This window comes from Camelus ferus, chromosome 4 (genome assembly GCF_009834535.1).
Source record: "Camelus ferus isolate YT-003-E chromosome 4, BCGSAC_Cfer_1.0, whole genome shotgun sequence".
Classification (NCBI taxonomy): domain Eukaryota; kingdom Metazoa; phylum Chordata; class Mammalia; order Artiodactyla; family Camelidae; genus Camelus; species Camelus ferus.
In genome coordinates, this window is record NC_045699.1 from 55,230,516 (window position 1) to 55,374,694 (window position 144,179).

The following is a 144,179-nucleotide window of genomic DNA, read 5'->3' on the forward strand; positions in this document are numbered from 1 at the left end:
ATGTTAAAAATTATTTTAATGCCAGTAGTTCTCATCTGAGCAATCAAATAATTGTAAATTGTAACTCCTGTAACTCCCAGCTAATCAATAGCTGTTCCCACTGTCCCAAATTTACTTTCTCTGTTTCTCTTCATCAGTGTATTTAGTCTCTCGGTGAACTGGTATTTAGCATCTAATCTGCCTGACTTGGGCTTATATAAATCTGTTGCCATCTCTGCTGGAATTATTATTCCACAGGGTTTTCAGAGGGCAAAGTAACTGCGTCAAACTGAATGATGTAAGATGGGGTAGTTGGAACCTTGGCTCAGTCATGTGACCTTGGGAAAGATGCTGGATGTCAATTCAAAATGGATTTGATAATAGTGCCTGCCCCACAGAGTTGCTGTGAGGATTAACCGAGGTGACGTGTATGTGACAGTCACTGGCCTATAAGAGCTGCTCAGTGAATGGAGTTCCCCTCTGAGATGTCTCAGGGGTGGACCCTTCTGCGACTCCTGTATTTCCCACTTGGCATTGCGCTTGGGCTGCCACTAGCTGAGTATATTATCTGACCGAGAGATGGAAGAAATAACAACAAAAAGAGATGGCGTAGGCATTCTGGGGAAGCTACTGAACAGTCCAGTGGGGTTAGGAAAGCCCACATGCTGAGAGTTCAATGCCGAGCTCATGGAGAACCGGGAAACACCTTCACTCCCCACCTCGCTCCGGGTCCTTCCCCGATCTGAGCAGCGCTGCTTGAGTTCTGACCAGAGGTAAGTCATTGAGCACTGCACATAGATGGCCTCATTTCGTTTTAAATCTAATTCTGTAAGTAGACACATTTATTATCATCATCCTCATTTTGTAGATGTTGAAATTGAAGCTTAGATTGATACTGAAGGCCCCACAGGCAGGGAGTAACTCAGACAGTCTGGCTCCAGGGCCTGTCCCCTTGACCATTGCTCACTCAAGGGGTTCATGGCTACCATGATTTTCAGGCTAAGAGAAAGTAATCACCGTAGCCTAACCAGTTTTTCTAAGACTCTGGACCCTGATTATCATACTGATGCATTTTAATGAGCCTACGAGAAAGGATCTGACAGAGATAAAATGTGAGTGCACTGCTCTCAGAGCACCAGAATTTTCCATAGTATCAAGTAATAATAATAACAATAACAGCTATCACTGAGCATTAACTACATGACGGTGCTACAGTAGGAGCCTTCCTTATTTCATCTAATTCTTTAAGTGACCCTTCCAAGTACTTACTATTATCCTTATTTCATAACTGAGAAAACTGAGACTTAAAATCCTTCAGTGGCTAAGTAGCTGAGAAAAGCTTTAATTCAGGTCTCCCAATCTCCAAAGCCCTGTTCTTTCCAAGACACAGTCTTCTAATTGTTTTCTTTACTTTAGAAAAAGTATGTATTGTAATCTTCTCCCTGTGGTCTCTGACCTATGACCATCCTTCACTCTGCATGAAGAGATTTCAATGATAAAGAGATTACAGTGCTTCAAGGAATCAATTTCTGATTATCTCAAGCTGCCAAACAAAGTGAATTTATCCCATGAGCCAAGACCTTTCACCAAGAAAAGGAATAAAACAAACACATTATTTTAGCTTTCGTTATGTGGTTTTTTTTGACTCCCAGTGAAAGGAACTCAACTGTAAAATTAAGAAACGAAAACCAAATGGCTCATAATGAAGATCTGGAATCTACTCTCTTTGACAGGTAAGAGAAGGGCGTGGGGGGAACCAAGGTAAATAACTAAAGGAATCTTGGAAAGGCTGTGATCCGTGTAGACTGTAAAGGTTTGGGTTCTAGTCCCAGGTCTACACAAACCAAGTATTCTTGAATCAGTCACTTTATTTCTCTGAGATACAGTTTTCTTATCTGTAAAATGGGGCCAATATCAACCTTGCTTAACCCACGAGATTTACAAAAGAATTAAAATGAAAGAAGGCATATGAAAGTGTTTTAAAATCTGTAAAGTCTGTTTAAATATACTGCTCTGTCATCCTCATTGCCTTTGGAGTTAAATGGATCAGTCTTCATTCAGTCACTCACTATATCTGAGATGTAGGTCAGGCCACATAACCTCTCTGTCCCTTCAACTTACCGTTTATAAAATGTATGTAGTGAATACACGTTCATTACCTACCCCAGAATTTAACCCCCTCTTCTGTCATCCTAGCATTATCTACAGTTTTCACTCAGGAAGCCACCCTTCCCCCATGGAGTTCAAATACTTAAGGTCGCCTGACCACCTTCAGTTTCAAGGTGAGCCTTTCTTCTTTTTAATTTAAATATAGTTGATTTACAATGTTGTGTTAATTTCTGGTATATAATATATTGATTCGGTGATACAGATATATATTTCTTTTCATATTCTTTTTCATTATAGGCCATTAGAAGGTATTAAATATAGTTCCCTGTGCTATACAGTAGGACTTTGTTGTTTATCTATTTTATATGTAGTAGTTAGTATCTGCAAATCCTAAAATCTCAATTTATCTCTCCACTCACCTCTTTCCCCCCTGATAACCATAAGTTTTTTTTCTATATCTGTGAGTCTGTTTCTGTTTTGTAAATAAGTTCATGTCACTTTTTTGGATTCCACATATAAGTGATATCATATGGTGTTTTTCTTTTTACTTTTGGCTTAGTTCATTTAGTATGACAATTTCCAGGTCCATCCATTTTGCTGCAAATGGCATTATTTCATTCTTTTTTATGGCCAATAATATTCACTCCATTATATGTATATATACCACAATTTCTTTATCCAGTCATCTGTTGATGGACATTTAGGTTGTTTCCATGCCTTGGCTATTGTAAATAGTGCTGCTATGAACACTGGGTTGCAAATATCTTTTCGAATTAGAGTTTCCTCTGGATATATGCCCAGGAGTGGGATTGCTGGATCATATGGTAAACTTATTTTCAGTTTTTTTAAGGGATCTCCATATTGTTTTCCGTAACAGCCACATCAGACTACATTCCCTCAAAGGTGAGTCTTGATTGAACTAAGCAAATCAGGGACTACAATCCACCTTGTCATAGTGATTGATTTATAATTAGCATAATCTGATAACCAAACAGATTGGTTCAAAATTAAGCAAATGGATTACCTGCCTCTGACTGATGAAAGGCACTGGAACTCTGAGGAAGAAGCTTTCTTGCTCTTAGGAGAAAGTACCTAAAGAACTCCAAAACTTTACATTTCCACTTCTGTCCATGATGGGATAACTGATACCAGACTAGCCTTCCTACGGTCAACAATTAGAAAACCAGACAAAATTTATAAAACAACTATTTCTAGACACCAGGCAATTGGCAGCAGGATTGTGAGCCCTGAAAGAAGGAAAACAAGTGAGCTGAATTCAATGATTACCCCAGCTTTCTGTGTGGAGACATTTTGCAGACATTGACACAAGGAGGGAGAATCCACGCATAGCACAGCAGTCTCAGTACAGTGAGGTTACAGGGACAGGGTCCAGGAGGGTCAAAGTGGCTGGAGTTGTATGGGCACCAGGAAGGAATGAGGTGCCTGGATAAACTGCTCTATAAATCTTCATGGGCATCACTGTGAATGTCTGACCAAATAATAAATGGCATATTTATAGGGTGAGAACCCACAAGAGCAACTACGATAGAAAGACAACTTATGGGGAGCTGTAAGTTGAACAATTACCAGAACTTTCATAGTGCTAAGAAACATTTCAGTCTGACCAACCAAAGTAGAGAAGCCTCACTGGACACTTGGGGCACTCTACAGAAGTCTACATCTTAGGAAAGGTCTGGAGTAAAGGCTACCTGAACGTTAAAAATGCCTTGAAAGGATCAAGAAGATCTAGAACTAAAGTAATTGCTTTCCAGCATAAAATCCAACACTGACTAAAGGAAGGCAGCAAGATTCACAAACTCAACAAGGTAGCCATCATGATGTCTAGAATCCAAGACATACTCAATACCATGAGTCATTAGGGAAACGCAAATCAAAACTGCAATGAGACACCACTTCACACCCACCAGAACGGCCATAATAAAAAAAAAATGGAAAAAAAAACCCAAGTATAGGCAAGGATGTGGAGAAATTCTCACATTGCCAATGGGAGTGCAAAATGGTACAGCCATTGTGAAAAAGTTAAGTGGTTTTTTTGACAAATTAAACACAGACTTACAATAGGATCCAGCAATCCCTCTCCTAGATAGATACACAGAAGAACTGAAAGCAGATGTTCAAACAAAAACTTGACATGAATGTTCATAGCAACACGATTCACAACAGTCACTTGGGAAACAACTCAAATGTCCATCAACTGCTAAATAGATAAACACAGTGTGGTACGTCCATCCACTGAAACATTATTCAGCCATAAGAGAAATGAATTTCTGATTCATACTACAGCGCGATAACTTGAAAATACTGCACTAAGTATAAGAAGCCAGACACAAAAGATTACATATTGTGTGATTTCATTTACATGAAATATTCAGAACAGGCAAATCCACAGAGACAGAAAGCAGACTAGTGGTTGCCCAAGGGTGGTGGTGGAAGGAAGGAATCAGGAATGATTGTTTAATTGGTACAGGCTCCCTTTTGGGGTGAAAAACTGTTCTGGAACTAATAGAGGTGATGGTTGTACAACATCGTGAATATACTTGATGCTACTGAATTGTACACTTCAAAATGGTTAGACTGGTCAATTTCATGTTATATATACATTTTACTGTAATTTTAAAAAATTATTCTTATATGTGTCAAAAAGGAAAATTCTTGTTTTTTTCTTGTTTTAAGCTCTTGTTATAAAACAAGGAGACAACTCAGACAACAGAAACACACTCAAGAATAAAAGAGATGCTAGGATAAGTAGACAAGGACTTTAAAACAGTGATTATAACTATATTAAAGTATTATATTAGTTATCTGCTGCCTTGTAACAAAATGAATGCAAAATTTAGCAGTAGAAATAGCAAATGTGTATTATCTCAGATTTTCCAAGAATCAGAAGTCCAGGAGATCATTAGCTGGTGGCTCTGGCTGAGAACCTAACGATCACTTCAGTATTTAATATGGTGGGTTTGTCAGTAAGTACAAAAGACAACAAAATATAAAGGACAGTGAAAGTAAAAATGGTAACTATAGCCGTCAAATGGCTAATGTGGCAATAAACACAAAAGACATTTTCTTGTTTTGTAACTTCTTTCAAAGATAATTGGAGGGATTCTCTGGTTGTGAGACTAAGTTCCCTCCCTCTCTGCAGAAACAACTATAAAACTTGGATATGAACATAATAAACCCCGTGCTGAGACCTTTATCCCAAGACAGAAGCCAGAGGACTCAGACAGGTGAGGAGGACAGAGAGTGTCTGTCTCAGTCCTACAGGAGACGCACTAGGTAAGGTTTGCCTGATTCTGTCATATTCTGGGAAAATCTCAGGGAAAAGCAATAGCATTCACGTAAAAAACTTAGACAAGATCCAACTTGGCACACACTGGGCAAAAACGAAGGTCAAGCCACATAGTGCTGGTATATGAATTTACTTTTAGGACTTGTTCACAAGTCAAAATTCTCTATTAGATCACCAAGGAAAAAGTGAAATAATCTGTCCCGGTGGTGGTCAACATGGCACTAAAATTCTAAAATTCTCCATCTAATGGCTCTTCCATGTCATCGAAGTGATGTGTTTCCAGCCAGCTGGGACGTTCCCAGCATCTGATAAGCTAAGCGCCACTGGAGAGCTGTGCGAAGTCCTTCCAGACAGCTTTCTTAGATGACGTCATTAAGCTTCTTATTCCCATGAGCACCAAATCATTTGTTTCAAAGAGATTTCCTTTGACCTCGCATGTTTTTAAATTTGAAGACTTCGTGTCTTATTTAGAAAGTACAGCACAAGCCACATCAGAGCAAAGGAAGGTGAAATGACAGAGTAACTGGCACGAAGCTCACCCTAGTCATGCTCGGGACCAGGAAATCGCAGAGGCACATGAGTCCTCACCATGAGGGTGGAACAAGGTGGGTGTGTGGAGGGGAGGGTGAGAGTATCAACGGAGAATAATGTCCCCTTAAACCAAGTGAAACAAATTAAGACAAAAATTCAGTGATGCCAGATTTTGACATCATCAGTGAAGGGGTCAATCTATTCTGCTCTTCAGGGTTTTAACATGGTTAAAACCAAATGTCTTCTTTGCCTAACCTGAGTGAGCACCATCATGGAAGCCCCAAGACAGGGAGACCACCAGGCTCTTAACTGCTGCTTCCCAGGGCTTGAAAGTTTTCCCCTCCTCTTCCTGACCCACCAGAGTAAGAATTAGAAGAAAGAGAACTTACACTGGAACCTGAAAGAACACTCTTCAAACCCCCAAGTCCATCAATGCACCTTGCCTTACAGAAGAGAAGTGTGTAAACAACCATACAAGGAATTTTTTGTAAATCAACTGTGATTTTTAATCACCCCACAACATCACATCATCAGGGAAATGCAAATCAAAACTCCAGTGAGACACCACCTCACACCAGTTAGGATAATTATCAAAAAGACAAGAGACAACAAGTGTTGTTGAGGATGGAGGGGAAGGGAATCCTTGTACAGTTAGTGGGACTGTAAATTGGTAAAGTCATTATGGGAAATAGGATGGAGGCTCCTCCAACAGTCCTACTGTATGATCTATCTAAGTAGAACTATCATATGACCCAGCAATCCCACTTTTGAATATATACGCAAAGGGTACGAAATCAGTATCTGCCACTCCAGTGTTCATTGCAGCATTATTCACAAGGACCAAGATATGGAAACAACCTGTGTCCACTGACAAATAAATATATAAAGAAGATATTGTCTGTGTATATATGGACTATTATTCAGCCATAAAAAAGGAAATCTTATCATTCGTGACAACATAGATGAACCTGGAGGACGTTATGATAAGTGAAATAAGCCAGACATAGAAAGACAAATACTGTATGATCTCACTTATATGTGGAATCTAAAAAAGTCAGTTCACAGAAGCAGAGATTAGAATGCTGGTTTCCAGGAGCTGAAGGGTGGGTGAAATGGGAGATGCTGGTTAAAAGGTGCAAACTTCCAGTTATAAGGTAAGTTCTGAAGAGCTAATGTACAGCATGGTGAATATAGTAAATGACAGTATATACTTGAAAATTGCTGAGAGTAAATCTTAAGTGTTCTTAAGACACACACAAAGATAACTATGTGAGTTGATGTGTTAATTAGCTTGATTGTTGCAATCATTTCACAATGTATCACACTGTACACCTTAAATATATAAAATTTTTAATTCATCAGTTTTACCTTAATAAAGCTAGAGGAGAAATGCTACAGCAGGAGGAAAGGACTTATAATTTAAAATAATTCCCTTATCATTTCTGCATACCTGATTTTCTTTAAAAAGGAGGATATGCTTACAGTGAATATTGACAGTTCATAGAGCCAGCACTGGATTAGATGAGAAAATACATTTAAAACATTAGGACGGTCCCTGATACACAGTAATATTCAAGAACATGGTAGCTACTATTTTTCCTGTGATGATGGAATTTGAATAATGTATACTTCAGAAGACCTAACTATACCTTCCCACCTCAGGGTCACAACCAGTCCTAGGAGCCTCAGTGAGATTTACGTCTATTATACAAAAGCTTGCAGGTGGGGACACTATCAGGCAAAAGCCCCAATCCGGCAATGACTGACCAAATGAGAATCCCTTAGAGAAGGTCGGAGTGAGAACGGTGAGATCCAGGGCCAAGTCTCCAGCACCGGTAAGGAGCAGTCATGATTCTTTTTCCCCTAACAAATCCATTCATAAACCATATGGTTTCATTCACTGAGGACTTTCTATGTAAAGACACAGGTTTAAATCTCACGGAATCCCTAATGGTTATTAGTTTCACTTCACTGATGGGAAAAGGTCTAGAAAGTGTCGAAACCACCCCTGAGATCTGGGTCCGCCTGCATCCCTCACCCAGACTGTAACTGTGCCATACCTTCCCTGCCTTGGGACCTACTGTCCCGACAAACGCTCCCCTTGCCACGCGATCCAAATAAGCTAAGGCAAGCTGTTTGCAGGAGGACACCCAGCCACGCTCAGTGAGGCCTCGACCACCTAAAACAATCTCAAACTACAGAATGGAAAGCTCTCTCTCTTAAAAGCCAGATTCCATGTAAGTTGGAAAGATTATCTATTCGTTCAGGAGCTCAGGAGACCTCTCAACTCACGTGAGCCTGAGATACCTCTTTGTTTATGAAGCGACATTCTTAAGGACAATTTGGGATGTCAGGCGGGAAGGGAAGACAGGCACTTCCCCTCTGGAGACCTTCATTCTGAGTCTGAGCACAGGGAACTACAGTCAATATCTTGTCGTAACCTACAAGAATAAAGAATGTGAAAAAGAATATATGTATGTATCACTGAATCACTATGCTGTATGCCAGAAACGGATACAACACTGATACTACACTTCAATTAAAAAATAAAATAAAAACAAAAGGAGTCCAAGCCCCTGTCCTACCAGCTTGAACTCACACCTGAGCCCTGTCATCCTCCACCCTTAATACGGGGTGACTATCTGCAGACCCGGCTCCACAGACGTTGCCCTGATGCGTCCTCTACGAAGGGCATGCAGCCACAATGTGAGGATTTGATATACGCGTGCACTGTAAAATGGTCACCACAGTCAACTGTGATGGTTAACAGAGCCATCACCTCACATAGTTACCACTGTGTGTGTGTGTGTGTGTGTGTGTGTGTGTGTGTGTGTGTGGTGAGAACACTTAAGAGCTACTCTCCAGCAAAATATAACTAGACAATACAGTATTTTAAAATTTATTTTATTTTTTATTGAAGTATAATCAATTGACAATGTTGTGTCAATTTCTAGTATACAGCATACTGTTTCAGTCATACATATACATACATATATTTGTTTTCATATTCTTTTTCATTATAAGTTACTATAAGATATTGAATATAGTTTCCTATGCTACACAGTATAAGCTTGTTTATCTGTTCTATACATAGTAGTTAATATTTGCACATCTCGAGCTCCCAGTTTATCCCTTCCCACACTCCAATACAGTATTTCAAGCTACAGTCACCATGCTGCACATTAGACGCCCAGAACGTATTCACCTTATAACCGGAAGTTCATACTCTGACCAGCATCTCTTCATTTCCCCCACCTTCCAGCCAAATGGCAACCTCCATCCTCATCTCTGCTTCTGTGGTGCACTTTTGTTTGACTCCACATCAAAATGAGATGACGGGGCCCTCCGTTCCTTCTGGGGCTGAGGGTTCTGTCTGTACTGTCTGGCCATCCCAAGTTTCGGGCTGGCAGCCTCATTACGCTGGCTGCCCCAGCGGCTGTTCTCAAATGCCGGGGGCTGACATTTGGTGGGGATTTACACCCAGAGTAGGACCCCAAAAGGACAGCGAAAGAGCCAGGCAAAGCAGCCCAGGGCTGTCTGGAGCACTTAAGGAAATGAAATCCCAGCAGGTTTCTGATTTTCCTCTTAATTAGCTTCCTCCCTTCCCTTAGGCATTTGTTCCCTTAGCAGGATCCTACCCCATAAACTCTCTTTTGTCTGGGCTCAAGGGTGTTAAGTAAATACCTGGCAGCCGCACTGCCGGCAGCTCTGGAGGGCTTGCTGTGGCCCACAGCAGGCCCCCAGCCTGACAGCGTCTGCTCGTGCTCATTGGGGCACTTGGATCACACTTTCTGTCTGGAGGAGAGGATTTCCACACCGCGGTTCGCCTGCCCAGACCTCCTGCCAAAGGAGTCCTGGAACCTTGTGCAAAAGCTTCTATCATGTGCCTTTATTCCTGGCACGTCTCCTGAGGGGGCAGCAGGTGTTTATTTCATACACGGCAAAGGACTTGTCTTCCCTGATACGGAAAGGTCAAAGGACAATCAGAATAAATCTAACTATAATAACATGAATCTCACTGGAAACTCAGGCGAAGGCAACTCTAATCACTGATCAAATGGAGCCAATGTTAATTCCACAGATAAATGGGAGAGAGTTTTCATGCAATGTGAAGATGCCATGGAAACCTGGTGATCTGTAGGGTCTCTCTGATTCTGCCCCAATTGCGTCTCCCTCTCCTGAACTTGACAGCACCATTGGTTCATCAGGCCTGATCATTACACTAACATTTTAAAGAAAAAAATGGGGAAGAGTTAAGACAGAGGAGGAGGGAATTGGAGAGAGAAGAGGAATCTTTCTACTTCTTTTATATTAGAAAACCTGAATCTGTATTTCTATGGCTAAATTATACTTCCAGGTAAAACACTGCCTGATAATGTAATGCAGAGTCCTACAGCTGAGACGTTCGTCTTTGTCTCCTCTTGTTGGATGAAGCTAGGAACTCATTCATTCATTCATTCATTCATTCATTCAATATGGACTGTGGTTGGGATGAACATATGATTTATCATCCAAACAGGGATAGTTTAGAAAATGAAAGGGCCACTTTATGAATTCCACCTACACAAAAGGCCATCCGGGACTGTTCTGAACAAAATGGGAGGTATGCTCACCCTAAGCATTGAGCACTTTCTGTATACCTTGCATAAAAACAGAGAATGTCTGTGGGAGTGGGCAGAGGAGCTGTTTTTCATTCCTAGATCCAAAATCAGGGCTAACTCCCACCTGATCTCAAGACACCTAAAATTTTTGCTAAAATCTATTGGTGCTTTAAGGTAAAATTAAAGTATGCGCTCAGGTCATTCAACCACTGATTTTTCTGGCTTGGAACAGTTCTCTCTACTCGAATAGGATCCCGTTTCTTTCCTATGTTTTTTAAGAACAGGTTGAACTTAATAGATAATTCTGTATTTATTTACATTAATATATGACAATGAGAGGTCACTGAGACCTAATCTTAGCAAAAAAAAAAACCTGTCTCTTTCAAAGATGAGGAAATCACTGAGTCACCACTCCAGGGAACATTACACAGATGGTGAGGAGGTATTTTAAATAGACAAGAAGGACAAAGCACAAAAAAATACATATACACACAAACACAGAGAGAAGGTAGATAGATACAGTTTTAGCAAGACTTGAGCATAGTTGGTGTTAACTCATGTTTTCATAGCACAGTATTTAGAGTTTAGAAATAAATTTGCCCATATTATCACCGTTGGTTCTCACACAACTGGCTTAGACAGTATCACTGTCCCCATTTTACAGTCAAGGAAATTAACTACCACAGAGAGACACAGACCCGAACTTGGAGCTTATAATTCTGATTCCATGGATCTCACAATAAGACGATAGTTCATTATAGATGCGTAAGGCGTAATGCTTGTAAAAAGAGTCCCTACACTTCCATCACATCTGAGACTATCTGAAGCACTTTCTCATTTATTTATTCAGTACATGTAAAGGGACTACGGTGTGCAATGCACCAGCGAGATGCTGGAGGCACAGAGGTGAATAAAACCGTCCCTGGGTATGAGGAACTGGAAATCTGATGTTTAAGACAGAAAAGGAAGCTGGTCCGGTTCAGTTGATCAGTGAAATGGAGGACCTGCACGATATGCCATGAGTCACAAAAAAGAGCACCAGATCCGAGCTATGGGAACCTGTAAGGCATCATCCCGACGGTGTAATGCTTGCAAGAGAAGAGAGGAGTTTGCTTACGCAGATGAGCTAATGGCCTCAAGTCAGGGAACATCAGACTACACTAAAGCGACACAAGTTGTTTGTGAACAGTTGCAGGGAAGGCTGTGTTTCAGGATAGGATGTTGGATAAGGGCCAGGCCCAGGATGAGAGCCTGGAATGCTGGGAGGCTGAAATCTGCCTACAGGGTTAGGAAGCCAAGGAAAGGAGAAAGCAGTGAGACAGGTGACAGTGAGACACCTGGGGAAGCAAATGCCACAGGCGTGGTGAAAGATGGGTGGGCCCGACATTTACGAGAGGGAAGAGGAAAGCGCAGCCAGGAACTGTACTTAAACACAGAGCTAGGACTCCCTTCCAGAGCCCCCTGTGTGCAGGCGTCCTGGGGAGGCGGGAGTGCGTGTCCCACAGGCGTCTCTGTCCATCAGGGGCCGCTGCAGGATATTTGTTTATCTGTAGGGTGACAGGTCTTGCTGCCCTGAGACCTGGATGGGATGGAGAAGATGGTGTCTCGATCCACGTGCAACCACATGGAATTCTGGGCCCTTATTAAGGCCTAGGCTGACAAGCTGAAAAATGCTGTGGGACGAATGGGCGAATTCCAACGTGGGCCCAGCATTCAATGGCCTGGTAAGTTAGCGTTCATGTTTTTAGTTCTGATAATGGTACTGTGGTTATAGAACCCGGTTCCTTTACACTTGTTTTTAACAGTTGCATACTATAGCAGGCACCACAAAATATCCCAATATCTGTGTTTTATTAAACTACTTAAACCAAAAGAAAAAAAAGGGGGGAGAGAGACAGAGTTAGTAAGATTTGGGGTCTAGATGTGGGAGATGAGAGGTGAGAAGAAAGAAAGAAAGTGACGTGGTTTGAGTAAGTTTCCTGAACCGAGACGGGGTGTAGGGAGGATGAGCAGATTTCTCAGGGACACTCAGTTTTGTACACACTGAGTGCAAGTATCCCATAGAACAGTCAAGGGCAAGACCTTGAGAGAACTGGCAATAAACTCCCGAAGCTCAGGGGAAAACTCCAGGCAGTAGATACAGATTTGAGACTCTTTATGTGTGAGACCAAAGGTGAGGCCCGAAATGAAGGCCATTCATTGAACAGGGGAGCAGAAGAATCCTTCAACGGGGGAGATGGGGGAGGGTTTTCAAACAATGGAAGGTTGTGATACTGTTTTGTTTTACTAGAAAACAAATTAGTTGGGAGTATGTGTTTTAATCAAACAGTGTAGCAAAAAATATTTCCCCCTGATTTTGTTTTATTAGGAAATACATGTCTCTCCACAGTGCTGTCCCTTAATACATGGACTTTGAGTCACACATAAGGAAAAACAAGATTGAAGGGAGCCTTTCTTCCGTGATGCCAAATTGACGAATGGGTGGTGACCTTTCATCGAGGGAGCTGCACTGGGGAAAGGGGGGACATAGTTCTAGAAGCCCCCTTGCACTGACCTCCAACGTTTTTTGCCAGTTCCAACACACCCTCTGAGATCACACCATTTCATTCAGCCTCTCGATGCACTCATAGCTAAACAAATGTTTTCAACTTCCACCCACCCATGTTCTCATCCCTTTCAAATATCAGATGCAGAGGTCCCCATGGCCAGCAAGAAAGCCAAAGGATGACTGAAATCTCTCTCTAGCCCTGGGAAACGGGCCACATCATAAGGAATAGGGAGGTAACTTCACTAAGTGTCCCACGGTTAAGTCACTCTTGGCTCTGTTCTGATTGTACAAGTGGCCTGAGCAATTGGATTCCATCATCTCAGAAGAGGGCTTAGTGCGATGTGAATTGGTCCTGATCTTTGTGACCTTGAACCATGTTATGGGCTGACCTGTTCCCTACCCCTAATTCATTATGTCGAAGACCTAACCCCTGGAACCTCAGACTATAATCGAATTTGGAGTTAAGGTCTTCAAAAGGGTAATTAAATGAAAATGAAGTCTCTGGGGTAGGCCTAACCCAGCATGACTGGTGTCCTCAAAAGAAGAGATTTGGACACAGATGCAAACAGAAGAAAGGCAAGGAAGGACACAGCAGGAGCGCAGCCGTCTGCAGGCCGGCGAGAGAGGCCTCAGAAGAGATCCAACCTGCTGGCACCTCGAGCTTGGGTTTCCAGCCTTCAGAACTGGGAGCTCAACTTCTGTTTTTTAAGCCACCTGGCCTGGGGCACTTCATTATGCCACCCTAGCAAGCCAATACAGGTACTTATTAAATGTGGCATAAAATATGGGCCAGGGATTTCCCAAAATGAAGCTAAAGGAAAAAAAAAATTAGGCTTGTTTTGCAATCGAAGGTACTGGTGAAGCACAACTGTACTGTGTGAAATTGTTCCTCTATTTACAAGCTCTGTAGAAGTCTAGCCATCCAGGAGAGAAGCTAGCATGTGGTTACTTGAGTTTTATACCATCGTTGCTACAGCATTCACTGATGAACAGGGTTGCATGGAATTACGTCCATTCTGCGGCTCAGACGCGGTACCTCAAGACGCCACGAACAGCTTTAAACAGATTGTACTGATGGAGCGTGCAAACCTCTTAGTCGTTGAAACACAAAATTCAAAATATCACATAATATTTCCAAAGCAGAAAGGAAAAAAGGGTGGATAATAGTTATGCTTGGGTCCCAAGTTATCTCCCCATCCCCTCTCCCTGGCTGATTTGTCACCAAGTCTTCTGAAACAGCCCTCACCTGTCTCCTCCAACCCCCAAACTGACTGCCTTCATTCAAATCCTCGTAACATCTGGCCCATTCTATTATCCACCTACTTAAACCTTTCGAAGCAGTGAAACGTTGGGTGACGGTGAAGGCGCACAGGCGCTTGAGTGAGACCCCCAGCTCTGCCTAATTGTTGACCTGACCCAGATCTCCGCTTCCCAACTTCTCGTGATTAAAACAGTGATGGTACCGGTACTTTCCTCATCGGGCTGCTAGAGAATTAAGTGAGAGAACGAGTGAAAAGCATTTGGCATGGTCACAGCAAAGTCCTCAGAAAATACGACGTGCAGTGTGATTAATCTTTTAAAATCCATCATCCGACAGTGTTTTGTCATGCTCTCTTTGGCAGAATTCTGCCAGCTAAGGATTTCTCATGCTGGGACTTCTTGTCATTTATGTTATGAAAACAACAGGCGTGTCAGATGTTCTGATTCAGACATCACAGGCTTCCCCTGCCCACGTCTCCTCAGTGAAGGACCCTTTTCAGTGAACGCTCCCTGTTTGAAAGTCCTGGTCCTAACTGACATTTCCCAAGTCCCCGTTAAAATTCATTCTCCCTACTACTCCAAGCTCTGAGTTCTTTTTCCAAAGCACAGAACTGCAGACTTACAAGCTTTCAGTGGCCTTCTGGTTCAGGAGGTGAAGCCCAAAAGCTCTGACACAACCCACAGTGCCTGGGTCAAGCTGCCTCCACCTCCAAATTCTCACCTCCAGCCACGAGGCCCCGCTCCGGGCCTGACAGATGGCAGGAGCTCAGCAGATGTTTGTTTGATGAGAAGAGAACTTGAAAAATGCACGCTGCGCCCAAGGCTGGCACCCGCCCACCACCCCTCTCACCACCTGCATCCGTGTGTTGTGTTTGTCTCCTAGGGCTTTTGCTGTGATGAATGACCACAGGTTTACTCTCTCACAGATCCCAAGCCCAGAAGTCTGAAATCAAGGTGTTGGCAGAGCCGTGCTCCCTCTGAAGGGGGAAAGCCTTCCTTGCCTCTTCCAGCTTCTGGTGGCTCCTAGGGGTCCTCGGCTTGTGGCCACATCATGCCAATCTCTGCCTCTGTCCTTACATGCCTCCCTCCCTGGGTCTCCGTCTCTGTGTCCCTGTGGTTCAAATTCCCCTCTCTTTTCTCTTATAAGGACACTCGTCATTGGACTCAGGGCCCACTCTGCAACCAGAGTGACCTCATCTTGAGATCCTGAACGTAATAATACCCATGAAGCCCCAACTTCTAAGTAAAGTCACATTTGCAAGCACCTGGGGTTAAGAGTTGGACATACCTTACTGGGGAACACGATTCAGCCCATTACAACTGTCAAGGGTCAGGGAGGTCAAGGGGTGAGGAGGGACTGGAACACAATGAGGTCTGATGAAGCTCAGGAAGGACGTGTGATTTTCATCTGCAGTTCAGAGGTCAAAGCCATGTGGGTGCTGAGCACGCCATCTGGCAAGAGTCCCTGCACCAGCCCAGGGGAGCAGGGGAACGGGGTTTTCTGCCCAGCCTTCTTTCAGATCCACGTGGTAATGGTTTAGGTTTTTGTTTCTGAACTATAAAAGACTATTTATGAATAAGGCAAATTAGAGAAAAGAGAAAAAAAAATCACATAAATTCCATCATTCTTACATCTTTTCCCCCATATTTAGGTATTAGTTTGGGATTTTTCAATAGGTAATTTTAAATTAAACCTTTTAAAAGATAAACAAGGACCTACTGTATAACACAGGGAACTATATTCAATATCCTGTAATAACCTGTAATGGAAAATAAAGAAAAAAAATGTATGTATATAAGACTGAATCACTCTGTTGTTAACCTGAAACATTATAAATCAACTATATTTCAATTTTTAAAAATTGAAAAAAAATTTCTGTAAAATTAAACCTGCACATAACTTAAGAGTTCATATGGTTTGTTATAAAAAGGAAAATAAATCACAAAATGAAACAAAACCAGCAATCCTTTGCACCATAGCTCCATCCCATCTCCTGCTACCCAAAGAGAACTACTTTCAAATCTTTCAGGCATCTTTGTCAAACAGACAAACTTCATAGTTACATAAAGTGGCCCTGGGAGCTCTTTTAGAGATTAAATATGACAGATTTGTCAGGGTAAGGACCATCACCAGTAGGGCAAAATGATGCCTGGAAGAAAAAGGTCTATTGTCACCATCCCAGAGCTGATTCAGAGTAAAATAATAAATTTTTGGAAGCTAAAAATGCAGGAAGAGGAACAGTAACCAACTTATCATACCCAAGAAAGGTAAGTCGTAAACCAGCAACAGGAAAAGCTGAGATGCTATCAGCATGACACCACACACAGGATTCCCAGGACACCATCAGAATTGCACCCCAGAGGGGCTCAGGCACAGCCCCTCCCATTCCCTAGGACATCCTTTACCTTGAAACAAGCTTCACTTGTAATTGTAAGAGTCTTGTTCTCCAAATGAGGCTACTAGAAGCCTGGTAGCCCACTGGAACAGCAGCTACCAGGCTGACCGTGAGGATACAGGAAGCCCAGCCTGTGTTTAGCTCCCTCAGATACCTTGAGCAGAGTGGGGATGGAGAACGAGTTGTTCTGTAGGACTAACAGATAGAGGGATGGGTCTGTAATCTCCAAATGGGCTATAGAAGCAATATAGGCTTGCGTGGAAGAGCTCTAAGGCAAAGTCATCTCTGGCATCCTTTGTCATCCAGGTTTTCAGAAACATTGGAACATGGTCCCTTATGCTTCCCAGGAAGCTTGTGGCTGCAGGGACTTTGGCAAACCACCCGTTCATGCCTCTTGCTGCTCCTGCCTCATCCTCCCAGGCCCTGAAGAGAGTTTTTATAAGGAGCTCACTTTCCCATTCCTGACAGTTTAGCTCAGCTAGGAATAAAGAATACCCAGTATCTGGAGAAAACACTAACTTGAAAAGATACATGCAACCCAATGTTCATTGCAGCATTATTCACAATGGCCAAAACATGGAAACAACCTAAATGTCCATCAACAGATGACTGGATAAAGAAGTTGTGGTGTATTTATACAATGGAATACTACTCAGCCATAAAAAAGAATAAACTAATGCCATTTGCAGCAACACGGATGGACCTAGAGATTATCACACTAAGTGAAGTAAGTCAGACAGAGAAAGACAAATATCACATGATATCACTAATATGTGGAATCTAAAAAATGGATACAAATGCACTCATTTACAAAGCAAAAATAGACTCATAGACATAGAAAACAAACTTATGGTTACCAAAGGGGTGGGGAGGAGGGATAAATTAGGAGTTTGGGATTAGCAGACACAAGCTATGAAATACAAAATAGATAACATAGATAGATAAATAGATAAAATAAACAAAGTCCTACTATATAGCACAGGAAATTATATTCAGTAGCTTGTAATAACCTACAATGTAAAAGAAAACAAAAAAGAATATATACATATATATAACTGCATCACTTTGCTGTACACCTGAAACTAACACAACATTGTAAATCAACTATACTTCAACCCAGAACAGGAGGTCATATGTCTAGGTTCTGTGGCTGGCCCCCACTGTGGCACTGCATTTAATCTTCCTGTGGCTCCACATGGACACTGGGGAAATTTCCAAGAACGTGAAGGCCTTGACCTTGCCCAATATTGCGACATGGAAATTCCTGAGACCCATTCAGGAAGATGATAGGTCAAAACTGGTTCTTAATGATACTAAGATATCATGCCCTTTTCACTGCGTTGACATTTGGACTGGTGGTACAGAAGTGATGGTAGATAAAACTGTGGGCATAAATCAAGGCAGGGACACCAGAAAGTCCAAGCAGACTAGAAGCCATTATATTCTTTACTGCCATACATACACAAGGGGAAGAGTTTCATTTTAAAATAACTTTGATAAAGCAGTAAAAAAAAAAAAAGTACTAATTTCATTAACTCTTGATTCTTTTTAATATTCTGGGTGAAGGATTTGGCAGAATGCATGAAGCCTGATGCACTCCAAGGTAACGTGTTTGTCTCAAAGAAAAGCACCTTGTGCAACTTCGCATTTCAGGGAGAAACAGCTACTTTTTTTTTCCTCCACTCAACATGATTTTCACTTGAAAGGATAGCTGAAAGACAAATACTCTTATTCAGATTTGGGTGCTTGACAGACACTTCGAAAATTAGAAAAGCAAATCAAGAAAAGTAACTGACAGTATTTGTTGCGGATCATAAAATTTGGGCTTTCAAGCAAAAATTACAATTTTGGAAAATCTGTACCTCTACCTTGAACTTGACAGCTTGCCAGTACTTAAAGAGATGACTATCTTTAAGTTACCTAAATTGTTTTTTTCTGACATTGGTGTTCTGTGAACAGGTGGGGTGTTTTGACATTGTTTTGACATTGTATAATAAAATGTGTCAACCTTTGAAAGATCTACATAATTCAGTGAAGCACTGTTGTAACATTATGAATGGATAAAAGATCCACTGGAAGTACAACACAGGCCAATAGTCCTCACGTACCTGAGTGTGAAAGTTGATATAGTTTCAGATTTCACATTGCAGCTAGCCTTTAAGAAATGACCACTTATATTTCTTATCATATCAAAGAAGAATAAAATTTTCTGAAATGACCACTAAAACACTCCCCTCTTTTCCAACTGCTTATCTGTGTGAGGCTAGATTTTCCTCATATACTTCAAGCAAAAGGACACATCGCAGCAGAGTTAATGCAAAAGCAAATGTGAGAATCTGGCTGTCTTCTATTCTATGAAGCCAGACATTAGGAGATTTGCAAAAATGCAAAACAATTCCCCTCTTCTCAGTAAATATTTTTGTCTTGGAAAATATCGTTGTTTTAATTAAAATATTTTACTCATATGAACACGTACCAGATTTATTGTAATCATTTTAAGTGAATTAGCACATAATTAGGAATTTTAAATATGGCCAGTTTTCCTTAAAATGTACTATTCATGTTAATATGTATTAGTTATTTGTAACTGAGTTGATAAATAATAAAATTTTCTTAGTTCTACTTTGTAAAAATGGTAAATTTACCCAAAGAAACTAAAGCTAGCTGGGGTCCTCAATAATTTATCAGGGTCTAAAGAAGTTGAGACCAGAACAATTTGAGAATCCCTTCCTTAGAGTGTGATCCAAGGCAGCGTGGTTGAAACTAACTCACTGGACAGGTTCGTGGAAGAGGGCAGAGAAGAAGCAGAGGAAAAGTGATTTCCTTAAGCAAAGCCAATCCAGAAGTCGCCCTTCTTGGTCACCTCCCATTGGCCGACACTCAGTCACAGAGCCACGCCCACTGCCAGGGAGGCTGGGCAATATGTTCTCCGCCCGGGCAGCCACAAGGGGAGACTTTGAGGTCTCTGCCTTGCTTCCCAATCTGGACTTCGTTGGCATTCAAAAAGAGAATTAAAGGACGTGTCCCAGTGGCCAGCACTGTGTCGGCTGAGACTCACGAGCATATTTGAGCAACACAGGAGACTGTGAGCTAATAGCTTGCAATCTTGTGATTCAATAGGCTCTGCTGAGACTGGCTTGGAAAGCGGCATTTATAATGTGCACAAGGGCATATGCCCACTCAGAGATGCCCTTATACAATGCCCGGACCTGAGGGCTGGCCAAGCAGACAGGGACGAGTAGATAGAAACCGTGATACTGGACAGCCGAAGCCACTCAGGCTCCCATGATCAGCAGCATCAAGGGAATGTAGGTGGAGAAGGGACCCTCATTACAGATTTCATTGCATCTCCCACCAAAGAGGAGACCAGCTGCTTCAGAGGCTCCCGGTCCTGATAGAGGACAGCTGCCATTCCAGAGAGAAAATTCTTCCTCTCTTGTTTGCTCCAGGGTGACCTCCTAACAGCAGCATGTGGGACGAGCCACCGGAAACGGGGTGCAGAGTGGCTTCCTCTGAGCCTAAAGCGTTGCAGGTGGGGTCGACCAGTCATTGCGAGATTGTGTGTCCAGCCTGTGAGGTGAGCTCGGGACAGCTGACTGCCAGCCTCAGCCTCTCAGCCCAGCAGATCCCTAGCTCAGCTCACACAAACAAGATCATTCACTTCTTTTCATCTTAGTTTCTTGGACTTTAAAACGGAGGAGAAAAAAAATGTGTTCTATTTATGGGGTTGCTAAGAAAATCAAACAAGGTATAATTTGCAAAACGCTGCACTAAACAGGAAAAAGACCAAGTTTGAGTAGATGGTTGTCATGGCTATCACGTACACTGGACACTGCTGAGGGGCTGTTAGGTCACTTACAATTTTTTGTGTTCATCCTCTTCCTTATCACTCAGATTTTTTAAATTTTATGTTTAATTGTAGTGAAATAGACAAAACAAAATTTATCATCTTAACCATTTTTTAAGCGGGCAATTTGGTGGTGTTCAGTATATTCACATTGCTGTACAACCGACCTCCAGAACTTCTTTATCTTGCAAAACTGAAATACTACCCATTAAATGAAAACTCTCCATTCCTCTCAAAATAAGCTTTGAAGTAATCCTCTCTCCCAAGATTCCAGAACCATGATCAGCTAAAACGGATGCGCCACACAGGACTGCTCTTCACCTTCCCATTATTTGCTCTTGAACATGGGTTATGTTGAGCCAGTCTTAAGAAACAGATTCTTAGCAATGTTTTGAGGCTAAAAAAATGTTATTCTCAAAGATCTCCCAGTAGAGTTTACAAGTGTGTTAGTAATCAAGTGTGATTCAGCGGTCACAGAGGATGCAATTAAGGTCCGTACAAGGTGTAGCGATGGCACAAAAGAAGCCATCAAACTTTCAGGAGAAGGATGCACAGGTAACAGGGGAGGCATGTTAATAAAGGTTTGAGAAAGTCCTCAAGGTGGGACTTGAAGAATGAAGAGGCAAGAATTCATCAGAGAAACAGTGGGAAAGTTTTGAAATACAAACAGTTCAGTCTAATATGAAGTATTTTCTGTCTAACGTTTTCTCATCAAAAGTCTAATTCCCCAAAGAGGTTTGAAATGATGATAATTTCAGGCAAGAAGTTTAACAGAGTTGGAGAGGGTGGTTATGGCAGTGAGAGACCAGTGAAGGGATGACTTTTGCAGAGACATGGAAATTCTCTCTCTGTAGGTGACCCCTATCCCTCATAGGTACACATTCCTCTAGGGACCAATACTCAGAAAAAAACAAAAATTACTTGTAAAATTTGGGTTTAAAATTTCTTTCCCTTATTATGTCTTTCCTTTCCTTGTTTCCCTTTCTTGATATAGAGCTGGAAAAATCAGTCATTCTTTTTCTGAATATATTTTTAGTTTTCATGTTTAATTTCAAAGCTTGAGTTCTGTTTTTATTGCTAAAAAACCTACCAATTGTGCAGGGAGAGTTGGGGGGTTTTTTAAACTATTTTTTTGTTGTTTAATGCCATTTTAAACAATTCAACCTTTTTAGATACAATTCCTAAAATCGTTGTCTTACCGACAGCAATTTCAACCATATCTGTTGGATATATCCCAATTTAACTACTGATTGATTAAGAATTTAACTATTGATTGACTTTTCTTTCTGCCTAAGTACTCCAAAATATTTACAGGATTGCTCTAAATTATTCCAAACACAGTGAGATATTTGAGAATCAGTGCATTCTGGCTTAAGTAAAGAGAGTTAGTTATTTCTAGTACAAGTCCTATGGCTGTTTTTAATGAGGAATCAAAATATTTACAGATCTGTATATTTTAAGATCCCTTGTATCTTTCCATTGTAGAAATAGCTTCCATATCACTTCAAAAGAAGGAATTGTCAAGGTAAAGAGAGAAGTTAGAGCTGAGATCTATCTTGGAGACACAGTCCCAGGGGCTGGGGGATCAGTCTCTCAGCTTCAGGAGGCTGACAGCCCGGGGATGTCTCAACTGAGCAGAACTTACCTGAGTTCCATCCTTATCTGTCCTAGTCCCCAGGGGCTATAATTCAGAGGCTGCATTCCACACAAGAATCCGAAAGCCCAATGAAATAACCCTGAAATGTCACGTCCTTAGCCTAGACCTGGGGCCAGGAAAAACATGTGGCCCAGGTAAACATGCAAGAATTGTAGGAAAGTTTAAACTCTATCTTCCTTCACTTTGATTTGATTTTGCTATGTCTATGACATAATTTTAACAACAAATTCAAAATCAACAAAATGCTGAATGCGGACAAATTTGAAATCTACTTGAGGAAATAGAGATACTTGCTTTTCTGTGTATTTACACTTGGGAGAAAAAAAAAAAAGATGAAAGTTTCCCAGATGCTGGGGGCCAGGGGCAAACATCCAGTTGCTTTCAGTTACTGGAGAAGCAGGAGAGTCTGCTTTACACAGCATCTCCACGTATAATTGAAATTCCACGATTCAGGAAGTTTAAGGAGACAAAAGGAGATACGTCCTGTACTAATTTGTTTCATCATCGATTTCTCCAATTATAGAGTCTGTAACTCATATGCCAGGAAATCTTACAGTCCTCAGGATGTAAAGTGTATAAAAGCCTCAGTGGGTTTCTTTTTATTCCATTTCCTGCCTTAGTATCAATTTTTCCATACCTGATTAAGTTTAACCAAACTAAATGTTTTAACATACCTCCTGAAATACAAAGTAACACAAATTTTTTTTTAAGTGGCCATTTTTCTTTTTCATTCTGTGGCTTAAAATTGCCTTTTCTAGTTCAGCTCCTAGAGCATCTGTTTTAAATATAATGCTTTTTGGTTACGTTCCCTCCCACATTTTTGTTAAGTGATACATCTGCTTATTGGTTCATCCTGAATGGGTTCATCTTGAAGTGATGTCTGAATCTTTCAAATATGAAAACATATATGAGGAAATAACCATACTATTCATATTTAGAATACTGTGTATGGATGTACCCATTCGTGATAAAAGATTTAAGACACACATGAGAACTTCAGGACACAAGCTTGCTCCCAGGAGGGAGGGAAACGAAAAGATGGGCTTCTGCTGGATCAGTAACATTTTATTTCTTAACAGAAAAAATATCAGAAGCAACGAAGACATATTATTAACATCCATTAAATCTGGTGTAGGGTGCAGAGGCCATTAACTGCCCCAAGAACAGCCACAGAAACCTTAGGAATAAAGCCAGTGCTAAACTCCTATGAACTGTAAAGGCATACAAGGTGAAAAGAGTAAGTATCACAAGGTAGAAGGCATCGTGGTACAACAGGAAAAGACCCAGCTTTGACTCCCAGCTCCACTGCTGTGCAGACAGGCAGATAGGCAGATACAACCTGGCACAAGCTGGCAAATCCCTCTGAGCCAGAACGTCTCTGTTTGTAAAAGGAGCACCGTAATGCTAACTTTGTGGATTATGAAGAGCATTGTGTTGTTTTCCATGTAGATTGCAAACCGATTACCTGACCCTTACGTAATCTATACAGACAGAGTGATGATCAGTTTATCAATGAAGTCTTCAATTACTTCTAAACTGGTTTCTCTATTTTTAAAAAATTTTTAAAAATTTCCAATGGGCAAATTCCAATATTGCCCACGGAAACACTTTATAAAGTAATCCAAGCAGTGAAGTGCTAATGTGACAATGGATTATGTTATAAGGGATCTAAATACAGAGAAGAGTTAAAATAGACTATGGAAAAAGAAACAATCGAAATGGGGTTACTGAAGATAGCTCTTAATTTTTTAACATTTTTTGCGGGGTGGGGGTAAGAGGAAATCAATTGAACTGTCTGACTATCCAGAGGGGAGAGAAAAGGGAAATTAATTATGGCTTCCACAGATGTTATCACATTTAACAGACAGACGTTACGCAAACAAGTAAGTGGGAGAGCCAGGCTTCAAAGCTAGGTTTCGTTTCATTTTCAAATCCATATTTTTCCATGATTCTACAAAAGTATTCCCTTTCTGCACCTAATTCTGATCAACACAGAGTTGGCAAAGGGACAGTGCTAGTTATGTACCAGTTTACAGAGCAAACCTACTGATGTAACCCCTAAGTCACTCACCTCTGAACTGTGAAAAACGTAAATGTGAGAAAAATGGAATTCCAATACTGAAAAAGACAGATTCTGCAAACCCTTCACTAAGGAACCTTAGTATTGACCTTTATTTAAAAGGCAACTGGTAACTATTAAAAAACAAATCAGAGATCACTAGAACCATTACAGTTATATAAAAATAGTCGTGGTGGACGAACTTCATTTCTCTTTCAATAAATTTATGATAGGCTGATCAGGGAAAGGCAATAGAAAACACTTCCCCTCACTTTAGCAGGGGATCTGACAAAATCTCGAATTCATTCATTCTACAATTATTGAACACTATACTTTGCAAAGTCCACCTTGATGTTTAAATAGTCCAACCCATCCGTGCTTCACACAGCACACTCCCCAGGATCCGCTCACATATTTCCAACAGCGCCCCTCAATGAGTTTCCTCCACCCATTTTTTTTTTTTTTTTTTTTTTTTTTTGGTTAACGTCTTTGTTCATCCTTCAAGATTCAGGAGTCACTGCCTCCAGGAAGCCCTCCCTGACACTCCTTCCCCTGAATTGGTCCCCGCTGCATACAATCAAAGCTTCCCGTGCACTTTTTAATCCAAGTACCTATCCCACTGATTTGCAGTTGTTTGTTTACTTGCTTGTCTCGCTCTCTGGATTATATCCTATTGGCAGGAACTCTGTTCTATCTCTGTTCCTGGGAGAAAGTAAGTGTCCTATAAACACTGCTTGAATGAAAATGTATTAAGTAGCATTGGGAGTGGTATCAGACCTGACATACTAAACACGCATAATCCTTCCCCGCTTTCAGTGGTCACCTTCCCCATTTATTCTACAGAGTTTCTTTTGTGCTTGTCTTGACATGACTATCAGACACTTGCTCACTTTGGGGTGCTCCTTCCCAGGCCCCCTTCAAGGTCACCTTACCCACAGAAATTACAGACAGACTTCTTTCTTCTTAAGACTGCTCAACAACTAACTGCTGAATCGTTACAGACACATACAGAGAACAGCCACATGCTTTGTGGCATAAAACAAACAGTAAAGTCTAATCCATGGGCGGCAATTTCCTAATTCCTCCCCTAATTAGCTAAGAGCATCCTCATTCCTGGTGTTTATCAAGAGGTCGAACTGAGGAGGGAGTTCTAACTACATGAATTGAGTACCTGTTAGGTTAAGCACTGTATATGGTTTAGCCTTTTATATTCATCCTTCTGTCAATCAAGATCAGCCACTTGGTTTTAGAGATAAGGAAACAGAGGTAAAAAAAGGAGAAGTGGCCAGAGTGGGGAGGGTACAGCTCAGCATGCAGCATCCTGGGTTCAATCCCCCAGTACCTCTGTTAAAAACTAAACAAATTAAATAAACCTAATTGCCTCCCCCTCAAAATAAACAAATAAAAATAAATTGTACTAAAATAAAATAAATGTTCTAAAAAAATTTTTTAAAGAAAGGCATCAGTACATGCAGCTATTCAGGAGCAGGTCTTGGACCCAGGGGCTCTGGGTCCCAGGACAGAGTACATTGCATAACTTGGTGCCTTCGAGCCACCATTCCTTTCCTAACGGAGCATCGCAGAAGGCTCTGCATGGGATTCCTTGGGTTATATCAGATTCTTTCAAACTTCAAAGCATTTTCAAGTATGAAAACTTTGTAGGAAGGGATGATAGGATGTGGGTCTCAACCTACCAACGTCATGCTCTCCATGCCCCTCAACACAGCTTGTTTACTAAAACGCACACAGAGATGAGGTAGCCCAGAGGAATTAGATCATTTTTCTTTGTCCGCTTGTTTTTGCTAGAAGGGGGGTGTCCTCTCCCAGTCCCTGATCATTGGCAGTAATTGTTGCAGCTGAATCACCCTGCAAACCAGGCTCCCCTGGTCAGCAGACACAGCTCCCATCCAATGAATAACATTTCAAAGCTCAGAACATGACTATTCCATGAGGGCCTCAGGCCCTGTGACGACTAAGCCTTTAAAACTGTTAACCTAATGACTTGTATGCCAGGCTGCCTTCCACACAAAATCCTGTGGCAAGAGTTTGACTTGAGAGGACCAAGATCCCTAACACCCAATCAGGCCAGGACATCCAAGGGCGCACCAGAATCAGGGAAATTACATAAAAAAGCGGAATTTTCCCCATTCTCCGTTTACAGCTGATCGTTCAATGTTGCAAATAGAGTTTGAGTCTCACCCTGTTGGAGTTCAGTGCCTTGAGCTTCTAATTTGAACCTGGAATTTCCGTAGTGAAATAAGAACAAGCCACAGGGCCCCAACGTCATTTGCTGGTCGGTAACATCCAATTACAAGGAGTAATGACTGTAACTGGAGCACTTAACAGAGTTCAGAATAACTAAAACTTGCCCTAGTTTTAAAAAATTCTGTAAAACACCCCTGGATTACAATGACATCTGGCTAGCAGCTCCCCATTTAGCTTGTCCACTTCTTACTAAAAAGACTGTGAAGACACTGGAGAAAGATGAAAAGTGATCACGAACCAAAACTAAATCAAATAAATGCCTCCCTTCAATAAGTCTTTCATGGCTGCTGGCGCTGCGGTATCTGGTGGGACTAGTGAATTTCTTGGGCACACACCCTTTGACATCCTTCTTTCACCTTTTCTTAGAAGAAATGTTGTGTGGAATAGCAAGACAACAGATTGCACAGCACATAAACCACAACTGTGTCAGGCATTTGGATGTATTTCTTTGAGAATAAACGGCTGCACCCTCCACAATGGTCACGTGATGGCAGGTCACCTTGGGGACGGTGCCACTTCAAGGCCTTACCCTTGGTCTCACTTACTGATAAGCTAAACGATCATCAGGGTAACTGTCAAAATAACCTTGGTAAGTGGAAATCCACATTCCTAAGGCCAACCATCCCTGCCAACGTGATCACATTGTGCATAAGCCCATCAAACAAGCCACCTGGGGGAAAGAGACTGTCTGGCATCATAGGTCATCGTGTCCACCTGGCCGTGGAGATCTTCCTCTACAGGGGGTACCATCTGATGGGACACAAGTATCTTCACACTCTTTGGTCATTCTGTGAGGTGCATCCACACATCTCACATCATCAGTCCTGTTCTAAGTCCCAGGCCTGCTGGCTGAAGAGTCAGAGTTTATTTCCTACCATTTGACATGCATATATCTTACTAAGGCAGGTAGGATACTGTTTATACCCTGCCTACCAAGTTAAATTAGCATAATGTCATAAGTATAATAAACTAGCATGATGTTTTCTAATATGTCAGGATACCTAAGTTTCTCCAGGCTCTGTGATCATGGGAAGCAAGAGAGTCAACATAGCACTAAGTTAAAACAGTGTGCCGTTTTCCCTACCAGGTGAATGTAAACTGCTATTAATTGTGGTTACTAATTAGGACTGAATGGAAACCATTTGCTGACTCAACAGCTGTATATCAAATACCAGAAAATGTGTTCATGTTCTCCAGCAGGAATACCGCCTTTGACATAGCAGCTGCGATCAGAGACACCACTGATAAACCTAGGAGTCCCCATGCCACTGCATGCAGCATCTTACCATCTTCTCATTCCCCACCTACGCTCAAGCTAAGTTACTTTCATTAAATAAAAGAGCAGTCTTATCCATGAATTCCCAAGCTGAAGATCTGATTCTGGGGCTACTTTTGGTACCAAATACCAGTTAGAGCTTTAACAATCAGCAGAATTCTCCCCAGTAGCTCAAATTAACAGACTTTAATGAAAGCATTGTTTACAAATATGCAAGCAGTATTAATGAATGTTGAGGTGCTCTGAAATTAGAATTAACAGGGAGCCATGACCATCAGAGGGCTGGTGGACAAAGGGAGGAAACAGTGTTGCTGGAGCACAGTGAGAACAGAGTCACCAGTAGGGAGCTGTATTCTTGGGCGGTCACAGCGATTGCCAAAGGCGCAGCACTGAAGCGAAGGATCATGGAATAGATACTCTGACCTTGTTCTCATCCCACCTTCTGATCTCGATCAGCTAAACCCAACTGGAAGTCAGGTGGGCAGAGGTCAGGCTTCTAGGGTAAACAACAAAGGCAGAGAAGGGTAGATGATGGGGATGACAGTGGGGAGTTAGAATAATCAGCACAGAAGTGCCTAAAGGAAAAAGCCTGCGAGGCCCCTTTCAGATGAGGACTAACGATCTACCTAAAATATGCAGCATGTATTACATCAAGATATTTCTATAAATTATTTTTATAATGATTTGCAGTAGGACAACAAACCCTTGTAATGGACCACCCAACTCAATACATTTTCTAGGAATTCCACTTTTTTTTTTTAACCAGTCCGGCTATGTGGTCTGAAATGCTGAGTAAGTCAGTAAAAGTAAAGAATGAAGCAGATGTGCAGGGAGAGGATGGGGCGAAAGGGAGAAAGAAGATGTGCAGATGTACAGAGCAGTTCCTTCTCAGTCTACTCCTGAAACATGGCACCATACTGCCCTTGAATCTCATGAGAGTCCCTAGAATCATTCAAACCAATGCATCTACTTTGCTTAAGTTTAACTAGAGTTTGGTTCTTGTTACTTAGACTCCTAACAGATCATCATTACAAGCACACAGAGTTAACACAACTCATTACATTGATATATAATGTCAATTCGATTTGTACCAGTGTTCCCATCTCCATTTCAAGGGGTTCCTTTTTGAAAAACGTGAGAAATCAATGAAAAGAAAAAGAAACATTCCATATATTGGCTGAATAAAGAAGAGCCAAAGAAAAGAAATTGGGGGCCAAGTGGGTTAGTTTTCTACTATAAAAGCGGAAAACCCTACATAAGCAATTGTAGGAATGGGTCATTGCATTTGCACATGAGATCTGTGTGGGAGGCAGATAACCTCTAAATTACCTGAATTCCTAAATGGTGGGCATTGGACTCACAACCAGTTTAATTTCACTTTGCCAACGTACTCACATTTCAGAAATTACCGAGGCATCTTCCCTTCTCAAACACCATGAAGATCAGTGGTTTATGAAAGTCTATATACCTACCCAACATGGGGAGAACACAAATAAAATGGATCGTCTCAAGGGGGGAAAAATGTTGCTGAGAAAATGCCTTTTCAAAGGAGTCTGAATCCACAAGCTTCCTTTCCTAAAATTCAATATCTCAGATTTCTATACCAAGATCTTAGCTTCAAACACTTATCTACTAGAATAAATATCCTCAAGAAAATAACATTATTCTAATGTTCTCTTCTAAATCCAAGCTTACTTCGGGAAAAGAAATTTAATTTAACATCAGAATTAGCCCCGGAAGTTCCGTTTGGGTATATGTTGAAAAACATATTTATTATATTCCAATCCTGACACAAGAAAGGTTAAAATGACTTTGTTTGGTTGGCTGTGTTTAATCAGTAGAGGAATGTTTGTTCTCCCTCCGTATTGCTATCATAAAACACATTGATCATTGTCTGTAGCCATTTGGTTTTACTGTTTATATTTGAGAGATGTTGCAATATTGAGCAAGGAAGTCGCTGTCACAGAGGGGAAATTATTTGGACCATAAATGGTTATTTACAAATAAAGCCAGCTTCTTCATCTGTTTTTTGTTTATGTTGCTAATTATCAGAGCAAAATGAGTCCTTTCATTTAGACATCTCTGACTCCCAAGTCTCTTCAGGCAGATTTCGAATACCAGAGGATTTATTTTTCACCAACCACCACAGGCAAATATTTAGCCTAATTTCCAAATGATTGCATTGTGATTCTTGCCCCTTCCTTATCTTTCCTTAATTTCATGGAATGAACCTTAAAAAAATAAAAAATGAGGACATGTTAAATTCAATGGAACAAACACTGGATAGTTTCATCTGCCAGGCCTGTGCTCGCCATTTAGGGTGTAAAAAATGAAATACAGTTCCCGGTATATTTGGAGATGAAAGGAAACCAGAGGATCCATAAATGTTGGCCTCTGTTCTCCATAAAGTGAAGACAGTTGTTAAGAGTAGAGGTCAGCGGGGAAGAAGAGAAGATTCAAGGTAGAGGGTACAAGGAGAAGAGCAAAGTTTAGGATCTGCCACTAAAACGAGGGCTAGGCTTAACTGAGTGCTGTGCGCCAGCCCGTGGACACTCTGCCTTACATACACTGCTTACTTAATCTTTAAAGCAACCTCTGGATGTAGGTACTATTGTTCTCATTTTGGAGATTAAGTAATTGGGAATCGGAGAGGTTGCCCCAGGTCACACAGCCCAGTGAACTGCAGATTCAGGATACAGCCCATCTTATCTGCATGGCAGTAAGGGCCATACTCAGTTTAGTATCCATGAGTTTACATCTATGAATGTGCTGTAACACAAGCTTGCAGAACTATGCCATTTTTTTCCAGCAAGGCTTGGCAACTGGAGAAGAAGAAAGCAGAAAGCTGATGGCTGAAGTCATCTAGGATTGACTGAGGACTGATCTGGTCGTCATGGCTAAAGCACAGTCGTAGCGAAGGAATTGAGTGTGCGGAAGACTCCCGTGGAAGTGAATGTCAGGTTAGGAAGGGGAGACGGTGATGTTAGAGGGCTGATGTTTTAGAAAAACTGAGTTGTTCTGACAGACTACGGGATTCAATAAAGACCAAGAAGAAGTGGAAGGACGGTCAAGAAGTGAAAAAAATGAAAGAACAGGAAGCACAATCAGAATTCAAATTCAAAATTAAATTTTAACTATAGAGTTACGGAAATCAAAATGACTGACACCCTCAACTTCAAATCCATCCCAATGATTAGACTAAACAAAACACGGAAACCCCAGTCTCACTGCTAAGGACTGGTTTAGGACAAGGCCTGCCACCTAGTCTTGGTGGAATGAGGGAAAGCCTTTGGGGAACGGTTTTCATTCCTATAGAAAAGAGGCCCGTGGAAAGCACCCAACCCCCTTCCTCCTTTGGATGCTGTAGGGTCTCGGTCCTGTCACCAGCTTAAGGACAAAGCCAGTACAGACAGGAGGTCAGAGACCACGGGAATTGTTCAATAACAAAATCAGCCCTGAAGAATATGCCTACAGCTGCTTTATGTCTCAAATTGTATTATGTGTTATAAATCCCTTCTCTTTTAAAGCAAATTAAGCTAGGTTTTCTGTCCACTGCAGCCAAAGGCAACCTAAATGATTCAAGGATGGTTTCAGAAGATGACAGTGTATTTTCATAATGTACGTGACTAATACGGAGTAAAATCTGACGCTGACCCACAGAAGATGAGAATGGTGCAATCCAAACAGCATGAGTCTTGGGGGAGGGGAAGTTTTGAATTGATGAGGTAAGAGGAACGGACTAGGAACAACAATGATCTAGGATGCTGAAAGACATTGTTACATACGTAACAATAAAAAATAATGTATTCATTTAATCAACTAGTGAAAGTCTATAAAATACCAGAATTGTGTCTTGGGCTATGGACACATTGTAAGCAAAAGAGACAACGGTGTCTGCCCTAACAGAGCTTGGAGTCTAATGGGGGACACAGACATTAATCAAATAATCCCATAAACAAATATAAAATTACATCTGTTACAAATAAAAGTACATCTGCTACGAAAGGGAGGTTTAGATTTCTAGGTCAAGATGGGAAAATGCACACGCTACAAATCACGTCCTCCCATCCCAAATGAATATAAATGCTACATAAAAATAAAACGACAGAGACAGAGAAGGAGAAAGGATGATCTTAAAGTAGGAAAAAGAAGGAACCCACTGTGTTTGGTAGGAACTAAAGTCAGGAAGCGAGAGAGGACCCAGGTGAGATACAGAGCTTGGGGCTGGGTTTTAGTGCCCTTTGGTGAACTGGGTTCACCCTGTAAAACTGAGCACTGGGAATATGTTGCTCCTGTATGAACTGGGACTGGAGGATCTCCACACATTTTCCCAAGTTTGCAAGCAGCAGCTAGGCATCTGCCCCTAGCCTTAGACAAGAAACCTCTATCTAGACCTCACGTAACGCGGGGCCCAGGCTGCACTCCTCTACTTATCCAAAGCTTCACAGTGGGAGCAAGGGAAGCAAGAGTTCTGATACGGCCACTGCGGGGAGATGGTGAGTAACAACTGCACAGCTGAACCACTGTGACCCATCATGTGACTTCCTCCTGCAGCACGTGATGTAGACATGGGAGGAACAGATAAGTGGATTCATCCAGGCTCAGGATTTTGCCAGACAAAGGTGACGAACAAAACAGAAGTGAAAGGGAATTTGGGCTACAGGAAGGAGTGGTTTTGAAATCATGAGCCTTAGACTCTAAACTGGAGATAAAGAGGAAAATGAAAAGAAAAAAAAGAAGAAGAAGCTAGAAGAGTTGTTGGATTACATGTTTTGAAAAGATGAAGAAAATTCTAGTAGGAGCGTTGAACAAGCAACGGTCAGAGAAGGAGATTATGGTTACAGATAATGATGTATGAAGTGGCAATTCTGTAAATGGATCAATTAGAAGTACTAGCAACATGAGAGCGCAGGGCAGAAGTGGACGGGAGGAGGAAATCACGACTGATGAGGAGATTAAGGAACTCAGAGTTACTAGCACAGGATGGGTCATCTATGCCACCATCATCCATAGGTAATTTGAGGAAAGATGGGAGGAACTGAGATGGGGAAGATTAGGCAGGTGCCAATATTTCAGATGTTGGCAGGGGAAATCATTGGGGAAGTTGGTAATATGATGACAAGCAATGGGATAGAGGCTAATAAATTTTAAATGGACCAAGACTCAGTGGAGAGGGCTTTTATAAGATGGTAGTGAAATGCAGGCGGCCGTGGTGAGCTAGGAAGACACCAGCCCTACCTTCTGGTCCTAAGGTATATGGGGTTTGTGGAAGTAAACAGCCGCAGTCACTTATGAGAGCTTCAGGTCCTCTCAGGAAAAAGAGCCAGATTTCATGAAAGGCAAGGAAGTAGAGGGCGGATTCAGGCAACAGGCTGAAAATAGGAAGAAGCTGTCGCTGGCCTTGGAGCAGCAGTTCCAGAGAGAATAGCAAAAGAATCTTGGAGGGGAGGACATGTGGAGTGGCTAGTTCAAGAGCAAAGGAAGCAGCCAGCATGATGGGGGCTTCACTGATGCTCTGACTGACTGAAAAGGAGGAAGACGCATGGAAGATCGGGCCTCGGTGTCTCTTTGAGAAAGGCAGTCAACGCACCCTGTAGCCAGACTCGGCTCACCTGGCTGAGATGACGGTGGATTCAGAACCTGCAGATAAAAGTAGCTGCAAGACGGGCTTCCATTGACTGAATGAACACTAGGTACCAAGTATTGTTCCTATTCATTTCACTCAGTGCTTACAACAGCCCTGTGAATTGTGTCATTACTCTAAATTTACAAATGAGGAAACTGACACTTAGACTAAGGTGGCAAAGCCAAAACCCAAAGTTTAGCAGAGGTTGCTGCCAGTGGCTCATGAACTTTAACCGGCCAAAAGCATACTTAAGATGTTTTATTTGGCCCACGTTTGTTTTCAAAAAAAAAAAAAAATGCATACAGCTCAGTAGCTAGAGGAGTTATATCTAGATCTCCTTACTTATTTTTAGTATTACTGGACTATTCCTGTGGGCATCTAAACGTGCTAACCTCATTTAGACCAGATGTATCTGACGCCATCTTTGGCATACTCTACAGTATTTAAGCCACCCTAAACAACTCTAAAATTGGACAAAATACACAAATTGAACCACAAGCAATGCAGGATCATGATCGTCAGGAGAAGGAAAATATAGAGATGAACTTCACATTTCCCCCAGATTGCTGCCTGCGGACAGTTTCCAGGTGGCAGAGCAGGAAGGTGAAGGCCAAAAGCACCACAGTCTTGCTGAGCTAATGAAGCAGGTGTCAGAGTCTGGAGCTACTGAAGCAGCAGGAAATTGTGCTTCGTGGCTCAAGAGAAGAAGTAGCTGCACAGAGGAGAGGTCCTGAAATCTGCATGGGCTGCCCAGTGGCTTACTGGACGAGGCTGAGATAAATGCACACAGGATGAGATGCCACAAGGCCAGCAAAAAGTGGATGATGCAAGACCGAGCACGACTGGGGACAAGAGAGGTCACATGGAGCTGAGAGATGTTGGATTTCCAGGCCAGCCAGTGTTGAGGCTTGTAGAGAACTCCATAATGACATGTCTTAATGAATAGGACCATGACCTTAAGTAAAAGCCACATCCAATGAAAAGGAGAGCAAGGGCCAAAAATATCTAAAGACATGATGGCTGAAAATTTCTAAAACTGATGATAAACAGAAATCTACAGATCCAAAAAGTCCAGCAAACCCCAAATAGCATAAACAAAAACAGAAGCAAAATCAAACCTAGGTATATTATGGTCAAACTGCTAAAGAGAAAATTTTTAAAGGAGCTATAGAAGAAAAAAGGACCTTGAATACAGAAAAACGGATAAAAACCATGTCCGATTTTCTATCACAAACAATGGAAAACAGGTCACAGGGGAATTGCCTCTTTAAAATGCTAAACTAACAAAAAGGTCTACCTAAAATTCTTCAACCAGTGAACATATCTTCTAAAAATGAGAATGAAATACAGACATTTTCAGAAAAGGGGAAGCTAAGAGAATTTGTACCCAGTAGACTCGCACTGTAAGAAATACTAAGAGGAGTTCTTCAGGCTGAAGGAAATGACATACCAGCGGAAGAGTTATGTTGACACAAAGGAATAAATAATTCTGTAAGTGGTAAATATTTGAGTAAATATAAAGACTAGCACTTTTTCCTTCCTGAATTTCTGTGAAATACAACTGACAATCTAAAGCAAGAATAATGGCATTGCGTTGTAGGGTTTATCTCATATGCAAAAGCAGAGTATAAGACAACAGTAGCATAAAGGATGAGGATTAATGGAATTATTTTATCAAGAAGCAACTCATTTACAACAGCATCAAAAATAAATAAAATACTTCAGAATACATTTTTTAAAAGAAAAGGACTACAATTTCAAGATTTGACCACTGAAAACTACATCACATTATTAAAATAAGTTAAAGACCTAAGTAAATGGAAAGACATTCCATGTTCATGGATTGGGAAACAATCTTGTTAAGTGTGAAATTCTCTACAAACTGATCTATAGAGTCAATGAAATTCCTAATAAAATCCCAGCTGCCTTTGTTTTTGCAGAAATTTACAAGCTGATTATGTGAAAATTCTCAGAAGCCAGAATAGTCAAAACAATCTCATGAAAGAAGTACAAAATTGGAGGACCCACACTTCCAATCTGAAAACTTACTTCACAACCATGGGAATCAAGACTTGGATATGGACAGACATACAGATCAACCAAACAGAATTGAGAGCCTAGAAATAAACTCATTCATTTATGGCCAATTGAGTTTTGATGAGTGCCAAGACAATACAATGTGAAAAAATAGACTTTTCAATAAATATTACTACAACAGTTGCATACTCACATGCGAAAGAATGAATTTAGACCCTACTTCATATCACATCAATAATTAACTCCGAACAGATTAAAGACCTAAATGTAAGAGCTAAAACGATAAAACTCTTAGGAGAAAACATACACAAGTCTTCACAACTTGAATTAGGCTAAGGTTTCTTTGATAAGACACCAAAAGCTCAAACAACAAAAGAAAAAAACAGATAAATTGGACTTCATACAAATTTAAAACACATGTGCTTCAAGAGACAGTAAGAAGAAAGTGAAAAAATTCACACAACAGAAGAAAATATTTGCAAATCATATGCCTGATAAGGGACTTGTATCCACAGTATATAAAGCACTCTTAAAACTCAACAAATAACCCAACTGAAAAATGGGCAAAGGATTTGAACAGATGTTTCTCCAAAGAAAACATACAAATGTGCCAATAAGCACATGGAAATATGCTCAACATCATTAGCCATCAGGAAATGCCAATGAAAACCACGTTGAGCTATCACCTCACACCCAACAGGATGGCTACAGTTTTTTAAAAAATAGACAATAACAAGTTTTGGTGAGAATATGGAAAAATTAGAACCCTTGCATGTTGTTGGTGGGATTGTAAAATGGTATAGCCACTTTAGGAAACAGACTGGCAGTTCTTCAAAAATTTAAACACAGAGTAACCATATAACCACATGACATATAACCACAGTAATTCCACCACTGGGTATATACCAAGAAAATTGAAAATATATGTTCACCCCAAAACTTGTAACACAATGTTCATAGCAGAATTAGTCGTAATAGCCAAAAAGTGGAAATCATCCAAAGTCTATCAGTTGATGAATGGATAAACAAAATGTGGTCTATCCACATAATGGAATACTATTCAGCCTTAAAAAAGAATGAAGCACTGATACATGCTTCAACATGGATAAATCTTGAAAACATTATGCTAAGTGAAAGAAGCCAGATACAAAAAGCCACATATTATACACTTCCATTTATATGAAATGTCTACCATATGCAAATTCATAGAGGCAGAAAGCAGATTAATCATTGCCGAGGCTTTGGAAGAGTGAGAATGGGGAGTAACTGCTAATGGGTAGGGAGCTTCTTTCAGAGAGATGGACATGTTCTAAAATTACATAGTGGTGATGTTTGCATACTCTCCGAATATTTTAAGACCCACTAAATTGTATATTTAATGGGGGTAAATTTCATGGTAGTTGAATTATACCTCCATTTTAAAACTTGAAGAACTCTGTAGAAAGACATAAAACAATGGCTGTCTTATTTGGGACAGGAAAGCTCCCTAAATGAATCCATAAATTCTGGGCAAGTCCAATCAACATCTTAATGGACTTTTTTTTCACTTGGCAAAATGATTGTAAATTTCATTTGGGAGCAGAAACCTGAAGGAATCATAAGAAAAAAAACCTTGAAAATATTTTAAAACTTAAGCTGGTTGAGGTTATTGAATTACTTCTCCTGGATGTTAGGGTTTGTGTGTTCAACTGCTACAGTGTTTAAAAGCATATTCAGTGAGGTATGTTTCAAATTTTAATTTTTAAACAATGCAAATACATTACTTTTAAAGAACAAAACAATAAATCAAACAAAAAAGCAAAATAAAAAATAAATTAAAATTATGCATCCCCTTCTCCAATGCTAGTTTATTCTATTTCAAGCCAAAAATCCCTATTCTTTCAATATATCCTCATCTGCATAATTTCAAGTCCCTTTTTTAGACTTGTTGATTTTCTCTGAATATAGGTTAATTTATGAATAGCCTCCCTAGGATTTGGCAGCTAACCTGAATATATCTGATGTGGACTGACTGGCACAAAATTAAGGTTCATTTTGTTGTTTAATCTGGTTACTTCATTTACATTCATTCATCCTAATCATATCAGCCCTCTGAGGCAGCTAATTCACAAATCTGACTGATAGTAAGTTAAAGACTAGTGACTGACGCCCTGTGAGTTGCTCACAATCAGTGCTGCTAAGCCAGAACTATCGTTTTGTCCCTTGTGCAGCAATATTTAGAATAGACCATGTAACCTTACCTTTATTTCCATCAAATTTCATCTCGATGTAGTTGTCCCAGTCCTTTGCATTTGATGCAACCTTCCAAGGTATTCATGAACTCCGCCAGTTCTGTGATATCTGAAATTTGTCAGGAACAATCCTAGATCATCATCTGAGTCACTGAGGAAAATGACTGTCAGGACATCTTGGGGGACACAGACTGCAGAAAATACGAAACTCTCCATATGCATTAATTAGTTCCCATCATGTTTCTGGCATCTAGCCCAAAGGCGCTCAGACCTTACTGCATTTAAGAGTCACCCGGGTAGCCTGTAAATTCCCTGGAATCATCTCTGGGGATTCTGATTCAACAGATCTAGAATGAGGTCCGACAACTGGCAATTAAACGTCGCATCCACAGAACTCACCTGGACATTTACCTAAGATTGCATTTCTCTTTCTTGGTGATAAGCACATCGGAGAGGTCATGTCATACACCCTGCTGAAGGCAAGAAGATGCAATGTCTATTGATTCATTTCATCCACCAGCCTGGCTCCCTGTTGAAATAAGAGAATGGAATTAATATGCAACAAAACCCAAGTTACCTTCTTATGAACAATGTTGCCTACATGCCCACCATTTTTTTAATAATCAGCCCTAGAAGCTTGCTTTCACGCACTTTCATTCAGTTAACAAATATTTGGGGGGGCCTAGCATATGCCAAATATTATGCTAATTTACACTCCCACCAGGGGTATGAGTTTTTCACTGTATTCATGTTCACACTGGGTCTTATAATACTTCACTGCACTCAGTTTGACAAGGTATAATAAATAGATTTGTGTTATTTTAATTTGCATTTTATTATCTTCCATAATGAAGTTGAAAACTCTCATATTTTTCTTGACCCTTGCAAATTCCTTACTGGTTCTCATCTATCAATTGTTGCATTTATTTTTTCCTAAGAAACATGCTAGTTATCACTGTTATTTTTAATCTGTTATGCGGGTTGCAAGTAGTTTTCTGTTTCTTTGTTTCTCTGTCTTCAGTTTGCTGTCTTTTAACCTTTCTATGATTTTTTCCTTTTACAGCAAATGTTTCTCTTTCCTATGCAAAGCTACCAAATATTTTACTGTAGTTTCTGCCATTATTTGAAGTCATGTTTTAAAAGTCTTCCTTCAAGATTATGTAAATATTCAATTTTTTTAAGAATCTAACCTTGCATTTTTTATGTATTTAAATGTTTGATATCTTTGTATTTTTTAATGTTATACATTTCCGTAATTCTTTTAAAATATAATCCTTCAAAACTGTGGATCAAGGATGTTAATAGCAGTATTGTTTAAATACTAAAAATGAGGAACTGCCTAAATGTATCATAAGATAAGACTAGTTGATTATGTAGAACATCCATAAGATAGAACTCTGTGGCAAATGAGATTTTGCTCCAGGAGGATACATTCAGACTTGAAAATATTCGTAATAATATTCATTCATACTGTTAAGTGAAGCAAAGCAGGACTTTACATACACACACACACATACATACATATGCATGAAGTTTGAAGCTAAAACTATGTACTGTGTTGAATTCTAATAACTTTGAGCAAAATAAGAAACTACAATAGAGTATAAAATAGAAACTATTTGGTTTTAGGTGACCTGCATACTGTTTGGAAGTTATTTAAAAATTTTTGTTTTCAGATACGACTGTGCTCTCACTGTGAATCATCAGTGTCCAAACCAGGTCAGTACTCACTATAAATGAGCACGAATTTAATTAACTACCCTATGTTGTCATGTGCAAATATAAAAATGTCACCACATTTTATTGCAGTGACGCAGCCAGCATATTTCTTCACATAAACCCTTACATTTACATAATTTTTTAATAGTCAATTGCAAACACAATTCTGGGATAAGGGTTTCAACACGGTGAAGACTGCGTCAGGGGTCCCCAAGACCACTCCCAGGTTTGATGATTCACTGGGAGGACTCACAGGACTCAGCAGAAAGTCATATGGCCATGACTTATGACAGGGAAAATATCAAAGCAAAATCAAAGCGAAGGCCAGAGGAAATTATGCAAAGCTTCCAAGAGTGCGCTCCCAGTGGAGTCACGTGGGAGGCAGTTAAGTCCCCAGCGAGGACTTGTGACAACACGGGTAAAATGCTGTCTACCATTTCTTTAAGTCTTCTTTAATTTCCTTAATCAATGTTTTGTAGTTCTCCATGTATAAGTCTTTCATCTCCTTGGTTAGATTTATTCCTAGGTATTTTATTACTTTGGGTGCTATTTTAAAAGGGATTGTTTCTATGGTTACTGGGGGGAAGGGGGTGAGAAGGGATAAACTGGGAATTTGAGATTTGCAGATACTGACTGGTATATACAAAATAGATAAACAAGTTTATACTGTACAGCACAGGGAACTATATTCAATATCTTGTAGTAGCTCACAGTGAAAAAGAATATGAAAATGAATATATGTATTCATGTATGACTGAAGCATTGTGCTGTACACCAGAAATTCACACAACATTGTAAACTGACTATACTTCAATAAAAAAAAATTATACAGGTATCCAACCAATCAATCAACAAGCTGTCCACTAGGGAAACTCACTGGAAACTCAGCACCCAGGATTTCTACGGTGGGGCTGTTTGCACAGGCACCCTCCACCTAGCACGTTTCAAAATTCCAGACTCCCAGAAGGAAAGCAGGTATTCAGCAAAAAACACACTGTTTGTACAAACTTTCTAAGCAGAATGAGCCGCTCTTATCAGTTCTGGGAATGGTAGAAACCTTCCAGAAATCCAAGTTTCCATATGCCGGCTAAGGGCCACTTTGCAAACAGGCATTTCCAAGGAGAGCAGTTTCGGGCCTGCTGTGTTAACGCTTTGCTGCACACAAGTTCACTCTTAAAGCGCAAGTTACCAAGTTACCAGATGTGGGAATCGCATACCCACAATACGTTAGGCTCATCCATACCCAAATTAAGTTAAAGAAACGTAAATGAATACTCCTTGCAGTTAAATTCACTTTTATTGAGTCCACCAATAAATTGTTTGATAAGTGACCAACTCAGAAGGGATCAGAAATTATTACAATGCTTTCCTACATTTGTGATATTAAACTGCACACTTGCTGTAGACAATGGAAAACCCAGAAAAATATTAAAGCAATAAGATTCACCGAAACCCTCAATCTTAGATCACCATTGCTAACTTTTCTGTTCACGTAGTAACATAGTTGATACTGCACTTAATATTAAATTTTACTTTTGTTACCTTCCTTTTTCATGTCCCATAAAGTCCCATTAAACATTTTTCGTAATGAAAAGTATTTTATCTCTGGTGATAAAATAATTTCTAAAGCCTCTCCCCTCTGTTGGATAGATAGATTGTTTCCTGTCGTTAATATATTTTTTTAACCCTCATAAAACCTTTCAACGGCTTCCTATTGCTCTTAGAATAAAGGTCAAGATCTTTAATATGGTCATAAGACCCCACATGACCTAGGGCTGCCCTCCCTCCCTCTGCAACTCACTCTTTCCCATCTTTCCTCTGTACTCAGTCATCTTGGGCTTCTTTGAATTCCTCATATGTGCCGCTGTCTCCCACTTCATGCTTTATACATGTGTAGGCAGCCCCTACCTTATATACTATAATTATCACAGTAACTATTTAAGGATGCAAATCTGTAAAATATCCATCTCCCATAATAGGTGGTAATCCATGAAGCCAGAGCTATGTCTGTCTTGTTCACTGATGTGCCCATGGTGCTAAATGTTGTCCCTGTAGACATGCAAACATAACTGTAGAATTAAAGAAGACATGCGTCAATAACAGGATTCTTCTACTTTTGTGTGAATTTTTTAATCACTTCATATATTTGATAACTTTATTCATTGGATTCCCATGTTTTTTAAGGTATCATTAAATATTTTCTTTTTGGAAAACTTTTCATTTCCTCGTTATACCTCTTTATTATCTATTATGGGAAATAGTTAAAGCCACTTAATTCTGTACACAATTTTCTTTAATTCAGACCTTTTGCTTAACTATTTTATTAGTTCTAGTAACTTTTAGATTTGTTCTTTGGCGTTTTCTCCAAATCACAATGCCTGTGACTGGTGATACTTGGAGTAACACTGTTATATTTTATCTGATATTATATTGCTCTCATATTCACTCTTAGTTACATTTCAACTTTGAATCAATACTTACATAGTTTTTTTTTTTTTTTCAATTTCCTTGTGGATGGTGTTTCGCTTAATGATTTTAAAAATTCAACCTCTATGTCTTTTAGTATCAGCTCTTTGGAACTTAGGAAGGCTTCATTATCGATAAAGGTGTTTACCTACAGATTTTTGTTTGTTTTTAATTGAGAGGTTGGGCTAAACCTGAGTGGGGGTGGGGAGGGAAGGGTTTTCCCCTTTGCTGGGTTGTGGAGAAATTGATAGCCCTGGGCTCTTTTGCAGGGCACAAGGTCAAAGAAACTCCACTTGGAGAACGTGAACCAGTTCCTACAACTTGGTCATAGGGTGGGGGAAACAAGATAGATGCCCTGGAGGGTCCTGAGAATGGGGAGGAGGTTCTGATTTACGAATTCTGGAAGTACTCATATTTAATACCCAGTATTTTCTTTTCTATACTGAATCTCCTTTGGTTATCTGGTGTTTTTAGTAGAGTTTGGTTAATTGTTACAGCCTGATCTTAGCTGAGCCCTGGGTATTCATTGATGGGCCTATTTGGGCTGAAGCTGTACAGGGTGAGCTGCAGCATCCTTAGGAAGTCAGTTAAGAAATCATTAAAAATTGTTATCCAAAGATCAGAGATGCAGGCCAGAAGGAGGTCACTGGTCCAAGTAGGCAGTGAAATCCAGGACTGATCTAGGAAACATTCGAGTATTCTATAGGGAGCCCCAGAGACGATGGGGAGGGGAAAACGGGAAAAGCCTAACTTTCCTGTGGTCAAACATAATGAAGGTTCAGATCCTTTCATTTAGAATTAAAGGGAAGTGCTACTTTTGACAACTGCAGAGGTCAGCAACCTCTGGGTTACAGACCAATAAATTCTCTTAATAGGCAGTCAATGAGACAGAAACTGCTTTTCCAGATGCTTTTCTGCCTTCCTGCTGCACAGTACTATGATTACTTTTCTCAAGCTCTATTTCAAAATGCATGATATTAATAACTTTTAAAAAAAATACTGAATATAGATGAAGGCACAGTAAATGTGGCATCTTCATATATGGTAATACAAACAAAGAGCCACAAAACATTTGTGTAATTAAGCCGACAAATTCTACATCATGAAAACATCTTGAAATAATAATTTACAAATATAGGGGAAGGCCCAAAAAAAGGTAAAAAGAAAACTAAATTTGAGTTACCAAAAACACCTTAAAACTCTAGATGAAAAGCAAAAAGTATTGATTCATGGATAGAGAGAACACCGATGAATAATGGTCAGGGAACATATATATATCTATACCATGAGCATAAAAGTTCTGGAATCACATAAAATTAGAGATATAAGTAAAATAGACAGCAGCCTGAGTGCAAAATGGCAAACAATATTTTAAGCAATTAAAAGTATTAAAATATTTAAAATATTACATTGCAACAGAGCAGCAGTATATTTGCTACAAAACAGGCTCCCAATAGCTTAAGAGCTCCTGGCAGAATGGACAGGAACCACTCTGCATCTCCACTAGCTACTTTTTTTCTCTTTACTCTTTACCATCTATTCTTACATATGTTGAGGATGGGGCATCCATCTTCCTCAATGAACAGTATTATAATAGCCCTCAGTAGTAGTTTCCATTCATACTCATACGTAAGTGCCAAAGCATGGAAATATTTGCAAAAAAAGTGTCCATCACAGTGTTACTGACACCAGCCCAAGACAGAGACAACCTGAAATGACTAGCAGTGGGAAAATCATTAAACATCCCATCATAAGTTAACTCAGCAATGTACTTTGGAGCCCTTAGAAAATAATTTTCTGAATTTAATTTTAATTTCTAATTTAACGTCTTATGACTGAATAAAGGTAAAATATATATAAAATATACAAATATAATGAGTCTACATTATATTTATAAAACATACTGAGAGCTAATGTGACAAAATGTCAAAAGCAATTATCAAGGGGAGAAATTATGATTTTTTTTCCCTACTTTTTTGGGGAACAGTGAAATTACTTTGATAAGAAAAACTGTATGTGAAAATATATATGATACCTGTTTGCTTCCATGGTTTTTTGGATCATAATTAAAAAACCTCAAGCTGATGAGGGCTGTGCGATGGCCCGTCACCCACAGATTCGCGTCTTCATCTGGATTCAGCCATATTGAAAGTTTTTAAGGAGGGTCACCAAAAAGAGGATGCTCTTATAGGTCAATGACAAACCTCAAGAAGAAAAACAATGGTGCTCTAATATTGAGCAACCACATACACATTTTTAAGCATTATCTCCGTTTTATTTTCTTCTTCCAACTTTATTAAAGAATAATTGACAAATATAATTGTATCTATTTAAAGTGTACATGATGATTCAACATTGGGATTTGACATTGTGAAATGATTACCAAGATCAAAATGACGAACACATCTATTACCTCACATAGTTAACTCGTGTGTGTGTGTGTGTGTGTGTGTGTGTGTGTGTGTGTCTGAGAATGGTTAAGACGTACTCTCAGCAAATTTCCAGTGTGCAATACTGTACTGTTAACTATAGTTATCATACTGTACATTAGATCCCTCAGAACTTATTCATTTGATAGCTGAAAGTTTGCACCCTTTGACCTACCTTTCGTTTCCCTCTACCCTTGGCCCCTGGCAACCACCATGCTAGTTCCTGTTTCTATGAAATTGGCTTTTTTTTTTTTTTAGATTCCACATATAAGTGATACTATACAGTATCTGTCTTTCGCCATCTGATTAATTTCACTTAGCATAATGTCCTCCAGGTTGACTCATGTTGTCACAAATGGCAAGATTTCCTTCTTTTTTAAGGATGAATAACATTCTGTTGTACAGATGTAAAACATTTTCTTTATCCATGCAGCTTCCCAAGGACATTTGGGGTGTTTCTATATCTGAGCCACTGTGAGTAATGCTGCAACAAATATGGGGGTGCAGATCTCTTTTCGAGATGGTGATTGCATCTCCTTCAGACATACCCAGGAGTGGGATTCCTGGATGATATGGTAGATCAAATGAGGGAATGGTGGCTCTATTTTTAATTTTTTGAGGAACCTTCAGACTGTTTTCCATAATGGCTGTACCAGTTTACCTTCCACCAACAGTGCTGAAGGGCTCCCTTTTATCCACACCCTTGCCAACACTGGTTATCTCTTGCCTTTGATAATGACCCTTCTAACGCATGAGAGGTGATAATTGAACTACATTCATTTTAATTTCCAGGGAAAGATAATCCTTTGCAAGAACTAAGGAACTCATCTGTCCCCATGGGGACAAACTTAAAACTGAATTATGCTAAGTGCTCAGATCACCCCTCTCTCAATGGCAGGAAATAACAGTAAAGAAATAGTCAGAAAACATCAGAATCTGGAGTTTCACCAATTATGACAACCACAGAATGTCACTGAAGCCTGCTCTGGAAGAAAGAGCAGAGAAGAGGAAGGCAATTCTGTCTTCACCAGACTCCAGCCCATCCCTTCCTACTGTCCGGAGCCTACCATCTGTGAATTTAAAACTCCGCCCTCTCTTCCTCCCTCTTTCCCATCTTCTCAGCCAAGCGTTCGGTAGCAAATGGACAAGAGTTAAGCTTAGTGTGTGTCTCCGTGGTAATTTAAGTGGCATATACCGAATTCCTCTACATTATTCAGCACACGTTCTCCTTTCTTTTCAGGCCCAGAGACATCGGAGGACTCGTAAACATAATTTGACACGACAGGTAGCTAACCATTTGCATGCCTTCAAATGAATGTTACTTAGGCATATATGCAGTGTTTACTTAAAGGACAAACCAACTGAATGCTGGGTCAGGAAGTCCTCAGCCTCTCCTGCACTGTCTTGGAACCAGAGACCAGGGACTGTGACAAGAGTTTGCTTCTTAGAAGCTGATTCCTCCCACCCCGAGTGCTCATCCAGGCAAAGCACACTTCAGTCACCTACAGAACTCTCCCCGTGCTAAACATAATTTTCTGCATGTAGTTATGTTTCCAGTAATGTTTTAGAACCCTTATGACTAGAGATCCAGGCAGCTGTCTTATTGGCTCACCTGTTTCCCAATGACAGGAAATCAGCTCCATGATAAAACATCAGAGAGGTTGACTTTGGAAGGCGCCGGGGGCATGGTGGGAACAGGAGCAAGGATTGTCAAGGAGGAGGCGCAAGGGAACTTTCTGGAATGAAGGCAATGTACTATATATTAATAGGAGTTTGCGTTATACAAGTGTATGCATTTGTTAAAACTCAGGAAATTAATGCCTAAGACTTGTGAATTTCATGTATGTAGATTTTACATCAAAAGAAAAACTATAAATTAATATTCAGCCCAACTTTTGTTGGTATATACATGACCCAATATACTGATGTCAGTATACTGAGGTCAGCAATGGACTTTGAATTGCATCATCAGAAGTAAGATAGATTAACAGATGCTTCAGGGGATGGATAGATAGATATGTAACAAAACAAGTAGGGCAAAATGTTTGTAATAGAATAGAGACAGATAGGGGTGATCACAATCTATCTTTGAAAATTTTCGTAACAGAATACTGGAGGGAGAAAAAAAAATCAACTCACGAAAAGAATGTGAGTGTTATAAAGTAGATACACTATCTTGCTGTATCTGCCTCCAAAAACCTCCTTCACCCTCATCATTTTAATTTTGGAGAATCACAGCTGCATTCTCCTCTCAAAAACAGAACTGCCTGTATCATTTCAGCGTCTACCAGTACTGTGAACATCACAAGGCTCAACTTTAATTACTGTACCTAATCTGGACTCTTCCGAGTATTAGTACGTTGCTTGTGGTCACCACATATGGACTAACTTAAGCAAATGGGTAATGTATTAGAAGGATACAGGGAAGCTCGCAGGATTGAAGGAAGGCTTGGAAACCAGGCATGCGACATACAGAAAATAAACTGCTCTGGAGAGTTTAGGTAGCAGGAAGTATGTTTTTTCCCCAGGAACTGACGACATAATGAATTAATTCCAATAATGAACAGCCTTTCATCATTCTGCTCATAGTTAAAATTTCAGGGAGAGAATTTCCAACTGGCCTTCCTTGACCATTAGACTGTACTTAATGGAAAAAAGATTATTTCCAAATGGAAATCCAGGTGCTATTGTGAAAAGGAAATGGCATGGTTGAACAGCCAAAAAGCCAAACAAAACCACACAAAAAAACAAGCACTAGTGTACTTACAATTTTCTGTCACTAACAGGACACTAGATACTGTATCATTTGCTCTACCACCACTCTGTTTTTCGCTCCCATCAATGCTGTTTTGTCACTCCAACTCTGTGACTGTCCTAAAATCTCCACCAAAATTTCGTAGATTCTATTTTTGCTCCCCTTCTCAGCCAAGATTGCAAAGTTTCAAAAAAGAATCAGCATCTCCCTGTCCCCACTCCCAATGCTGGCATTAGATCTAAGCCTCCCTCGGTTCACTTCCTGGATTCCACACTCGTGTATCTAAACCGAGATTCTCAGGTATATTTGGATCTATTTTGTGATTGGACAGTTCTTCTCTGGATACTGGTGAAGACGGAACGTAGGTCCAACTGCCCCTCCGACACAACGTATCGGAATGTGAGGAAGCCCCAGGGGCTGACCTGGTCCACCTGAGTGCCACTCTGTCCTAGAACAGGAATGCTCTAAGGATGACTGCTGCTTAGGAGAGCTGCTACCTAACCGCAGGAGATTAGTGAAAGTCTAAAGCAGAGTAAGCCATTTTAAGCAACTGGATTTGAAATAATTTCAACAGAGAATTGTGAGTAGGGAGTAGAGACTTGGCCGTGGAGCAGGCACATGTGGGCTGTGTTTACGTGAGTCAGGAGAAAGTCTGGCTCTGAAGCTGACACACTAGCACGGTTGTGGATAGTGCCTCTCCGGGTAATTTGGAGCCTGGCCAGTAAGGATTGGCCCTCCAGCATGGGAGGCCGGAGGCCAGCTGGAATTGTTCTCTCCACGGGTACCACACCCCTGGATTCTCAGGGTGTCCTCACTCCACTGGCTCCACTGCGAAAGAGCACGCCCATCGGCAGATAGCAACCTGGGGGGGTTCCTGTCACCAAGTTTTTTCCAAGTTCTGACTTCGTTTTCTCCAAGGCATTTTATTTTGCTCCTCAATTTTCTGCTTACAAGGGACCGCAGCTGCTTTATTTGGCAATGCTTGTCCTTAAAAATGAAATATTAATTGGTTTACAAGTCTACAGCTGCCTATTCATATTCAGAAAATTTTAATGTTACTGCTGACTTCGTAAACTATTAATTGTTTGAGTTTGGGAAAATTACTTGAACTTTTCTAAACTATAGTTTCTTCATCTATTGAAATAACAAAAGCTGTCCTGTCCACTTTAGATTATTATGAGAATCAAATGTCATGATTTTTGACCGTTCCACTACAGGTTGCCTGTTTATGATAAAATTACATAGGTTCTTTATATATTACATATATTACCATTTTAAAAATGTTTAAATCTGGTGTTTGCCTTTAATTCTTTTTAGGTGGTTTTAAAAATATAAAAATTATTATGAAAAGAATACATAAATATTATAGGTTTTAAAAAGACACCTTAAAAAGTAAAAATTTGCTCATTAAACACATACCCAGTGTGCATTCTGGAATATACACTTATCTTGACTATGCATATATTTGCATGTATTTGTGAAGACAGACATATTTATAACAAAATAGGATCAGAGATACATGCCGTTTCATGTTTCCATTTTTATTTCCCAATACGTTGCAAATATGGATATGTGAAAACAGTTTACAAAATATGGAATTATCTTGCAAACATTACCTATTACTGTCATTATAATCATTTTTTTTTTTACTATTGACCCAGCAAAAATTATGTTTTGCTAGGATAGTGATTGCTTTTAAGATTATATGTCTGTTCTTTAAAAGTATTGTTTTCAAAAGAAAACTAGCTAAAATGTACAGAATGCTGAGAGCCAAAGAGGGAAAGGTCTCTGAAAATGACTTGCAGATGTGAACGTGGGAAAACATCACACCAGAAGACCAGAATCCTGTGCTTTGGAGTCTTAAGTATTGGATTTGAATTCTAGCTCTGTCCATTCACAAAACAAAACAAAGTTTTTACCTTAAAACAATTTTTTAATTTAATACTTAAAACACAAGGGAAAAAATAACAGTAAATAGCAACTGTCATTAAAAATATTATTACAGTTATTAATATTCAATCATCAGATATTTAAGTTATAAAAATAGGCCTTCAAAAATACTTAGAATGTTACAGCTTTCATGGTTTAATTTCGGGACATGACCTATCACTCAGCCGGCACAAAACTGTCTTCCCCTCTTTACCTGAATAAAAAAATGGACCGTTAAAAATTTTCCTGGTACCATGTTACAAGCAGAGTAAGTGGAAGTAAGTGGCCAGAGATTTCACAAAAAGAGAGAGTACAGTCATCATTGCTTCCGATAATTGTCAGTGTTCAACCTCCCTATCCATTAAGGAAATGGATAAATAATATATAAAGTTTCACCAATTATGTTATTAAAGGAAAACAAACACAAGAGCCCATCACTGGCAGGAAGACAAGCACATTCATACGTTGGCAGTGGTGGTCATGAAAAGTGCTACAGTATTTTAGAATATTATTCTAAAATTATTCACAGTATTTTAGATAATATGTAGTAAATCATTTAAAAATAGTCATTGCCCAATAATCTCAGTTCTAGGATTCCCTCCTAACAAAAAAATCTCATTACAGTAGAATCTTTATCACAGATTTGGTTGTCAAATCTTCATCTACATTAGTGAAAAATAATGCCAATATCTGAGAACAGGAGAGTAAGAAAATGTTAGTACTCCCACTCAGTGTAACATACAGCCATGAAAATATGTCTAATAGCATTTAAAAATACTTACATTATAATGGTACAAAATGCAAATTTAAGAATATTTCACAAGCCTCAGGTTATTTTGTTGTTTTTCATCCTTAAACAAAGAGACATCTACTGGGAACCTACTTTTACCTACCCTTCCATTCATTTGCATGCTGACCAGATCTCCATCTCAGACCCACTGATTGCACAGCCTTCTAGTGTGGCTCCAAAGTTTGACCATTAAAATCTTTCCTAGTACCATGTCACTTGCAGAGTAAATGGAAACCAGTGATCAGGGATTTCACAAAAAGAGAAAGTATCGTCATCATTATGGCATAGCAGTCAAGCATAGAAAATCTGCAAGCCGCAAGAACGTTGTAGGAAGATGGCACAGTGGCGGTGGTCTATGGCGAGGTTGCAATTAAAGAGAAAGCCCTCGACCTGACCACAGTAGGTAACTGAATGCCGGGGTTTTACTTTGTTCACGGATACCACCGTGGGAGCCCCTTGCACCCTCCACATCCTTTCCATTTTCTCCTTGACAGATCACCTCTTTGCTGAAGCAAACACACCTTGGGAAAGAACACATCCATGGACTCCTCCCCATTAGTTTGTGCAACGGCAGGTTGCTGCCAGGAGCAACAAAAAGAGGACACTTGATGGGGACTAGGAATTTGAGAGAGAGCTCTATTTGGCACCTTTACCAAAAATTCATATATATGAGGTGGGAAGGGGAGGCTAACCTTTTTCTAGCCAGTGAACTTTCTGTCTCTCAGAGCTAAGGCCAGAGAGTGGAGATGAGTCAAAATCTCTGCCTTATTTTCCCACCTGCCATGCTCTAGAGGTGTTTAGGGGAGCACAGAGGTCACCTGATGTCTTAGTTTCTACCCAATTTCTGAGTCCTTGCAGCTGGAGGGATTTCCTTCTGGTCTCTGGAACGTGGTCTCCTATTACCCGTAATTTCTAGGGGCTTTATTTCACTGTATTTTATTTTAACGTTTTTTTTAATTTAGTATTTAATTTTAATGTCTTTTTAAATTTAGTTTTATATACTGGTAACATCCTAATGGAATACTGGGACCCGCATATCATACACTGAGTTTTAAAAGCAAACTTAGTAGCACCAAATCTAAGTAGGCATTGTTCAAATAAACAGTTGCCATGACCTGGGAATATTCAAAACATCTTGATCACAGATCACTGTTTTAAACTAGTTATTAAATACCATATTAGAATACCATATTGTAAATAGATTTTTATATTTCTTTGGAAATTCAATGCATATAACTTTGTTTACATAATTTATTTTAATTTTAAAAAGTTTTTAAATTTAAAAAAATTTTTAATAAAAATAATTTTAATTTTTATTAAATTTATTGATTTTTATTTTAATAAAAATCTGCTAGTTTTCTCTCCATTTCTAAATTTGTCTCGCTTTCACTCCATAATGGTCCTAAGGAGAACTTAATTGACACAATTAGAGAAACAGGTAATGTAGAAAGAGAAAAATAATTTTTTTTTTTGCTTATTGATGGACTTCTTAAAAATGATGGCATCAGCTGAATTTGATTAAACTGCAAACCATGGCAGTGGCCCACCAAGAGGTTTCAATTAAAGGGAAAGCCATCAGCCCCATTTAATTGGGAATCTCCTTCCAGGGCCAGAGATGAGGCCCCTTGCTCTGTTCAGGGCTGTGTGTCGCTGTGGCTTATGTGTGAACAGCTACACGCTGAGGGTCTGGCCGTCACTCTTTACATCAAAGCTGTAAGTCAAGCTTCTCCAGTGACTTTCAAGCAAGTTAAATAAACACCCATCAGGGAAAAGAGGGAAAGCTGTGGTGGAGAAAAACACAGAGAATTCAGCACTGCGAGAGGCAGCAGATATTAGAACCATCTCTTCCACCCTCACTGGCAGGGCCAAGGACGTGACTTTCCCAAGTCTCTCAGAGCTGGGCTGTGGTGAACACAGCAATCCAATGCCCAGGTCCCCCTTGCTGCTCAGCTAAGAGGAATGTGGGCAGCATTGAGCCTCCAGCTGACAGTAACTTCAAGGTCAGCTTCATCTGCCTAGGACCACTTTGCCCGAGGTCATACCCTTCTCAAGGCGGCTGGCATCCAATGACCAAACAAGCTGGAGATAGAAAAGTCCGGCCATTAGTATGCGTGGGGTGACTCCAGGTGGCCCTGATACATCAGAACCACAATAAAGCAAAACTAAATAGCAAGAGATTGTAAAGTAGAAAATCAAACAATAAGTGACGGGGTTATTACACAAAGCACATTCTGGAAAGTCCTGTACACTTGCTAGCAGGGGCTGCAAATTTGAGCTTAATAAGAAACGTGCCCGCTGAGTTAGTAATTATACTGAATGAGTGAATCAAGGAGTAAACAAAATATGTAAAGACTAAAAAATTACTAAAGAATGTAAAAATACCTGAAGATACGAAAAGACAAATCATGACCTAGGTTGTAAAGATAACCAGGCAAATATTCTTCCCAAAATAATTCATAAATTTAATGCAGTTCTAATGAAAATTCCAAGGGGTTTAGGAAACTGACAAAAATATTCTGACATGCACCTGAAAGAAAAAGCAGACGGCAATTGCTACAGTATTTTGAAAAACAAGAATCAGAAGGGGCAGTTGCACTACCAGATGCACGTGTGCAATCAAACGGCATCAAGCGCAACGTGAGAGATGAGTAGGGAAGAGAAAGATGCTATCCATCTAATACTAAATAATAGACTAAATGACTAAAACACTATATAAGACGAGAAACAGACCCAAGTACACATTAGAATTTAGTACAAAAATCATTTATTGCTTTTCCTGACTGAACTTTTCGTAAGGCTCAGAATAGACAGCTTATTCTACCTCACGTGGTGTTGACTACAGCAGCTCGGCTGGGGCTGGAGGTTCCAAGATTGTTTTGGTCACGTGTCTGGTGCCTCAGCTGGGGTGGCAGATTTGGATAAGGACTGGCTGGAACGATTTCCCTCTCTCTCTTTTTCTCTCCCTCTCTTTCTCTCTCCTGTCATCATTCAGTCACCTAGCCTGAACTTCTTTAAAGGTAACTCACCACAAGAGAACCAAAACAGAAGGTGCCCAGCCTCCCAAGGCCCACAGCTAGCGTGGCACAGTGACGGCTGCATTATATTGGCCAAAGCAAGTCACATCAGCCCAGGTTCCAGGAAAGGCAAACAGAGTTTTCTGTGCAGACAAGGATGGGATCCTCTTGTCCCACTGCTCATGTCCACCTCTGCAGACAGCCTACCAGAATAAACTTTGTTGTTATTATGAGTCACGTACGCACAGCCAGGCCCAGCTGGTTTTTGCAGACTTATTCTACCAAATATTCTCCTCTAGAGAACAGAAAAATAAGGGATGTCCCTAACTCATTTTAGAACGTTTATACAACCTTGATTCCAAAAGCACACTGAAGCACTGTAAGAAAGGAGATTAATCTAGTCTTGTTTCAAAATATACATTAAAAAGTACCTAAATAAAATATTATCAAATTGAATCCAGCAATGTATAAAATAAATCATACATTTATGTCCAGTTTCTTAATGGATTCACATCTGAAAACCTAAGTGGTGGAATTCAGCCACATTAACAAAATAAAAGAGGAGAGAAATGAACATTCCACTAGAAGAAGGAAATGACTTTCTAGCATTCAAGAATAATTCATGATTTTAAAGAACACTTAGCAAACAAAAATAAAAATGAACTTCCTTAACCTGATAAAGATAATCTATGGAAATCCTACAACAACCACCCAGAATGGTGCGAAGCCGGAGCACCCCCTTTGAAGACAGGGTTATGATAAGGGTACCCACCATCAATACTTCTATTCAACACTGCACCAGACGCCCTAGCCAAGATGAGTAAGGCAAGAAGAAAAGATTAGTGGCCTACAGGTTGGAGAGGTGGGAAAAAAAAACAATAATTATTTCCTGGTGATATTTCTTAACATTTAGAAACGTCAAAAAACTCTTTAAACAAACTACCAGAGCAAGCTGCTAAGCTGCTGTAGAAAAGGTCAATATTTAAAATCAATTGCATTCTCACATTAATAATCTAATAAGGCTGGTATGAACTACTTTTTAAAGTGACATAAAGATTAGCTATTGTAAATTAAAAACAAAACATATCTTAATCCCAAATGAACTCTTGTGAATTAATGTTAATTTTAAAATGAAATGATTGGACTATCAGAAATTATAGGTGGATGTCTAAGGAAACAGAAAGAGATTTTCCAAACGTAAAAGCCATGGAAAGAATCATAAAGTGAGTAACTGATAAATTAGATGCCATAAAATATGTTAAATGATATTTTAAAAATCATAACACTTATGTGACAAATTGGAAAAGCAGCCACAAATAAGGAAAAAAAAAAGGCTAATATCCTTAATAGACAAAGCATACTTATAAATCTTACAATCCACTGGGAAAACACTAATCCTCCAACAGAAATACTAGCAAAGAAAATCCATGCAAGAAAATATCACTTACAGTTACGTGAATAAAAGTTTAGCCTCATCCTCATAAAATAGCTGCTTATTAAAATATCAGTGATGTGTTACTTTTTTAACCAGCGAACAGAAAGTAACACGAAGAAGGGTACGTTGTGTGCTATGAGACAGGTCCTTTTGCAGGAACTGAACAGGTCCTGCTGTTAGAAATTGAAGTTGCACAACCATCCTCCAAGCCACATTTATCTAGACCACATTAGAACAGCACCTCTGTTTGACCCAGTATCTGCATCTGTATTTCTATATACTTCCTAAAGATATAATTAGATATTTATATATTTTATAAACTTACAATATATATTACATATACTTATCTACATGTTTGTATTTCACATATTACATTTATATCATATAATTTAAAAGTTGTCCATGATATTACTTAAACTATGGGAAAACTGGATATGCAACAAATGTGAAATGATTAAATAAATTATGGCTCATCGGTAATTGATTTCAGACTTTGATAGCTTGGGGATCCTTCCTCAAGGAGAACTTTGTGCAGAAGCCCACTACATATATTAGTTAAATGTGAAGCTGCTCTGTTTGAAAAATATAAGGGAAGCCTAGTCTCAAAGGCCTCCCTCCAGTTCCTGCTTCCCCCAAGCCCTGTGGTCGCCCCAACACACCTCTATGAATCCTGAAGACTGCATGGAAAATTCTGGGGGAAAAAAACCGGCTACACCATATTACAAGTCTACTGAATTTATACTTTGAAATATTTGTAATGATGAGAGCCAAAGCGCAGGATATAATATCACATAAAAATTAATATACAAAACTACATTCTGTATGATCTCAACCAGATAAACATATATGTGTAAATATCCAGTGATGCTTTCTATTTCATTCTTCATAGTTATCTGTAACTTTCAATTCTTCTTCCAAGACCATGAATTCCTTTCATAATTAGGGGGAAGTGAAAAATTATTAACAAACGTGTAGTTTTCATCCAGGCCCATGAGTTCATGCTAGAATTATTATATGCATCTGTAGAAAAAAAAGAAAACTCTTGGAATTTTAAAGAAAATTTTATTAGAAACAGCTAAAGAGCACTCCAATAATCTACCTCTGGGACGTTTATCTTCAGTGTTATTCAGAGCACATCTGAAATCAATTACAGCCCCCCAAACTGGCTTCAGGAACCGCTGTGTGCCTCCAGCCATCTCCACAGCAAATTGCTTCAGCCGTGGTCAAAGTCAAAATTTCTCAGTTGCCTTGGTTGACCTAGAAATGTTTTATGTAATTTGCCATTATCTGAAGGGGAAACAGTTGTTAGAAAATAAATCTTTTTTGACCGTGTCTTGTTAAATGGGTGCCAAGAAATATTCTCCATCGTTCAGACATACCAGAAGAAAAATAACAAATATTCGGTAAGTAAATGGAATCTCCAAGATAAATCACAAGGGAAAAAAAAAATCACTGTTAATCCATCTCTAGAGACACAGAGTGAAAGGTAATTTGGTTTTTCATTGTTGAATACCAGAAATAGGACCTCTATCAGGATGGTAAACATGGAAATAAGAAGCAGAACTTTTCTTTTCCCTTCCCTCCTCCATTCGGTAAACATTAACCTAGAAACCTATAACAGGAAGACATTGTGCTAGGGGTTGGGAACAGAAATCTGTGCATAGCAGGGATGAGGATGGAGGCAAAAATGTAAGAAATGATGGCAGTTTCTCCACGAGTGCGACAGCAACGGGGTGTGTGAGCTGTTTTGGAAATTCAGAAGAGAAAACCACTAACTGACCTCCCTAGGAGAGAAGGAAGAAGGGAGAGAACTTGTGGCGGGGGATGAAGGGGAGGATGGAGCCTGAAACAGCCAGCGCTTCTCAGAGGCAATGACGGTATTACAACTTGCAGAAAAAGAGGGGAAGTATGTTGCATAAAAAAGAAAATCACCAACAGAGCTCTCTACCAATGGTCACCAGCCTCAAGTGGTCCCTCAGAGCCTCCCAGCAGTTCAACTCTGTTTCTGGAGCTCATTCACGCGCCTCTTCTCTAAGATGACTAGCTGGTCCCTTTTTCTGTCCCCGCAAACCTCCAGCAGTCCCTCCCCGTCTTCTCTCTCACCGAGCCTGCTTTCCTTGTCACTGAGACTGCAGAAGCAGCTGAAGGAGGTTTTGAGGTTTTAGCCTGCTCCCACCGCCACGTCTCCTGACACACTGCTCTGTGTGCCCTCATCCCCCACCGTCCCTCCTGGGGCCCTGGATAAACTCTCGGCCTCCGAGCTGAACCAAGCCCTCCACCCGTGTGGTCCGCTCTTCTTCCTCCTGCCAACTCAAGAACATCACCTCAGCAGTTGTTTCCTCTCTCCCCTGCATCTTCAGTTTCCCTCCCTCTCCTGGGTCATTCACCTCAGCACTCAGAAATGCTAGATCCTAAAATAAAACCCTCACTTGACCCCACATTCCCTTCCAGCTACCACAACACATCTCCGCCTTCCTCTGTTGCGAAACCTCTATCAAAGGTTGACTACACATGGTGTCTGAAATCTCCCTCTTGAATGCATGTCTATCAGGCTTTCCTCCCAAGCACGCCACTGAAACAGCTTTCATAAACATCCCCAAACCTCCTTCCCATCACTCACACTCTGTTCTCCACACCCCTTGCACCACCACCTTCTGACACACCATAAATTTTCTTGCATGTTTCTTGCCTATTTCCCCCAACTAGGCTGTCATCTCTAAGAACTCTACCCCAAAAGCCCAAAACATTGCCTGGCACATAACAGGTATTCAGTAAATATCTGTTAAATGGATGGGTGAGATAAATAAATTACTGTGCCTAAGACTATGCAGCTATTAAATTGGGGGACAGAGATTCACACCCAGATTACCTGACTTTAGAATCATGTACCCCAAAGCTTCATGCTACACAACCTGGGGGCCTCTGATAGAAGTGACTGGAATAGCTGGCAGCATCATGAGTGAAGTAGAGTCTCTAAGAGAAAAAAAGATTTGAGATGGAGAGTGGTGAAATCACTGACTCGTTTGCAAAATAAGCATAACATTAGAGAAACTGTCTGCTTGAGGTGACTAATCTGGCAGCCTCGGATTACACACAACACAATCCAGGATGAGAAACGCAACAACCGCAGCTTCCAAATGACCTAAGCAGCTGTCACGAAGCCCAAGGTCACACACCGGGAGTTTAGCGGGCTCTCAGAGCCACAAGTTTTAGGGTTAGGTATTCCAACCACAGACGCTCAAAAGCAACCAACTATGAGGCCAGTCCTAGGGGGAGCACCCCTCCCACACACACACACAATTTCCAAAAGCCGCTCCAAGAACTTAAACAACCTAGTGTGGTTCCATCCAGCCTGAGCACAGCCCTTCACGCCTCAGCACTGATCCTCCCTACTACCCTCCAGGGCAGGGTCGCATAAGACAGCGATTGTTGAGAACAATGATCTGAGATGATGAGGCCAAGACTAAGTTGTATTCTGTATCTTCTTTTTAAGAAGGCAGATAACTCAAATTTTAGAAAGATAGCCATAGAATCTGTTTGTAAGTTTTGAAAGGCTGCATTTGAAGAGGTAAAATTTCTGGGGGAAAAAAAAATCTATTTCATGGAAGAGCTCAACCCCCCAAGCATGCTAGATAAATGGGACATCAGGGTACTTCTCTGAAGAATCAAACAGAGAACCAGCAAGTGGACTTGATTTTTATTTTTAATTTGTGTGTGACTCATGCCAAAGGTCTCTGAGAGGTCATTTACATATCGCAACTTTGGCATCGTGGAAGTAACATCTGATGTTGACAGTCCAACACAAGTCGGTACTCGCTGGTCCAGGGAATGGCAGATGACTTACTTTTGTAGCTCTGTGATCTTCTATAGAGAGAAAAATAGTCTTATTTGTGGGAAAGTAAAGTATATGCTTTCCAAGTAAGAGACTGGTTTCTCTAAGATTAGCAGTACAATATTCTTAAAACTGGAAAGAAACTAACAGTACCACAGGAAATTCCAATAATCAGGCTGTTAACTCTGCAGACCAGAAAGAGAGAGAAATAAGAGCTTAATATTAAAAAGTTCAATATTTTTCCACCCTCATTAGTGCTTCTGGTCTCAGATTTCACTGCTGGCATTACCGATAGTATATTGAAACTTGTTTTTGTCACACATGTGAAGATTTATTTAACTTGAAAGTCCCACCCAGTTCATGTGAATTAAAACCATAACTAAATACCTTGTCACATGTTTCTTATTGTGGATAGGCATACATAGCTTTCCAAAGAATAATTACTATTCCAGTGAACAGATTTAGCCAGACTTTCAAAAGGTAGACTATAGATCTTGAGAAACTTTAAAACTTGTTTTATGATTTTCTAATCAGCAAAAGACTGTGTTCAAAATTAAGACATGGAAAACAATTCATTCTCCAGAAAAGAGGACAACAAAGCTTTTGAAAACCAATTTTCCCTTTTCTTTGAGCCAGATTCTAAGATCTATGGTAAAAAGATACTACATGAGAAAAAAAAAATTCCCTTTTTTTTTGTATTCGGGAGTCCAAATATCATATGAGATACTTTAAAGATAGAATTTTTTGCTTTGGGGGGAATGGAATGATTTCCTAGATGTCCTTAGGAACATCACTCTACATTCTGGCCAAATCTGTTTAAAGTCCTTACAATCTGATATCCAAACATATAAAATACCGGGCAACATAACATAGGAGTAAAAAGACTATTGGCTCTCAAATCAGACAGACTTGAGTTTGCATTCTCCATTCTACCTACTCTCCTAGTGACCTTGAGCTATTAACTTCTAGGAGCCTCGGTTTTCTCATCTGCAAAATGGCATAAAAGTATGGCCTGTTTCATACTTGCAGAGTTACTGAAAGAATTAATGAAATAATATATAAAAGCCTCCCAGCACAGAGTAAACGCTTGGGCCCTGTTATCAGTGATTACGACTATGAATGCAATTGTGATCACGATTTCCACCACTTGCCTGCATGGCACACAGTCAGACTGTGCTATTTCCTTCCTGAATATTTCGTAAGAGCCTGATGAAGGGATAAGTTTTAACCTGGATCCACGCTCTTAAAAGTCAAGACACGCGACGGCTCCTCTCTATTCCGTCTGACCTTCCCTCATTGTTCCTTCAATTTTCAGAAACAACGAGGGAACAAAAGAATTGAGGAAACCTGGTTACAAATAGGAGAATATTTTTGAGGATTTGGAAACTGGGGAGAACAAGGTTTATGCTCAGAAGAGTCGAAAAGGGATAGCATACAATGAAATATGAAGGATATTCAGCCTAACTGAGAAGAAAACAAATGCTGGTTTCTGCATATGTCAATCCTTGGTATCACATAATGAAAGGCCACCCTACCAGCCACTTTTCACCCCCACACTCCATAATTATGCCTTGAGCCTTTTTCATCTCTGAAGACAAACTCCCCTCCTGTGCTAGCTAGATTTAAAAAGTATCAGGGAACAGAGTAAAATTAACCCAGGATACTATGAACCAAGAAATGATGACAAAATAGATGTTACCGGCAACTTTACTGGAAGATTGGAAAGGGGTATTCTGGTGAGTTCAGTGGATGCCAAACTCCTTTGCAGTCGTCACCAAAATCCTATCCCAAAAGGAAACTTCAGTCCCTTCTGTTTTCATATTGGGCTTGACAAGTGCGTTTTGTCAACTACTATTGTGACTGAACTTGACATTAGAAAATGTTATTTCTTCAAACTAAATAAAAAAAAAATCCCTCAGTGGCCCTTCTCTGTTGTGTTTCCCCACCCCCCTATAATTATGCCCTTTCACCTCTGTCTTTTTTTTCTTCTTCTTCTTCTTCTTTTTCTTTCTTCTTTTTCTTTTACTGCAGGATTTATGAAATCCTTTGAAACATGTTGTTTCCAGATGTTGGTCCCGAGTGCCCTGTCATTTACTTCCTGTCCAAGCACTGAGCAGATGGAATTACACAAGTTCAGCTGTGCGATTCCACCCTCCAATGCCTTCATTAAACTCCAGGATTTTAAAGAGTCTGCCCAGTTCCTGGCAGGGACCTTTCCATACTTCCACCCCTGAAGCTGTAAATTACTACCTCATTAAACTCAATTGTAAATGATTAGGTGTCTGGAATGTACTTTCCTTTCCCTGCAGCCTCCTTGGAGTAATTACCGCATCGCAGGCCTCCCTACTTAACTTAGCACATTATTCAAGCAGGGCAGTGTTTGAGTAGCTCATTGAGGGAGGAGGTTTTATTTTTGTTAGGGTATTATAACTCTATCTTTCGGTTCCAACAGCAGAAGATTTGTGATCTTCCATTTCCCATTGAGCAATCTCTCTTTTTGACAAGAGAAAGCTGTAATCAACGGACCTTTTTTTCAAGAATTCATTTTTCCTTCTACCACACATGCAGCTGGAACTACAGAACTTTTGTTTTTTTCTGACCATCAGTGAGATAATTTAACATTTTTGGCTGCTGCCTGCCACCACTAACTTCCATAGGTAAAGATCACCTGGGAAATGTTTCAACTTTTTTTTTTTTTTTTGAGACAAAGAGAAACAAAAATAACTCAGGTAATCAATGACTAGTCACCTAATTTTGATTCTTTGATGAGATTTGTTTAAAAAAAAAAAACTTGAAGAGTCTGGAAAGGTCATGGGTAAAGGGTTGGAGGGAGGGAAAGAGGAGGAGGGGCTGTCACATTGAATAAATAATCTATCCAGAGTTCCCAGCCTGGTTACCATCACTTTAGCAGGAAAGGTAAAACTAATATTCCCGGAGGGACAAAATCTCAGAAGGTCAGTCCTCTTTCTTATGGAGGTTTTTGCCTCTTTAGTTGATTCATTGGCTTCAAGTCTTCAGATTTTTACTATGCCTGCATGGGCTTCTCTGCCACTTGTTTCCGCACAGTCGATGAGCGTGTCCCCGGGAGATAGGTAAGGACATTGACTTATTATGTGGAGAAAAAAAATGAGGGCCATGGTGCAAAATGGTTTAGCTGAGGTCAAACAGCATCAGGCATACAGGCAATGCTGAAGTAGACTATCCACTGTATGTGGAGGGAAAATTCAAAAACAGATAATGGAACGGAGCATCATTCATTCCTTCCTGACATCTGTGAAGGAAAAATTCAGGAAAAAAAAGATAAGGAAATGGAGCACCATTCATATCTAACTCAGCCTGTGCATGTGTTCTTGGGTGTTATAGGTGATCCCATGGAGATTCGTTCACATCTGGATATGACAGACAAGGGGTGGACTAGACAGGTTAGCTGTTCTTTTATCTGCACTCACTGGTGTGTGCAGAAAGTTCAGGTGAACTTTGCTTGGGAGGACCCTCTCTAACTGGGATGAAATCAAAGGGTATATCTTGGTTTTGGTTTCTGGTCTAGTCCCTTGGAATAGACAGGATTATAAGAGGTAAATGAGCTGTTACCCCCAAGGAAGAAAAAGGAGCATAGTGTTACCCAGGTGACAGAGTGTGACAGAGAGTCAGGAAGGATGCCGGCTCCCCCATTTTGCCCACACACAGCAGAGCTTTGGTTTGGTGAGGACTAAAGGAGCTGCAATGACACTCAAGACAACCCAAGGGCCCGAGCACTTGGGAAATCATCTTTTGGCAATGTCATCAGTGTTGTCTTGGTGGACACTAGCAGCAGTGATAATGCTGAGTCACAATTCTCAGAAAGTTTCATGAACATCAGACATTCCAAAGGGAGCACAAGGTACTAAAGACACAAGCACTGAGCTAAAGTAAGACACCAGAGAAGTACAAGCAAGACTTGGAAGAGCTGGACCAGTCTTTGTCAGCCTTGGGCAAATGCCAGTGGAATTTATTATGATATTGACCCAATCTAGACCTAAGGTCCAGTGAGTTCTGGGAAAATCAATTTTCACAAAGAAACATATTAAAATTAGTACCACAAAATGGGCCCAGAGAAAAATTAGCTACTGAAGTAGATTGATTAGAAGAAAGCAGGCTTCTAAAATACTGCATGTTAACTATGTTTTAGGCAATTCATTCCTTGACAAATTTTTTATTCATTTAAAAATTATTTAAAAGGCTACTAGGGTATTAAAGTTATTCTCCTCCCACAGTGGTGTAAAGAAACAAAAAATGGTATTAAGAGGGATCTTTGACTACTAATGATGTCATTTTTTATATTTTAAGACATCTGTATGTCTTTGTGAATTACCTGCTAAGACATAGTCCTATTTGCCTTTTTCTTGTTAATTTATAAGAGCTCTTTATATATTGAGGGTGATAACAATGTGTCATTTATTTTACAAATATGTTTTGCCTGTTTTAGAAATGGACTTTAAATTTGTTTATGATAATTTTTGAGGTAGAAAGATTACATTTCTTATTCTCTTCTTTTATTTTTCTTTAATTTTATGCTTAGAAATTTTTCACTCACCCTGTAAGCAGAATCAATTCCTCTGTATTTTCAAGAATTTTTATATTGTAGTTTCATTTTTCAAATTAACTCTTATGCAACCTCTTTTTGGAGTACTGGATGAGGAAAGGCTCTGATTTTATTTTTTCACGAATAGGTACTTTTTTGCCTTGCATAGAATAATACATTACTCTTCAAAATCTGGGGGGAAACCATCTTTATCACAAGCTAAAACCTTCTCTGTTTCTTGACTTTCTGTTCTGTTTGACTTAACGACATTGGTCCATTCTTGTGCCAACACCACAATATGAAATTATAATGTGTTCTAAAATTCCGTGATGCAAATGTCACTTCATGATTCTTCTTTTTTTTCACAATTCTATTGCAGAGTTTTACTCCACTTTAAGATGCAGAAGGTTGTAGCAGATCATTGCTCTCACCAGAAAAATTGGAAAAATATGGATTAACTAAAAATCCCTATGTTTTAACATACTGGAGAGCTATGAATGAAAAGAATCTGAAGACTTTCAGAGAGAAACAGGCCCTTCCCTGGACTACTTTCATCCTGGGAACACTTGCTGAGCTTAGACAGAAAGAATCTGCTGGGGTAAGGAGAACCCAGTTAAACTTTTAACTGGCATAGTGGACATACCACATGAGCTGGTGTAATGAAGTAAAATCTTAGGAACACCAAACGCAGAGCAACTGCTTCCTTCCAGCAATTCCCCACACTGTACTTCCACTCAGTGTCTGAAAAAAAGCATCCGGGAATCTGGGGGCAAGGCTGGAAAGCAAATACAGATCTCAAAGTCTACTAGAAGCGAGAGCCGGTTATATACACAGATAAGACTGCACTCTCAAGAAATTTGAAAACAAATACAACCTGAAACTAACTAAAGCTACAAACCCGCCTGAATTCTGTTAAATTCCTGATAAGATCAAGGCAAAAATCCTCTCCAGTCTCCTTCTAGCTGCCTGATAAGAAGAAAAGACATTCCCCCTTCTCGGGGGGGAGTAATATTTACTTCAATCTTTATAGTTTTTAAACACAAGAAAAAGTTACAAGTCATGGAAAGAAGGAAAATGTGACTTTTATTCAAAGGAAAAATACAATCTATAGAAGGAAAACTACAGATAACCCAAATGTCGGATTGACTGAAAATGGCTATTAAATCACTACGAGAAATGTTTTAAAAATTAAAGCAAAAATAGACCTGATGAAAAAATGAAGAATTTCAACAGAGGGATGGAAGCACAAGCAGCAATAAAATAGGGATTCTAAAATATTTAAAATTAGGAAGGTATTGGATGGGCTTAATATCAGACTAGATACAGCAGAAGGAAGAATCAATGAATTTGAGGACAAGTCAATAGAAATAAAATAAAACACAGAGAAAAAAGAACTTTTTAAAGAGCAGAGAATGAAGGAAATATGAGATAATATCTGTAACTAATAATTCTGGCAGATACACAGGCTAGCTTAAGAGCCAGCACTCTAGACCTACCTTGAGGAATCTAATGAAGCTGAGATAACAAAAAACATTCCATAACAGTTCAAAACCCAGGCCTGCAGACAGAGGAGTCAGGACATGAAAACAAACCCTTCTGGTCTGGAGAAGGTCAGGTGACAGGGCTAATCTTCTCCATGAAGAAATGATGCAATGGAGAACCTGAGAATGATATCTCCTTGGCCAAGGTCAGAGAGCAAATCATCGGCAGAGCTGGGACTTGGAGAGACTGGGTATCATAAGACATGGTGGGAGTGGGGAGAGGGGGGAATGACTCTAAAGAAGTGAAAGGAATTTGCCAAAAATCATGTGTAAATGATGCAGTGGAGAACCTGAGAATGATATCTCCTTGGCCAAGGTCAGACAGCAAATCATTGGCAGAGCTTGGACTTGGAGAGACTGGGTACCTTAAGACATGGGGGGAGGGGGCAGGAATGACTCTAAAGAAGTGAAAGGAACTTACCAAAAATCATTCAAGAAGAGAGCATCAGAGCCAGAAGTGGAAGCCAGGTCTCCTGTCGCTTAGGTGAGTACATGTTCACTAAATCTCTTCTTTGTCCACTGCTGATCCTCACACCCCCCCATACTTCAAAACCTACCCATGTTTGAAAGCTGTCTGGTACAAGAGTTTCTCCATGAAGCCTTATCCACATCATTGTATTTAAATGTGGTTTCTGATGTCCCGAACCAATGGAAATGTGGAGATGAGAGTCCCATTGGGGGTTAGGGGGGTCTCTGAACTGGCCCTTGGCACACTGGAACTATGACATCCCCACCCATGCCCTGGTCCATAGAGAGTTACAAGAGTAAAGACTCAGTGGTTCTCAAGAACAGGGAAGCAGAGGGGTAAGTAGAAGAAACAAGAGGTCTGGGTTACTGTTCTGTTCTTTTTGGTTTGGCGTCTTTCTTTTTCATCTTCTTCGTTGAGAAAACATTCACCTTAATATTCACCGTTTCAAAGAGGGTGCAGTTCTATGGAGTTCAGTATATTCACGAGGTTGTGCAACCATCATCACTAATTTCAAAACATTGTATCACCCAGAAGGAAACCCTATGCCCATCAGTAGTCACTGCCCATTCCTCTTTTCCCCCCATCCCCTGGCAACCACCAATCTGCTTTCTGTCTGCATGGATTTGCCTCTTCTGGACATTTCATAAAAATGGAATTATACAGTAAAAATTTTAAGAGAAAGAGAAATACATGCTTTTATTTAAGCCACACAGTCTATGGTATTTTTGTTACAGTAGCTTCAGTGGACTACAACAATTAGGAAAATTAAAATTAAAACAACAGTGAGACACTATTTCATACCATGAAAATGGCTAAAATTAAAAGACTGACAATATAAAGGGCTGATAAGAATGTGGAGCAACTGACCTTCACATGCAATGCTGGTGGGAGTGTAAAAATAATGGTTTACTTCACATTGAAAAGATATTTATCAGTTTCTAATCAAGTTAAAGATTCATCTACCCTATAACTCAGCAAATCACGTCTTATGTATATACCTAAGAATGCATATAGCCCCCCCAAAATTTGATCAAGAATGTTTGTTTATAGCAGCTTTATTTCTAATAACCCAAATGTCCATCCGTAGGAGAATGGACAAACAAGTTGTGCTACAGTCATACAACGGACTGCTACACACCAATAAAGAACAAGCAACTGATGTACTTAACTACATGGATAAATGTCAGACAGAGACACAAAAGAGTAGCCACCGTAGGGATCCATTCTTATGCAGTTCAGTACCAGGCAAAACTTAACATCTATGATGATAGAAATAGTGTAATTATCTGTGGATTGGGGCTGTTGACTAGGAGGGAGCGTGAGGAAACTTTCTAAGTGTGTGAAAACGTTCTGTATGTTCTGTGGTGGTCACCAGGGTGTATATATTTGTAAAAATTTATTGAGCTGTAAAATCATGATCTGGATATTTTACTGTATTCTTTTTATCTCAGTAAAAACAATGTTAAAATGTTTAATGCATATATGTTGAATATTCTTAGATTTACATACTTCCACCAAAAAAAACTGATAAGCCCAAAATACCCATGTTGGGGTCTTGCTTGGAGTCACATTAAATACATAAATTAACCTGAGGAGAACTGATGATACAATGGGTTATCTTATTAGAAACATGTTATATCTCCATTTATTCATTTTTATTTAAATATTCTCTCGCTTACTGTATTGTTTTCCTTATATTTTTGCATAAACTTTAATTATATATTTTCCCCTCAATTTATCAGTGGATTGTTTCTCATGTATAGAAAAATAATAGTACAGTCATTTTAACTGGACTTCTTTATTTCCTTTATTTTTTTTCTCTCTAGGATTCTGTTGTTGCTGCCATTTTTGATTGTCTTCATTGAAAAGATCACTGAGAAATAGATAATATTATCATGTTCTTAGCTCAAACTGCCAAAATATCATTTTTAAAAGTGATGATGAAATTTATTCAAGTGCTGTCCATCACTATCTCAATAAAACTGAGATGGAAAAAAAGCAATGAAGGTTAGTAATCCTGTCCTGTTTGTAGTCTTGATAAAACACCTTTAGAATTTACCAGTAAGTATGATGTTCGTGCTAATTTGAGAGAGCCACTCACTATCAGATTAAGATATTATCTGTCCATCCTTAGTTCTCCTTGAATTTTATCTTGGATAGGTATAAAATCTTGCACCTCCAGATACAGAAAATTCATCTCAAGAATTTATAAAAAGTTTCTACAGTTGATTTGTAAAGAACTTAGATAATTTTTTTCTGTATAGTTACAAATATAGTTTTATTTTTGTCTTTCATAAGAATTTTAGGTAGGTTTTACTTTTGGGGGGTTTTTTGCCTCTGTAATTGTAAACGTAGAACATTTTTTCCCACGTAGCAAGCATTTTAGGAAGCTTTGCTACAGTGATCATAAACGTAGAGTTTTAATATTGTCTGTATGTTTTGTCAGATTTTGCAATCTGTGTTTCAGCTAGCACTGTATAATGAATTGGAAAACCTTCCTTACTTTTATATAGGGCTCTAGAATATGCCATGCTTTGGCATTACCAGTTCTTCGAACGTTTGAAAAAAACTCACACATGAAAGTGATTCAGGTCTTCAGCCATCTTGAAGATAATTCTTTTTGTAACATCTTCAGTTAATTCAAAGGTTGTTGGTCTATTCAGTTTTTCCTTACCCTGACTCAGTTTGAGCAATATACACTTTCCTCCAAAACTGCCAGTTTTCATACCCGTTAGTGTTAAGTATCATATTCTCTCAGCTTTTTATAACTACTATTTTAGTTAGATCCCATTTTAATTCATAACACTGTGTTTTGTATATGGTGAAATTTATTGCCAATTTCTCTTTTATATGTACCCTGATTAATTTCTGCTTTTATCTTTCTTTTCTCTTGCTTCCCTTAGATTAATTTGATTATTTTCCAACTCTTTGATGACATTAACTCAGTTTCATTCTCTCTGATTTCTGAGAAATGCACTGAAAGAATGCATTCTAGTTCTAGTTTTAGCTTCAAATACGTAAGTTCTTATATATTCAGTGTTATCATCATTTTCAGTAATCTCTGCTTCAAATATTTTTCCTATTTAACTCAAGAAAAGAGACGTATTACTTAGGAATAAGGTTTGGCTGCTGTGAGAGTGGCTCAAACAAGGTAAATGTCCATGCAGGACTCCAGGGTGGAGGGCAGCTCAGTTTTTTCTATCTTGCTATCCCACCAATTTCCAGAGTAAGCAGTTTCTACATCATGAGCTCAGATCCACATGCCAGCCCACAGAAGAAGCATAAGGGGGAAAGAACGAATTTGCAAAATACAAGTTGCACTCATCATTGCCACCCACATTAGAATTTAGTCCCATGGCTGCATCTAGAATCAAGGGATCCTGGGAAATGTAGTCTTTGGCTGGTTGGCCATGTGCCCAATTAAAAATTCTATTACCATGTAAAATGAAAAAACAGATAAACAGGGGCCAGGTATCAGTATCTGCCACAGAGAGTTTTAGAAGTATTTCCAAGGAGCTGATTTGTTTATTTTGAATTTTTATTTTTAGTTTCTAATAGTTTTGCAGTGGATGAAACAATGGGATTTGTATTCTTTCTAGTTTTTAAATTTACTGGCAGTTTTTATACCTTAATACAGGATTCTATAATTTTTCAATATTCATAGATAACTGGAAAAGAATGTGTTTTCTTTGTAGGGTACAAACTTTTATACCTATTTACAAATCAGCTCTCCTGTTTCCTGCTGTCTATTCTTAGATGAAGCACTTTGCCTGTTAGTTACATCCCTCCCAGGATCCACACCTCTGTGCTAGTTTCTTTTACTCATTTTCCAGTTTGCTACAACTTCTCTGAATAAATGCTTAGAGATAGCAGAGTGGTCGCAGATGACAGCTTCACACATCTCATTGCCATAATTCTGTCAAATGTACTTTAGCAATGGTTAGTTTGCTATTTTTCAGTGACATTTTGTACAAATGTGCCTCTTTAATAAAATATTAGGAGCTATAATTACTCAAATAATAGTAATAATAACTGGGCTATATTTCGCTATAAATTCTTGTTCCTGAAAAAATTCTGTATAATGATGTATTTTATAACAACACAATTTGGTTGGTTTTTAGATTAAGATTTTAGAAATTACTGTGCATTGTAGCCAAAATTTTTATACAACCTTTATATATTTTCCAGTGGAAAGAATAAGTAGCATTCATTATTGTGGCCCATTTCCACTATTTTTAAATTTTTAAAATTATGTTACTATCCATTTTATTATTTTTTTAATTAAAGTACAGTCAGTTACAATGCGCCAGTTTCTAGTGTACAGCACAATGTCCCAGTCATGCATATACATACATACATATATTCGTTTTCATATTTTTTTCCATTAAAGGTTATTATAAGATATTGAACATAGTTCCCTGTTCTATATCTGATTTTATATTTTCAATAAAACTGTATAAATTATTTTATAAACTATTACAATTTCACACCTGTCCCCCCAAAAAATGTGATGCTTTTTGGCAAATTCAAACTTTTTCATTTTATAAAACGTAACCTCTTATATGTAGGTCAAAACTGGAACTTGAAAATAATACGGAGACCTGCAGCTGGTGAAGAAATACACTAAAAACTCTGTAAAGTTAAAAATTATAAACCCTGAATTCTTAGTCCTAGGATGTGTTTTCCCAATGTCAGGTGAATAATCGTGTGTGTCTGGCACTGTGGTTCAACTGTAAAAACAGTGGAACTTCACCAGGAGGGGGCTGTTGGGGGGAGGGGAAGAGGAAAGCAAAGAGGGGTGAAGAGGACATGGTTTTAACATCTGAAACTCAACTTATTATAATGAGAAACAGAGGAGACATGATGTCATACCACAGAAGGTGGCTCCACTATATTTTTTTTTTTCAGGTTGGCTTGACCTGAGGTTTCAACTAAGTCCAGATGGAAAGAAGGGAGAAATGTATGTATATACAGATATTCCAAGTTTGAAACAAAGACTTGAAGCAGGGGATTTCTCACTCATGAATTTAACATGCTTGCGTTTCACGCAGATCAAGTAAAGCCACCTCTCTCATCATTCTCTCCTCCTCGACTGCTTACCCCAAGCCTTTTAACCTCGCACTGAATCTACAGGATGCCGTCTGTCCTGGCTAGTCTCCTAACCCCTAGGGTTGGGGGTGGAGCGGGTGGTTAATTCCTACTGATGGGGGAGTAACATCTATCGCTTTCTCACCGACTCTAAGACCAAGACCCAGGTTTGGTTTTTTGTTTGGGGCTTGGTTGGGTTTGGTTTTCATATTTTAACATCTCTGAAACTGAGATGCGTCTTATAATGAATGAGGCTTCATAGTTTAATCGGCAAAAGTTTTGTTTGTTTGCTTACTTGCTTTTGTGGGGGGCTTTGGGGGTTTTTTTGTTTTGTTTTCCAGTGGAACATAAAATAATGCTGCATCTACTGTTAGTGTCATCTTAGAATTTACAAAATATAACTCTAATGGGGGTGACTGATGAGGCACATGGATTTGGCTTTGTTTTGCTTTGTTTTGTTTTTATCCTGGAGTGACTTCTCAGTTAAAGAAAGACCTAGAATGAAGTCCCCTGAGTGCTGGTCTGTATTGTGTGAAAGTTCATTTCTGTGGCTGCACTGGATTGTGCAAATATAAAGCCAGCAACTGCTTTTCACCTGCAGAAAGGTCAACCCCCCTCTCCCCAAAAGCTCTAGGTAGAGAATGTATCAACTTGCAGAAGAAGTCCAGAATCTTCAAAGAGGAAAGGATGAAGACCGCAGCTCCCATTCCCCCAAAATCAAAGACCACGGAAATTTGGGATGAACCTGGGTGCCACTGAGCAAGAGATGCTGGAAGAAAGTGACAATGAGTACATCAAAGAAGAAATCATTGGGGTGGGGGGGTGAAGCCTCGGTCATACGCAGAAAGGCAGCTGTGGCTGAAAGAGGATGCCTACAGACTCAGCCGCTCTGGCATAGCGTTGACTTTTTGAGGAACAGTGATGGAGCTCAGAACACGGCAGTGCAGCCAGGTACCAGCTGCAGCGCTTGGCAGGAATCCAGACCCTCAGGAGCATCTCCTCAATTGCAGACAGGCACCCATCGGCTGAGCAGGACCAGCCTTCCAGCAGCACAACTCTGCAACAGAAGCCAAAACCATAGCGCCAGCAGACTGATTCAACTTGCCAGTCCCTTCTCCCCACCTGACACTCTCCAGGCTTGCCTTGCACCCATGGAAAATTAAATGAAAACTGAGACACCTGCCAATCTCTGTACCCCAGCTGCCAGAGCAGACCACTTGCATAACAATTATGATGCACCAATTACAAACCTGGCACCAGCGAAGATACTTTAAAAAAGAGTTCCCAACAATCAATGAGAAGTTGTGATTATTCCAAGGAAACAGAGTCACAGGATTTAAAAAAAAAAAAAAAAAGGTTGTCCAAAGACACAAAGCTAGTAAGTTAGTTAGTGGGGGGATAAGATTCAAACGCAGGTCAACCTGAGTTGGAAAGTCATGTTCTTTTCAAGACATCGAGCTGGTCACCTCTGAAGAGATGAGAACTCTCACAAGGACACACTGGCAGATCAAGCTCTTCAGAGGTCATCCACTGTGCTTAACTAGTTATTTTACACCTGGGTTGGATAATATAATCTGAGTTTGGAACATGAAGAGGAAGTATCAGATGGGCCTACAACTGGCCATCTGGTCCAGCGATGCACACACCTCCAGTCAAATTTCCTTGGGTTCACTGAGAACTGATCAATGCAAAGCTTGACAAATTTAGGAGTTCCTGAAAGTCTCTAAGGAGAGGTTTTCCAAATAACAAAGGAGATCTTGATTCTACTTCCTCTGGAGGAAACACTATAGGGAAGCCCTGAAAAGCTGTCTTTCAGAGCCTCTTTGTGTAAGTAAATAAGGAAAAGCAGAGGAGTTCTCACTAATCTAAAACCCATCTACTAAAGGATGGATGGGGCATCTCCAGAACTTTCTGGACATTGTACTCCTTAAGGCAAAAAAGACAACTAACACCACTGCCTTATTTTTACTTTTTTTCTGATTATAAAATATGATATGACCCTGTATGATGTGTGGAATACAAACAATTTGTATGAACAAGAGACATAATAATATTTGATTTATAATCTCCCTATGAAGTGATAAGAACTGTTACAGTTCAAATTTACTATGTTTCCAGTCATGGCCATTAAAAAATCATAATTAGTATCACACATGGAAATAGTTTTATATCCTCCTTCTTTTACTTAACATTACATCATGAGTTTTCCCCTAGCCATTACAAATGCCCACGATGTGCCAAGCTTGTAATTTTGAGTACAGGCCATCGGGTATTCTAATTACTAGCCTGCCTGCTAATATGGTCGTAGAGGAAAAGGGGACCAAAGGCAACATCCCAGATGAGGGTGTGCTTGAGAAGCAGTGAGAAACCCAAAAGGTATGAGTGGAAAACAAACAAACAAAAAATCAGAACACATTTACCCCAAACACAGGGAATATAGGTTAAACCAGCTGGGGATTTCAAAATCTATAGAGAGATTTACTGGAATAATGATACCCAGAGGGAGGGAGATTTTTATATACAGGGTGATTATGTAACTTATCGTTCAACCTGGGGACACTATGGATAACTGCCCTGGGACGACAACCGTAAACCAGGACGTTCCTATGGAAACTGAGACAAACAGCTGCCTTATTTATAGCCCTTTTATAGCCAATCAAGAAGATACAGAGGTGAAAGCTCTCAAGGACTCCCAGCCTGCTTGGACGTTACTGCACTGGTGATAATTTCTCTATAGCATTGTTCCCTAGTGGTGGTGTCAGGAGTTCTTGTTCTGATTCTGTTTCACTTTCACTGTTAAATAGTATGGTACTCCAAGTCAGAAGCAATGTTTCAATATCATTAAAAAAATCTTAAAAAAAAAAGAATGATCCAGTGAGAGTCATAAGGCAGAGACTAGAAATTTCCCAAGGCCAATGGTACACAAGTGTCTCCTGAGGACTCAATGCATTCAGCGGAGACAGTACATTATTACATAGGAAATATTAATTGTACAGTCTTCCTAAGGTCTCTGGACAGTTCTGTTAAAACCTGCATTTATCCCAGTGCATCATCATGATTCCAGGATTTCCCTTAGGTCCTTGCTCCATTCTCTCTCACAGGAATGCAAAATGGAGAATGAGATTTTGGTGGAATGAATGAATGAGGAGGAGTGAAAGACGGGGTTCATGTGCATGGAGAAACTCACATAGAGTCCAAAGGCGACAGGATGGCCAACCCCCACCGTGACTCCATCAGGACACAGGGAGCTCGTCTCCACTTGGTACTGTCTGAGGTAGAGACATATTGTTTCTTTGATGTAGACAGACTTCCCAGAGCCTGATTTTAAAAGGGATTTTTTTTTCCTTTGCCGATATTTCACTGTTAGTGTAAAGAAATGTAACAGATTTCTGTATGTCAAGCTTGTATCCTGCTACCTTGCTGAACTGAGCAATTTTAATGAAGTCTTTTTCTGCTTCAATCAGCCAGAGTCCATTCTTGTGGAACACAACTAAGCCTCTAACTGATAAAGCCGTTTAGAAACAGCATGCCCTTCATTCCTCCAGGAAGGTCCTTAAAACCTGTATTAAATCCTTATAACCAGAGCACATAGTGTTTCTCTTCTACACAGTTTTATTACTTTGATATGTGGAAAAATGTATCTAGAAAAGTTACTCTAAACTTAAAATAATTTTACAAATATATATATGCATGTATGGCTGAAGCATTGTGCTGCACACCAGAAATTAACACAACATTGTAAACTGACTGTACTTCAATTTAAAAAAGAAAGAAAGAAAGAAAACCAGAAACTCCCCCCAAAATAATAATTTTACAGGTAAGAAGGTGTGGAGAGGAACAGGAATGGGGGTGGTCAAATAGGACTTATCTTTAATCAGTAATGTTCTGATCTTTAATGAAAAGAATATATTTCTGTATTATATATGCAATAAAAATTCATTTTAAAAAATAATGCAACTTCAGCACCTAGCATGGACCTAGCACTGGTATTTATTCAATAACACTTGCTGGGAGAATGGGTCAAAGAAGTATCAAGTAAGTCCAGACTGTTGTTCTATAGATGAAGCAGATAAGACTGCAAACCCTGACCTGCTGGCCGGCAAGCAACACCACTGCAGTGGCCTGGAATGTCAGGTGTCCATGTCTGAACAATATCTACATGGCAGTTAGGTAGTGGAAGGGAACTAACATGCATGAAGACATGGTCACACAACTTCTAGATGGCTGGGTACGTTTACAGTCATTAGTTGTAAGCAACAGAATAAATTATGGCTGAACTACGTGATAAAAGCTTTATTAAAGTTGCTGAGAAGTTTGGAGAAGCAGGTTGAAGAAATGACAGGAACTAGGGAAGACTGACCAGACTAACCCCAGAGCAGGTCACACCAGAGGAGCAGTCTAGCAGACTTTGCTGCCACCACTGAAAAAGGTTAAGCAACCTGCTCAAGATCACACAGCTAGGAAGTGGTAGAGGTGGGATCTGAACCTGGACAGTCTGATTCTAGACTCTCATCACGGGTGTATACCACCCAGGTCAGATATGTGAGGTCCATAAAATCTATTGTACTGAGAGGTCTAGAAAGAATGTTTATGGTGGTATAAATGATTGCTTCATCCTCTTGCTGGCATTTTTTACGACCTCTTATATTTAATCTGAACGCTCACTCTCTTATCTGTTGGTTCTTTAACATCCCTTGTCACCCATAGGACACAGTGAAGACATGGACCAGAAAAATATTCTCCTATCACATTTTGCATATAATGATATAATAATATACTAGTAGGAGGGAGAACTCACATGCCACAACATTAACTGGCAGTAAAAAGTGATGAGAAGTCTAGGGCACAAGATGGGAAAATGGGTATATCTGTCACCAAAATAAAGGAAAGAAAAACTTTAAATGACTTCATAACCAGTTTAATTAATGCAAATAGATGTTACTGCCTTAAATCAACCACACTCTAAAATTATCCTTCTCTATGTAGTATTTTGTGCAAACTCTCTCTATATATATATAAAGATATATATAAAATAATGCTCATATATATCTATATAGATATGAAAAAATGCTTATCTATATCTCTATACAGATACAGATAAGCATTATTTCAAAGTAAAATACATGGTCCTTAGGCTCTGCAGGGTGTTTCCAGTTCCTTGATAACTCAGCTTTTTCAAAGGTCCTACACTATAGTACAAATTCTATTCTGTCGTGTTAGAGACAAACTCCAGTGGTCTACCACCTTTTCCAATGACAAAGCTTTCTGGCTGAGCGTTAACAACATTCTTTCTAAAAGACAGAGATCAGGAACATGAAGAAGACCCAAGGTAAACAGTGTGCACACACTTACTAAGCACAATAGAACCAAAATACGTTTGACAGCAGAGATTAACTCCATTTGTTACACTCTGGCCACTTATGAACCTAAAACATCAACTTCAGCAATTTTCACTGACAATTGTGAAAAAAATCACATCAACTTTCACCAGCCTAATCTGTTATTTAAGGGTGCCAGATCAAATATTTATAAAAGTAGAAGAAATTATTCACTACCGTTGTTTATTTTTTAGGATAGAGAGTACCTAATGGTGTGTGGAGCATATATCTTAAATAATCTATATCCTTTTGCATTCTTGAACAATTCTGGGGAAATGAGATAATTTTACACAGCTAGAAATATGAGTAGAAATCTCCCCTAGTCTTGAAATGTTCTCTGGTCATATATTATACTTTCGAGAACTAAGAATAAAATTTCATGGAAACTATGACAGTCCCCAAAATGTTTGCAATGGAGCACAATTATTACAGTATACTCTAACTCTTCAGACTGTAGCAGAGAGAGCATCCTTGTTATTGGGACAGGACTAACTGGTAATACTGAGGCAGCATGATACAGAGGAACAAAACAGAATTTGGAGATAGATCTGGGCTGGAAAACATACAGTCATGAACGCCTGTCTGCCCATTTGTAAGCTCCCCACCACAAGCCATTGTCTAAGGAGATAGAAACACTTCCTTCCTTCCTCAGGGACTATTTCAAAATGAATGAAAAGTCTGTAAAAAGCCAGGAGCTGCTTCAAAACAAGAGTTCAGCACAAACATTAAATTATTAATTCTCCTATGGGTTGCAGTTCATTTATTCTTGGCACAGAGATAAATATGATCATGTTTACCCAGTTTGCCGAGTGGACAATAACTTATCTATACAGGAGGTATTCTGTGTTTGCAACTTGGCTTGGAAATTCTGAGTATTACTAATTTTTGAAATAAACTATTATTTTAATCTTAGTGATTTGGCTAGTTTTGTTAAAATAAAAATTCACTCCAAGTATTCATTTATTATTTGTGTCCCTCCAAATTCCAAGATGGACTTTAAAAGACTTAAAAGCAAATGAAAGATTAGTTGAGACATTGGGAGGATGTAGTAGAATAAGTAATTATACGAGAAAATGATACTGAGAAAAAATATTTCAATTGAACACAAGACTTAGATATTTCTGCTAAACAGAGGGAAATATAAGGCTTTGGTATAAATGGTATCTGCTTAACAATTTCTGTAGCAGCTTTTCCTGAAAACACACTGACATTCTGATGAAGATTCCAAAAACTATGAAACCAGCAATAAGAAGAACAGACTGTAGAATGGGAATGTGCGGAAGGAAAGGAATTTCCACTAATTAAAACATCAATGGAGACGGATTGAGAAAAAATAATTCAGGGATTCTCAAGCTCCGTTATGTGAAAGAAAGGGCTCTGCTGCGTTGAAAGACAACAGCGGAGACACTTCATCCTTCTGCTCTGTTCCTCCGGCTCCATACACGGACAGAGCTATAGCGAAGGCAGAAATGCAAGAGCTCCGATAAGAATGTACAACTCAGGCTGTGATATTTCACATGCTCCTGGGTTCAGAAAGGGGAGCTAAGAGAAAAGCAAGCCTCATTCCAGCAGGATGCACTCTATAAACGTACAGAACGCAATGAAATTCTGGCTAAGAGTCACGCAACGAGATAATACAAAGACTCAAGGAAAAGCCACTGATTTTGCCTGAGGACACAAACGCCAGGGCTGAACAGGTCTTACCATTTTTTTAAAACAAAGAAGAGAGAAATTTTAGTTTCAATTTTTTAACGAAATGAAAAGTTCAATTTAAAAAATTTAATTAAAAATTTAATTTTAATGTTTTTAATTTTTTAATCTAAATTTCTACAAAATTTAACACTTTCAATTTAAAAAAAAAAAACAGAAAAAAAGAGTAAATAGGCCCTATGAAAAAAAGTACTGTATCACAAGGAAAAGATAATATCATTCTGAAAATCTAAAAGAGACCCACCTATCTTTGAAAATGATACTTGACGAGAATCAAAGGAAAATTTTAGGAAACTTGGCATCCTTAATAGGGCCCAAGAGGACACAGAGAATGTAAAAGAGAGAACAGGAACGAGTAAGAGTACAACACAGTGAGAGCAAAGGCCATAATTAGAGATAAGCAGGGGCTACAGGAGATACGGAAGAACAAAACAGAAACTCGCACTGAAACGGCAGCATGAAAATCAGCAATGGAGACGTTAAAGAGAAGGGATGACACGGGAAATAAAGCAAATGTGGAAAACAGCTTGAAGAGCCTTCCCCAGACGTAGCTGTAAAGGACAAGAGCTGAAAATTATAGAGGGCTTAGATGAAAATCTAATCAAAGAATCAGCGATGGTCACACCAACAAAATCAGAGCAATTTTAGAAGTCATAACTTAGTTCTGAGTTTAAAAACATAAGGATTAAAATATTCACATCAAAGGCAATTAACAAGTACAAAGTAAAATGACCAAAAAGGGACTCATGTCAAAATTCCTCCATTACAAAGATAAATTCTACAAGTTTTCAGGGGGCAATGGGATGTTACCCACAAAGAAAATTTTTTAAATTAAAAAATAAAAAATCACCACCACTACTACCAATAGAAAAAGACACTGTGCTGGCGTCAAAATTCTCTCCAATAAAAAAAAAAAAAAAAAATGTCAAAAGAAAATAGAGAAAAGCCTATAGAATTTTCTGGGGGCAGGGCGTAAACTCATGGTACAAGAATGGCATTTCCACATGAGCAGTTATTCCTGTGTGAAAGAGAAAAATACTCATTCTAGACATTTCCTAAAAATCGAGAAAATACAGAATCCAAGTGTCTTTTTTTCTTAGAGTGAATTTTCCCTTTTTAATCACAAAATGTATAATAAATTTATTATTTTAAAAACCCAGTCCTCATTAGTATAGTTGTAAAAAGAAAAAAAAATTCAAATAAGCAATAGAAAATGTTAGAATCACCCATAAATCTATTCCCCAGTGATGACCTTCTCAGTTTCACTTAGCAATATGTCACAAATTGCTATCCATTTCATTAAAAATTCTCCTACAGCATCATTTGTAATGCTGGGGTTAGGGGTTAGAGGTCATTCCAATATAGAAAATAATGAATGATGGATGTGCCCCCCATTTATTTTACCAATTCCCTGTGACCCAGCTGTCAGTTGGGCTCCCCTCTGGAAAGGCACTGGTGAGGTCCAGCGCCCTCTGCCAACAGCCTGCACATTCCTAGGAGATCTACATTCCTTTGCTTACCTCTGGCTTTGAGCTCCAGCTCTCCACTGAGTTCACTTGGCTTGCTGTATCTGATCCTGTCACTTCTCTGCTTAAAACCTTCTGATAAATCATCTTCCATTGCCCTTGTAATAAAGTATACATTACTCAGCTTGAATTACACGTCCTGCCTGCGCCTCCAGCCTTATTTCCAGACACTGCCCCCTCCCATGACCTTCTCCTCCTTCCGCCTATGTTCCAACAATAAGAACAACTGATTTCAGTTTCCCAAAGGAGTCCAGTTCCCTTTTACCCCAAACCTGTAGCAAGCTGCTCACCTATAGTTCTAGGCACTTTGCTAGAGACCTAAAGGGCCTGGTCCAGAACAAACAAATAGATTAGTGGAACAGAATATGTAGCCAAGAAGACAGATTGTAGAATGCATAAGGATGTCATATGTTATAACATGGTGTCACACACCAGTGGGAACACAATGAACGAGCTGACAAATACTATCGGGAACACTGGCTTCCACTGGGGGAAAGACGTCAAAAATAATGAAGTGAAAGCCTCACCTAAAGTATATCATATTTTGTACAAAAATGGAACAAGCCAGATTAAAAAGTTAAATGGAGATATGAGAACATTAAAAACTAGACATAGTTATACAGCTGGTTATTTAACCGATCTTCAGGAGAGAAAGGAATTTCTGAGCATATACGCAATGGAGAAATCCCTAAAGAAAAAGTGTAACAGATCTGATAACATGAAAATTAGAGACTTTGGCCATTAGGGAAAGCAAAGAGCAGATAATAAACTGGGCTGTATATTTTCAGTTGTACGAAAGCCTTCTATGTTCTCGGGGCTCCCAGCTCACTCAGAGAAGAGGTCCAAGTCCACGCACCTCCAGCGCTCTGGCCTCACCTCCTCTTACACTCTCCCCGCAGCTCGCATGGCTTATGACCACGTGGACCCCTTTCCGCCCTTCACCCCTTCCTACGTGCTCCAACCTCAAGACTTCTGCTAGCCCTTGCTAGGCTCTCCTCTGGATGTTCTCTCTCCCCAGTTACCTGCCAATCTTGCTTCTGCATTGCTGCATTAGTTTTCTATTGCTGTTGCAACAAATGGCCACAAACTCAGTGACATAAAACTGCACAAATTTATTACCTTATAGTTCTGGAGGCCAGAGTCTCAAGATCAAGGTGCTAGCAGGGCTGTATTCTTTCCGGAGGCTCTAGGGGAAATCTGTTTCCATGTCTTTTTCAGCACCTATAGGCTGTCTGCACTCTCGGTTCATGATCCTCTCCTCCATCTTCAAGCCAGCAGTAGAGCATCTTCAAATCTCTCTGGCTCTGCTTCTGATGCCACATCTCCTGTCTCTTCTGCGTCCCTCTTATGAGGACCCTTGTGATTTCCCTGGACCTATCTGGATAACCCAGGATAATCTTCTCATCTCGAAATTATTAACTTAATCATACCTGCAAAGCACCTTTTACATGTAAGGTGACCAACATGTGCCTGGGTTTCTAAGATTCGGAAATGGAAATCTTTGGGAGGGGGCATTATTCGGTCTACAGAATTTCCCTCAGATCTTTGCTCAAACACTACTTTATCAAAAAGGGTATGAGACACCTAAATAAAAAAGGAAGAGCTTCTGCTCCATCCTACACCTACCCTTCTCACGGCACTTTATTTCTCCACATAGTACTTCACACCCACTAATTTACACAATCTCCATCAGGCCAATGACTTTGTATTGTTTACTCATGGGTTCTCATAGCTACAACAGTGGGAAGCACATGGTAGGTGCTCAATAAATGTTTGTTGAATGCATAAATAAGAAAAAAAGTGACTTATTTCTAGGGCAAAAAAAGGGAAAAATACCAGAAGTGATAAATTCTCTCATATCAAGAAAGAAATAAAAAGGAAGGAAGGAAGGAAGGAAGAACGGAAGGAAGGAAGGATTGCTAACTCTCCTCAAATAGCTAATGAATTGTGAAAGTTTTCTATTATTGGTCCATGAAATTTTCACTGAATCATGAATTAGATTTTCCTTAAATTTTGACCAAGTCACTAGAAGTCATTGTAATGGAGGCAAGATGTGAAAAGTCTATACACTGATCAAGAACCATCTACTTCTTACACGATCCTCCTGCCTCTACAGTAATCTAAGGAAGGTAGTCCGAGCAAAATCAAAAAGGAGGAAGGGAAGAGGATTGTTGAGATCATGTGGCCAGTTCACAACAAAAGTCTATCACGCCATGATTTGTAGTCTGTTATTCAGCAGGAAGGAATCTTGGAAAAACAACCATCTTGTTCTTGGAATGTCAGAGAGAATCAAAATAATTCAAAATCCAATCAGCAGCTTTGAGCAAAACACATATTCTTTTCTTCTGCTAGTTTTGGATAATAATTCCTCACACAGTAGATTTTTATAGAACTGGAAACTCCTAGAATAATGAAAAAGTCTAGGAAAAACCTGAACCACACTGGCTTACTAAGATCCGGGGCTGGTGCAGGGCTGCAGGGTGTGACCAAGGGAGCGCGTGGGAGGGGGAGTGATGTGTGAAATGGAAGACTGGATTCTGGCAAGGGGAGTGCTGGCTCTGGGATTCTCATAGCAGAATAACGACATTTGAAACCTCTGCTCTTATTTCTCCTTAAAATGTATGAGGCCACACATTTGTTCCAGTCATTCTTGCTGCATAAAAATTATCTCAAAATTTAGTGGTATAAACTACAATGGTTTAGTTTTGCTCACAGTTTCAAGGGTCACGAATTTGGGAAAGGCTCCCACTTGGGGTCGCTCATGCAGGTGCATCAGACATCCACTGAGGCTGCAGTCATCTGAAGGCTTGCCCGGCTGAACATCCAGAACGGCTCAATCATGTCACTGCCAAGTGCTGCTAAACTTCTGCTGGGAGCTCCACTGACTGCACACACCCTCTCCAGTGTGGTGCTCTTAGTAGTGAAACTTCTTACAGAGTTTCTTCTATCCTAGGATAGAATGTGGCTTCTTTCTCCCAAGAGGTAACCATGGAACCTCATGGCTTTTCTGAGCCTGCCCTGGAAAGCACACAACATCACTTCTGCTGCATTCTATGAATTACAAGTGAGTCACTGAGGCAAGCTCAGATTTAAGGGGAAGGGGATACTGATCCCACCTCTCAATGAGGTATGCCAAGCAACTGATCCTTTAAACAATCTTCAATCAGCTTGACTAACTGCTCCTTTCTTTCTTGGCATGTCCCACTTTAGACCTACGTGTTCCATGTTAGGGTGTTCTACTTGTTCTGTGTTAGGATGTTTAATTCTTACTTCATGGAATACACTGCTAATCCTTAGTGGTTGTCTCTGCACTTTATTTGGTGTTTATGGAAAACTTGGCTTCCCTCCAAAATTCACTGTCCAGTACAGGCTGAGGCTATGTGATGCTGTAGCTCCCTGTGTCTCCATACTGAATGGACTCTGCCAATAGATTTTTTTCAGAGGCAACTCTGTCTTTTCTAACCCAGTGATCATCTTTTGTGGCAATGGAAAAAAGAACAAAGGTGTTCCTTTAGGTTCCTCATCATGTGCATTTAACATGTCATGATGCTCCTTTTGAGATTCCTCAAAAGACTAGGAATAGATTTACCATATGACCCAGTAATCCCACTCCTGGGCATATATACAGAAGGAACCCTACTTCAAAATGACACCTGCACCCCAATGTTCATAGCAGCACTATTTACAACACCCAAGACATGGAAACAGCCTAAATGTCCATCGACAGATGACTGGATAAAGAAGATGTGGTATATTTACACAATGGAATACTATTCAGCCATAAGAATGATAACATAATGCCATTTGCAGCAACATGGATGTTCCTGGAGAATGTCATTCTAAGTGAAGGAAGCCAGAAAGAGAAAGAAAAATACCATATGAGATCACTCATATGTGGAATCTAAAAAAAAAAATAAAACATAAATACAAAACAGAAACAGACTCATAGACATATACAAACTTGTGGTTGCCAAGGGGGTGGGGGATGGGAAGGGATAGACTGGGATTTCAAAATGTAAAATAGATAAACAGGATTATACTGTATAGCACAGGGAAATATATACAAGATCTTATGGTAGCTCAGTGCAAAAAAAAAATGTGACAATGAATATATGTATGTTCATGTATAACTGAGGGCTTGTGCTCTACACTGGAAATCTACACAACATTGTAAACTGACCATAACTCAATAAAATAGAATTTAAAAGCAAAGATGTCACGATGCTCCTTTTGAAACTCCATTCACCATTTTCCTGGAGTGAGTACGCCACTATATTGTTATTTACTCACTTCATACCAATACTGTGAGAGGAGCAATTACTATGTCTATTTGAGCTGACTGCATTTAATTCTACCGAAAATTATCTCATGATATCAGAATAATACATAGAATTACTCACCAAAAGAAAATAGATGTTAAAAAAAAAAAAAAGGCTAAACATGTACTTGAACTGAGCCTGGACCATCTCCCAAATTTGTATGCTGAGTAAGAACCCTCTCCATACACCACTGAAGCCATTAAAATTATTACAATGTCCTAGGATTGGAACAGACACCAATGGCCTATGTAATTAAAGGCAATCAGCATAAAAAGGCTCTTGGACTCTGATGGAGGGAAGTTTACCACCATTTTAATAAAGAGGCCTAGTTGCTTTATTTATCTACTTCCTTCTTCAATATTAAATTTACAAGAAAAAATGAACACTTTAAAAGAAGCCTTGAAGATTTAATTTTCCAGCAGGCTTTGTCTTTAGGAGAAAAAAAAATACTTGGTTTTATAATACATTGCTACACAAAGTAGTTTTTGATAACATCTAAACTGTTTAGTTTGCTTTTGGGGACACATTTTAAGTCATCATTTATAAAGAGAAAAAAAAAAGTTAGTTGAACCATGTATTACAGTAACTCGGTGACCCGCTGATTCTGTGTACCGTGGGTTTACAAATGGTTTCTTTTGCGTTGCCACTGCGACATTTTTTTCCAACGAACTCTGTGCAACCTAATGAACATCTATACATGGGATATAAGGGGCCAGCTTGGCCTCCAGACTGCATTATGTGAACAATCACTATTCCTTAAACATTTATTTAACATTCACAATGAAAATATACATGATTGTATAGCATGAAAGGCCACCAGCCTAAGATAGGACCATCCTCTGGATCTAGATAAACAAGCACCACCAAAACCAGTGTTCTATGTCTGTGGCCTTGTAAGACTAGTTGCTAGAGTTTCATTCCTGCTTCTTCCCACCTCTTCTTCCCCAGCTCTGTTGGTTTCCAGGAAAATTCCTGGATGGCTCCAGAAGCCACTCTGCCATGGCTAAGACACCTCCTTACAGGTTGCCTCATTCAGCCACAACTGCTGCCTCTTCCAGCCCCTGCGCCTCCCACTGGTCTGCAGTCCTGGGCAGGAGGAAGGGCAAAAGGCAATGAGCTCATACAACTCAATATCAAAAAACAAAAATCTGATTAAAAAATGAGCAGAAGACCTGAACAGACATTTTTCCAAAGAAGACACACAGATAGCTAACAGGCACATGAAAATACATTCAGCATCACTAATCATCAGAGAAATGCAAATCAAAACCACAATGAGGTATCACCTTGCACCTTTCAGAATGGTTCTCATCAAAAAGACCACAAATAACAAATGTTGGTGAGGATGTCGAGAAAAGGGAACCCTCACAGACTGTTGGCCAGAATGTATATGGTGCAGCCACTGTGGGAAAAAGTAAGAAGGGTCCTCAAAAAACTAAAAATAGAACTACCATATGACCCAGCAATTCCACTCCTGGGTATATATCTGAAGAAAATGAAAACACTAATTTGATAAGATACATGCACCCCCAATGTTCACAGCAGCATTTTTTTTTACAATAGCCAAGATACATAAGCAACCTAAGTGTTCATCAACAAATGAATGGATAAAGAAGATGTGGTGTATATACACAATGGAATATTACTCAGCCATAAAAAAGAATGAAATTCTGCCATTTGCAACAATGTGGATAGACCTAGAAGGTATTATACTTAGTAAGTCAGAGAAAGACAAATATTCTATGTTACCACTTACATGTAGAATCTAAAAAAATAAAACAAATAAATGACTATAATAAAACAGGAAGAGACTCACAGACATAGAGAATAAACTAGTGGTTACCAGGGGGGAAAAGGAAGCAAGGAGGGGCAAGGAAGGGGTATGGGATTAAGAGAAACAAACTACTAGGTATAAAATAGATGAGCAATCAAGATATATTGTACAACACAGGGAAATAGAGCCATTATTTTATAATAACTTTAAGTGGAGTATAATCTGTAAAAATACTGAATCACTGTATTGTACACCTGAAACTAATATAATGTTGTAAATTGACTATACTTCAATTAAAAAAAAAGAAAAAAGAAGGTAAGGTAATTCTTTATACTACTCTTGCAACTTTTAAGTTTGAAATTACATCAAAATAAGAAGTTACCCCTGACAACCACTAGGTAAACTATACAAGTGATATGCACAAAAGCTTGAGAATAGATAAATCAAGATGAAATCCTAAAAAATGTCCACATAACTCCCAGGAAGGTGAAACAAAAAAGAGAAACAGAGGAATGAGAAATAGAGCAAACAAACAGAAAATAAATAATAAAAATGCAGACCTAAGCCCTAACATATCAATAATGACCCTAAAAGTAAATGTCTAAATATGCCAATTAAAAGAACAAAATTAGCACAGTAGGTAAAAATATATATATGGTCCATTAATATGCTATCTACAAAAAACTCACTTCAAATATAAGAGCAGAGGTATGTTGAAAGTAAACAGATGGAAAAAGATGTATCGTGCAAATATTAATCCAAAGTCACCCTCCAAAAAAGTCAGTTGATGTTTAAAGCAAAAATAATAACACTCGCAGAGGTAAAATATGTGCCAAAAACAGCACAAAGCAATGGAGTCACTTCCCTCCTGAAGAACCTCCAGTGACTTCCCATTTCACTAAGAGTAAAAGCCAGAGTTCTTACAAAGTCCTACAAGTCCCTCTGCCAAGTGGCCCTGTGACTCTGTCACCTCTCCTACTGTTCTCGCCCCCTGCTCACGGTGCTCCAGTCACACTAACCTATGGGGCTATTCCTAGAGGATCGTGGACAAACCCCCCCCCCCGGGGGGGCGGGCTTGAGCACTGGCGGCTGCCTCTTCCCAGAAGGTTCTCACACCCAGATGACCAGAGGCTAGCCCACTTTGAAATGAGGCTCACCCAAACAAATCTAATGACAGCTGTAACTCATGTACTCATCTCCAACCCCATTATCCTCCTCTAATTTTTTCATAGCACATATCACCTTTTTAACACAGCATATAATTTCCTTGTTTAGGTTAATTATTTTCTGTTTCCCCGTGCTAGGATGTAAGCTCCAGTAGAGTGTGGATTTTGCCCATTTTCTTTTTAAATGTACCCCCAAGTCCATAGAATAGTGGCTAGTATATAATAATGGCTTAATAAACACTTGCTGAATGAACGGATAAATAAAAGACTATTTTAGAGGGAGGAGGAGAAAGAGAATGATGTTTGTGAAACAGGACAGACATTATTCTGAGAACCCAGAGCACAGAAAGGGAAGACGTGGCTGAAGTAGGCAGTTCAGCCTCATATTAACCATTTGTAGAGAGAAGTATCGTGACAAGAATGGTCCTTTAAGAATATCAATTCCGCAGAGGTGAACACCTTTAACCTCAAACACAAGTCCATTATTCACAAAGAGGACACCAAGCAAGCGAGAAGGCACACACAGTTCCGTGTTAACCACATCCAAACTGCACATCCTCTGCTTAGAGTCACCTTGACAGAAGGGTAGCACGATGTTTGCACAAAGCACCTGGATGTGTGTGTCCAACATTTTCTATTCCTTTTATTCGTTTTTTAGAAATTCATTGCACACAAAAATGCTAAAGCTAAGGGATTTGCAGATCATCCATTAGCGATAAGAAATACCTAGCTGCTGTTTGTTCATTTTGAACTAGCAGACATCTCCAGGCATAGCAGTCACCCAGAGTTGTAATGTAAATAGGTCATTTAAACAAGGAATTCAGGTAGAAAATGGAAATCACTGAAGTACCATTAATGCCCACACCAGCTTGCTTCATCTGGAAACAAGGAGGAAATACACATTCATCATCTGAGTTGATACTAATAAGACACACCAAGATGTTCTGTCCTTCTACAAGCCGGCCGGCATCCTCCCAGATGAAAATGTAGCCAATCTTCAAGAACCAGCTCAAATGCGATCTCCTTCATGAAGACTCAACGATCCCCAAAGACAAATGAGGGTTGGCTCCTATTAGCCCCCTAGGGCTACATTGATATCAACTTGTGGCACTTGCCTTACCTCTCTGATACAGTCATGAGCATTCAACGTTGTTGCCACCACGAGGACAGGAATCCTGTGTTTTTAATCTTCTGAATCTCCGTTGGTGCCTCACATATATATCTAACAAATCCTTATTAAATTGAATCAATCAAATGCTTCCAAAATAGGCTCCCATCCGGTAGGTCAGCAAGATCTTCGTATACAGTAGGTATTCACTGAATTCACTTGACTGGAATCTCAAGAAGATTTATATTTCTGGCAACTTTTTGTTTCACTGTCTTGTCGGGCATTCCACCTCCACTGTTCTTCAGGAATGAGTGAGCTATTAAGTTTTACTTTACTGTACAAATTTTAGACTCACTGGCAAGTTCCCCTAAAACAAGTACGTTAGTATTTTCACTTAAATTACATCAAATCTACAGATTAGTTGAAGAAGTTTGCCATTTTTATGATCCTGAGACTTCCAACCCATAAACATGGTATGGATTTTAATGTTATTTTAATAAAATGTTTCAATTGTGTCCGTAAAAGTTTGCAAATATTTGGTACATTTATTCCTGGATAATTTATAGTTCTATGTTATTTTAAATAGCATGTGTTTCTACAATTACATCAACTGCTGGTTGCTGGTAGAAGGCAATAAAATTGATTTGTGTATATTGATTTTTGTACCAAGCAAACTTTACTAAATTCCCTTATTAATTCTAATTTATCTATAAATTCTTTTGAATTCTCAATGAAGATATCATTTGTCAATAGTGATAGTTTCATTTCTTCCCTTCAAATCATTATGCCCTTTTTTCTTTTTCTTACCAAATTGATCTGGCAGGAATTTCCGTTTTAATATTAAACATAAATCATCCTTGGAATCTTCTTAATCTAAAAAGAGACAGATGTTTTTTATGCTTAGCCATTAAAAATAATGTCTGCCTTATGCTTTTTGAGGCCAATTTTAGGTTAGGTAGTCTTTTATTACTAGTTTGCAAATCATGAATGAAAGTTTAACTTTATTTTAAAAATTCTGTACTACCAAAATCATCATATTTTTACCTCCTTTTTTTGGTCAGTATGGTGAATTACAGTAAATGAAGTTTCTAATATTAAGGAACATTAGGCTAACCTGGCATTCCTGGAATTAATCCAACTTGGTCATGATAAATTGTTTTATATAGTGTTAAATTTGATTAGCTAAATTTTTTTTTTAGGATTTTTTGCATCATGGTTATGAGTAAGACGATCTATAATTTTTTATTTTTTTAGTATCCTGTCAAGTGGTGTATTATGACCATGTTATCCTCATACCAATCATATATTAGAAATTAAATTTATTATTAAATTTATACAGATAACACTTTAAACAGACAACACTTTATATATGAAGGACACACAATTAACTCAATAAAAGACATTCAAAACTGTACAGAGAAAATTATACAACTTTCTTAAGAGCTATTAATGAAAATCTTTTTTAAATGGAGAAGCATATACCATATTATGGATTTGAAAACTCAAAATTGTGAAGATATAAATTCCCTCAAATCAACTGATAGACTTACTGCAAACTCAATTAAAATCAGCAGGTTTCACGTGTGAGATTTGAAGAATCCTAAGAGATAGATGGTATTTTTAAGAAACAGGATTTGCTGACGATCTGGATGCAAAGTACTTAAAGACAGGAACCCCAGTTGATTTGCTCTGGGGGGAAAAATAACCCAGAAAAGGAAGCAGGCCAGTCCCTTGACTTCAGCTATCTAGACACAACCTCCCAGTTACCCTCTGTTGTAATTTTCCAAGTTTATACAAGTGATTCAAAATCCAGTGAAAGGCTTGGCTTTATGTTCGCTGGCCTTACTGTGGGTGGAATCTTAGAAATGCTAGTGTCTTACAAATATAATGTTCTCTTTGTTTGAAGATTTTGTTTTCTAACCAAGGAGATAATTAATTAAGCTTGAATTCTCCCATCCCCCTCTATGTTCTAAACAGCTGGTACTTATTTGGGACACGATTTTGTTTGGAATCCATGGTGACAGAGTATTTGTTTATTGTCATGAACATGTTATAAGGTGGACTTACGATTTGCTAAACCAATCAATAATCATTGCATTAAGAATCTTCCTTTACACAAAATTTTTTTAAATGTCATTCATCTCTGACATCAAAACATCTTTCTCTAATTCAATTAATGAGTCAGGCACCTCTAAGTCCAAAAAAAAAATCGTGTTAAATATCTGGAATTCATAATAACATCAAATTTTCTCTGATTAAGTAAACTGACTTGGCATTTTCAAAAACCACTTTAGTTGATAGATTACTGTGCTTATTCTCTTAAAATGTCATTTGAAAAATAAACACGGAAGTAGAATGACCGCTGAAAGAAAAAAAAATGTGAAGGAGAGATGCCTTAAACAAGGGAGGACCCTGTGGGGGTGGTGAGGACAGCTCAGGGACTCTGTTGACTGGCTTGGTTCCCAGCTAGATTTCATCTGGTCCACCTGTCAAATGCCAAGAAAAATAAGAGCATTTTGCAGAGGCCAATTATCTCCATCTCTCTGCTCTGACCCTCCCTCCCTCCTGACCCTCTGACCCTCCCTGCAGGAGCTGCTCTGAGCAACTGTGCCCAGCACCTGGGAGGCAAAGAACTCCAGAGAGGCCAGTATGTCAACATTCCACTGGGAACGTTGTGGCTGAGAATCCAACAAATTCAGCTGTTATCCTTCCACACCCTCCATCTAGGCTCCCAGCCAAGCCCCTCCTTCTCCACGACTACACATTACAAGCAAAGCCCCAGCCCCTCTTCTCATCCCTTCCCGTCCAGTTCCCCTCTCCATCCCACCCCCAGGCCTCGCTATCTGTGAGCCTCTCCACCGTGCCTTGTGAAACCCCGATTCTACAAATAACTAACACCCTTTGGTCTACAAATACTTCCTTGAGCACTGCCTCTACATTACTAACAAATAAACTTACTAGTTTCCTTCCCAAACCTGTCATTCCATCGGGCACCAACCTTAGATCACCCTCTAAGTCACCAGGACACCAGCCCTCGGAGTGAACATGACCTCCTCCCATTTGCCTCCCATGTCCAATCTTTTGCCAAGTGTTGACAATTCCAACTATGATTTTGGGGGAGGGGAGAACAAGATGAACCTATGCTCAGTTATTAACCATACTATTATTTTTTTCAGATCTTTTTATTATGAAAAGTTTCAAACATACCCTTAAATACAGTACAGCAAAAATCCCACATACCCACCACTAACTCCATCAGGTCGTAACATTTTACAATACTGTATTTGATTCCATTTCCTTTCAACACCTTTAATTTTTGTTTAACAGATGAAATTCAAAAACATCGGATGACTTTCCCCAGGTTCACAGCACCTACCCAGCACAGTGTCTAAGACACAGCACACACACAGAATCATTTGCTCAACAGTATTTGCCTAAGCTTAGGAGCCTCCTTGAGACCCAATCCTTTCTTTCTTTCCCTGTCTCCCTTTCCAATCTGCTTCCTTGGAATATATATATTTCTATCTGCATTGGTTGTTACTCAGTATTTTTTCCTGTAATACCTCAGTATTTTCTGCACATATGCATCTCTCTATTTCTTTTTATTTTTCTTTCTCCCCATGCCATTCCTTCTGTCTTTTGTTTAATCACTATTTCATAAGCACTGACACCGTGCCAGGCACTGTTCTGGGCCCTCGGGTTATGTATCTGACACCCTTTCTCTCTGCACAGCTTTCTCTTTGCTGCTACTTCTTGTTTTCCGGCCCATCGATCAATCTGAATTTCTTCCCCTTTTCCTTTCATCATCTCTGCCCCATCACCTCCTCTCACGCTTCCCTCACCTAACTGATTACAAAAGAAAATGGAAGTATTATTTAACCAACTGTGTTTTCACACTAGAGTGTGTTCTCCCTCTCTTCAGTTTTAAAAATTAAGAAGTAACATCCTATTGAGTGATGTTCAAATTTTTTACAGCAGCACCAAGTCTTCAGAGAACCTTTTCTCGCTCACCAAGCACCCTGTATCCCAGTCATGTCTGAATAGTCTCCATTCTACAGATTCATTTCCAGATCTTTACTTAGGCTGTTCCTTGTTACGGGGGGGGGGGGGGGGTCTCCCAACCTGGAGCTGTCAAGGTTCCTTGGAGAGGAGGCAGCCACAGTCTGCTCTTTCAAAGCACACCTCGAGCATTTAGCACAATGCCTGGTGCACAGAAAGAGCTCAAGAAATGTTCATTGTACTTTAAAAAAAAAAAAACAATAAAAATAAGTTACTCATTACTGGGTACAGCATGTTTTCTTTAAGTTGACGGGCCACCATGGAAACCAATTCCTTCGCTTCAACTGACTGGCTGGGACAGGAAGCGAGAAGGTAGGAAGAATGGACCAGGAAGAACTCCTGACAACTGTCACGCTGAGAAAGAATGAGAACCTCCGCGATGACTCCTTCCCATGGGGTTACAGACGTGTCAGAGGTGGAGAGTGAAGCAACTGCAAATAGTTTGCCTCCCTCCTAATCCTTCAGGGCAAGAAAAAGACGGAACTAAGAAGAAGACATAACAGCTGCAGGTCTACCAGCGCATTCCACCAAGTCACAAGAAAACTGACGAGAGTTCAAACCCTCTGTGATAACAGTAGGGAGATGCTGCCAACGAAAAACACCAGGCAAAGGGACGCGGAGGCTTTTCTCCCTCAGAAATCTGAAGAATTAAGCCGCACGTATCGGGAAGACCCAGTAAATCAGAGGTCAGAGAGGAGGCAGCAGATGCCCCTGTGCACGTGCACGCAGAGGGCACGGCGCCAGCACGACATCCAACGCGTAGGAAGTTAAAACACAGTGATAATCTCCTCTTTCTGGACCCCACCCTGGTCCCAGCTGGTTTCCAGCACCTTGGGTGAGATCATTTACCAAGAGATAAAGCCCTTGATGGTTTGCTTCTTAGGAGTTTCGTGATTAAGTTCACTTAGAAAATGAGTGAGAGCTGTTTGAGGAGACAGACACTCCTGGCCAAGCAACGTGCTGACTCCTGGAGCAGCTGACGGCTAAATAAACCACATCCTCAGGAAAGGACAATCCTGGGCAACACTCACCTGCACGGAAGTCACCAGGCGCTTGTTAAAAATTCAGATTTCTGGATCCCCAACTGTTTTCTATTTAATCCAGGTTCACACACAAAGCAGTAGCTCAATGTTAAATAACAAGGAAGTTTAAAAAAACGAGACAAAACAAAACAATCTCCTTCCCAGGCCTCACCCAGATCCAAACGGGTGTACAACACTTGTTAAGATTTTTTTCTTTCCACATGCAAAGATACAGCTTGTGACGGTCAAATGCTTTTTTAGCAAGATTCCCTGGTGATTGAAAGTCTGAGAAGATGCCTTTGAGGTGAGCCAAAAAGCCACCTGCCCTGAGGTTTCTCTGCTCTGGGGCCATCCTCCCTTGATCTGAGGTCCAAGGAACCACAGGCAGGAAACCCCTCCTATGGTCCAGAGCCTTTGTCTCTGCTCCTGCACAGAATTGTTACATTGAATTTTGTGCTCCTAGCAACTGTTTATATTTATCACATTATCCAACTCAGTTTTCGCTTTCAGCAGACTTAGGTACTTTTTGATTTTACTAATTACTCTAACACTCCTCTTGCTAAACTCTAATGACTTACCGAATTGTAAAAATAACCCTCATCATCCTTGTTTTTAATTTATTGATAAAGCAATGATACCAAATATTCCTTATAGCATCTAGGTAGTAAGTTTATTAGTTTTCACTGTTCAGTTTTTAAAGTTTCTGTATGTTTGAAGTTTATCATAATAAAATATTGTTGGGAGGGGGTGAATTTCAAAGTTACAAAAACAGAGTAAAAAGTAAATTCCTCCCCTCTTCTTTCACTTACTTCGATCTAATTCCCAGAAGGTAATCACAGTTAACAATTTCTTATTTATTCTTCCAGGATGCTCTATGAATATACATGCACATTTTTTTCTACTTGATAGTATATATCATATGACGTAAGTGCATAAAAGCATAAAAGCAAGTCTGAACTTGCGTTTTTCAGTTATCAACACATCAAGAATGTCTTTTCAAATAAGCATGTAGTGACTAGTCCATTTTTTAGTTGCTATATAAAATTCCGTTTTCTGAATATACATAAATTTGAGCAGTGCCATGTTGAGAGATACACAGGCCATAAAGGTAGTTTACAGATGGGTTGTTTTGCTAATCTACATATGCACAAATGTCACAATGAACATCCTTATACTGCTTTCTTTTTATATTCATCAAGTAGTTTTATAGGATAAAATTCTGGAAATGAAAATATGGGTCAAAATTTGCATTGAAATGATTTACGATATTACAAAATTGACTCCTAAAAAGTCACACTAATTTAAATTCCCATAGAGTGTCTGTTTTCCTACATCCTCAAATATACTTAATATTTCTAAACTTTTTATATGAAAACGGATATATGTATGTAGATGTATGACTGAAACACTATGCCGTACACCAGAAATTGACACACTGTAAACTGACTATACTTCAAAAGAAAAAATTTCAAACTTTTTAATCTTTGGCAATCTAATAAGTGAAAAAAAGAACTCTGGTTTAATTAAAGAAATGAACATCTTTTCACATGTTTGCCATTTGTTTGGGTTTTTTCCTATAAACTGCTGACTCATGTTCTTCAGCTAAGTTATATTAGGGTTTTCAACTTTTCTTGTCGATTTTTTTAAAAGCCCGTTGTGTATTATGGCAATTAACCTATTTGCCATGTACCCTGTAAAAAGATACTGCCAGTTAGTCTTCTGCCTTTTTATCTTATTTGTAATATTTTTTTGCATTGCAGAAGTTGGGAATGAGATTTTATCACAAAACACAGTTTCTGGTGATTATATAAACAGTAAGTAATCATTACAAAGAATTGGAACGATATATAAAAATACTGTATAATCTCACTTACATATGTAATCTAAATACAAACAAACAAAAACTGAACTCGTAGGTACAGAGAACAGACCAGTGGTTGCCGGAGGCGTTGGAGCAGGGGGTGGGTGGCAGGGAACGGGGGAACTGGGTGAAGGTAGTCAAAGGCAGAAACTTTCAGTTATAAGATAAATTCTGAGGATACAATGTTCAGCATGGTGACTATAGTTAACAATACTGTACTGTATATTTGAAAGCTTTTTAGACAGTATATATATGTAGACAGACAGACAGACACAGATAGATAGATATAGATACATAGATATATAATTACCTAAAAAAAAAGTTTGGTTCCTCTATATAATGAAGTGTCACACATCCACTTAAAAAGTGTGTTGCAGTTTGTTACACGAAAAAGCAGCTTACAAAATAGTGCCTACTTACATATATGTAAATGCTTTACAATTTACAAACTACATCCTGCCATGTGATACTTCCAATTCTGAAATATGCTACTTTCACCATTGTGTAGATGGTAAAGCTGAGAGTCAGGAACCAAGGAATTTCTCTGAATTGGTAGTTAGTGAATGTGCAATCCGGGACTGAGAGCTTCTAAGCCTAAAACACCTGATCTTTTCCCTTTACCACACAGCCCCAGGGGGCAAATGACAATACCTAATAGTGTTAACAGGGAGTGCTGTTTCCCTAGGGATGTGAATTAAAAGCCTTTTGTATTGTAATTGTAGGAGCACACATCACAAAATTATACATTTACTCTCAAAAGTCAAATTTTCACCATAATTCTAATGTACACATTTTACTGCATTAAAGCACATTCAAATTCTGTCTTCTATGTTACAAAAGAAGTACTCAGACGCTCAGGGAATGTGTCTGTGACACAGACCATAATGATCTAGCACTCCCTGTCATTTCTTGTGAAATAATATCTTTAATTATATCTACAAATGACTAACGTAACAGGCAGTCCTAACTCGGGACTGTTTCTGCATTAAGATAGAACTGCGTTTCTCCGTCTGTCAATTGAATTTTGTTTTCTGCAGCAAGTCAAGCAGGAACACTTGCTGCTAAATGTCCCATTAGCATCCTCTGACCTTCTCCACGGTTGGGCTGCAACTGGCAACCTGCTGTGGGCATTGAGACACACAAAAGAAATGGAAAAAGCCACTTAATGTCTGGAGTGGTCCAAAATGCCAAGGAGCAGCCAGAGCAGGCGGGGTAAAGGACGGAACAGAAGTAAGTAGGCCCTGCTGGACTTGCACAAATGAAGGGAGCAGGGATGCTGAACATCTGGGGCCACATCCTCATCTTCATCCCCCACAAAACAAAACAAAACACCAAGGACACTTCTAAGAAAACTGGTGACATATATACATATTTACAAGTCTCCCTTCCATAAAACAGACTATAATTTTTAAAAAGAGAAAGCACAATTACTGAACAAAAGTAGCCCATGGAAAATTTCCAACATCACAGAGTAAACTTCAACAGCGGTTGCATACACATATCACTGTTCTTGAAAGAATTGTGCAGTGTGGTGGGACAAAGTAGAAGAAAATTGGAGAGAAACCTTAATATTCTCTAGTTGGAAGAGACAGAGGTCTGGAGGCGGCAAATAGGGAAAAGAATCAACACCCACATGGAGCCACTTCCCCTCCAACTGACAGTTTTTTTCCTTCTATAAAAACAACATTCTGAGGCCATGAGTATGAATGGGCTAGGAGAGTTTCCTCTGGCCAGCATATGTTAGGAACAAGGAAGATGGCCAACGCCAGAAGTCAGCTGACCCACCTCCTTTTCCCACCCCTTTTTTCCTTGCCCGCCTCTGCCATGGTAGACTGTTTCCCTGCCTCCCGTCAGCTAAAAGAGTGGTACCAAAGAAATGTAGGCAGAAGTCTCTTGGTGCTGCCTCTTCCTGCCCACTTCTCCCTCCTGGGACACAGGCACAGCCTGGAGGTGCAGCAGACCTCACGGAAAACAGCAGGGTGGGAAGGCAGAAGGAGACTGCACCTGAAGGCATCGCCGAGTCACCCTACCAGTCCTGGACGGTCCACCCTTGGATTTCTTATTTTCTGCTCAAGTTACAGTAGGGTTGCTTATGGTTACTGGAAACTGAACACAATTCTAATACAACAAAATATCTCCTGGAGCCAAGCCACTACCCAACCAAGTGCCACCACCAGGAGAGCGTGCCAACAAAGAAGCGGGAGGATCCAGGAGGGGACTCCAGCGATAAAGAGACATGATCAGATATGGGACAAGGCAGGAACAGTGGACAGGGAATAAAGGGGGTACAGACTTGAGAGACTTGGAAAAACTGGGCCCAAGTTTCCTCTTTTCCTCCAAGGCCCCATCAAAATTGGAAAAGAAAAAAAATTAAAGAAAACCTGCATTTGTGCTAAAAATTGAGAAAGGGTGCTTTTGTAAGGCTTCTGAATGATTCTGATAAAACCAAACGGAAAGACAACATCTAGAGACGACACGTACGATCCTCTAACGAGAAGCAGACAATGTCCCAGGCAGAGCCCTACCAACACTCAGAAGCGGGGGTCGGAGGAGGGCTGGGAGGAGGGGAGCAGTGAACAAAAGGGAAGCGCTCTTCGCAGTTATATCTGTAGCAGTGGGTCAGCATCATTCAAAGGTAGCCACTCAAGGAAATCCAGGCACCATGCTCTTGTTCCACCAAGCAGAGCAGGCAGCGTGGCAAGACTTCCCTGAAACGGCAGGGCTCCTCCCCAGGGAGGCAAGCCTTCTTTTTGAGGCACTGGGCAGCCAAGCAAGCGTGGAGGACAAACTTAGCCATGCCACGTGGAGAGCTGTGCACGAATAGTCAGCATTCGGCACAATAGCTTCAAAGAAAGAAGATGACAGATTAAACACTAAGTTCTTGCCCACGTGATAGTCCAGAATCCTGCTCCTTCTCCACTCACCTTAATCTGGTTATGTAAATAAATGCCAGTCAGCCCTCCAGCTTAAAATCTAATTATTATTATTATTATTATTATCAGATATATAGGGAGGAGATCCAAGGATAATTCAGCCACCCCATTTATGGTTAAACAGGTAAACACCAAAGGCAAACAGACCTCTCTTTATTCAAGAAGATATAAATAGAAGAAAAAAGGAGTCTATGAAATACATGAGCCTATGAATATGAAAATATTCTGCAGAGGAAGCATTTGCTCTTGAAAAAAATCTGTAACAGGAAGAAAAGCTTCAGATGAATTTCTTGGTGCTTTCCACAAATTTGAGAAAATATAAACTAATTAAAGCTTACAGCCTCAAAAGCAGAGGCTGAGAAGTAGGCAGAAATGTTTTAATAAATCTGAATTTAATACAGCCATACTATAGGGGAAAATAATTTAATAGAAGGCAAACTTTCCTTGGAAGTGATCAAGATCAAAATATACAATGTAGAAAATCAAATTTGTGACATGGTAGATGAACACTGGAAGTTTTCTCAGACTACAGAGAAAAAGATTAACCACTTGAGATGTCAAGAAATGACAAATACAGATGACCGGTCTTCTATATTCAATACATGGAGAAAAGAACAAATAGAACAAAAGCAATATTAAGAGATAAAATAGAAAAAAAGCTTTTGTGATTGATTTTACAGATTCAAGCAAACCTACTAAGGAGATGTCTCAATTTAACCATATTCTGCAGACATTTTTGAATTCCATGGGTAGGAAAAAGAACCCTACAAATATTCAAAGGGGAAAAATGGATTCATTACTACTGGTCAAAACTCCACCCAGGGGGGAGGGTATAGTTCAAGTGGTAGAGCACTTGCTTAGCATGCACAAGGTCCTGGGTTCAATCCACAGGACTGCCTCTAAAAATAAATAAACCTAGTTTACCTCCCCCCACCCAGAGAAAGTTCCCCCCATTGGAAGTGAAAGAAACTCCAATCAGCTTAAGGAAAAAAATTAATTTAAGCAGAATTTTTTTAAAGTTTTTGATTCATGTAATCTGGGAAGTCCAGCACAAGTTTGGTTTTAGAGTCAGCTGAACCTAGGCTCCACATCTTCAGAGCTGTCTTTTTCTTTCCATTTCTCAATTCTGTGTGCCTCTGCTACCTTCATATTTATATTCATTCTCTCCCAATCTCTCTCTCTATCTATATGTACATCCATCTATCTATTTACCTAGATACATCTATAGATGAGTAGGTAGGTAGATAGACAGAAGTTGACTGATAGATAGATAGATAGATAGGTAGATAGATAGACAGATGATAGAGAAAGAGAGAGCGCTACCAGAACCCTCAGTAACCCCAGGCTCACACAGCTTTCTAACCAAATCCAGCAGAAATAATGGTTTCTCCCAACTCCTTATATCAGTCCCGACTGGCCCTGGTTGAGTCAGGTCCCATCTGGGTACAATCACTAGCTCTCATGACTGCAGCTCTCTGACCCATCAGCTCGTGTTGTGTGGGGAGTGGGGAGGGGGAGGGGGCCCCGCACGGCATCATTATTAACAAGGTAACAGAACCATGTGGATTTTCCCAAAGCAACCAAAGGGACTAGATGAGGAAAACACTAACTACCACTGTCTCCTAGATAGAAAGAAAGAAACTCAGTCTGGCCCCAGACTGACACAACAATAACCTCCCTGCAGCAAGGTTTTTTTGAGTTTTGGGGGGGAAACACAGGAGAAGGAAATCTGCATATAGGCAACATGACGTGTGAAAGGAACAAATGTGCACTTTCAGAAATGCAAAAGAATATGAAAATGAATATATGTATGACTGAAACATTATGCTGGACACCAGAAATTGACATAACATTGTAAACTGACTATATTTCAATTTAAAAAAATTAAACAAATAAAAAGAAATGCAAAGGCTGCAAACCGATCCTCCCTGAAACACATTACTCAAAGAAGAACTCTAAACAACTGACAGATGAGAAAAATAAAGACCGCTAACGAACAATAAATATAGGTTTAAACCCAGCAAAATGTAACCAAAGCCTTGCTTTTTCCCACTATTACACATATTTGGCGGAGAGAAAGTAGGTCCAGAATGAGGCCAAAGAACAGGCATAGAACAAGTAAGAGAGCGAACGGACTGAGTAGGAGGTTAGAGCAGACAGTGAGGACACAGGATTTAAGAGATGGGTCCATCAGGTGTGACGAGGCTAAGGTGCGGTCCTAGAGGGGGTGGCTGAGAGTCATTCGAGTTTAAAATGTCAAGGAACTGTGAGGATCGGGTCCTGGGACATTGTCCATGTGGTCATGGCATTTACTCAGACAGTGCAAGGACTTAGCCAAGGACCGGTCCACAAATATGGACCTGGGAGCAACAGTGGTGGATGACAACCATGATCTGGAAGGTAGAGGACGGCTGAGCCGGACAGGAGGAACTCACTTCACCAGAGGGAGAATTCCCATGGGAACTGAAGGAGGAGAGGGGTTGTGAGTGCAACAGGACAGGGAGGGTGTTTGTCTGTCCAGCAGCTGAGACTCGGGTAATGAGCAAGGCTATCAGGGGACATGTGCATCCTCAAGCGAGAGCCCCGTTTGGGTGAAGGCAGGAGGTGGAAGGATGATTCGGAAAAGAGATTGAAGAGAATAGAGTTTGTTGAGTAAGGAAGGAACGTTCCAGAGGGCACAGAGGAAAGGTTCGGGGAAGGGACAGGAATAGAGCGGACTTGGGTCAGACAGGAGGACTACACAACTCTAACAGAGAGCAAGCAAGTACGGGAACAAAAAGGACAGGAAGGGTTTAAATTTGAGGGGTGACTACAGCTGGTAAGGAGGTGAGACCTGGTACAGTCAGGACTCTGCGGTCCGTGTGATTCTGGGAAAGCTGACCGTCAGCAGCTGCAGGCTTGTCTCCATTCCCCGGTCCAGATGTTACCTGCAGCACGAAACCCTCAGCCCGGGACAGAGCGTGCCGTTATGCCCAACACTAGCAACACAGAGCTCTCTTGTTCTCGTGTCCTAATCCAGAGGTCATTATTCGGTCTTAGAATCAGGAGCCAGCCAGTTCTGCTCTCCATCCTGGCATTTTCCCTCACTCCTGCCAATCTTATTTTTCGCTTTTCAAGAGGAAGCCTTTTGAGAGGCTGTGTTGACCTCTTGTATCCTCCCATGGGGATCAGGCAAACAACCGTGAGTGTCTGGCTCATGCTTTTACCAAACAGCCCCGGTTCTCAGAATGCTGAGAGCTTGCTGTGCCAGAGCTTTCTCGTTCTTGGACGAATTAATTTTCATTCATGGAGTTCATTCAGAGTTGACAAATCTCACACAACCCAGCTTCTTTTGCTACAAAGATTCTCATACCACATCTTAGTTTATAAAGACCAAAACAGCATAAGATAAAATTCTGCATTGAAACAGCTCAGTTTCAAAGCAGACAATTTTCTGTCCTGTTATGTGTAAAACCCAATTACGAAAACCTAAAGGGTTATAAACACCATACATTTGTCATTAAAAGTAGCAAACTCTAGGATGTCTACAATAAAAAAATAATAATAATAACGAGGGTGGACAAGGATGTAGAGAAATTAGACCCCTCATGCAGTGCTGGTGGAAATGTAAAGTGATACAGCCACTTTGGAAAATAGTTTGGTAGTTTCTCTCAACACAGAGTTAAACCTAGAGTTACCATCTCACCTAGCAATTTCCCTCCTGGGTATACACCCAAGAGGAACTTGTACAGGAACGTCCATAGCAGCATTATTCTCAATAGCCAAAAAGTAGAAACAATCCAAAAGTCCATCAACCTAATGGATAAATAAACAAACTGTGATACATCCATAAAATGGAATATTATTTGACAATAAAAAGTAATGACGTATTGAGACACTATAACGTGAATGAACCTTGAAAACACTGTGCTAAGTGAAAGAAGCCAGACACAGAAGACCGTTTATTGTGTAAATCCGTTTATACCAAATGTCCAGAATAGGTAAATCATATACACTGTACACTTTAAACAGGTGAATTTTATCACATATGAATTATACCTCAATAAAAATGTTTTCTAAAGTGGCAAAAATGAATTCTATACATTTTCTATCGTATGTCTAGCATATGGTAGGCATCCAATAAAGCTTTGCTGAGTGAAGAAGTGAAGGAATTAATGGACTTAAATTCACAAGGGTCACAAACTAATTTGCCTTAGTAAATCTCACTAAAACATCATTTTCACTAGACTGATTTGAAATCGGTTAGAAGTGAGGCAGAGACAATACTGAAGTTTGTGTAAGCAGTATCAATGCTGCTGGAGTATACCAAGATTTCAAACAAAACAGCCCTGGGAGTGTTTATTTCAGTGTCCACGCCATCTCAGCCACTAGTGAATAATACTCACTACAGAGGCGTGATGATGTCAAAAACTAGAATCACTGATCTGCATCTCCAGAATTTTCCAAAACTACTTAATCGTCACTCATTCAGATCTATGTGCCTCATTCCTAGTTCACTGAATTCTGTTTGGCTCAGAGACAGGCTCAAAGTTGAATTTAAGGCTTCTAAATCTAGCTTCACACCAGCTTCGTGCTTTTAGGGCCAATCTTGGACATGCTTCTCAATCTCAAATGGGACACTGTCCTCAGAATCCAGCCTCTGGCCCAACACACAACAGCCGGGAGAAAGAGATCTGACAGCCGCACTAGCCTCTCCAGCGGGGTGGAGTGAGTTGAGCATGATTCCAGAAAGCTTCATCCTAACACCGCGCATGAAGATAGTAAGTGATGTGGCGCCTTCAAATCCCCACGTGTAGGAACTGCCATCTCTCAGAAACCCTGCACGTCTCAACTTACCATAAAAATTCCAGCCCTAGAATAAAAAGACAAGCCTACCCCTCTTTCTCCATCAGCTTAATATTGATGTCAGATACACACCCATTCCAAGAAAGTCAACTTACAAGTAACCATAATCAGAAGCCCAGTTCTCAAAGAAGGCTCTCCTGTACTAATAATGCTAATTACCAGCCTACGTAATACCGAATGTAAAACGCTCGAATAGCCGTATTCATGAGCTGAGAACACTATTTTAGATCCCTTTGAGTCTCGTTCTGGCCTTGAAGGCTTCAGATTTTGAGCCCTGAAATCAAGTCGTTGGCTTCTCTGCTTTTTAAAATGTTCTGGAAGTTCTTTAGCACGATTCGGAGACCAGGGTAAAACACTGGTTTTATCTAAAATGGCTCCTGCTGCCAAGGAGACGTTTAACAGAGTTACACAGGAAGTATCCTCACCCTATAGGATCAGAAGATTAATTTACTTTGGGCCTCCAACAACGAAGTGAATTTCTACCAAAAGAAATAGCACAAAAACGTCCCCTTTTAGCCCTTGAGTAATGATTCCCAAACTAAGCCGCACATTAGAATCACTTAGGGAGCTTTTAAAAAATGTATTGATGTTCAAGTCTCCACCCCTTTAGATTCTGATTTGTCTGGGGTGGGACCTGAGCATTTATATGTTTTAAAAGCCCACCCCCACCCCAGCCCCCGGGGGATTCTTACGGGCAGCCAAGCCTTCTGAAACACTACTGGAGAATACTGGAGAGCAAAAATCCAGCAGTGAGAATTAAAAATGGGATGAAGCAGCAGAACTTTAGACCTTTAGACCCAGCAAATAGATTAACACCTACCCCAAAGTTAACATCAAGCATATGGTGAGCATTTTACTAGACAAACTGTAGAGAATCAAAATTCTGCACAGAAAGGGAACTTGGAACATTTGGAGATGCAAAAACTAAGAACTGTGTGCAAATCCTGGTAAGACATGTGACACAAGCAAGGGACATTTTCACGCAGGTATGCAGAAACACAAGGGAAAGTGATGCCAGGCTGGATCAGAACCAAAATTACTCAACTTCTAAGGGATATCACCACATGCTGAGCAAGGGAGAGCCAGAACTGACATGAGAATCCCACTTGGTAACTTTTCACAAATTGTTGATGTGTGGATGTGCCAAATTTCAAGTATATAGTTCTTATTTCAGAGTGTGGATCCTTGACAAACTACAACATCATTCTCAAAAAGTCCTGTAAAAAATTATTACATACAGGCACCTGGACTCTGCTCAACTCTTAGAACCAAGATGTGGTGCTCAAATGACCGAAACAAGCAAGAACTCTATTTTAGTAAAGCTTTACTCTTCCCATGTCATTTTGTTAAATTACACACAGAGAAGGTATCTTGGAGGGTCCCTTTGAGTCTTACTCTGCCCATGAATGCTTTAGCCTTTGAGCCTTGAAATCTTTGGCTTCTGCACTTTTTACAATATTTTGGAAGCTCTTCTTTTGCCTGATTTCAGAGACCTGGATAAAAGACTGGTTTTATCTAAAATGGCTAGAAAAGTTCAACCTAAGCCAAAGGACAGCATAATCTCTTTGTCAAGAATTCCTCAAAGGCGGCTTAAAGTGGTCCAGTGCTGCAAGGCTTCTGGTTTTACTAGTTTCCAGTCAAGGGGGGGATGGAAAATTAAGAAGATTCTGAGTACAGTCATCTTATTTTATTTATTTATTTATTTACGGGGGGCGGGGTGTAGGTACATTTATTTATTAATTTTTAGAGGAGATACTGGGGATTGAACCCAGGACCTCGTGCACGCTAAGCACGCGCTCTATCACTTGAGCTATATCCTCCCCCTACAGTCATTTTATTTTTAAATGCTTCAAGGTTCAGAGAAGCAGCAAGACCAACCTGGCATTCTGCAAGGCAAAAAAAACCAAAAACAAAACAAAACAAAACAACCTCTTGGTTCTGAAGGAGGGTGAGTCCAGTAAGTAAGGACAATTGCTGTCTTGTACTAAAACCTGCCGCACAGGAAGCACACTCGGGGGTCACTTGGGCCACTCAGCTGTCAAAGGAGAGAGAGAAAATGGACAGCTCACAGAAGTTCTGTGCCCGAATTTGCTGGAAGCCCTTACTCATCTGATAACAGTTTACCTGTTCCTGGCTCTTTGCTATAAAGATGTTAACCCTTCTGCTACAATTGCTGCAGCTTTCCCCCGTCTGCTGTTTGCCACATCTATGCTTAGTTATGAGGTTTTTATAACTAACTTTTAAATTTTTATAACATTCACCAAATAAAAAATATCTCCCTTTGCGATACCTTAATTTTTTTTTCTGTGCTTGGAAAGTCATCTGTATTTCAGAACTTTGTTACATATTCATTCCATTTTCTTGTGTGGTTTATTTATATTCCGTTTTATTTATTATTATTACTGTTACTAATATTCATCTTCTCTTTGGTAGGCAAGAATCTAATTTTTCAAGGTACCGACTCTAAGTAAATGCCATATTTTAAATCTTTTATTACAAAAGAAATACTCATAAACACAGAAACTTTAGCAAGTTTATGAAGAAAATATTACTAGTATCTCCCCACCAGCCTTTAATTCCCATTATCTTGAAGCAAACACTGTTAACCACAAAGGATTCTTTTTTTGCATATCTCTATGAGAAACAAATACATTCACAAACAAATATATATATATGGTTTCATTTTTGCTTTTATAAATTTAGCATATATACTCAAATCTGGCAAAACAAAAAAATGCCCCCAAAATTCACAGTAACAAGATCTGATGAGCTGTTTCCTCTCATTGTCTCTTTGTCACTTATTCAATTCTCAACCTCACTAAAATAACCAATGACCTCCCAACTGGCGAATCCAACGACCACTTTTCAATCTTTATGTCGTTTTAGCATCTCATCTTTGGGACTTTCCAACCTTAACTCCACCTTCTTCCTGTAGCTCCTTTAACTCATCCCTTCTCACTCTCATTATCCCTTCATTTTTCCTTTGTTGCTCCTTCTTTCTTCGCATATCCTTTCTATCCAATGTTTTAGGCTTCTTCTCTTTGACTCTACAATCTCACTGAAATATCTGTTCATGGCCCATGACTTCAGCTATCTTACAAGGGAAGACTCCAAATTCATATTTCCAACTGGATCTCTATTACCAATGGCCGGCGGGACATGACCACTGGATGTCTCACATCTCTAGGTTTCTCCCACAAATCTTTCTCTAGTCTGTCACTCCCTTTCTTAATTGACAGTCTCTCCATCTGTGCTACTGCAACTGCCAGAGACCTTCAAGCAGCTTTGTCACTTAACTTTCCTAATCCTTTGAACCAAGTACCACTAACTATACTGCCAACATTCATCCCCTCCTATGCATTCTACAACCTCAGCCTAGTTCAACTCCTTCTCCTTTATTGTCTTATCACAGATCATCTTGTTTCTAGTCTCCTCCACCTCCAAAGCATCCCCTATGACACCGTATGAGTGAATTTTTTTTAAATGATAAATCTCATCATGTTTGTCCTCTCAAGATTCCCCCTGATCTCATCAGTGGGTCCCCTTGCCTACAGAACAAGGTTTAAATTCTTTCAGCTAATACAATCCGGTTTCAATTAGCTCTTTAAACTAATCTCCAGTCACTTCTCTTGTGCACACTGCTTTTGTGCAAAAACAAGCTCCCAGTTGCTCAAACCAGATACCATGTTCATATTCCACATCTTTGTCTTATTGTTCTTCCCAAGGAAAATAACAGGAATAGTGAACATTTATTGCATATGAGCTATAATCTATGTGACTGTCCTTTGTTACTCTTTTCAATCTTTATCAAGTCCCTATAAGATAAGCACTAGCATTACCCCCAGGCACAGATGAAGACACTTGCCTCCTAAGGACATCTCTTAATTCAGTCATCCAGTAATTACCTACCTATTCCTCAAGATGCAGCTCAAATTCTACCTCCTTCCTCCCTAGCCTTTCGGTCACAATTCAAAACCTAATAGATCTTCAACAAATGTTCGCTGAGCAGAAGAAAAACAGAATAACTAGAAGGCAATTTGTCATTAACTTAATTTGTTTGGGGCTGTGTGGAGCTTTCTCCCACACACGTGGTATTTGAACTGTTTCTTGTTTATCACTTGCCACTCTAGTCCACAGTGTTCTTCAGAAACAACTTGTAGCACTTATCTAATTCCAGAAAAAACCAGAAACAATGAGAGTTCTTTCATGTCCACTGCCTTCTGGAAGCAGATCAGACATATTATATTTGACTTTTTTTTTTTTTGGCATCTTGAACATAGAGATAACCATTACCTCCCTATTGCCCCAAACGTCCCTATGAAGATGAAAAGCATGGCTGAACGGGCAGACAGGAAGTGTTACAGGAGAATGAGACTGGCTTGGCCCTTTACCACTTCACCCTTAAGCTTGGGGAAGAAGATCCCCGTACTTCTATGACCATGTCCCTTCTCAGGGAGCAAGGCTCTCCAAGGGCACGTGATCACCCACAGCCGACACTGCCCCCTTCCATTCTTGTCCCAAGAGCCCAGAATTCCCTGCCAAAAACGGCGCTGAGCCCACTTCCAGAGCCAGAGCAGGCCCTTCATCCTGAGAGCAGACCACACCAATGAATAGGATCTTCCTAGGCCCAAGCAGTGGTCAGGAGAGGCCTGCTTGTGCAGACAGGGATGGCACTTGTACCTATGGGCTGGGGTATCCACACACATGCACACGAGTCCCCTCACTCACTGGAGTGAGGGAAGAGGGGGCCAAAGCATGAACTGGGAGTCAGGTTCCCCCACGCTGCCGTGTTCAGGAGTAGAACTCTTAGAAGTCCAGGAAACTTGACCTTCTAAGTCATTATGAAGGTATAGTAGTCAAGAGAGGTGGACAGAAGATATTTTATGTAACAATGTGTTAGCCTGAAATATAACATAAATTCTCAGACATCGTAATACATGGACAGTCGCTTGTATCTGCATGGAGCTCTGTCAATGTGAGGAAAGGGCCTACCCTTATACTACCAAGAGCTATTAAGTGGCAGAGCTGGTTCTCTAGCGGCATTCAACAGAGAAAGCTGGAAGAGGTGGGCTCAGGAGTCAGGCAGGCCAGGGATGAAGAGCAGTGAGAGCCTCTGCACACACAGAGCATATCCTGGAACTAGCTCTTGTGTAAAACGGATGAGAAAAATCAATCTAGAGGGCAGAGCAAAGTTTTCAGTCTAAAAACTCCTAGCGGAAGCATGAGGAAACATTCACGAAGAGTCCTAAGAAAGAAGTCTGGGCCAGCGTCCGGAAGTATACACCAAGCAGGGAGAAGCAGGCGAGAAGAATTCCACACCAGAAATCAGAGAGCTTCACCGTGTGACTCTGGGAGTGTCATCTGTGATGCTCACGACATGAGTGGCGCCACAGTGTTTGTACGATGCTGCAGGGCAGAGGGACAGTAATAGTAGCTGTTCCTCCTGTGCCCATCATGTCAACTGAGCACTGACAGCCAGAGCCAGGAACGTAAGTCTCCAGAGGTGGCAGGAGCCGTGGACGAGACCCATGAAGCTGGAACAATGTCACACCAAGCACATGTAATTGCCGTAAGACCGCTGCCCAGTCCTCAAAGTACTTCACAGTGGCAGGGGGGCCAACAGGGTAATTTCGTTACTCTGTCTAGTTTGTTTCATATCCCAAGAAAAATGAAGTAGGGTTCATCCTTTCAAACTCCTGCCCAATATCAAGAGACACAGATGTGATATCCCACTGTCTAGAGTCAGAAAACGTTCACATCAGAATATGTCCAGTAACAAAAAGTCCCTGGAGCAATCTCTCAGGAACTCCCAGGTGTTGTGGAATGGATGCTGGTGAAGCTTCGTGCAGTTAAAGGATTGACTGTGGAATCAGACAAATCTAGGTTACTTGATGGTAAGTAACAGAAAGAAACTAAGGCTGACAAACAGAAACGATCGTCGTCGTCATCACGGGACAAAGTTACAGGAGAGCTCTTAGAACTGAAGGGAAAGCTGACAAATCAGACTCGGGAAAGACGAAAATCACAGACACATCAGGGAATCTCATTTCAAAAAAAATCTTCAGGAAAACAGAAAGATGGATGAGTTTCAATGATTCTTGGTCCTATTTTTTCCTTTATACAGAATAAAATTTCACGGGGAAAGCAGCATTAAATTGGCCTAGTTAATTAGCCTAGCAAAGACTAGCCATACTTCTACTCTGAAAACAGAATACCTTGGAAGAGTCTGACAAAACTGTATCAAAGCAGCAAATTGTCCCCAAAAGATGACCAGAAGAAGGTGAAATGGACATAAGACAGCCAAAAATTAGTAAGTCATTGCAACTACTTACGTGAATTTAGGCAAACCCTTTACTGCTATTTACGTTTGTGTATCCCCCAAAATTCAAATGTTGAAGCCTAATGCCCAATGTGACAGTATTTGGAGGTGGGGTCTTTGGGAGGTGATTAGGTCACAAGGGTGGAGGCCTCGTGAATAGGATTAGTGTCCTTATAAAGGGGACAGAAATAAAGAAGATGTGGTGTACATACATACACAATGCAATACTACTCAGCCATTCAAAAGAATGAAATAATGCCAGTATGGATGGACCTAGAAATTATCATACTAAGTAAAGTCAGACAGAGAGAGACAAATATTATATGATATGACTTATATGTGGAATCTAAAAAAAATGATACAAATCAACTTATTTACAAAGCAGAAATAGACTCACAGACACAGAAAACAAACTTATGGTTACCAAAGGGGAAGGTGGAGAGAGGGATAAATTAGGAATTTGGGGTCAACAGATATCCACCACTATATATAAAATAGATAAACAACAAGGACCTACTGTATAGCACAGGGAACTATGTTCAGTATCTTGTAATAACCTATAAGGGAAAAGAATCTGAAAAAGAATATATATATACACACACACACACATATATATATGTATAACAGAATCACTTTGCTGCACACCTGAAACATTGTAAATCAACTATGCTTCAATAAAAAATAAAACATAAAAAAATTAAAAGTAGTTATAACAACTTCAAAGAAAAGGAGACCCAAAGAGGAAGTTCTTCAGCCCTTCCACCATGTGAGGACACAGCGAGAAGACAGCTGTCTACGAACCAGGAAGGGGGCCTCAGCAGGTGTCAGATCAGCTAGTGCCTTGATCTTGGACTTGCAGCCTCCAGAATTACGAGAAATAAATTTCTGTTGTGTCTAAGCCACCCAGTCCAAGGTATGCTAGCACAGCAGCATGATCTAAGATAGTTACACACTTAGACTTACTGCTTAAAAGTGACCTCACAGGTCAGGGATCTTCGTCTGGTTTCTCACTAATGTATCCCAATTGCCTCAAATGAAACTTGACACATGGAGGTCACTTAACAAATTATTCACTGAAAGAATGAATCTCTCCAAGACTTAGTTTCCACATTTGAAACTGAGATGCCCGGCACACGTATGTCTAGTTTATGTAAAACGGTCAAGTGCAGGGCTACAACGTAATAGGTACTCAAGAAACTCTGACTACAGTTATTGTTTTCATTAGGATAAACACTGCTAGAATTATCCACTATAAACAAAGGAGAGCCGTTCCTTTGTTACTGTGGCAGGCTGCTCTGTGGAACCACTGCACAAAAGTTATTCATTACGGGCTCAGTGAAGCCTGCTACTGAATTCTAGCACAAAGTAAATAATTTGACCAGTGATGTAATAATATGAAAGGAAATGGAAAAGTGAATTTTTAAAAAGGCTAGCATGTCCTCAGGGGAGTCTGGCAGCCTGAGAGTGGCACCAGTGTGTCATTAGCTCCAGACTCAAAATGTAACAGATCTCCGGGCCCTCGATGATGCTCTATCATTTTTTCCTTTCATTCTCAGTTGATTTCATTGTCCTTAACCCCGAGCAGATACTCCAACAATATTTATCAGCCTCTGAGAGCCTTGATTACAGGTCATTCCTGCTTCCCTCACTCTCAGAGGCTGATCTTTCTACTTCTCTTAAAAATTAGAAGCCATCAAAGCTAGATGAGAAAGAAAACAGTGGAACTGGGCAAAAAGATACATGACATTCACTCACGTATCACCCCCCTCCCCGCCCCTTTCTTCCTATTTCAGTGGAAAGAAGTTTTTCTCCTCCTTTCCAAAGGCTAGCTTTCCCACCTAGACTCCAAATCCTATTCCCTCTGCTTTTTCTTGGCTATTGCTTCAGCAATCATCTCATCTTTCTTGGGTCTTAATTCCTCCCTACCTTTTCAAGTTTTCCTTTTCTCTGACTACAAATCAAGTTCCCCATTCCCTTTCCTGAACTTTTCCTTTGCTTTCGCTGCCAAACTGCTTGAAAAGTCCTCTGCACTCACCATCTCTCCTTCCCACTCACTCGTCAACCCACTGAAGCTGTCCGCTGCCCCCACCCCTCCACTGACGCTATGGAGACAAGTCTGCAATGACCTGGCAACTGCCAGACCCCGGGTCCGCTGTTTAATCATCCTCCAGCATGAATTTCGTGCAGCAGGTATTTCCATGGTTCCTGCCCTGAATCCCCTCCCAAGCATCTGCTCAATTCTAGCTGCTTTCTCCAGTGTTGTTCTCTCAGCAAATATATATTGAACACCTATCAGGCACGGCCCTGGGTGCCAGAAAAATGAACGTAAGTAAGATCTAAATGCAATGCAGCATCCTGGATTGGGTCATGGAATTATGGAGTACTTGTGGAATTAAAAACAGTAGTGGAAAAACTAACAAAATCTGAATAAAGTCAGTAGTTTAGTTAATAGTATTATATAAAGTTATTTTCTTAGTTTTGAAAAATGTACCATAGTTTGGTGAAATTGTAACACTGGGGAAGCTGGGTAAAGGATATACTGGAATTCTCTGTAATAGTTCTGCAACTTTTCCATAAATCTAAAACTATTCTGAAATAAGAAGTTTTTAAAGGAGGATAAAATATCTTCCCTGTCCTCAGCAATCTTGAAATGATTCAGTCGTAGGATAAATGAGGTAACGTAGAAAAATCAATGAACCACAAAATCTTCCGTCAGGATTAAACAGAGAAGCCAATCTGCTTTTTCTCAGCATTTTCCCCCCTCGTAAGTAGTATTAATTTGGATGCATCCATGTACTACGCTGTAAGCATTTTATGAGAATGGTATCCAAAGGTGAATTTTTACACATTCCTAGTAATATATTTTGAGGCTTTGGGAGGCCTCAGGTTGATGGACACCAACTCTAGCTCAACCCCTCCACTCTGGAAGAAGCTGAAAGTAAATATATTACCTACGTACTTTTTTTTTTTGTTCTTCTCAAGGCAAACAGTTCAAAGATCGAAGGAGCAGCAGCAAGTTAAACAGAGGTGATTTTTCAGCCTTCTTATTGTCTGGCTGCCAGGGTTCTTGGAAATGGCATTTTTAATGAGCATTTTTTTTTTCCTTCTGGAGGAGACTTTGATGTGGTTGAAAATTTATTTTCCTCTCTAGTGTAGGCAGGGCACCAATTAACCCACACAGAGCGCCCTTGCTGTCCCCCCGGCTTGGCGTTTATTACGCTTACCATGCAGTGTCGAAAACGCATTATCTCACCTCCTGTTATGCTTCCCTCCTGAGGACTCAAAGCAATTTCTTCAGCAGCTTTCTGCTCTCTCGGCCTTTTACATATCTCCATTTTGCCTTTCTTCCAAAAATGAGCGTGTGATCGCAATAGAGTTGAGGAAAGAGGGAAAAGATGGGATGGGAGCGCTGCTCCTACTGGTTTTATCCGCTTCAAGGTACATTTATACGGAATCTACAGCATGACAGACATAAAGGTACAAATCAGACACAGGTCTAAGGACTCACACCTGAGTGGTGGAAATTGTCACTTACATAATACATACATACAGAGAGAACCAGGCAGAGGAAATGAAGGCTAGAATTATTTCCCTAAGATAATTAAATGTAAATGACAGTTCCATTAAAAAAATTGTTTTCATACAAAAGGGCACTGCTCTCGGTTAAATGGGAATTACGTAACCCTGTGAATTTAAGGCCTTCGCAAATCTGGTGGTTGGAAAAAGAACTAAGAAAGTTGAAGAAAAGTCATTTAAATGTGAAAATTGGAGGCATCTGGCCACACTGTGCAAGGCCTCGAGTCGCCAGCATCCTCTCTTCCTCCTCTACTGCTCCAGCATGAGTACCGGGGCTCTCTTCCTGTTCCATTTACAGTCTCAGGAAACTAAAACAAGATGACTTGTGTTTAGAAGTCCATTCCTTCATCACACTTACCTGCAAGAAAGGATGGCAAGGAGGGTCTCCAGCTGAGCAGCCACCTGCCCTTCTAAAGCTAGTGCTAAAAGGAAGCCGCGGAGGAGGGACACCCCGGGGAGAATTAGCAGTACCCGCCACAGGGGAGGAATGGGAAGAGTTCACCATGCTCCTTCGGTGCAAATTCCTTCCCTTCAGCTCAGACCCCACTTCTGATCTAGACCTCTACATTCAAACACACACTGGACATTTCCACCCGAAACTGAACACGCGTGCGGCAAACACTGCTGTTGGTCCTCCATTATCCAGTCTCCCCTTTTTCCTTTAGTGACAGAGCAGAATTTTAACCAGCACATAGCCACCCAAGTTAAGACTTCTCCCAGCCTCCATCACATCTGAGTATGGCCTTGTGATTAAGATTGGGCAATGGATGCAAGCAGACTAGATGGAGGCAGAAATGATGAAATCAGCTTCTCAGCCAGGCCCCTGAAGGGAAGGTGTGTGCACAGTGTGTGTCCACGATGGCCAGGGCTGGCCCAGCCATCTTAGATCTTGTCACGAAAAGCCATACGTTGAGAACAACAGAACCACAAGAGAGAAGGAACCGAGGTCTCCAAAAGTTTGGAGTCCACTGAACCACCTGTCCTAACATATAGAGGAAAGAAAAATAAACTTTACCTTTTCTAAGCAACTTCGTTCTGAGGTCTCTGTCATAGCAGCCTAACCTGGAATCCTGAGGGAAGATCCTTACCTCTCTCTAGGTATGCGGCCACAAAAGTCACCACGCTTCTCAAGCCAGAAGCAGGAAGTAGCCCTTGACTCCTTCGCCTTCCTCGCCTCCAATACCAGAAATACCAATTTCTGTCAAGTTTATCTCCTAAATATTTTTAAATTTGCATTTGCTCTCCATCGCATCTGATCGATGCCTACAGTCGTCTTCACTTGCTTGGACATCTTCATAGCTGCTCTCGTGCACCCAGCCTGGTCCACTGTCAGTCCACCCTTCTAAGACAAAAAGGATCACACCTCCCTCTGCCCTTCAGTTGCGCCTCATGTTCAGAAATATCAAATCCAAGCTCCTCAGCAAGACACCCAAGGCTCTTTATGATGTGACTCCTACTCACCCAACTGATCTCTCCTTAAGGCCCTAACATACCACACTCTTATATCTCTGTGCATTTGCATATACTGTCTCCTCGGCCTACAATTTCTATGTGCTTCCTTGTCTTCCTGGAAAAAAATACTGTACTATTTCTTTAAAATTCATTTCAGATACCATCTCCCTGAAGTCTTTCCTAGAATTAGTCGATCTCCCCAATGTGCTGCCTTTCATTTTGTACATGATCATACTGTCATATTTATTACACTGAATAATTAGTTAAGGTAAGAGAGACTCTGGACCAAAATGGCAACACAGGAGGCTCCAAATTTCCCTCCTCCCACAGACACACTGAATACACAGCTGCACTGTGGAGCGATCCCCTCTGCGAGAAACCCAGAAACCGGTTGAAGTGACTCCTACGCACTGGGCAAATGGGAAAATACCCACAGAAAATGGGTGGGAAAGGCTAAGACGCACTATCACCATACATCTTACCCTGGAATAGTGCCATATAATTGGGCGGAACCCCTAACTCTCAGATTCTCTCTGAAGAGTGAGGGGTTTGAACCATACATCCAGTGTTCCACATTTTATGGCTTTAGGAATAAGAAAAGGATGCCCATTCTTGCCACTTTTATTCAACATAGTACTTGAAGTTGTATCCAGAGCAACGAGGAAAGAAAAAGATAACAGAAGGCATCCAAATCAGAAAGGAATACGTAAAACTGTCTATTTACAGATGAGACAATATTATATAGAAAACCTAAAGACTCTACCAAAAAACTGTTAGAACTAATTAACAAGCTCAGTAATGTTACAGGATACAAAATCAATCTACAAAATTTGGGGGGGGGGAGCGGAATCAGTAGCATTTCTATACACTAATAGCAAACTACCAAAAATAGAAATTAAGAAAACAATGCCTCTTACAATAACATCAAAAGAATGAAATACTTAGGAATACATTTAACCAAGTAAGTAAAAGGTCTACACACTGAAAACTATAAAACACTGATGAATGAAACTGAAGACTTCACAAATAAATGGAAAGATATTCCATGTTCACAGATTGCAAGAATATTGTTAAATGTCCTTTCTGCTGGAAGTTATCTACGGATTCAATGCTATCCCTAGCAAAATTCCAATGGAATTGCTCACAGAAATAGAAGAACAATCCTACAATTCATATGGAAACACCAAAGATCCCAAATAGCCAAAGCAATCCTGACAGAGAACAAAGCTGGAGGCATCACACTTCCTGATTTCAAAGTATACTACAAAGCTATAGTAATTACAACAGTGTGGTACTGGCATAAAAATGATGCATAAATCAATGGAACAGAAAAGAGATTCCAGAAACAAATCCATGCATATGTGGTCAATTAATTTATGCCAAAGAAGTCAAGAGTGTACAATAGGAAAAGGATAGTCTCAATAAATGGTGTTGGCAAAACTGGATATCCACATGCAAAAGAATGAAAATAGACCCCTCTTGTATAACATATGAAAATCAACTCAAAACGCATTAAAGATTTGGGCATAAAACCTGAAGCTGTAATCCTAGAAGAAGACATAGGGGATGAGCTCTTTGACATTGGTCTTGGTAAAGAATTTTTAAATTTGGCAACAAAAGCAAAAATAAACAGTGGGATTAGGTTAAACAAAAAGCTTCTGCACAGGAAAAGAAGTCACCAACAAAATGAAAAGACATCCTATAGAATGGGAGAGAACACTGCAAATCACATATCCAATAAAGGGTTAACACCCAAAATAGACAAGAAATGTTTACAACTCCATAGCAAAAACACCAAACAACCCAATTTAAAAACAGGCAAAGGACCTGAATAGACATTTTTCCAAAGAAGATATACAAATGGCCAGCAGGTACATGAAAAAATGCACAGCATCACTAATCATCAGGGAAATGCAAATCAAAACCACAACGAGGTATCACTTCACACCTGTTAAGATGTCTATCATTAAAAAGACAAAAGATGAAAATGCTGGTGAGAATGCTGAGGAAACGGATCCCTTGTACACTTGGTTGGAATGCAAACTGGGACAGACACTGTGGAAAACAGTATGGAAGTCCCTCAAGAAATTCAAAACAGAACTACCATATGATCCTGCCATCTTTCTTCTAGGCACATATTCAGAAAGAAAATTAAATCAGCGTCTCGAAGAGATATCTGCATTCCTACGTTCACCGCAGTATTGCTCACAATAACCAAGGCATGGAAACAACCTGTGTGTCAACAGATGAATGGATAAAGAAAATGTGACACAGACACACAGACACACAGACACGTACACACACTTAGGTGGTTTATTATTAAGCTTTTAAAAAGAAGGAATCCTGCCATTTGCCACCCATCAATGAACCTGGAGGGCATTACACTACGTGAAATAAGCCAGACAGATACTGCATGGTATCACTTATACGTGGATTCTAAAAAGGAAAAAAAAAGTCAAACGTACAGAAACAGAGAGTAGAATGGTGGGGGAAACAGGGAGAGGCTAGTAAAAGCATAAACTTTTAGGTACAAGATGAATCAGGTCTGAAGATTTGACGTGTAACATGGTGACCATAGTTGACAATACTGTATTATATAGCTGAAATTTGCTAAGAGAGTAGAATTTAAATGTTACATTTAAAAAAAGGGTAAATGTGTGAGGTGACTGATGTGTTCATTAACTCAACGGTGCGTCCTTTCACAATGCATACATAGATCAAATCATCACACTGTACACTGCAAATACATTTCAATTTTATTTGTCAATTTTACTTCAATAAAGCTGAAAAAAGAAACTGGCAAAAATTTAAATAAATGGACAGATGAACTGATGGACAGATAGACAGATGTCACAATAATTGAAAATAATAAATAAAAGAAGATTAGAAAACATATTGAAAATTCCACCAGGCCTGGTAATAGTGTCTTGGGCTCCCTGCTAAGTAGCTTGCTCTGAAACTCAGTCATCTAAACGCAACTCTTAGCACTGCCTAAAAGACATTTCCAGCTAGCATGGTAAAAGGGAACTTGGGAAATGCAGATTAGGAACGTGACTTTGATTATTTTTTAAAGTTTCTAAAGTGTTACTTCAATTGCACCCTGTCAGTCTTCTCACAACAGGAAAGTTCAAAGCCATAAGGACATAATTGCCTCCTTTCAGCACACACACAAAACAAGCAAACAGGATCTGAAAATACTAAAGCCAGTGCCGAGGGAAATCTAAAGGAGAGAGCATGTAGTGGCAGGTAGGAACACAGGCTGAGTCCCTGGGAATCTGAGAGGAAGATTAAAGGCCCACAGAATATGAAATAGATAAACAACAAGGTCCTACTGTCAGCACAGGGAGCTATCGTCAGCATCTTGCAATAACCTATGATGAAAAAGAATATGAAAAGGAATATATATATATATATATATATATATATTTGAAACACTATGCTGTATACCAGAAACTAACACAACATTGTAAACCAACTATACTTCAATTTAAAAAATGCAAATAAAAAAATTAAAATCAAAAAAAGGCCCATAGACGCCACCTTGAACTTAACCGAGATTCCCAGAGTTTCCTGACAAGACCCTTAAAGACATCAACATCTGCTTGCTCTCTTCACAAATCCAGAATTCAAAGTTAGTTTCCAACATTACACTGCTGTTCAGTGGCAGAACTAGAACGATAGTGTAGAAGAAACAAAAACAAATATAACCAGTGAAAACCATCCTGTAAACTATCAAACTAATTCAGAAAAAAAAAAAACTGTCAGGATTTTACATAATAATATAGTCTATTCAAAGCTCACCACATGCCCTGCAGATACCCCTCCCCACAAAATGTGTGAGTGCAGGTGATATCAGTATAACAATATTTAAAATGGGTTCAAAAATGTGACAATAAATATATGTATGTTCATGTATAACTGAAAAATTGTGCTCTACACTGGAATTTGACACAACATTGTAAAATGACTATAACTCAATTAAAAAAAATCTAACCCCCCCACCAAAATAAAATAAATAATAAATAAATAAAATATTAAAAATAAAATAAAATAAAATAAAATATGTTCATTCTAAATTTAGGTGGGTTTGGGCAAGACTGGATGTTTGTTGGAGTGGCCCATCCAGGACGCTAAAAAGTGACAAGCTTCTTTGTACCCATCATAAGAAAAGGGAACATGTAGCAGACACGCTACTAGCAAGCACACTGGGGTCAGGACCAGAAGGAAGGGGTCATCTTCAGTAGACGTGTAGCACTGTACATGCTACTCACATTTTTCTCCAGCACAGTCCCTTTCCCCTAAGGATCTTTGCTGGAGCCCCGTGGACAGTAAATGGTAAACATAAAAAAGCTGAGTCAAAAATCTCTTGGGACCCTGAGACACTAGGTAGAGTTGCTCTTTAAAGAACTGAATCCTGTGTGGTCCAAAGGAATGGGAGAGAGGGCAAAAGGTAGTTTCTGCAGGCAGCAGGCTGACTTTAGGAGTAGGGAATGAGGACTCAAGGGAGGCCATTACTCACTAGATCTGGGGATGTCGGTGACTTGAGACATAAGCCAGACCCGCCTCCTAGAACTGAGAAGGGACATTTTCAAAACTTTGCATCTGTTATCAGAGTACGCCTTTAATTTTTATGTTTTTCCTTTCTCCTTTAAAGTTAATTATTAGCACTTTTTCATCTGCCTCATGGTCTTCATGATTTTTCACTGGCTTCATATTTGTTGAACATAAAATTTGTTGAACTTTCCCCATAAACGCTTAAGCTGTTTCTAATATTGTAAGGAACATGTTTACTCAACATCCTTTTCCTGACTCAAAGCATTTTAAATTCTCAGAAAGGGTGGGTGGGATACTGAGCCAAAGTGAATAAATGATTTTGATTCTTGACAAAAACAAATAATCAAATTAGCTTTTCAGGTTGACTTTTTTTTCCTGCAAGATGTACCCTCACCAAAAACAAAAACAAAAACAAAAAATTATCATTTTCATTACTCCCTTTTCAAATTGGCGGTATTGTCATTTTAAAAATTTCACTCTCTAGTTGACCATTTTCCTTCTTTGGGAAGCAGTATCTCACTATTTCCTTTTCTTTCATTTCCCAGGGAAATTTTTTCCACATTTATTTAACTTCATTATCTTTCTAAATTATTTTTTAATTTCCTTTGCCAATTAAAATTCTATTTAACAGCCCTTTCTAGTAATTTTTCGTAGGTTTTAGATAACTCTGAATCCAATATTTAGACCTTGTGCCCAAGAAGAAAAGGAATCATAGATGCAGGTTATAAATGAATGTAAATGATACCTATTAAAACATTGTATATATTACATTTTTTATAATCCTACACTATTTAATTAGACAAGGAGGTTTCTGTTACTGGGATAGTCAATTGCCAAGGCTTGCTAATATGATTTATGCTAGTTCTGAAAAAGATGGCAAAATACATAAGAATCTTTTAAAAAATTATGTAAGAATCTGAATGTATACACATAAAAGTATAATTTATGAAAAAAATGAATGTTAATAACAGTTACCATTAAATAAGCAAATACTAAGTGCCAGGAATTTTATTTTAAAGAATTATCCTTATAACAAAGTTGTTTTTATGGATAAGGAAGTTGAGGCTTAAGGTCACACTGAAAAACAATTCAAATCTTGGTCAGCATGATTTCAGGGTCACAGGTTTTCCATGATTCGCTTCTTCACCACTGGGTCACAGGGTAAGTCATGTGAGTTAAAAGGTCAAGAAACTCGTATTTTCCCCTCAAGCCTTATATTCATAATTTATGTTCTCTGATGTATAACTTTCTTTTTAATTGTATGTTAGTTTAAGAATACATGCAATTAAATGAGATTCTAATTAGACAAAAGCCATGTAAATACTAAGACCCTGGAACTGTAAATTTTGTTTCTAACTACCAAAGAATATCCTATAGATAATCAAAACATTCAAAACAAGTAGAAATTCCTTTTCAGATAAAGAACATTGACTGGAGATTTTTAGGACGAGCTCCTTCTCACAAGGTGGAGAGAGAAGATCTACCTAAAGTTCTTCTTTAGCTTTTAAGTCTTTAAAGCTTTCAGGTCTTTAGTCTTTTAGTCTTTAAAGTCTTCTTTTTAGCTTTTGCATAATAGCATGACCTCTGTTATCTGAATTTTGACATTTTACCATTTTTGGAATTTCTATATATTCCAGGTCAAACATAATAATGAATACATAAGCATTCTCTTCAATTGGAAGTTGACACCTTGATTTTCCTGTTTTAAGAGAAATCCCATAGAATTAATATTGTGCAATGGACATTTCCTGCTTTAGTAGCTTAGAACAGAAAACAATTTCACATTTTTTAATCCTTCATCTCTCTCTACACACTACCACAACATCCCAGAGATATCCACCAATCCTATGAAGTGACTACTCAGTTCAAGACTTCATTCCTGGGTATAAGTCCCTTTAAGAGAGAAAATCTGTTCATCAGATAACTCCATTCTATACCACCTCTGGGGCTGACACTGCCACAGGGTGTCCCTGGTGAAGCCCAGATGGTTTCATGCCATAGGCAAGATTAGCCTGTTTCCTGCCAGATTTGGGCAAAATGGCACACATCTCCACCAAAACCCTTCAGCCCCTCATCTCTGTGACAACCGTGTCCACTGCCAGGCATAGCTCCCTCAGTTCAGGCTTTTCTGCCAATGGGAATGGAACTTATCTGAAGTGTATTCAACCAACTAGTAGAGGACCCAAGACTAAAAGATAAGGAACACATGCAGAGAGATTGTGAGAATCTGGACATCAGGAACCAGATAAATTATCAGCTGCTGAATCACTGACTTCATTAGAATAAAACTCCAGGGGTAAAAAGATAAAATGGGGAACACAGCTTCCTGCTGTACACTATGTTGGGCCATCTCACTTGGGCTCATAGGCTTCTGAACGTCTCAACCAACAGCCCAAATTCCACTTTGCTCTTTAGTTATTGTGGCCTTATCCACACCCACCAGCTGCCATTCTCACCAAGGCACAGTCAGTACCAGGATGACTGGATCCAAGGGGATTTCAGATCCCAGCGCCTGCTGTCAAAGATTTATATTCTCTCTCCCTTATTATCATCTCTCTCCTCCTCTCCCTCTTCCTCTCTTCCCAAAACATCTACTGCCTTACAGCCAAATAAGTAATTTCTTCTCATTCTCAAGATCTGTCCTCTTTGAGTGGCAATTTTTTGACCGAAAAATCCAACAATGTTATAATTGGAAAGGTCCCTTTCAGAGTCTGTTTCAAATGAAATTAATTGTGTTGAGCTGTGAATCTAGCAACGAGCAGATAAGTTCATAGTGTACCTAAGCCCATCTTGAGAATACGTTCAAGAGTTTGCGATGTGATGAGACAAAATATTCCTTGAGACATGAGAATTTCCAAACTATACAAGAAGAGAGTCTAACTGTGAATACTAAAGTTACACCCTTTAACCACAGCCACCTACTTATACTCATGGTTAAGAACCTGAATGAGCTTATTACTCTCACCTATTAAACACAGAGCTCTCCAAGGAACTGTCTCTCATATTAAACACTGCTCTCTCTACAACAACAACAAAAAAAAGCATTAGTACCTCTGAAGAGGGGCCTCAGAACACGTGTAAACTCCAGAAAGTTTAGAAAGTGACTACCATGGGACCTTGAGTTTTTACTCTCTAAGTAAATAATGCACAACAGTTAGAAATGTTTAGTGACACACTAATGAAAGTCAGCCCGCATGACTTTAATTGGGTACTGGAAATGATCCCTTGTGTTGCCAACAAAAACAGATGGAGAATATCATTTCAAAGAAAGAGGTAATAAAAATTCCCTTGAAGAAACTGCTTAAGAAAAATAGTACACTTGATAATAGAACAAGCTTTAAGAACATATACATGTGGTATTTAAATGAAAACACACACACACATACACACACAAAAGAAAGGAAGTAAAGGTAAACCAGCTAACTTCATTCCTAGCAGATCAATCTGATGTCTAGAAGGTGCCAGCTCCTTACCTAGCAACCATCTGGTCATCTGGTCAACCTTGCCTGTTACAAGGAGAGAATGTTTTGTCATCTGCCTCATCTGAGAATTATTCACCCAAGAGGTAGACAACCAAGACTAAAAGATAAGCAACACATGTACACAGACTGTGAGAATCTGGAGATCATGAACCGAATAACTTACCAATTGCTTAATCCCTGGCTTCACTAAAATAAAACTCCAGTGGCAAGAAGATTCTCATGACTCATGGGTGAGGGAAATTTTCTCATTCTGGTAAATACATTTCTGACACATATTCACAGATGTTACATAGCCATAATTAAGACTGGGAATTAGTTCAATTTGAGTGGATAATCTATCATTAATCATTCAAAATAAATAAATACTCCAAACAAAACATATCTTTGTGTAGCATTTTAGAATAGGTAGAATAACAAATGCTACCGACTTGCTAAAGTCCCCAGCCACCCTCTTGTGACAACCCATCACTCTTCTGAGTACTGTATTTCATGTTTTACCCCTTGCTGTCCACTATCAACACTGCCTCTGCCTCTGTTCCTCCATTACATCCTTGATCTGCCAGCATGACTTCCAGGACTGAAAGCCAATTGATCAATTTGCAATTGAGTCATTAATGAACAGCTGAAAAATCATTCTAGCTCTGGTCTCTAATATTGGGAATACCAGCCCTAACCTGATTTTGCTTCTACCAGTCTTAATGGCCTTGAGTGAGTTTTGACAATTTCTGGGTTTTAATTTCCCCATTGCTAAAGGGAAGGGTGGGGCTGGATAACTCTAAGACCCGCTTCAACTATCACATCCTCATTCTAGAACTCATAGCAGCATCAAAGTGGTTTCCAATTCTTAAAAGTTAACTTTTGCCATTGAATCTGATCTTCATGCAGCCCTATAAAGTAAGTATTACTAGCCCCATTTTAGAATGAGGACAATGGGGTTCATTATTAAATAAGTTTATTGAAGCCACATGACTTGGTGGTGGCAGAAGCTTCTGAGTCCTAACTCAGTGCTTTTTCCATTCCACTGCGCTGTTCCATGATGGACTGGTAAGATGAGTAGGGGCTCCCAACAGGCATGTTTGCAGAACATAAAGCATAAAGCCAAGAGAAGGATTTGAGTTCCCCGATCTAAATGAGAAGGCAGTATTGCCCAATCTGAGGGAACCGAAACCGGGGCTGGGGGGCAACAAATGGTATGCAAGGAGTCTGTAACTCAATATGGCATATGCATTTTTTTCAGCAGATAGAGACTTAAAATCAACTAAGGTGGGAAAAAACGATGCTGCAGACTTGAAAACTTTGTAAACTACTGACACAAGAAGAAACAGCTAAGTCCAACTTAATTTTAGATCTACTGAAAGGGACATTTTTGTACTTCATAGTTTTAATCTAGCTCCCAAATCCACTCATAAAATTTGCCACACACAAAAGAAAACAACAGTATTTAGCTAATTTGCTTGGCAGATGAATATATATTTACTCCTTCACCTTGGAAAACCTTTTTTTGAAAAAAAAAAAGGAAATTCAAAGGAGTAATTTCTTTAAGATAATGAGAGAAAAGCAGAATAGCCCAAGCTTCTTCTTAGACATGATAAAATATTATTTAGAAAGCATTCAGATTTAGCACAATGAAGTCACAGTGAAATTCAGCTCTGTCTCTTTGGAATCACACAGGAAGTGGAAACTTTTTCTTTCTGAATTCCTTCTACACGGCAAGTCCTTCAGGTATACTATTCAATTTTATCACTATAATCTTAAGAGCTGGGTATTAATGGTCTCATTTTAAGAAGAAATAAGTGAAGTTCTAAAGCTTCAGTAAAATGTCTAAGGTCACGACTATTAAGGGATACAGTGTGATTTACATTTAAGTTTCTCTGGTTATCAGTCTCCTGTGCTTTTTCACTACTACTCCGTAAGGTCACTCTGCCATGTCACCTTTCACTCCACCATGTTCTAGGTGGTAGGTACCACATCAGAAAAGGCCACTAAAAGCCATCACAGACTGTGGTGAGGGTTTGCTGGAGGTGTGAACCACCCCAGCTGAACAGGTTCCTCTGGGAACCCTGCGCCACCTTTAGAGATGGGGCAGTGGGGGGCAGGCTGGCCCCCTACCCTCACTCGAGGGGGCTGGCTGGCCCCCTAGCCTCCTCAGCACTCATTCAGGAGAGAAGGCAGATCTCTCAAAAAAGGAAGCCCACATCTCGAAGCAATTTGCTGACCCCCTCCCAACCCAACCACCCCCCTCTCCAACTCAAATGCTTCAAGCTAGGAGCATTAGAATGCATCAACACATCAGCCCCTGTCCTCCTGGAAAAGGTTTTCTGTGCCTCAAAGTCACAGTAACTTCCACTCTTTCAAAGTAGCTCAATCACTTCCCGCCACTTGGCCTCAATGTATCTTACAGTTCATAAACTCTCTACAGATAAATAGCATTCCAACACATATATATATATATACATATAATATTATATAATTTTTAATTATTCATTCCTTTTTTAAAAAATCAATCCTTTGCATAGAAAGAAAAGGCTTTTAAACAAAAACACATGATTATACCTATAAGATAAAATATGAGATGATGAAGAAAAAGAAAACAGAGAAGGGGGAAGAGAAGCAGTATGTAGTTTTCACTCCCACATAAAACTGACCCCAGCAGAAGCCAACTACAAGTGCCCAACAGGACATGATCAAGCTCCCAAAGCTATACTCCCAACTACATCTTCAACCATACTTCTAAACCCTACACTTCATTCTGGGTGTGCCCTTAACAGAAGGTACCAATGTCCCATCCTAGTGCATTCAGGGGAGGAGGAGCTGCACTCTGGACACTGTCACAAAGGAATGAGTAGAAACAAAAGGAGCTCACACTTTATCACCCCCTAAGCTGACCTATTCGTGATCTGAGTTCATGTGCAAATCGTAGTTCATTTTAGTTACGCTCTTCTTCACGGTAGCTGGCTAATTTTTGTTAAAGTAATTTACAGCCGTTTCCTCTTATTATTAGGTCATGTGCCCCTCCCATAAGTCCTTTTAGGCAGTTATTAATCTATTGTTTTTCTCCTGGGACCTACCTCCTTCAGCTTTCATACTTTTTGGTATACTGTAATAGTGAAGCTTCCAAAAATGACTAACTTACCCTAAGATGTTACTCATACATCAAAAGAGTAGTTTTCAGAAATGTCTTAAATAGCTCACTCCCTTCTTCAAATGAATTCTAACACAGAAACCTGACGTATAAAACAGACGAAAGTGGAGTGCCTCGGTTTTCAGAGGCAAGAGAACCTAGATGCGGGCCTGTGTGCATTCTTGCCTTCTGGAGCTGCCCAGAAGGACCCTTCCAGAAATCTAGAAATCTGTAGACCACATTTTGAAAACACCTGGGCTAAATCTGAATTCTTTACATGCCTTAAATATACTGATAATTTCTACCCGGATTTACAGACCATGCCATGCCTGAATATTAAAAATTAAATTAACAACAAATATTAAAAATTAAATGAACAACAAATAAGTCAATATAGAATCAATGAAAAAAATACTGCAACAAAAAAAGGAGCCAATTATAGGGCATGAAAACCCAGAGGAAAAGTAGACTCTTAAAAATAATAAAATGATTTCTAGAAAAATCAGAAGGAAATTCTAGCAGCTAGTTGTTCCCCAAAATACAAGAAGACCCTTGTAAAGCAGAAACAGCAAGCCTTAATGAAGAATACACTTAAGTGAAGAAAGAGATGCCAAAGAAACTGGAAAAAAGTGCAAACCCAATATATCGTAACAAGATTAAAATCTACATTAAAGAAAGTAAAGAGCAGAACTGACACTGAATAAAACTAGAACACTGATACTGAAGATGAACTCGAGAAGTTTCACTGCACAGAGAGGATGTGAGAACAAAATTTTTTCTTGTGACAGTGAAAAATAATAACTTTTGAGAACAGGGAATAAGATAGTTCATCCAGACAGAAGATGGATCATCCAGACAGAAAATCAATAAGGCAAACATGGCTTTAAAAGACATGTTAGATCAGATGGACTTATTAGGTATACAGTCAGTCCTCTATATCTACAGGTGCTGCATCCGTGGGTTCAACCAATTGATTTTCCATCCTAGCTTGGTTGAATCCATGAATGCCCAATGCCTGGAGATGGAGCGCTGATTGTATTGTGCCATTTAAATAAGAGACTTGAGCATGGGTGGAACCTAGTAACCACAGGGGTCCTGGAACCAATGTCCTTCAGATATAGAGTGCTGACTTTACATACTGAAGAACAGGAAATAAACATTCAACCTAAGATTAATAATGTCTTGAAGAAAGAAGTCAGAAATATTAGAACTCCAAAGTAAACAAAAAACAAGAAAGAAGATGAAGAAGAAAAGTTTTCAGAATTAAAAAAAAAAAATGAGTCCTGAGTCTATTAAAAAAAAACAAAAACAAGGTTTATCCTGGTCCAGGAAAAATTATTGAAATACAAACCATTTCTAGACACAAAAGGACAAGTTATTCTAATTATGTGGATAAAGATAAGTACTACAAGATGTAAGCAGAAGAAAAGTTTACCTAGAAAGGAAAAAATTCAAGCTTGCCTCAGTCTTCGTCACATGCATAAAACCAGGAGATGTGTCTGCAATATTTTGAGGGAAAAACAATACACTGAACCAAAATCCTAAACTTAGTTGACTTTTCTTCCACAAACAAAAGCAACAGAAATAATTTCTCACGCAAGGATTCAGCAAGAATGTCACAAATGTACCCTTTACAGAAATGAACCGAAGTTCCTTGTATAGCTGAAGAAACTGAGAGAAGATTAGAGAAGTCAAAAGTCAAAATATAAAGGCACTCGTGTCAGTACAGAAAACAATTTAACATGGAAAATGACTACAAAGCTTTTTTTTAACATTTTTTATTGAGTTACAGTCACTTTACAATGTTGTGTCAAATTCCAGTGTAGAGCACAATCCTTCAGTTATACATGAACATACATATATTCATTGTCACTTTTTTTTTTCACTGTGAGCTACCACAAGATCTTGCACATACTTCCCCATGCTATACAGCATAATCCCACCCATCTACTCTACATTTTGAACTCCCAGTCTGTCCCTTCCCACCCCCCACCCCCTTGGCAACCACAAGTTTGTATTCCATGTCTATGAGTCTGTTTCTGTTTTGTATTTGTTTTTCTTTTTTTTTAGATTCCACATATGAGCGATCTCATATGGTATTTTTCTTTCTCTTTCTGGCTTCCTTCACTTAGAATGACATTCTCCAGGAACATCCATGTTGCTGCAAATGACATTATGTTGTCAGTTTTCGTGGCTGAGTAGTGTTCCATTGTATAAATACACCACCTCTTCTTTATCCAGTCATCTGTTGATGGACATTTAGGCTGTTTCCATGTCTTGGCTATTGTAAATAGTGCTGCTATGAACATTGGGGTGCAGGTGTCATTTTGAAGTAGGGTTCCTTCTGGATATATGCCCAGGAGCAGGATTCCTGGGTCATGTGGTAAGTCTATTCCTAGTCTTTTGAGGAATCTCCATACTATTTTCCACAGTGGCTGCACCAAACTGTCTTCCCACCAGCAGTGTAGGAGGGTTCCCTTTCTCCACAGCCTCTCCAGCATTTGTCAGAAAATGACTACAAAGCTTATTGCAAATATATTTTTAAATTTAACTCAAAGCAAAAAAGAAAACAACTTACAAGAAAACTTCCACTGGTCAAAATACAAGGCTAACTATTTACAGCTAACTCTATGAGAATGAAACTCAGAAAGGACAGAGGATGCAAAGGCTGCTAAGTTCCTCACCATGAATTAGTAAGAGTTCAAAGTTATTTTTGAACTTCATCTTTATCTTTAAGGAATCGTAAGACTCTTGTCTATGGTATTTTGATGGGACTAAATCCCATGATTGACCCTTCTGGTAAAAATTACTAAAAATGCTGGATAAAATATAAAATTTTTACGATTTATTTTTAAATACTCAATAAACTGATAAGAAAATAAACGACCCTCAGGAAACAAAAAATTAAAAGAGAACCAAAAAACCGAGAGAGATAAGTGGAGAATTAAGTGTGGCTTTGTTTTGAAGCATTTTCTGAATTCTGGGGACCCTGACCTTCTGTTTTCATGGGCTCAGACTGCAGGGGACGGAAGACAGAGCTCCCCTAAAATAAGCAATGTCATGGAAGACTGTGGGAATTACAAATGGGCTGGCAAAGGGTTACATGTACATCAGTATAAGATGAATACAGTTAAATTCGCCTCATGTATCAAGCTGACAGCAAAGAAAACTGCCTATTTAAAACCTTGGAAATGAGTTAAAAAAAAAAGAAAAAGGTAAGAAAATTCATTCTACAAGCAAACCTCGCAGGAGTCTGAAATTCTGACAACTGGATGGTCCAACAACCTGAAACTAATAATTTAGTTTAAAGTTTTCCCACTGGATTATGAATGCCCCTAGGCTCCCAGAAGAAGCAAATATATAAACCCTTATGGAATGAAACAACCCTGAATACAGGCCTCAGAGAATTCTTTAAAAAAAATTTTAAAAAATTCCAAGAGTATAAACAGCATGCAGTCAAAAATCACAAAATACACAAAGAAAGAAGTGCCATCAGAGAAAATCTGCAGTAATAACTGAGAACAAAATCAGACTTGAAAAGAGTTCAGACATTGGGATTATTAGACACAGAATATGGAAAAGTGTGTTGGATTAAAATATTTAAAGAAATAAAGAGGTGTTTAAAATATTAAACGACAAGAAACTAAAAAAAAAAAAAAAAAAAAGATGCTAGAGACTGAATGCACTGAATGTTTGTGTCCCTCCTAAATTCATATGTGGAAACTTAATCCCCACTGTGATATTTAGAGGTGGGGCCTTTAGGAGGTAATTAGCTCACGAGGGTGGAGCCCTCAAGAATGGGATGTGTGCCCTTATGAAAGAGACCCTGGAGAGCTCTGTGTGAGGACACAGCATGAAAACAGCTATCTCTGAACCAGGAAGCAAGCTCTCACCAGACACCAAACCTGCCAGTATCTTTATCTTGGACTTCCCAGCCTCCAAAATTATGGGAAATAAGTATTTGTTGGTTAAGCCACCCAGTCTATGGAATTTTTGTTATAGCAGACGGAATAGACTAAGATAAAAAAATAAGCAGATTTGAAAAGAATTAAATTGTACTCATGATAACAAAAAAATAAAAATATCACTGAAATCAGACAAATTCCACGGAGGAGCTGAACCAGAATACTAGACACAGATGAAGGTATTAGCAAAATGTTAGGTCGTTATGAAGAATTAATTCAATATGCATCTTAACAGAGACAAAAATGAGGAAAATAGACAAGGCAGGTGAAAAACAGAAGGTAAAGTAAAAATCTAAACACAGGTCTAATCGTTGTTTCAGAAGGAGGGGAGAAACAGAATGGGGATGAGGGGACATGTGCAGAGATAATGACTAGGAATTTCCCAGAACTGACAGAAGAAATCAATTCAGGTGAATCTCAAGCAGGATACATAATAAGAAACCTGTATCTAGATTTAACATAATGAACTATTAGAATGTTAAAAGCCAGAAGATTTTTTTCAAACAGCAGCCAGAGAGAAAAGGCAAATTAGAGCCAAGGGAGTGACGGTGTTAACTGACGTCCTTTTAGTGAAAATGGAAACCAGAAACAGTGAGTAACAGCCTCAACATGATGAGAGAAAACAACTCGATCGAGCACCGTATATGTAAATGAAAAGATTTCAAGAGCAAGTGTAAAATAAAGACATTTTTAAAGAAAACGAAAGTTAAGGATGTGCCACCATCAGATCATCATCAAAGAAAGTTCTAAAACAGAGTTGTCCAGTAGAAATGCAATATAAAGGACATAAAAATTTAAAGGCTCTCGTAGCCACATTTTCAAAAGAAAAAAAAAGAAAAAGTAAAATCAATTTTAATAATGGTCTATTTGATCCAATATATCCAAAATACTACCATTTCAACATGCAATTCATGTAAAAATCATTAAGGAGATTATTTTACCTTTTTGTACTAGGTCTTTGAAATTCAGTATATGCTTTACACTAACAGCAAATCTCCATTCAGAGTAGTTATATTTCAAGTGCTCAATACGCACGTGACCAGTGGTCACCTCCCTGCTCAGCACGGTGCTAAAGGATAGACCTCAGGTAGAAGAAAGTGATGCCGGGTAAGAGGACTGAGATGCAATGAGGGAGGATGACAAAACTAGTGGAAAATACGTGGGTGTATTCAACACCCAGAGGACACTGACTGCATAAAACTGTACTGTCTATGTTGTGAACCGGAAGTTAGGGAGAGGTTTGCCCAGACTCTGTTAAAACAGCTTTGGGCAAGAATGGTCGCGAGGATGCTGTCTACTTCACACCTCATCACGGTAAGCGCTACACAACATCTAGTCGATGGTGGCAAGGTGGATCGGGGGGAACAGCCAAAATCCCTCTATCACGAAGTAGTATTTTTCTCACGTTTTATCAAAAATCAGTCTGTGGGGTGAGACCTGGGCAGAAGAAACAAGCACAAAGCCCCTGAGACAGACGTGTGCCCAGTATTTGAGAAATACTAAGAAGTAAGATTTCCTATAGGGTAGCCCGTGGTTAAGCTAATATCCGATCAGAATCATTTACCTATGAACAAATCTTTTAAAAAGAAAAGGTATCAGAATCACTAAAAGAGGTTTTCTTTTAAGTGACTGAGAATCATTTAATCAGAATGTGTAAGTAATTCCTTTAGCAAACAGCTTTTGGTATTGGGCTCAGATCCCCCTGAAGCCCTTTGGCCATTTCTCTGCACTCCCTCTACCCCCATGCCCAGCTGCGGTGCTTCTGCGTCTGTGGGCCCACATCTGCGACTTTCTTCAGAAGACTGTCCTCAGCCACAGACACCACTGTGCCTGCCTGTGCCACGAGCTGGAAGTATCTGAGAGTTTGGGTCCCACTTAGCTTAGTTTGGGTAGCTTTTAGCCTATGAGTGACTTACAAAAGCCCAGGCCTCCTGCCTCAAATTGGGGCAAAATCTGAACTATAATTTGCTCTCCAAAGTTCTCCTTCCTTTCACCGATCTGTTTCTCCCACTCACATACCTGTTTCTCCTCGGAGCAATTCCTAATAAATCACTTGCACATAAATCCTCGATTCAGAAGCAGCTTCTGGAGAACCTGACACAAGGCCACCCCTCATTTTTTTAATTTAATTTTATTATTTTTTAATGGAGGTATTGGGGATTGAACCCAGGACCTCGTGCATGCTAAGCATGCGCTCTACCACTGAGCTATTCCCATGTCCCCCATCCCTCATTTTGAATGCCACATCACATCCAAAACGTGTGTGACAAACAGAATCTAATTCTATATACTCATACGCAAAACGAAACGTGAGCAGGAATTCTTTCTACTTGCATTTGAAGCGATTGGGTCCTATCAGTGTACACAGTAAAGAACCCATCGTGCGCCGTCCCAAGCTGAGCCAGGAGTGGCGCATACCAGTCGGGGTACAGCGCTGGACACATCACCACCTTACGTCACGCTCACACACACAGTATTAGCATTATTGAAAACTCAGCTGCGCGTCGCTTTGCTAGATGTGTAAAACTTCTTTGCTTCGTGAACACAGGCACATGGCTCACCATTCCCAAAGACTGAATGTGGCCCTTATTGTTTCCAAGACAATGGGTCCAGTGTTGGGCGCTCAGACTACATGTTTCAAAAGGAATCTTTGTCTGCTTCACATAAAAAAAAAAAAAAAATCAGACACTATATTTATTGGTAAAAGGGCAGTCCAGCAGCCTTCACTCAAAGAAACCAGCCCTGAGAGTCTTAAGTTACAACTGTTGAATAAAACCATGGGTAGCCATTTAGTAACATAAGCCAAGCTGGAGATTTCTGAGGGGGGCTCAGAAGAAACCAGTAAAGAGAACTCACCCACCCCCTAGCCTTTCTTTAACCATTTTTAACCACTGAGGAATTTTGGGGTTTTTTGCAATTATATAAATGGTTTTCAAGCACATTTCTACAATAATCTAAATTCTAATTCTAAAATAATTTTAATTCTAAAATAATTGCGTCAACCAAAATTTCTCCCAGTGACTCTGTTTAAATATTTACAAATATAATGCATGATGGTCTGACGCTCTGCAAGTAATGTAGAGAAACATCATTAGGCTGGGCTCTCCTGGTTTAAGTGAAACGTTTTGGAAATTATCTGCTGATGTTCATCATTGTCTCATAGGGAAAAAAAAAAAAAAAAAATATATATATATATATATATATATATATACACACATATGTATATCAATAATGTAAACAAGGTCATTCATAAAAACATTTCTCTAAACCTATATTAAGAGTGTAACTCTATGCCATAGAACAGCACAGGGAATGCCCATCAGCCATGACAGACAGGCCCAGAAATGGTCAAAAGGAGCTGGCCATACCAACGAGGTATTCCCCGTGCCAGAGGGCTTCACAGAGGTTCCCTCAAACTCAAGTTGTCTTAAAAGAACCAACTAAGAAAAGGATTTGTTTCAGCCTCGTTAGAAGCATCCATTTACAAGCACACAACGTGCTCATTAAAATCATTCGTCTATAGTCACCAAGCAAGGCCACCACGAGCATCAAATGCGCCATGATGCTTTACTCTAGTATTGGCTGTTGCGTGGGCTTTAATCCAATCCCTTTCTATAATCCATATTGGTCTCTGCCAACTCTTTTAGAAATATGTTTATTATATTTCTTTAGAGTGAAAGATAACAGTTCCAGGAAAAAAAAAAACTCTTAAAATGTAATGTTCTAAACACTAAACACAGCAAAATACACAGAGAAATATTCAGTATGTGGCAAATTCTATGTTTTTATAATCTTGGAGTGACTTGTTCACAGAAAATGTAAACATTTTGCATATTAAGACTCACATAAGAAAAGCCAAAAGATAAACAGAAAACTGGGGAAAACATAACTCAGATTACAGACTAAGGTCTTGTTTTCCTAATATATTTTTAAATATCTTAATTAAGACTGAGTCCAATTTAAAATGGGTAAAGAATACGAAAAGGTAATTCACAGAAAAAAAAAAAAGAAAAGAAAATGGATCCTAAAAAGTGACTAATTCACTCATAATACTACTCTTTGACACTGCACTGAAATATTTTTATCATCCAATTGTGATCAAAAAAGTAACAAATGGTGCTGCTGAAGAAGTTGGCATTGCTGATAAGAATATATTTTTTCTAGCAATTTAGCCTACAGATACATCCCACATGTTTGGAAAGATTATATCTACTTCTGTGTCTATGTCGTTATTCGTGTCCGTCCACCCACCTACCTACCTACCTATCTACCTGCTTTCAGTAGAAACATACTTCAGAATGTGGCAGAGGCTGCCTTCGGGAAGGACAATGATTAGCAGAGGACAAGGAAAACTATCTCCTTTATATCCATGTTTCTGCATTTGCACTTTTTGAGTCCTGTTATCTTTTCAAAATTTGTTTTTAATACAAAATGTTAAAAGCATGACATTCTAAGCATGAATATGAAGCACTAAGGAAACAGAGGCTCTCCTTCTGTTGACTGATTCATTTCCTTGATCCAAAGTCATATACAAGACTTTGATGAAAATACTCTGGAGTGCAGTGTATCTTATACACAGCTCAGATTTATTCTAGGATTCAGACAGGAGATATGCTTTTCCTTTGACACCACAGTGCATGAAATATGCATCCCCCTTTGTTATTTTCTTCGCCTTTATGAGACTTTTCCAGGGCGATGTGGGGACACACGGCAGCGCGGCAGTTTGGACTCTTACTCTTTCCGTCTCTTGCATCATCGCTGGTCTTAAGTAGATGCAAAAGGGAGCACACTAGGTTCCAGTGAATCCTTTGCCAACTTGACCTCTTTACATTAGTGCATCATGTCATCCTTAGGAAGCCAGTATGATGAAAAGGCACTATTACCGTCATCAATCTGAGACTCAGAATCAACTGAGTTGCCCAAGAGAGCCTCAGGACTAACGAACCACTGGGCTGGGATGCAAATCCGCGTGCACCTGGTGCCTCAGTGGAGGGTGGCCGTCGGGGGAAGGGCAATCACAAGTAACTAGTTGTGCACAGTAACTGCCTAAGCAGATGCGTGTTTTTAATAAATGCTGCTCGATGGAAATTAATGAGAGCACATCACTCCTAAAATATGATACAACTGATACAACTGTATTAAGTGTAGATGGAAAAAAAAACAGACAGACCTAATTCTACTACTCAAAATAAATTTTTTTAATTAAGAATCTTCTGAGGTTGGCTTGCATAATATTGAAAACAGTTTAAATGATCACACAACTACACTAGCTCTCTACCAATGAGAAAACTCAAACTACCCTAGCCAACTTTTTGAAACTGTGCAATGTATGTCTTGACGCTCAAATATGTGTGACTTATTTTACCCCAAATCTGCACATCGAATTCTACGTTGGAAGGATCTGGGTTTTTAAGTGTTCCTTTTCAGTGTCTGCTTTAAAAAGAAAAAGGACTCAACATTACAGCAGGCACCAAACTTGAGAGAAAACAGCATGAACGACGTAGAACATGAATTCTTTTTCAGTCCCAAAAGAGAGGCTGTTCCAGCAAGACACCGGTCAGAGGGCTGGGCGCTGCTGGGGCAGGTCACACGGCTGATCTGAGGCGAACTTGTTTTGTGAAGGAACAGATGATTTCCAGCTCTGAGGCTGTTGTGCCTGTAGCTTTTTAGCAACAGTTAAATCCATTCCAAAATAACAAGCAAAGGAAAAGAACATTCAGAATAAACTGCAGATGAATGGAGTTTCCCCTGCCTCCTTGGGAATATTATGAGCATCTTACAAAGGGGGTCATATCCTGTTTCTTTCTCTGGTTGCTACAACTGTGCTTTGTATATTGGCTGTATCACTAATGTGAATTTATAACCCAGAAATGCCAAATTAAAAAAAAAATCAGTACTCCTTCACAAATACGCATTTTTCTTCCCTAGCTTTCAACAAGCACTGTTTTAAGTCATTGTTACTTTTTTCTGCACTGGAAGCAAACCTCCACGTCTTTTTCATATCCTACTGCGAGCACAGAAGGTGAAATACTGACATCAATGACAAGAGTTGCAAGTTCAGCGTTAATATAAACCAGGCAAACAGTTAGGATATTTATAACTCAACAGTGCCCTCTAGTGTGCCTATAAAAATTAGCATGAGCCCAAGATTCAAAATAAATCTGATTAGAAAAAAGTCAACTAAAAGATATTAATAAGTTTATCCTTTTAAACAATCAAGGATTTGTCTTTGGGGGTGAGCCTGTTTTCTTTAGCAAGATTCATACATTACTTTTAACTAACAATAGGGTATTAAGAAAGATCAGATTCAGGTGGAAGGACATGCCATCAAAACACGTAAACACGTGGAAAGAGATAATCCAAAATATAAATTTTGAAAGAAAGAGGGAGAGAAGGAGAAGAAGGAGAGGGAGAAACAGACCATTATTGCCTCCAGAGCATTCCAACTAGACGGAATGGCAAGAACTTGGGTAATGATAATGCGGTGTTTTGTTTTGAGCCAATACTCAGCTTTGTTAGTTTCTCATGTGAGTTTTTGCTATCAGTGTTCTCCTTGCCCACCCGCTAGCATTGGTAACCTCTGGCCACCAGTGCAATTATTGGTGCTTTGCACCAATGCCCTTGAAGTTGGAAATTAGTTTTCTCTGCTTAAATGATCACAGCTCTTTTCAGAAGTTTCTGATATCGGAGGGTTTGTAACATTTTTGGATCATGGAAAGAAGCAATGCTATGAAATCTGACAAGAAGGTATTCAGTTGAGCCAAAGGCAGCTGGCTAACAAGCCTAGGATGTCATGCTCAAAAGAATTCCCCCTGCTGGGCCCAACTGACGTCCCAAGATGGAGCGTCCACCATGCATGTCCACTTTCATTTCTTCCTTCTCTCCTTATCTCACCAAGAATTCATGTAGAGTTCTTAACCCTCTTTATTTGAATCCTACTGTCCTCAACACTCCCTTCACTATTTTGAAGAAATCTCCCTTGGCCGTTACTCTGTCTCAATGTCCTCAAAAATGTTATGCAAATAAAGCTTAATCATGTCCACTGTACGGAAAAACATCAATAGAACCTAAATTATTTAAGAGAAATCAAGTCCTGATGGAGTAAGAAAAACTCACATGGTTACACACTAGCTGTAAATTAATATCAAAATCCCACTGCATATATGTTCACTGTATACAATTCCCCTTAAATTGACTATTTAGCAGATTATGTGTGCTTCTTTTCCATTTTGGTGTTTTCAAAATGTATGATTTTTCAAAAGTACTCCTGTACTGCTTTGGAAATACCCTTTGATAAAGGCAATCACATTTGACTATTATATTCAACATTCCATTTTCTGAAACAGGGGTGAGGAAACAGATAAACAGACCTGTCTATCTTCATAGAATTAATTCTTCCTTGTGTGTATATGCTCTATATCAAAAAATCCCAAGGCATAATACTGAAAGACTTTGAGCAGTTCTCAGACCTACACAAAATTCTTATTAAAAGCGTCTGCATATTTTGAGTAAATAAGACATTAAAAGCTGCTGTGTGTTCAGAACTATCTTTACTAAAAACATAAATGAGAATTAACACTTTGTTTCAATGAAGTAAAAAAGATGTGTGGCAAATCTAAACAGAAAGGACAAAGCTGAAAAAGAACACTGAATGTCATCCAAACTGCATCTGAACACTATGGCAAGACTGAGTACCAGAACAGTAGGGCAAAATTTGCTCCTTGACCAAAGGACAAAATGTAAGGACTCAGAGTGGGAGGGCATAGCTCAGTGGTAGTGCTTAGCAGGCGCAAGGTCCTAGGTTCAATCCTCAGCACCTCCATTAAAATAAGTAAATAAATCTAATTACCACCTCCAAAAAAAAAAAAACAGAAAAAATTTTTTTAATGTTAATGATGCAAAAAAAAGGGAAAAGCAATGTGTACTCAGAGATGCACAAAGCAATACTAAAATTATGACATATCCTCCCAATGAATAACATGTAGCAACTAAAAATGATGGAGATCTATATTTATTCAATTGGGGAAAGGTTACATTACGTGAAAAGGCAAAAAATATTTATACGTGCAACATTTATATATCACTTATATATATCCTGTTCCTGAAAGAGGGATCTCAAATGGATAAACTTGCCTCCATCTTAAATCCTGCTCCTCTCTCCTTGATCAGGCACCCTCAAAATCTAACCCCACGTTTCTTCCAGCTCTTGCTGGAACATGCTAACTAAGTCCTATAGCTCCTTTGAGGTCATGTTCCTTTTTTGCCCTTCAGGCCCAGCACATCTCCTAGTGGGTAATAACTTAACCCTAGGCAGATCTGATGAGGATAAAGAAGAGAGGCTCTTACATCATCTTCAAGCAAGAAAGGCATTCTAGCCAAAGGAAACAAAAACCCTATGTCGAAGAGCCATCTGCACCCCCATGTTCATAGCAGTATTATTATAATAACCAAGAGACGGAAGCAACCAGTGTCCACTGACGGATGAATGGATAAAGAAGTTATGGTACAAAAGGAACATTCAAAGAATAAAAATAGCTCTTGGAAATTAAAAATATGATCAAAACCAGGAAAAACTCAACAAGAAACTTAGAAGACAAAGTTAAGAAATCCTATCTTCCAGAGGATAAAGCAAAAACATATAGAGAGATAAAAGATTGGAAAAGTTAAGAGTACCAATCCAGAAAAACAGACAAGAGAAAATAAAGGGAAGAAAATCATCAAAGTAATTTTTTTTAATGTCTTAGGACATGGGTTTTAATATTAAAACGTTCCAAGTAGTTCCAGCACAATGGGTGAAAGAAATCCATACAAAGGCAAAGGATCAAGAAATTTTTAAACATTCAGAATTTTACAGCCAGCCAAACCATCAAAAGAACAGATATTTTCAGACAAAATATCAAAAAAATTAACATGCATGCACCTTTTTCTGGGAAGCTACTGAAGGATGGTCAAAAAAACAAGGTAGTAAACCAAGAAGGAGGAAGACATCAAAGCAGAAGTCAGGGAACACAACCCAACTCAGAGGCAAAAGCAACCCTCGGGCTAATTATAAAGAGAGATCCCAAGATCATAGCTCTTTACCAAGTCTAGAGAGCAGCCAGCAAAGACTGCAGCAAGTTAAAAACATCTGGGGAAAGACTTCTTCAAAGATGAAATTAATACAATAACGTATGTGAATATAGAGAAGATATACACCCTTTGGCTGGTGTTTGCGTTTGAGTTAATAAAAGTAACATTAAAAAAAACTAAGCATAAAAAAGGTAAGTACGTTGTAGATACTGATAGGCATATGCAGAATAGATAAACAAGATTATACTGTATAGCACCGAGAAATATATACAAGATCTTGTGATAGCTCACAGCAAAAAAAAAAAATGTGGCAATGAATATATGTATGTTCATGTATAACTGAAAAATTGTGCTCTACACTGGAATTTGACACAACATTGTAAAATGACCATAACTCAATAAAAAAATGTAAAAAAAAAAAAAAGGCAAGTACTAACTCTAGGGAACACAAATTCTTGTGCAAAAAAGGAAAAGTAATTCTAATATATGACAGTAAGTGCCCAATACATTAGAAGAAAATATACAATATTATGCAGGGAGCTTAAAAAAAATAGCAGATCTTTATGTATTGCCATGATGCTATTTCCAAGACACAATATTAATTTTTAAAAGCAAATTATAGAGCAGTGCAAGCAGTATAACCTTTAAGTAAAACCATATACACAAAGTTATCCTAAATATTTCTACAATACTTCTACATCATATGCTAATAGTAGTGTTATTCAAAATGTGGTTTGCAGACTACCAGTATTAGCACCATCTGCGATCTCACTAGAAAAGCATATTTTTACTTCCCATCCCAAACCTACTGAACCAGAAGTTCTGCGTTGGGGCTATGGAATCAAGCCACTCGCTCTCCAGGTGATCCCCAAGCACAGTAAAGTTCAAGGACTATCATAATATTGAAGTTCTGATTAGAGGATAAAGTTCAAGGACTATCACAATATTGAAGTTCTGATTAGAGGACTTCACTCTAGGGTTGGGGACGGGGACCCATGTGAATGTATTCAAAGAATTCTGCTAGAGCATTTGGCTTTAATGGTTTTTACAAGAATGTATTTCTTCACTGACTGTGCAATTTAAAAATACGATGGAAGGTAAAATAATTTTTTCAAAGATAAATGTGCTTAGGAACTATTTGCATAAAATATGACCCAGCCCTTGTTTATCGGTGTCTCTTTTGGGCTGGAATGCTGTTTTCCAGATGCAAATTCCACCCACCCAGTGCTAACCTTTGCCTGTGGCTGAAAAACAACAAACGCTGGAAGGAAAATTGAAAAGAATTTTAAAGAGCTACTTAAGTTCTTCTCCCTGAAGCACAGCTGGTAGGCAACCTGACACTGGAAGTAGCCTTCCCTGGAACAGGACTGCGCGGAATAATTGCTAAAGTAGGTGGGACATTCCATCCAAAATTAACAGACATCATGGATATAGCTCTTGCCCACATGAACTAGCCCTTGATTCGTTCTGGGCTGTATGCTACTATTAATACAGTAGTCCAAAGATCTTTCTTCCCTTACGATGGGTCAAGAGGATAAAGATACAGGCAGACCTCAGAGATATTGTGGGTCAGGTTCCAGGCCCCAGCAATAAAGCTAATGTTGCAATAAAGCCAGTCATGTGAATTTTTTTGTTTCCCAGTGGATAAAAAAGTTATGTGTGTATACTATAGTCTATGAAGTTTGCAACAGCATTATGTCTAAAAAAAAAAAAAAGGATGGACCTGTGGAAAGAGCATGTTGCCTGCCATTCCAGCAAACAATGAATGGTGCCTGCCGTCAAGCAAGCCCTCAGCCACTGCAGACACCCTCCATCACCCAACCCACCCTGGTGCACCCTGAGGGAATTCAGGATGCAGAAAACCAGGAAAGAGTCTGTGCTCTGGATAGTGGCCCTAGATACATTAAGATGCATATCTAAGGAATAATTTCAGTGAGCCCAGACTCTTGCATTTTCCAATTTCCAAAAGCAGTAAAATCACTTAACTTGAGGTGTCTGGTTTTTTGTGATTAGCAGTAATCTTTTGATGTTTGACTACATTTTTTTTTCTCCAGCAAAAACTCCTGTATATCCTGGGTCCTCTCTTACCTTTATCAGAGCAGTTCCTCAGAGCTACCTGAGAGGCTGTCCCCGGGGCTGTTAATCCTCTGGTAAGATCTTCTAATAAAACTTAACTCACAACTTTTAGGTTGTGCATTTTTCTTCAGTTGACATACCTTAATTTAAAAACACTTAATTACTAAAAATTGCTAACCATCCTCTGAGCCTTCAGGGAGTCATCATCTTTTTGCCAGCAGAGAATCTTGCCTTGACGTTGATGGTTGCCGACTGGTCAGAGTGGTGATCGCTCAACGCTGGGGTGGCTGCAGCAATTTCTTAAAATAAACAATGATCAATTTTGCCGTATTGACTGACTTTTTCTTTCACAAACAACTTCTCTGTCACATGCAGTGCTTGTTTGATAGCATTTTACCCAGAGTAAAACTTCCTTCAAAACTGGAACCAATCCTCTCAAACTCTGCCACTGCTTTATCAACTAAGTTTATGGAATATTCTAAATATTTTGTTGTCATTTTAACAGTCTTTACAGCATCTTCACCAGGAGTAGATTCCATCTCAAGAAACCACTTTCTCTGCTCATCCATAAGAAGCAGCTCCTCATCCGTCACTTTTATCACGAGACTGCAGCCATTCGGTCACATCTTCAGGCTCCACTTCTCATTCTAGTTCATTTGCTATTTCCACCACACCTGCAGTCTTGATCTTCTCAAAGTAGTCCGAGGGTTGAAATCTACTTCTTCCAAACTCCTGTTCATGCTGTTATTTTGACCTCTTCCCATGAATCATGAATGTTCTTAATGGCATTGAGACTAGTGAATCCCTTCCAGAAGGCTTTCAACTGATTCTGCCCACATCCATCAGAGGAATCACTACGTATGGCAGTTATAGCCATACGAGATGTATTTCTTACATAATAAAACTTGAAAGTCGAAATTATTTTTTGATCAGTGGGCTGCAGAATGGATGCTGTGTTAGCAGCATGAAAACAACATGAATCTCATTGTGCATCTCCATCAGAGCTCTTGGGTGATCAGGTGCATTGTCAATTAGCATTGTCAATTTTGAAAGGAATCTTTTTTTTGGAGCAGTAGTTCTCAACATTGGGCTTCAAATATTCAGTAACCCATGTTGTAAATACATGTGCTGTCCTCCAGGCTTTGCTGTTCCATTTATAGAGCACAGGCAGAGTAGATTTAGCACAATTCTTAAGGGCCCTAGGATTTTCAAGATGGTCAATGAGCATTGGTTTCAACTTTAAGTCACCAGCTGCATTAGCCCCTAACAAGAGTTAGCCTGTGCTTTGAAGCTTTGAAACCAGGTATTGACTTCTCCTCTCTAGCTATGAAAATCGTAGATGGTATCTTCTTGCAAGAGAAGGTTGTTTCACCCACACTGAAAATCTGTTGTCTAGTGAAGTCACCTTCATTCATTACCTTGGCTACATCTTCCGGATAACTTACTGCAGCTTCTACATGAGCACTTGCTGCTCCACTCTGCACTTTGATGTTACAGACACGGCGTCTTTCCTTAAACCGCAGGTACCAACCTCTGCTAGCTTTCCAACTTTTCTTCTGCAGCTTCCTCACCTCTCTCAGCCTTCACAGAATTGAAGAGAGTTAGGGCCTGGCTCTGGATTAGGCTTGGGTGAAAGGAATGTTGTGGCTGGTTTGATCATCTGTCTAGAACACTTAAACTTCCTCCATTTCAGCAACAAGACTGTTTCGCTTTCTTATCACTCATGTGTTGACCGTGGCAGCACTTTTCACTTCCTTCAAGAATGTTTCCTTTACATTCACAACTTGGCTCACTGTTTGGCACAAGGGGCACTGCTTTCAGCCTGTGTTGGCTTTTGGCATGACTTCCTCAGGAAGCCTGATCGCTTCTAGCTTTCGATTTAAAGTGAGAGATATTCGAAAAAAAATTTATGGTTACCGAGGGAGGAAAATGGGGGTGGGAAGGAATAAATTGGGAGTTCGAGATTTGCAGATACTAATATATATAAAATAAATAAACAAGTTCATACTGTATAGCACAGGGAACTATATTCAGTATCCTGTAGTAACTTACGGTGAAAAAGAATATGAAAATGAATATATGTATGTTCATGTGTGACTGAAACATTGTGCTGTACAACAGAAATTGACACAACATTGTAAACTGACTATAATTCAATAAATATATATATAAAAAGCTAAATAAATAAAGAGAGATATTCAAGTCTTCCTTTCACTTGAACACTTAGAGGCCACTATAGGGTTATTAATTGGCCTAATTTCAATATTGTTGTGTCTCAGGGAATAGGGAGGCCCCAGAAGAGAGGAAAAGAAGGGGGAATGGTGGCTGGTGGAGCAGTCAGACCACACACAACATTTATGGGTTAATTTCACCATCTTTTAGCGGCGCAGTTCATGGTGCCTCAAAACAATTACAACAGTAATATCAAAGATCAGAGATTACCAGAACAAACATAATAATACCAAAAAAGTTTGAAATAATTATGATAATTACCAAGTTGTGACACAGAGACATGAAGTGAGCAAATGCTGTCGGAAAAAAAAAATGCCGTCCATAGACTCGTTCAACACAGGATTGCCACAAACCATTCGTTTGCGAAAAACACACACTATCTGCAAAGTGCAATAGAGCGAAACAATAAAGCGAGGTATGCCTGGAGAGGGAAATGTTCTGGAGGTTAATCTGGAGGCACACTGGAGGTAGGGAAATAGAAGATGAGGGAAGAATCACACTGGGAAAGTCCTTCCTTGCTCAGCGAGCAGGAAAGGAATGCATGCACCCCACTACCCAGTCCTTCTCACACCAGGCGGGCCACCACCCCTCTGAAAAGAGCTTCCCACGGCCCCTTGGGAGGGGCAGCTGCTTGACTTAGCTCTCAGAACAGGACTAGAGCACGCCCTTGTTGACGAAATTTACCCAACCAAGACAGTCAATAGCGCCTGTCTCTCTCTGCGGCCCCTCGGTTCTTCATCGTGACACTATTCCCACTACACCAGGACGTGTCTCAGACTAGCTCTCGCTGCCCTGAGGGAGCTGTGTTTCACTGGGCTTCATTACAGTTTAGCACCCACGTGGCTCCGCTGCCCTGGGGGTGCACACAGGTTAAATAAGGCACCGTGGGACTCAGCCCCGTGGGTGGGCAACAGGTTCGCAGTGAACTTGGGAAAATCCAACAGAGGCTTATTAGTACGAGAACTTTTCTCCTCAGAAAGTTTCCTAAGGGGAATCTGAAGTGTCTTCAATGTGAAATGGTTTTGAGCAACATTGAAATATTGACAGACGGGGTGGTTCAAAGCGCTCGTAAAATGCCCAAGGAACAGTATTACAGTGTTACTGCAAATACTACAAAGGTCACGCTCTCATGCCATAATGATGGGTACTGGGCACTATACATTTGTACAAACCCATAAAATATACAATCCCAAGTGTGAACGGCTTTTGGGTGACTATGATGTATCAGTGTGGGGTCATCAACAAACGTACCGCTCTGGTGGGAATGCTGATGATGGTGGAGGCTATGGCGGCAGGAAGAGGGATTATGCAGGAAATCGCTGTACCTTCCCCTAAATTGTGCTGTAAACCTAAAACTACTCTATAAAAATAAAGTCTTAATGAAAAAAAAAAAGCACCAAGGTACCCATATTAAAGAATTTACAACTAAATCGAGGACATCATAAAAGAGAACATAAAATAAAATCAAATAATTATAATAGGCACAAGACTTGAATAGACATTTCTGTAAAGAAGATACACCAATGTCCAAACAGTATATAAAAATAGGTTCAATATCACTAATCATTAGAGAAACTCAAATCAAAACCACAATGAGCTATCACCTCACATCCATTAGGATGGTTAATACAAGAAAAACAAAAACAAAAAACACAAAATACAAGTGTTGGCGAGTATGTGGAGAAATCAAACCCTTGTGCATTGTTGGTAGGAATGTCAAATGGTGCACCTGCTATGGAAAATAGTAGGTTCCTCAAAAATTAAAAATACAACTACTACAGGACCCAGTAATCTCACTTGTGCACATATATCCAAAAGAACTGAAAGCAGGATCTCAGAGAGCTATCGGCACAACCACGTTCACCGCAGCATTATTCACAATAGCCAAGAGGTGGTGGCAACCCAAATGTCCATCAATGGATAAATGGATAAAGAAAATGTGGCATATACATACAGTGGAATATTATTCAGCCTTATTTAAAAAAAAAAAAGAAATTCTCTCACACGCTACAACATGGATGAGACTTGAGGACATGGGATTATCTGAAATAAGCCAGTCACAAAAATACACATACTGTCTGATTCCACTTCTACGAGGCTTCTAGTCAAACTCATAGAAACAGGAAGTAGAATCAAGGTTGTCAGGGGCTAGGAGGAAGAGAGATGGGGGAGCTGTTCAATGTGTGTAGAGTCTCAGTTTTGCAGGATGAAAAAGTTCTGGAGATGAGCTGCACAACAGTGTGACTATTCTTAACATTATGGTACTATACACTTAAAAATGGTTAATATGGTAAATTTTATGTATGTGTTTTTTTAACCACAATTAAATGTTTAGTTAAAAATTAGTAATAATATTAAGTCTTTCAATCCATGAATGTGGAACATTTTTACATTTATTTAGGTCTTCTTTATTTCCTTTCAACAATTTTACAGTTTTTAGTGTATGAGTCTTGCAACCCTTAAATCAAATTTATTCCCAAGTGTTTTATTCTTCTTGATGCTATCATAAATGAAATAGAGCCAATGTGGGGGTGCGCCAGCTGTCGATAATATCCACTGCAAATATTACTGCAAAGCGAGGAAATAACCACGGAATGCTTTCAGAGTCTCCATGTATGAACTTTGCAGTGAATCTCAATTAATCACCTGAGATCCATAAACAGACTCACTGACATACATTACAGCGTCATTCGGGGTCTTTAGGAATTGGAGTAAGTTCTGCAGAAATGTCCAAGAATCCAAAAGTGTTTCCACTTCTCAGTACAGTGATTTTTGAAATCAAGGTGTGATAGGAAAAATAATGGTCCCAACGATGTCTACATCCAATTAGCATGCAGAACCAGTACACAGGCAATGTGGCAAAGGAGAATGAGAT